The 144,179-nt window shown below is 31.8% G+C and overlaps 2 pseudogenes; one reads left to right on the top strand and one right to left on the bottom strand.

The window, feature by feature from the left end:
• Positions 1-23,908: 23,908 nt before the first annotated feature.
• Positions 23,909-125,803, bottom strand: LOC120614424 (nucleolar protein 12-like; annotated as a pseudogene).
• On the top strand, positions 112,811-112,929 carry LOC120614468 (uncharacterized; annotated as a pseudogene).
• Positions 125,804-144,179: the final 18,376 nt, after the last annotated feature.

Genomic DNA, 144,179 nt, shown 5'->3' with positions numbered 1-144,179 from the left:
ATATCAATATCTACTTGTCTACACTGATATACATAAATGATTGGATAAATTATTAATGAGATGAGAGACAACTCTTCTGTGAGGAATTCCAGATAATTTATTTACGTAGACACTCTGCCCTTAAGGAGAAGCAGCATAAGTCCACTTCCTTAAGTGCAGACCAGAGTGTGCACAGTGACTCTGTTTCAAAGAATAATATATGAAAATTAAAGGGAAAAGAATGACTTTATAGTGGAGAAAACTGGCAAACACTACCCCAGTTAGATGATGAAAGTCAACTTTAATGGTGATAATTTTGTTGATAGTTCAGACTTTTCATGAGATGTAATGAGAATGACATTGTGTCTGTGGTCTTCCTCTCCAAAATCGATAACCCCAATTTAAGCATGAAAAAATATCGTGAAAACCCAATTGAAGGACATTCAAAACAATACTTGTCTAGTACTGCTCAAAATCATGTCATCAAAGCAAGAAAAGTCTGAAAAAAGAGAGGAGCCTAAGGCGACACGATGACTAATTGTAATGTGATATCCTGAATGTTACCCTGGAATAGAAAGGGACATTAGGCAAAAACTATGACACATGGACTTTAGTTTATAATAAGATGCTGATATTAGTTCATTAGTTATAAGTCACATACCATAGTTATATAACATGTGAATAATATTAATAACTTGGTGTGGATATTTCAGAACTCTCTGTTAACTATCTTATCAACATTTTTATAAATCTAAAACTGTTCTAACAAAACGTCCACAAAATAAAAACCCATGTAAAATTATTTTAAAGAATAAGAACATATACGTGACACAATAAAATAATACACGAATACGCTATTTTTCATATTTTGAAGCAACTGACAAATTTATAAAAAGGCTACACTAATGTTGTCACTCTAAACTTTAGATGCTTTGCTAAGAATTATAGCAATCACAGCTATTTAATTAAGTATATGATATCTTAGCTGTAAATAAGTGGAAATTCTCTTATGTAGTTTCAAAAAAAATTGCATCATTATGGATATAATTCAGTTTTAAAAATATGAAAGGATGAATGGGAAATTTATTCTCAACAACCTTAAAAAGAAGACCACTTATTTCATAAACATATTCATTCTGCTAATAGGATACTATAAAATGTACGTAAGTAGCAAAGAACTGCTTAGAAGCTAAAACGCTATTGTAAAACTGACATTTTCTTCCATGAATTACCTAAAACAGAAAAGTGCAAAGAAATAAGGCTATTAATTTTGTGATGGGTTTGTTGGCTAATCATACTTAATTGGTATTAACTATGTATTTTAGTTTCTTTTAGTTTTTCAGTCTAATGAAAACCTTTACATTTTCACAAGCAAATTTTCATGAGCAAAGTAATATCTTTATTTCTGGAATATGTATGTTCATTTTTAACAAAAAATAATAACATCATCCTCATTTATTATTTTTTACTATTTTCTTTTTCTTATTCACCAAACATAGAAAACATGGTGGAAATTTCATACGTCATACACATTAGTTTTGAGATATTGAAACAAGTTTCATTCTACCATTTGAATTCCACTATTAATAACTTTTTATCTTTTGAATGCTAAATTATATTTTTACAAAGTCTTACTGTATTTCCTATTGAAATAAATAAATTCTTTGACTCGAAAAAAAATATTCTAAAGTTAGCCAATTATGTATGTACTTTTCCCACGAAAAAATTCTAGTGGTTCTCAAAGGGTAGTTTGTGGAAACATGGGGATCTATAAAACACTTTCAAGGCATTCATGATGTCAAATATGTTTATTCTAACAGTAAGATGTTATTTACCTTTTTCACTGTGTTGAAAACTATGGGTAGAATTTCAGGTGACTTAGCACAAATAGAAGCAGTGGAAATAAACTGTACTTAGTCTAACTCATTGTATTCTCTACTTCCATGCACTCACTGTAAGAAAAATATGTTTCCTTAAGATGTCCTTGAGATAGAAGTAAAAATTATCAATGTTATTAATTAGTAACCCTTTCTTATTCACCTTTTTAAATATTCTTTTTAACAATAGAAATGTACATACATATGACTTCTATTAAATTTTTAAGTGGGATTGTTTTGTTGACAAATATTTGTGAGCTTAATTACAAAGTGAACTAAGCAATTATTTTTCAAACGATATGATTTTTAGGTGAAAATTTGAACTGTCCTTTTTTATTTTTGATAATTAATGTTTGTAAATGTGAGCTTTCCAGCTTCCTTTTAGTTGATTTTTCTGTTGGGATTGGTGATATTACTGCGTAGGATTCTTTAATATTATATGATGACATTTGTCAAAACTTGAAAAATTCGTATCACTCAGTGAAAAAATATTTTCCAAATGAACAAGGAATGATGGGTGAAACCATCACAGATAAAAAGAGCAATTCAAAATATAAGATAATCTACTTGATGTTTAGAATTTTTTGCATAAAACTTCACAAAGAGTACTAATTTTTTTGTTTTCAGGCTATGTATATATACATACATGCATACATACATACATATATATGTCTTATAGAATTAACTGGGAAGTATATCTTTAATTTTCTGAAAGATTTTATGTAGAATTTGTATTATTTTTCCTTAAATGTTTAAAAGAATTCATGAGAAAACCAGCTGAGCCAGGAGATTACTTTTGGGATAGAATTTTTAATTAGAAATTTAGGCTATTCTGATAATTATGTTCTTAATTTAGTATTTGTAATTTGTGTGTTTAAAGAAATTCATCCATTTAATCTGTGTTGTTGAAACTAATAGCATAAAATTGTCAATAGCATCCCCTTAGTATTAATTTGATATCTGTAAAGACCAGTGATTTTCCCTAATTCCTAAAATTGGAAATATATGTCTTTTTTCTTCTTTTTGTGGATGAAACTGGATAGTTTTATCAATTTTATTAATCTTCTTGAAAAACAGATTTGATTTTATTGAATTTCTCTACTTTTTCCATTTTTTGTCAGTTATTTCTCCTTTTATATGTATTATTTTTCTTCTTTTTACTTTAGTTTTAATTTTCTTTTTCTAGTTTCTTATTGTACATACCTAGGCAATTGATTTGAGACTTTTCTTCTTTTTAACATGGCTATTTAGTACTATAATTTTTCCTCTATGTATGATATTAGCTACATCCCCAAGATTTTAATATGTCGTATATCAGTTTTTATTTTCATAAGACTTCCTAATTTCTCTTTGATTTCTTTTTTGAATTGTGTTGTTTAAAAGTGTTTCACATATGATATTTTGGTGTCCTTTTTCTGATTGATTTCTCTCCTCTTTGAGGGGTGTATTTTCTGCTTCTTTGCATACACTTTGATTATCAACAGGACACTTGCCATATTTTATAGCTTGTTGGGTGCTGGATATTTTTATATTCCTTAAAATATTCTTGAGATTGTGTGGGATGCAGTTAAGTTACTTAAAAGATGTTTGTTCTTTACAAGACTTGCTTTTACTTTTTGTTAGATTGGACCAGAATAGCTTTTAATCTAGGGCCATTTTCCCTTATTACTTAGACAATAACATGCTGAGTACTTTAAGTAACACCCCATGTATTATGAGATTTTTCTACTCTAGCTGGTGGGCACACATACTATTCCGGGTCTTGTCCTGGGATTGTTCTACCTGTTAATCTCTTGCCTTTTTTTCCCGAATTATCTTCACATGAATCATCTGGTCGTGTTCACTAAAGACTCAAGGGAGCCTTGGCAGATCTCTGGGACAATTTCCCTGTGTAACAGTATTAAGAAGGAAAATACTACCCCACTTCTCCACTGGAGTATATTAACAAAAAAATATCTACAATTTGATGAAAAGCATATTGGAATACTGCTGCCCTTACTGTAAAAGGCCACATTACCCCCATACTTCAACAAAACAACAGATCTCAATGGATTAAATCCAGAGGCAGAAGGAAGAATTCAGATCTTTTCTATCAAGCTAGACCTTTTTTTTTTTTTTTTTTTTTAACTGGAAAATGTAAAACAATTTCGCTCATCACTATTTGGGGAGAAAATTGTATATTTTATTTAGTCCATTAGCCTTGTCAATATAATGACCTTATTGTTTTTAATGAGTTTATCAATATGTACTTTTAATATAATGTTTTGATTTCTAATATGGTAGCTATTAATATCTATAAATCAAGTAAGCAACATCTCAGTAGATTTCCAAGTATTTAAAGATGTTATATATTCCTATAATCAAGAGTTTGAGAACTGTGAATTTATTTCTTTAAACTTAATTATCATCATTTTTACTCATTTGAAGCAAACTAATGACAATAATTTCCAGTATGCCATTTTTTTTCTGTATTAAACATTACCTTAAACTAAAAAAATTAGATGAAAATTGTATTGAGCCCAAATTTTGAAGATATTTGCCCATTTTTTTAAGGCAGTGTTTCATCAAAAAGTCTGAAAATTATGTAAGACAGAAACATTTGTGTAATTTCTCCTCTGGGCTACTCAAATGGCTTCTTGTCAGTTAGGATGTGTGCGTGAGTTATGAGAGTGTTTTGGGAAGGCTGTGTAGTAGCTATCATCCATTTTTACCTAACCACTAAAACTCAAGATTCTGCTTTGGTTTGAGTTGCCAGTTATAGAGATTTATACATGACGTCCAAGTATGACACTACCTGTTTCTGAAATTTATACTATAGCATCATAAAGGGGAAATCTACTCACAGGAAAATCCTCAAGGACTTTCAAGGACCTGCACAAAGATCTGAAAAGATCTGGCAATAGACTATGGAACCACGACTCTATTCTCATAGAAGCATCGCAATTTATCATTTCCTAGCTGTCTTCTCAGCAAAGAAATATATAAATTTCACTTTGGAGGAATTAGCTGAGCTGCATTTTGTACATTTGTAATATGTGTATGCATTCTGATTCTGTTTTATTAGTGTGAATCATGAGCCCTCAGTTCTTTACTTATTTCTTAGTCTTCTATATCTTCTACTCAAAAAAGACCTTTAAAAGTCACCTAAAAAGAAAAAAGTTGTGGGTCCCTTGAGACTAGTATATCGCTACTCCTTATCTGGTTTGTTAAAACATTTAAATCTTTTCCTGACAAGCCTAAAGCTCTATATATAGAACCTTTTTGTCCTTTTGTAAAGGTTTTCTATCAGGATGTGGATTTAGATTGTATTTAATTTAAAATTTAGCAAAATTTGACACCATCTAAGATTAAAAGAAAAATTGGTTGCCTCCATAATAAATTTCTCTATTGTAACTGCATATGATAAAATCATTTTATCTTTGATAAAACTATCCTGATTAATTAGATTTCAAAAATTATAGTTATTTTTTTCATACTATTATAATTTTAGAAACTCATACAAAGATTCCATTTCCTAATTGTTTGTTAAATTAATTAGAAAACATTTCTTGCAATGGAAATATAAATGTATGACCATAGAAATGTCAATAAATTTAAGCATTGATTTTAATTTCTAAATATAAATAAATAATATATATATATACACACAGTAAAGAAGATAATATTAAAGAATTGATTACTTAATATATTTTATCTTTAAGTTTTCTATGATTATCAAACATGATTATTATATACAATTTGATGAGTTTAGAGGTAAGTATACACCTGTGAATCTATCACCACAGTCTATACCATAATTCTGTTCATCATCTCTAAAACTTTCCTCTGGCCCATTTTTAACCTAATGCTTCCAATATCACTTTAAGTAGACTATTTTTTCTTGAAAGAATTTTTCTAATACATGCATTTTTCTACAAAATTATCCATTGGATTTTCTTTTGCATTTATCATGGCATAAAGTTAATTCAGTTCTCCATGTACGTCTGTACCCTTAATGGATATTTTCTTTGTCATCGCATCCTCTTTATCAGTCCCGATATTACTTTGGCATTCTCTTTTTTTTGATAAACCTTTCCAGTTTTCTTATTTTATACATCCTTGCTTTAGGTTAAAGCAATTGATTAAATTGCTGCTTTGATATTTAGTTCTCTAATTTATGCACTTTTTTTTTTGATACTTCCTAGTAACTATTTCAAGTGTACTTGATTAATCTTTTTTAAAACTCCTGGTGTGGCTGATGATTACATTTTATCTCTTTTACTTTTTTCTTTTCTAAGATATACATTTATATAGTACAATTTTCATCCAATAGTGTTTTGTTGGCATCCCACAAAATGATGGAGTTTCCACTTCTGGCAATGCATAAAATTTAAAATGTGATCGAAGGTGTTGAAACAATAAAATCACCTTCTCTTACTGTTCCCAATAGATGTCAAAGAAGTGTGAGACTGGTAAGGGGGAGGGGCTCACACTTACATGCGAATATATTTATTTTCCTCTTACTCTTGAATAATAATTTAGCCATTACTTTCCTTTAGCATTTTAAAGATAGAATTATATTGTCTTTTGGCATATATGGCTGCTTCTAGATGTTTTTTGGATGCCTGTTACTTGTCTTTGTAGAAAATCTCTTTTCTATTTTCTTTCATATGGCTATTTTTAAGATTTATTTCTCTGCCCAGGATGTACTGGGAAAGATCTAGATATCAGGTTTGTTAATTATTTAAGGAATAATTTTTCCCCAGCAAATACCAGAGCAGATATAAACTTCCTCGTTGGCAATGATTTGGGAATGATGTTTTTATTCTCTTTCACTCTTTTCACTTGAGACTATATTTCTTCACATATAACTGACCTTATGCAGTTGTCTCAATTCCAACTCTTCTCACAATTTCAAGGTCATTATTCTCTAAACAAAACTGGGACGTCTAGCCATTAGAGGCCAGCTCCTACCCATGTGAGCCCCACCTGGGCTGTCACGCCCCCTCTCTCTTCTAGCACCTGAGGAAGCTCAGCTTGGAATTAAGAGCATTTTAGTGGCCATGATTTTTGTGTTGCTCTCTGTAACAAGGCCTCTCTCCATACTTTTAGTGGGAAAGGTTTTCTCTAGCCCAGTTCTTCATTTTGCCAGAACAAAGAATCTAAAATTATTTTTGTTTTTGTTTTTTTATTTTTTTAAGCAAACTAGAGTATAAGTAAAACAAACTTCTTGAATAAAACCTGGAAAGACTATTAGAGCAACAATATAAAAATAATACACTGTCCTTCATGGAAATATTGTCTCCATTGCTTTATATATGGGATTTGGATGAGAGCTGAGATCTTTATACCTTATTCCACCTTCCTGGTGACTGTGACTCATGCCAAGTTGGCCACTGTACACATAGTTTAAAATGCAATGTGTGGTGATATGCTCTTTTCTCACTGGTTTGAAACTGTGATGTCATTAAACTTTCTACTTGATGGCTATAGTTTTATCCTCAGGGAAATGCTACTTTGAGGTGATAAAGCCATGACAAGGAAAGAAACAGAAATGAAAAACAGAAAAAAAACCTTGATGGTATGAAATCCCTGATTTCAGCCATTTCTAAGTCTAGCTCCACCCCGGGTTTTCCCAGCGGTCAATATATAAGAATCAATACACTTCCTGTTTGCCTCTTGGTTAGATTTATATTTCTGTCTCTTTCAACCAAAGCACTTGTTAATATATTACCTGAAGATAAGGTCCTTGTAACTGGATATAAAATATAAAATATAAATTTATTGCATTTCATATACTGTATCGTTTAGAGACACATTATTTTTTATTCTAAATAATAATATAATAGTATAATAATAAAAACATTATTTTTATTAGTTCAAAAGGTAGCCTCATGATTTCTATGATTCACAATAATGATAACATTCTCATTGTCTTCCCTCTACTGACCTCTTTGCCTTCCAGTTCATCCTTCACACTGTAACTAGGGTAACTCAAAAAAAGCTTTAATCCAATTATACAATCTCTCACATAACTTTTCTCTAAGGAAAGGATTATGAGGACAAAAAGCAAGTCAAAATATCTTAGTATTTGATATCACATTCAAAATCCTTGAAAATATGTAACTAACCAGCACGTTTGACCAATACGAAATATAACATATAAATGTTTGTTGGACGTGTTTAATGCCCAATTATTTTACTGCTTTATGCTAATACTACATCCATTCAGGTGACCTTTTATAATGTGCATTATAATCCCAGCTTGACTTTTCTTTATCTCTGATTTCAGAAAATATTTTAGATATTACCACGCAAAGTAAAATAAGATCTATAGAAAAATTTGCAAGCCCACAAATTATTTTTGTTATAGTTTTACTTAACTGCATAACATTTTAAAGTTCAAAAATGTCATCCTATTACAAGAAAATGTGAGATTCTATAAGAATTCTCAGCCTTCAAAAATATTTTTACTTTCCAGTGGAACAGAAGAAGGGTAGAGAGCCATTAGAGTAAACTAAAATGTTGTGAATGAACAAAACAAAGTATCTTAAGTTAAAAAAAAATTCAGGCTCACAGTTAAACTGGTGACTACATTTTGTACATTCTCCTTACATTATTTGCCCCTAAAACTTTAAGATTAAGTACATTCACTTTTGTAGCACATGGTAACCACCTAAATAATCAAGCTTCTATTATATTTATTGTTTACAATTGTTGTCAGAAATAATACATAACTTATTATTATTTGTTTAATATTGAGGTCATATTTCTCAAGTGTTATGGAAATTTACTGGACAATAATAGGTAACATTATAAAATGAACACTATAGAGTCAGCTGACAATTTCCTACTTATGTTCCAAATATTATTTTTGATATGATTTCCTAAACTTGGGTGCAATGTATTTTTACATGCTGGTAACAATTATAAAATGGGAATTAGATTATAGAATGATTCATGTGTATTTGTGTGTGTGTATACAATGACCTAATCTGTATATATATTAAGTAAATATAGATTATCTCACCTAATTATAAAATCTAATCTAAACAATGATCTAATGTCTACTAAAATAAATTTTACGTTTAAATAGAAAAGTACAAATTTAATCCTAGTAATAATCTCAAGGCAGTAGGACACGACTCTGTCATCTGATGTCTGAAGTGAGTTCATCTACCAAGATCTCTGTATCTCCTAGTGTACTTCCTTTCCTGTCAGGTGTCCATCCACCATTGATACATTTACATGGTGTGATATAAATCAAATCACACCATTTGCTAGTACTGCGTGCACATGATACAGAAGTAAACAAGCTAGTCAAGGTACTACACCTTATGTAGAGCATAAAAATGTATGACTATATGACATAATAAATAAATATATTCAGACCATGATAAATTATGTAATAAGAATAAAATTGGATATTTGTATTTAAAGTGACATAAATTGGATTTTTAAAATGTGCGATCAGGTTAGAGTTTGTGTTTTACTCTGAGTGCAGAGAAAGCCATCGAAGGGTTAGGGCAGAGGATAACGATGTAATTTATGTTGTTAAGAGAATGTACTCTAACTGCTATGTACAGGATACATTGCAGGGCCCAGAACAGAAATAGGCACATGTAGGAGCTGTTGCAATAAACCAGGACCAACATGGCAGATTCGAAGTGGTTAAAATTACACCGATCTCCCTGAAGTGTCTTCCTCAACAGAAATTTTACTCTTACCTGATGACTGACTTTCAGAAAATCTACTAAAAAGTGGAGGGAGGAGTTTTGTGGCAGCAGGTATCTTAAATGGAAAGGTATACTGTTAGGATTTCCATCTGTAAGAAGGCTTTATTTTTATTCAGAGATCATTATTTGGAAAAAGTATTAATATGGATTCTTTATGGATAGAAATAACAAATGTGGATTAGAGGAAAGATCAAAATATGTAATACTATTTCCATAGACAATTTTGAGGTGAAAGAATTTAAATTATTAATTGAGATTATGATAGAAAATAATGCCTTCTAACTTATATAAGTTCCCATTATTTTGATCAGATAACTTACAGAGAGATATAATAATAATGTTATTCAAAAGGATAGGTCCTTCAATTCACCTCAAAATATTTAATTTGTGGACCTACATATGCTGAGCAATGGAGTAAGTCTATTAAATTTTAAAATATTCTATTTATACATAATCTGTTCTCAGACCACAAGGGTATTAAATTAGAAAACAATAATAAACATATCTCTGAAAAATCCTCAAATATTTGGAAAACTAAGTAATATACTGCCTACCTTGAAGAGACCTTTCTATGGAGGTCAATAAATTGCCTGAGACTTAAGCCACTAACTTATACAGCTGAGTCATTCTTTGTAAATTCTCCTAATATCACCTGAAACTTTAAGCAAACTATCCTTGTGCTGCTCCTTACAGAAATCAGGCATTGCTGATTATCTCTATTATTTTCTCAACTAGATTTAGAGAAAGAAAACTCCTTATATTGTTTTTCTCCAAATGGATAATTCAGAGAGCTTCTGTGATACCTTAGTTAGATCTATACTGCTTTGCCCTTCTCCAGTTGATAGTACCCATCTCTCTCTATATAGTTTTACTTACCTTATTATAATATTGATATCCACAAAGCAATATCTCCTCCTTTTTGGTGCTTAAACATTTAGAATCTGAAATTTAAATCCCCTTTACTTAACCTACAATTTCATACATATTTAACTGCTGTTATACTCATGTTAGTATACTCTGACACACTTGAAATTGTAAACTATTGATGACTTTTAGAGAAAGACCTCAGAGACTTCATAACACTATATTTTACTTCTCTGCACCTGATTTTTTCTTCTTCTATATCTTTTGTGGTAGCCTGCATTACTATTATAAATCTTCAATTCCAGTTCAGTCTCTGGCACTTTAGATTGTTCTCAACATTTCTTTTGCGTCTAGACTCTACTATGCTGAAGTGTCCCGATATATGAGACCTCTCTCTTTCAGAATCAGTCTTATCTGAGACAAGATTGTGACCTCCGATTTATCAAGGCATATATTATTGAAGTTGCTTTATATAATAAATCAGAGACCATTCCATCGGCTGCTATATCAATAAGAAAATTCTGGAACATATGCACTCTTAAACTTTTTTTTTTTTTTTTTTAGTTTTAGGTATAAAGCATAGTGATTAGACACATAGTTTGGTAAGTGATTCCCATGTCTAGTCTAGTACCCACCTGTCACTATACATAGTTATTATCATATTATTGACTATATTCCCTATGTTGTCTTCACATTACCTTTTAAAAGTTTATAGAATATTGATGGTGCTTGTTTTCCATCTAAAGCGTAAATGTTGAAAATGCAGTCTCAATATCAAAATGGTTTTCAATAGTTACCTCTGAACATGAGGTGATATTAAAAAATGAGTCATGTATTATACTGTTATTTAAAAAATAGGCATGGTGAAGATGCACACATGACACATGAAGCCTCAGTTACTTAGATAATCATTAGTTCAAGATACAGACTGTGCTGCACGTGAACTCAGAAACGCTTCTAACCTATCCTCCGAATGTAATTCAGAATGGTATTTCTGATCACACTTAGAGTTGATGAATAAATGCCTAAACTCCCTTATTATACTGTTTCATAAAGCGTGGTGCTTATTCCATGATCTCTGCATATTCCAGGGGAGACAAAGGGTAAGAGAGATGAATATGGAACAGTTTATACAGTCTGTCTCTCCAATATCCCTTTTCTTATGCCTTTTGCATATGACATTGTAGATTTTCCTAAACGAAGAGACATTTTTCCTAGCCATTGAATCCTGGCTCAGATTTTCTTTTGCTTATAAAGAGGTGGAAGTGATAATATGCCAATTTTATCCTGACACCCTAAGAATTATTGCACGCTTTTTCTTTTTCTATGTTTTTTTTTCCTGATATCTTCCATTTTTGTCATCTCTATCAAAAGGATATGCCCAAGCTCATTCACTGATCAAGGAGAAAGGATGAAAAATACCCGAGAAACAACCAAATAAATATGAATCAGCTTATACAGGAGAAACAAATATTCATTTCTGTATGCCACTAAGATTCTGTGACAGTTTTTTAATCAGCAATTTTGTAGTGATACTTAATTAAACTAATTGAGCTAACTACTAAAAACCAGCCAAAGACTATAGCCCCTTTGAGTTGAGTTTTCTTACATAACACTTAGAAAAAGCAATTATGTGTGTGCATCAGATTTCACTGAAAGTTTTGAGTATGCATGGTTTCCAACATCAAAATCCTTAAAACTGAAGCTATTATGTAGTCCTTTAGCCATCTTTCCATAAGGAAGTCTCATTATACATTTCTATAGCCGTCCACCTCTTGACATGGCTCTGTCATTGTGTAAGAGAAAATAATCTCTATATTCTCCAACCCTCTGTGGCTCTGGTTCCTCTCTTTATTTTATCACATATGTGAAATAAATGCCCTCCTTATTTCTCCAAACTGCATTGATTTTGCATATAGAAGGGTCTTTAACTGGAATTGCTGAGAAGAATCACTTAATCAGTGTCTCATCATTTCACATCTAAAAGAACCAAGAAAGTTTGAAAATACTAATCTTTCCATTCTTCCTTCTCAGGTTCTTGTAGATTAAAGTGAGCAAAAGCGATATTTATTTCTCACTGATGTGAAACCATGTATCATCTTTGGAAGGCAGAAACATCTATAATTATTTTTATCATAACGTAATTTTCCTTCAACTGCATTAGTTTGTATAATATGGATGTTTATATGAACATTGTACACATACACACATCCGCATAACTGATCTCATTTTGCCAATTTATCATTAAAAATTTGTGATAGGCAGGGTTCTATGTAATTGGACTAAATACTGCCATTATATTATTTGAGAGATCATGAAAATTATACACGCCTGCAATTATCATAAAAAAAATTCCATTAAAAATTGTGTTTTATTAAACTTTCATATTACCTAGAAATATCAAAGTGAAATCTAAAGATAGAGACACATTAGAAGTAGAGTATATGTCTCTGGGGCTCAGAAAACGATGAGTATGGTATTAATTTGGTCATGATTAGTGTATGATGTAATTTAAAGAAGGAATACTAATGTGCTATCTTGCTCAAATTTCATTTTTGAAATAACTGTTTGGTAACAACATGAAGACTAATTTGGAGGGAACACAGGAAGACTCGTTAGATGTCTACTATGTTCATCTAAAAAATAAGGTTGATTTTGGCAATGAAAATTGAAAAATGTTTGCTATCAAAAGAATACATTTGAAAGAATTTAGGAAGCAAAATTCATGGAACTTAAATACAGATTGGATGTTACTTGTTAGGAAGAAAGAGTAGAAAAAGCTTGCTCTGTGGTTCACACTTAAGTATGAACTAACGGGCAGCTTGTGATGATTCCTATGTTTCCCATAGATTCAAAATATACTTAATGCTTTTTGATCCAACTGTAGCTGAAATTTTAGATGCCATGGTCCAACCTGTATTTATTTTAACAAAGTATTTCTAGATATTCTAGATATTTCTGGATATCTTAGTTTCCTTTCTCTTTTAGATATGCCTTTAATAGTGACATCTGAAACTGTAGACTCGTGTGTGGAAGTGGGCAGTGTGGTTACCATAATAGGTCTCTTATTCTTGAGGGGCAAATATTACAATCCCTCTCATCAAGATGGGTGATATTATGCTTGACAAGGGAAACTTCTTGGAAACACTAAATCTCATGCCTTAAAGCATCACCAAAAAAAAGATGACCTAGTAACTTCTAAATTTCATCTACCAGATGGTGACCTATGTCGTTACCTGTCAGGTAGCTTCTTAGGAATTTTTCCCATAAACTAGAAAATATTTAGTTTATCTGTACTAAACTGTTAGATTTATACCTCAAGATTTGTAAGTGGTCAAAGGGCAAAATCTAGATGAGATTGAAACTAACATTCAGAAACAAGCAGTAAAAGAAAAAGGAATGATTCCGTATATCATCACTGCATGTGTATTGGATTAAATCCACAACTGTGAGTAATACATGACTATGGGGGTCAATCAATTTCCTTTTTTGCCCAAGCTAATTTCAGTTGAGTTTCTCATCTTAAAACCAACAGTCATGTTGAATGCCATATTGTACAAATGAATTGCAATTTTTTAAAGAATGGTCACTTATATAAAGAATATAATATACTCCATTATTTTTCTAGACATACTTTGAATTACTTAGCTAATCAAATTGTATGATAATTTTGGATTTTACTGTAATGTTTAACTAGTACATTTTCCTGCTATATATCTGTTTCTGCTTAATGAAGAATATATTCTGCTTATGAAATTACATATTTTATAATATATCTCAAATATATAACCTTTATGAAATTAATGTATGCTAATAACACAAGTATTTAAAAATGTTTGAAGTTTTTTCTATGGTAGCATTACCCTATATGTCACTGCTCCATATATCTAGATACACTTGGAAGTAGAATTTTAAGTGCCACTGGTCATGCCTGATAGTTATATAGCTCTATTTTGGAAAACTTGATAAAAATTACAATAAAATGTAGGATTCATAGCAACTCAATAGAGCAAATTCCCAGTGGACATAATCACCTCTCAATGTAAGCCTGGGGACAGAGACGGGCTTTCAGTGAACAATAGGTTTAGAATCAAGCTGTTGAGTCAATAGAAACAAATTCAAAGTATTTTCTTTGTGTGATTTAAAAGAACTGTTGGATTTATAAAGTGATATACAGAATCTGATCACTACATTATGATCTCAGTCAAAATATAATTCTTGTTTGAGTGGAGCTAAAGCTCTGGCTACATCAAAGCAAATAATTGAGGCTCAAAGAAAGAATGTTTGAAATACTTTAAGAAGACATTTACATTTTAAAGACTACATTTTCCAAATAGTTATTTGGCCATGAAACTTTTAGTTTTGTGACTATTAATGCCAATAGTATTTTTCACTGATATTCCCATTTCTGTCATAGAATAAATTTAAACACACACACACACACACACACACACACACACACACACACACAGCATGAATTGAGTTTAAAAGAAAGAAGTTGTGTGAGATTCTCTGAATATTTTAAAAACATCTTACACTCTTATGCTCATAAATGAAAAAGAAAACTTCTTGAATTATGCTATAAAAATACTACTGTTTTAATTTTTCTTTTAGAAATGTATTAAATATTTCTTTAATTTAAACTCTCCAAAATAGAGATTGACATTCCAAAGGCCTAAAAGGTTACTTGAATGTCTAAAGAAATCCAGCATCAGGCCTTGTGACCATGTACTCATAGTGCTATGCTATAATTAAATCTCTACCATTAGCAGCCTCTCTTATTGAAATAACATTGCAATTCCTATCATTCTGTTAAAATTCTCAGATAATGATCTTATCACTGGGCAGATGCTTGTAATGTCTTTACCACACTTTTAGTCATGACACAAAGTGAAACAGGCTTCCTCCTTTGTTCTATCACAGTTTGCGAGTCAGTTGCCAGGGAATGCAACCAGAATGACACTCCACTCCTAATCTACTTGGCACCCAGTCTTTTAAAAATGTAAATTAATTAACAACAGTAAAAATCAAACTATTTCTCATGAAAACAGGCATTTCTGTTTCTTTCCAAAATTAAGACTCTTATGTAAAAATGAACTCATATTCCCAGAAAGTAATAGTGTACTTATGAAGAGCCGTAGTTTCCTGCTTGCATAATGTGCCACAATTTCCTATTTTTGTTATATCCTCTCTTTTGCTAATTTGTAGCATGGAATGGACCCTGTAGCTCTTTGAGTATGAGATCTATATTCCATAATAACTCATATAAGTCAGGTTAAATATTTCCTTAGATACAATAATTAAAAATGTAATACAATCTGCAAATTATAAGACTAGCTCTTGGAAACATAAGGGTAGAATTGACACCTAAATGTTATAAATACTACTCATGTTTTAAGTTCCAAATAAGAGAAATAAGTTTGGAGCACACAATGTTTGAATGGAGGAAAATAAGATTATCATAAAACAAACAATAGTCATAAACTTAAATGACTGAAAAAAAATTGAGTCACAATCTGTTTCTTTGACTGGATAGAGTTATAATTTTCCTTCCTAATATAGGATATTATATAATATATGAAATATTTGCCCTTTGATATGAAATGCTATTAGAACTCTCATAGATATAATTCAAAGAATACTTGAATTGTAATAAAAATATGTGTGTTATAGAATATGATAGCAGTGCATTTTTGTACAAGTTTTACTTGTCATCTTAGAGTTTTATTTTGGCAACTACAAGAAAGAATAAATTTCATTTTTAGTGTTTTTATATTATATCATATTTGATTTAGAAAGGCCTTTTCAAATTGTAAAGTGTGTGGAAAATAATTTATTTATTTACTTTTGGACTCTAGAACTTTGCTGTATATATGAAATGAAAATATACAAGGAAAAAATTACATGAGAGCATCTCTCAATTATTGGAATAAATACAATATCAAAGTACCACAATATTTTTTATTAGTTCATATTAACCAATCTTAAGATAAAAAAATTTATATCAACATATTTTATTATTTTCTAATTATTTAATTTTTTCTTAAATATACTAATTTAGTAATTCTATGTTTTTCATAATTATTAAAATTTAACATAATGCTACATAATTGTGTAGGTTTTAAAAAATTTTGATGTCAGCACAGACCTATGCATGAAAATTTAAAGAATTCAACTAAATAAAACTCTCATGAGATTATTGGAGATATATGAATAAACAAAATAAATTAAGAATCTTTGCGTTAACAGAACTTGCTATCTAATAAGCAGATACATACAATATGGGAATTCTGGATAAAAAAACAATATATTAAGATTTAAATAGCATGGTCAAAGAAGGCTTCAGTGAGATGACATCGAGTAAAGACATGGAAAAGATGAGATATAACTAATAAATACATTCAAAGCAACTTGGTTATAGTAAGTGAAAACCATTTTAAAAGTCTTTGAGTTGTAGGCAGTATATTATGTTCCAGGAAAAACTGGAGACTACTGTTTTTAAATGCATTTCGTGAGGAGAAGTGAGCTCCTGATTGGAGAGAGCTTAAGGAAAAACATAAGAGGGGAATTGGAGATCGAAGAAGCAATGATTTTTTTGAAGAGGTTTTACATAACTTCAGCGAGAATTTAAAGGGAGTTTGAGGTCATAAGGTTTTTATTTAAAAAAATGGAGAAAAATGGAAAATATATAGCAAAAAGAAAAAAAATGAAGAGAGGGAAAATTGCTTGAGTGAGGTCTATGAGTAGGTGAAGTAAATTATATCTAGTGTAGAAAATGAAAGGGTTGGACCTATATAGGAACATGAGTAGGTAAAACTTGGGAGACAGACGTAGCCTTAATGTTTAACTCATTGAAATGCATTTATGAGATAACCAAAATATACATAAAAATAAAAAGTTGGCACTTAATATGTTTATCATTAGATATAGTCTTCATTCTTCCACTAATTGTCTCCATATTTATTTATGAAAGCCATTTATCCTTGATTCCGAAATTAATGTAAGCTAGCTTGAGTAGCTTAACATGGGTCAGAATAGATATTTTTGGCCAAGAGACTGAAGTCTAGAAACAGTAGTGGCCTTTTAATGAGATGCACGTGCTAGAACTTTTGTGACAAAACGTAAAAAGTAAAATTTAAAGATTTACAGTAATGCTATTGATGGAACAGATTTATTATACAAACATTACCCCACTCTGCTACCTATATTCTTTAAGAGTGAAAGACACATTTATGAAAACATTGAAAAACAAATTGGTAAGGGGAGCACTAACACCCTTGAAAATCTCAGTGATTTATGTCCTCTGGAGGCTGGGACGATGGTGAGAGATGAAATGGAAAGCATGTTTTCCATGGAAGTCATTGAATACAAGACTAATAGAGCTCGGTTAGTGACACTTCACCATCGGAGGCAAAATAAATAACCATTATAAGGAGGAAGAATGGAGTGGCAATCAGGGTATTTTGAACCAGTATCTGTGGTAGTGGCTAATTGATCATGAGATCACTAGGAATGAAATATGTTGCTTGTCTACTATTTCTTAATCTATATAAAAGTAAAAATTATAGTTCTGGTGAACAGAATTCTGACATTAGATAATGCAACAGAGATTCAGAGCCTCTCAGTCCTTAAACCTAAGCTAACTCCATATAACACAATCCCATGACTGACGTGTCTTTCTTGAGAAAAGGCCTTGTGCCACTGCCAAGGTTAAAACTGTAAATATTTCTCCAAGTATTTTCCAAAGAAATCTACAAGCAGCTTCAAGGATGAACACTGGGAAAATGAAAATACCTGCAATGTTTAGGAATTATATGACATGAGTTGTAAATTAATGCCGATAACTGGAGAACTAATATTATTATCTTCTGGCCAGAATGGAGACTTAAAGAAGATCAGATAATAAATTAAATTTTGCCCAAGTTAATCTCACAACATTTCTGATGGGTGTGCTGAATAACTAAGCGATTATTTATCCAGTTCCTGACAATACCGAACTTGATAAATAATACTATTTTGGTAACTGAATATACTCACATACTGGTATCCTGATCTGTGCAGTAAAGCTGTCAAATGGAAACTTTTTGATCTGCTTACTCAATCAAAATAGAGAATCCAAAGTAAAACCATGTCCACTGAGTAATTGCAAAGATTAGGGAAATCATTAAGTGTTTAAAAATGCGAGGTGATGTTTTCTATCCAATATTTATTTATCTCACCTCTGGAAGTAGTGTAAGAGTTAGAAGATTCTTGGGGAATTATTATACACATAATCAGCTGAGGCCTCAAACTGTGGTTGACATTCCAGATGTGGTATCCTTGTTGGAACAAATGATTTTATTTTCTGGCACCTGGAATGCAACTATTGATCTAGAAAGTGGACTTTTCCCCATACCAATTAGTAAGAATGAGCCGTAATAGTTTGCATTTATGGGACAAGGATAGCATTTTAACCCAGTAATATGTCAATTCTATTTCTTCGTATCATCTCGAATATAATCTAGAAGTGACCTGTTATATTGCTAATATGATGCAGTGAGGTACATGCCATATGCCCTTTGAATGTTAAGGAAACTACCATGCTAATAACTTTCTAAAAGCCCAGTTGTTTGTGGCTTGCCTCAGGGCGAAAACTAGTTGCTGTACCTCAAACCACAATCACTACAAACAAAACATAATGGCTGTGGCCTCTTCAGATTTCAGTGGTAACATACACAATATACCAGCGAACGATTCCAATTCACCAAATGAAAAAAATTAAGGCTGATAGTTTTCAGTATGTGCCCAGAACAAGAGAAAGTTCAGCTTCATGTCCAAGTATGTCCACAGGTATTCCTGGAACCTACGTTTGTTTGTTTGTGGGTTTTTTTTTTTTTTGCAAGTGTATTTCGCTTTTCTCTCCTCCTCCTCTCCTCCTTCCATCTCTTCTCCCTCTCTCCCTCTCTTCTTCTCCCTCTCCCCTCCTCCCTTCTTCTCTCTCTCTCTCTCTCTCTCATAGTAAGAACATTTCACATGAGATCTACTTTCCTAAATAAGTGTGCAATACAGTACAGTATTGTTAAATATAGATAGGATGTCACACAGCAGATAACTAAAGCCTAACCATCTCACATAATTGAAACTTCATATCCATTGAATGACAACTCCCCACTTCCCCTTCCTTCAGCCCTGGCAACCACCATTTATCTCTCTTCTTCTAAGAGATTGACTATTGTATATTTCATATAAACAGAATCATGTGTCATTTGTCTTTTTGCGACTGATTTATTTCACTGAGCACAATGTCCTCCAGGCTCATCCTTATTAATATTGCAGGACTTCTTTCCTTTTAAAGGGTGAATAAAATTCCATTGTACATGTGCACCACTTTTATTCATTCCTCCGTCAACTGATATTTAGGTCGTTTCCATATCTTGATTATTGTGAATAATGCTGCAATGGACATGGGTGTGCAAATAGCTCTGCAAGATTTTGATTTCAACTATTTTAGATATATATGCAAAAGTGGGATTGCTGGATTATATGGTAGTTTTACTTTAAATTTTTTAGGAATCTCCATATTGTTTTCTAGTATAAAGTCGCACCATTTTACATGCCCATCAAGGGTTCTAATATCTATCTCCACATTCTCATCATCATTTGCTCTCTTTTGTTTTGGTTTTGATAATAGCACTCCTAACAAGTATGAGGCAATATAGCATTGTGGTTTGATTTCCATTTTCCTGATAATTAGTGATGTTGAACATCTTTTCATGTACCTGTTGGCCTTTTTTATTTATGTCTTCTTTAGAGAAATACCTCAAGTCCTTTCTCATTTTTAATTGGGTTATTATTTTTTTATTTTGTTGTTGAGTTGTAGGAGTTCTTTATATAGTTTAAAAATCACCCCTTATCTGATAGGTGGTTTGCAAATATTTTCTCCTATTCCATAAGTTGCTATTGTTTCTTTCATTTCTTGTTCAGAAGCATTTTATTGTAATACAAGTCACTTGTCTATCTTGCTTTTGTTACTGTGCTTTTGGTGTTATAGTCAAGAAATCTTTGCCAAGACAAATGTCTTGAAGCTTTTCCTCTATGTTGTCTTCTAGGAATTTTGCAGTTTGAGACCTTAACATATAAGTCGTTAATCCATTCTGAGAGGTTTTATTTGACATATTGTGTGAGAAATGGGTCAAATTTTAATCTTTTGCACATGGGTATCTAGTATTCAGTTATCTCAATACCATTTGATGAAGAGACTATCATTTTCCACTTTGTACACTTGGCCCTCTTATCATAAATGGAAGTTTTTTGTGGTTCCATATGAATTTAAATTGTTTTTGCTCTTTCTTAAAAAAAAAGAACATTGGAATTTAAATATGGATTACACTGAATCTATAGATTGCTTTGGGTAGTATGGACATTTTAACAATATGAATTCTTTTAATCCATAAACAAGGATGTGTTTTCATGTATTTGCCTCTTTTTTTTTTTTAATCAGGCATTTCATCAATGCCTGTCTTATGATGCATCAGTTACTAGCTCATAACTTTAAAATATATTAACCAACATTATTCAGCAGAGGCTTTTAGGTGTTGAAGGTAAGCCATGAACTCTTCTGTTGTCAATTATCCTCCTGTGGAAGAGCATTTGCTGGCTTGTAACAAAAACAAAACAAAACAAAAAAATAATTATCATAGAACACCAAGAAATATGTAGCATTAGTTGCCCATAATAAACCCAGTATTATCTGAGGAGAAGCTATGTTGAGGAATCAAAAAAATTTGGGGAATCAGATCTCTTAAGTTTTTCAATTGAAATTATTTATTCCATATTATAGGGTTTCACTCTGTCTCCCAATACCTGACTTTAACGAAGAAGAACTGTCTGGGCTGAACACGCCCTCTCCTTTTTCCTTCTGTCACCCTTTAACTCATATATAATAGTCCTGATTTTCAACATAGTTTTCAATGTGGTGACAGGAAATGTATCTCTCAAAGATGCCACAAAGAACCTCTGCTTATGACAACATGTCTCAAGTTGTCCGTTAGGTGTCCTGAGTAACCTATAATTTTCTTATTGCGAGGATTTTAACACCATAAACCTAAAAAAAACCCACAAGGATTGTGAAATCCTTAGGATCATCATTGTATCTTTATCACATCCATTGTGCATCCTAATATAATATTTTACATTTCATTATTACTTTAAACCAATTAACCATTGATGAAAACTAGTGACTGTGATAATACAGCATGCAAGAAAGTACACCTTAACCCCCGCGCTCCCCATGTATGCATTGACCATAAGTAATAATGTCCCTATTGCCTTTAGAATAGTGGAAAATCCAAATCTACAGTCAATTCTGTGTCCTGATTTCTCAAGTCACTCCAGGTGCCAGTAATATTTTTGGTTCAGAAATCCTACACTATGCAGAATCATGAAAATATTTTCAGCCCATATTACATTATGGGGTTGCTAAATGCAAATTGTTTGTTATTACACATATACATGTGTAATATTATAGGATATATTTGATTTTATAATATAAATGGAAATAGAAAAATTAAATCTCAAATATACAATAACATATTAAGAATGTTTTCACTTTTTTTTCTTGTGTGTTTTTTGGTGTCATTGCCGAGCCTAATGTCATAAAACTTCCCTTTATATTTTCTTCTAGGAGTTTTATAGTTTTTGTACTTTCTACTTAAGTTTTTAGCCAATTTTGAATTTTCCCTTTCTATATTAACAAGAGCTTATTTATTTATTTACTTTTTTGCTTTTAATTTTTGTAACTATACACAAATGTTAAGTATCAAGAAAAAGCACTAAACTAAAATCATTTGGGGAATATTATCCATAGTTTTTTTTTTCTCTAATACCAAACATGGAAGCAGAAAAATTATTAGATTTGTTTTCTTAACATAAAAACAATAATGCTGAATTCCTTTATTTGTCAGCACTTTGGCTTTATTAGCCATTGTATATATTGCTTTGTTTCAGAGTTTACTAGTAAATATGAACTGGTGACAAAGGCTGTGCATCTCCATTGACAGTCTTCTCAGAAAACATTTCTTTACTAAGATAATTTTATTTACTCAGACATTTTATGTAGTGTAGCAATTAAAATCTTTTATGATAAAAGAAGACAATTGCAGTTTCTTAAATCACAAGACTAAAAAAAAATAAAAAAGATTTATGAAACTACCTTATTGTCAAATTTACATTTGTACTATAATTTGTAAAAATTTACCTTCCTTTTTGTGAAAAAATAAATTACCTCAATGTTATTGTGAAAAAAATTTATAGATGCTCAAACTCTAAAAGTTTAATGTTATCTCCTATAGCCATCAATCTCCGTTTTATTCTGTCATATAAAATCCCTTTCAATTTTCTCTCTGTAACCCATTTATATGTTTCTAAATTTCACTTGCCAAAATGTTATTTTATTCATTTCTTTACCTCTTCTTTTACGTAGAGTGTTATTAATAAAATCACTAACTCTAGCTGAATATTTGTCTTAAATTAGTGTTAGAAAGATACATTTTTCTGTATCAAATGGTGGCAAAGTAATCCTAAACTTATTACTATATACCCTGCTGGCATATATTTTATTTATTCAACTACTCTGCATAAACTGAAGTCACCGAGTATCCTGAAATTTGATAAACTCCAGAAATTATCAAACTAAGAATATAGAGGGGATTTTAGAACGGTAGAAAAACCTGACTCAGTTTTCAGACCTACTGCTACTGCACTGATAGTCTCTTAACTTAGAGGTTTTTTTTTTCTTTTTCTATAATGAGTATTTTAGCTGCAAGTTATAAATCCTAATTCTTGCAACAAATTTATGAAAAAGTTTTGATATAGTTGAGGGCAGGGGAGAAATTTCTGAATAACTAAAATTTTCACAGAATATACCCACAAAATATTTCCTGGGGCTAAGTTTGAAACATTGATTTGAAGAGGTTATAATCTTAATTAAATTATTTAATTTTCGTTTTAATCTTAAATCCATTAAATCTTTAGAATTTTAGCTGTAAAAGATCTATGATTATGAGCATGTTTTAAAGATTCTGACACTAACAAAAGTTTTAAAAAAAGAAAGGCATTGCATTTGTGTGCGTGTGTTTTCCATAAATAAATTAGATGCTTATTTATGAAAAGACATAAAAAAATTGAGCTTTACTCAGAAGGAGAAAAGCTCATGTTTTTGTTTGTTTGTATTTTTTTAGTTTGACAAATCTAATGAAGGCCCAGTGGTGTACACATTGGGGAAGACTTCCTAAACTTGGCTTTGAAGGCTCCTCCTGGGGTGGCCAGCTCTCAGCTGCCTGCTTCTTCTGGGGTCCAAGCTGGGGCTGGAGAGTTGCTGGCATCCCAAGCCACCTGCTGTGGAGTCATCACCTTGGTGCAGGCTGGGTTTTGCGAACAGCCAAGCTGAGACAGGACAGGTCTTTGTAGCCTGCTACATGGCCTGGTTTTCTGAGCTTACCATCTTCTGTGCCGGGCTTTGCCTGTCATCCGGCAGCACTGGATCTTGTTGGTTACGAATGACACTTAAGGGCTTCTTGGTGAAGTCCCGAGACCTTTCGGGATGTTTCTTCTTGACTTTTTTGCGATTGCGTGGGTGGCGATGCTTATGCAGTAAAGAAAAATATCCGTTAGGATAGCAGGAATCTCTGGACTTCCTAGGCAAGACTTTTCTCGGCCTCTCCAGGTGACACCTCCTGGACATGTGCCCAACCACTTTTTCAGGTAGTGGCAGTCCCAGTAGCCAGGCCCCCGAGAGCTCCAGGCTGCTGCTGGTGACGTTGTGACTGTGAGGCTGGAGTGGTCGTATTGCACCCACTCAGTCTGTCCTGTCACCAGCCAGTCCAGCTCGTCTGCGCCTCCAGCACCTCCTCTCTCTCTGCCAGCATCTTCAGGTGTGCTGAGTAAACCGGGAATTCTCAGCAATTTTTTAACGATGATTATGCCATATTGTTTCAATATACTCGGTCACATTCCATTTCATTTTTATGAGCAAAGGTAATATGAATTTTGCCATCATCTATTTATTCAAGTATGTTGGGAGGAAAGACGGTTAAAGAGGCAGAAAAACAAGGTCCATGAAGGAGTGAATGGTATATAATGAGTGGCTAAGTTGATTCAATTTACTATGTGTTTATACTAGACATGGCATTATTTATTTTTTTTGCTTGGCATCCCAAACTTAATTATATTGTTAATAGAGCTAAATGAATCATAGCTAGCATTTTCCCTGAGTTTGGAAAACTTGGTGTACTTCCTGAACATGCCTAAAAATAAGAATTACTGATAGCGATAATAGTAAGAAAGAATATGAAGGAATTCTCTGCAATTTTAAAAATAAATTCAATTTTAGAAGGGGAAAATGATTTTTATAAATAATAAATAAAGAAGAATAAACATGTCTTTAACCGATGTTTAAGATGAAAACATTAAAAGGATTGTTTCTTATATCTCTAAAATTTGGATAAGTGACTATCTTTCTAATCGGTAGATTTAAACTCCTTACTCTGAAGGGCATCTGAACTGCTGGAATAACATACCTGCCTGTTTACTCATTTTTATACCCAAATGAGTGCTAGGACTAGTATAAACACCCACAGTCAATTAAGAAATTAATATGAAATATTTGGATGTACATAGGGACCATATTAACAAAATATTTAAGGAAAATCCATACCATGAAATAGATATACCCAGCCAGACCCAAGAAAACAGGATCAAAAAAGACAACTATGAATGTCTTTAAAAAATATATGGGGAGACTTCATTTTGTAACCCTTCAATGTCGTGAGTGTCAGCAAGCAGCAAAGCTAGGGGATGGGAGGATTGTTGATTTATTTGGTAAAATATTGCTTCATCTTCCTGTTCTTTGCCCAGTTCTCTGTACTTATTTTCTAATATACACTTCTCCCAAGATTCGTCCAATATTCTCATTCTGATTTGAATATTTTTCAAAAGATAGCTCTTAAAAACTTAAGTCTATGTTCTGCCACTCGTATAAATTACAGACTCTTCTTTATTTCAAATTCTGTGTCGTTATGAAATCCCCCCGGCTTTCTAATGGCCCATTTTGTCAAACAGCTACTTATTTTTGTTTTATATGTATTTCATCTTCTCAATCTTATTAAAATTTAGAGTAAGTGAAATCAAAAGCTACCAAAAAGCAATGGCTTCTTCAATAGTCATTATCTGACTGTCACTAATGAGAGATATCAAGTGAAAACTGACTAGCTGAGCACAATTAACCCCCAAGACCTTGAAAGATCTTAGGGGAACAAACAACAAAATGGTGGTTGTGTTAAGCCACCAAGTTGTAGGATATTCATTATGCAGCAACAGATATCTGAGGCAATTGTCTTTGAAACTTTCAAACAATTGCAGTCTTTATTTGTAGACAATTTTAACATGTCCACATATTTAAAACTTTTATAACCCTTTCACTTCAAAGCAATTGTATTTTTTCCAGCTTTCTTAATTGACAAAAATTTTATATATGCAAGACTTAAACTACGAGATTTTAATATATGTATCCATGGTGAAATGATTACAGTTAAGCTAATTAAAATATCTATCACCTCACCTAGTTACCATTTGTGTGTGTGTATGTGTATTGTGAGAATACTTGAGATCTACTCTCTTAACAAATTTCAAGTGTACAAGACAATATTATTAACTATTCGGGTGGTATATGAGGCCTCTAGAACTTATATTCTTTATAACTTAAAGTCTGTACCCTTGACCAATATCTCCTCATTTCTCTTATCCGCTTCCCCTGGTAACGATCATTATGAATTATAGATTACAAACGTATTCTATATGTTTAACTAAAAAATTATATAATAAAGTAAATTCAAGAAAATAAAATGTCTAAATTTAGACCTCAACTTTTACATTCATCTCACAAAGAAATCGTGGCAAGTTGTTTTGGTGGTATTGCAATCTGAGTTCCTATTTCTCCATACAGAACAAATTATTTTCTGTGCATCTCTCACTACTTTGCCCTTGGGATGTCTTTTTCCTCATTAAAGATTCTCATTTTCTGTATTTACATAAATAATAACCATAGCGCTTAAGAATGTTAGTTACGGTCCTTAAAACAGTGTTACTGTTAAAGTTGCTTCTTCTAGTATAACATAAATGTAAAATGCTGGTAAAGCTAGATGTTACAGAGCTAGAGTTGGATGTGATATCACGGTGTTCTTTGAGAGACATAAGAACTATCAATTCTGGATCCCTGGTCTCTTCAAACAGACAAGTTTGTTTTTTTCTTTTGTTTTGTTTTGTTTTGTTTTTTGTGTTTAGTCTCCATTTGTGGAGAATTTTGCATTGTGTGTGTGTGTGTGTGTGTGTGTGTGTGTGTGTGTAAACATCTCTTGATTAATACACTATGAACTGATTTGATTGGATAGGAAAAAATATAAAACAAAGTACACCTTTTTTAAAAAATATAGGTCCCATCTCCCAGATAGGCAGAATTGTAGCCAATAAGATGGCTGGACAATGGAATGAAAATGTGTAGCATTAAAATATTATTTTAAACAGATTTTTTTTTAAGAGAAAGAATTATTTATACCCTATCCCTGGGCCATCGCAATTCCTAACCAGTAACATAAAAATGCATATGACTTGCTGTTCACCTTAGTTCTAAGTATCAACACACGAACTCAATGAATATTGTCTGTCATTATTATATTATCACAGTGAATGTTTATGGTTATACCAACATTAATAACTGTTATTTACATACCTTGATAAACTAAGTCTAAATAAACACTTCATCTAAATCTAACATCAACATATTTTTTTAGAATTGCCAATTTTATTAACCATTATTTATGCCTTTGTTACCAGTTAGCTGTTTAGGATTAGGCTATTATTAGGCTATTTCAATCGCTGGTCTCTGTGACTGGAATTCTCTCATATGATTTCCGCATGACTTCTTTCATTGTTTAATTCTAGTTTGTTCAAAAGCACCTCATTATTCACCATGCTCCATCATTTTTTTTTTAATTTTTATTTTTATCAGACTACTTTTTAGAACAATTTAAGATTTATAGCAAAATTGAGGAGAATGTATAAGGACTTCCCATAATACAACTCACTGCCCCCCCAAACGTATAATCTCCCCTGTTATCAATATCCCCCACCAGATGGTACATTTATTACAATTGATGAGCCTACGCTGACACATCATAATCACCCAAAGTCCATAGTTTACATCATTATGGACCACTCTTGGTATTGTACATACTCTGGGTTGGGACAAATATATAATGACATGGATCCATCATTATAGATACAGAATAATTTCAGTGCCCTTAAATCCTCTGCGCTTTGCCTTTTCATCCCTTCCCTTCTCCCCCACCAGTGATAACCCCTGGTGATCACTGATCTTTTTACTGTCTCCATAGTTTTGCTTTTCAGAAAGTTGGAATCATATAGATTGTAACCTTTTCAGATTGACTTCTTTCATTTAGTAATATATATTTAAGGTCCCTCCATGTATTTTCTCAGCTTAATAGTTTATTTATTTTTAGCACTGAATAATATTTCATCGTCTGGATGGACCGTGGTTTGTTTATCCATTCACCTACTGAAAGACATCTTAGTTTCTTCTAAGTTTTGGCAATTATTAACAAAGCTTTCATTAACATTTGTGTGCAGGATTTTGTACAGATAAAAGTATTTAATCCCCTTGCGTTGCAAAGGAGTGTGACTGCTGGATGATATAATAAGAGTATGTTAGTTTAGTAAGAAACAGCCACACTTCCTTCCTAAGTGGCTGTACCATTTTGCATTCCCGCCAGCAATTAATCAGAGTTACTGTTGCTCCACATCTTCATTAGAATTTACGGTTGTCAGTGTTTTGAATTTTAGCCATTCAAATGGGTTCGTACTGTTATTTTAATTTGTATTTTCCTGATGATATATGATATGGAACATCTTGTTATATATACTTATTTGCCATCTGCATATTTTCTTTGGTGAGAAGTCTTTTAAGGTCTTTGGTTCACTTTTTAATTGATTTATTTCATTCATTATTGAGCTTAAGAGTTATTTCTATATTTTAAATAATGATCCTTTACCAGATGTGTCTTTTACAAACATTTCCTCAGAGTCTATAGTTTGTTTTCTTCTCCTAACATTAGCTTTCCCAAAGCAGAAGTTTTTAACTTTAATAAACTCTAGCTTATCAATTATTACTTTCCAGAATTGTACTTTTGGTGTTGTATCTAAAAAATCATTGTCATACCCAAGATCATCTAGGCTTTCACCTATATTATCATCTAGAATTGTTATAATTGTATCTTTTACACTTAGGTCTGTGACCCAATTTGAATCAATTTTTGTGAAGGGTAGAAAGTCTGTGTTTAAATTCATAATTTTTTTTTGTTTTTTGCATATGGATGTCCAGTTATTCTAGCACCACTTATTAAAATGACTACCTTTGCTCTATTTTATTGTCATTGCTCCTTTGTCAAAGATCAGTTGACTCTATTAATGGGGGTCTATTTCTGGGCTCTCTATTATATTCCATTTGTCTTTTTCCTGTTCTTTGGTGGAGAGCACACTGTTTTGATCAGTGTAGCTTTATGATATCTTATAGTTGAGCAGCATCAGTCCTCCAGCTTTGTTCTCCTTCAATATCGTGTTGGCTTATTGTTTTGGCTCTTCTGGGTCTTTCCTTCTCCCTATAAACTTTAGAATCGGTTTGTCAATATTCACAAAATAACTTGCTGAGATTTTGATGGAGATTGCATTGACTCTGTAGGTCAATTTGGAAAGAATTGAGTCTTGACATTAATCTCTAGTCATTCTTCGACTACAGTTCAGGCTTTCCTTCTCCAGCTCTGGTTGTCTTGGTGATTCCAGCTTGTGAGTCTCTGCTCCAGGAAGCTGTGACTCTAAAGAAAACAATTTGCTCTGTTTTCTTCACCTCTCATAGATCCAAGATTTTATTTCTGTTTTATTATATTACAGTGAACTCTAAAGATTAATTACATTCTTTTCTGTGTACTATAAATTCTCTGGTCTGAAGAAAATAGTTCCTTGCATTATTGGGTCATATATACCCACAAAACATAGTTTTTCATATTTTTAAGTTTAATAATAAAGTTATATACACACACACACACACACACACACACACATACATACACATACACTGTTAGCTTGTCAAAAAATCTTTAAATATCTAGTTTGATTTACCTGTAGATTAAGTAAGGTGAGCTTTACATACTCCACTCACCCACACACCAAAATAATAAAATCACTGACTAACATCTTTCTTCTTGAAAATCTTACCCGTCCTCCTTTTTTGTTGCTGTTGTTAGAGAAGCGATAGCACAGAGGAGATAAACCAATGAACAAAATACAAGTAAGAAAAGTGTGGCTTGAATTTCATTTTTCATACTTGTATTTTCAAAGAAAATGTGAATAAAATTCTCTGAGACTCTCATCTTCTTATATTTAAAATGAAGAAAAGCACATTAATTCTACCTGCTTGAAGTTTAGAAGCCATGATGTATGAAATAAATATAAAGCGTAGTTAGTATTACTCATCTTGTTAATAAATATTATCTCTATTTTTACCTTTTTTACTTTCTTAACTAAATATACGACAGTTAAAGCTTTGTAACATTTTCTAAGGAAAACGACAACACATCCAACACTGCTGTAGTTTCACTTAGCCACATCTGCAAGTAAGGATGTGTTCAATATCATATTAACTTTAATATATTTTAGTTGCAAAAGCTATTTCATTAGTGAAAATGTGACAGGAGCAATCAGATTAATTTGGTCACTTTAAAGTACTGACTAGGAGTTAGCTATCTCTTCTTTAACATGTTCAAGATACCTATCTGCTTTTAATTATTAGAACCATCCAAGTAACTATCAAAGCTTGTACCATCTCCTTCCAAATAGATAGTCATAGTGATATTATTGTCAGGAAAGGGAATTCAGATTCCATTATATCCCATTATCTGACTAGGCATTTTACTTCTGCTAGCTTTAATTAAGTTAAAATCTGTTTCACTTGCATTACTGATTAAAACTAATTGAGTTTGTTGTTTAATTCTATCTAGAAAGTCTTCTATTGCTTAAACAGCTTTATTTCCTAATGGAATTGTTTGGGAGGAGAAGTCTCTACAATATGAGGACTAGAATTTACTTCATCAAAATTATTAACACATCCTCTGGATTTATCCCAGTTGGGAAAATTCCTCATATTCAAATCCTAGAGAATATTTTTTGGGGGCATGTTTAGGCAGTGAGGATCATTTGATAGTGATAAAACTTAATATTTGCAATTTAATAAAAACATTGGCAAAAAGAAAAAAGCACCAGTTTTTAATTATTTCAAGTCAGGGCCTAAAGATTGGCCTAATATATCTTTCATGCATTTATTATTTTAAAAATATATTACTGCGACTCAGGATCAATTATTAATGTTTAAGAATTTTAAATTGTGGAATGTTGCTAAGATATAAAATATTTTATACAATATTTGCCATAAGTGTTTCTTTAACTAAACTCTGTATTAACAAAAAAGAAATAAAATAAACCATTATTTTCCTTATCCTGAGATATGAAAAATAAGACCTCAAAACTAACAAATGCTCTTCTAAGTTTACAATTGATGCTGTTCTACAAATTTTCTAGCTCATGTAGCTCAACCATTATAATGTAGCCAAATCTCACAGGAGCTCTTTTAATCTTCTGAGAAGGTGACAAAAATATAATCCTCAGAGCAGAGGAGAGCTAGGATAAAACACAAGTCCCAAACTCACTAGTCCACAGTTCACAGTAGGCTGAAATCAACAGTCATTCTTGGGCTTTTTTAAATTTTGGTTCAGTCCAAGGGCTGTTATGCATCTGGTAAACAAGATAATTTGAAAATAGTCAAGGAGAAATAAGTAGATCTAATTCAAACCTTTGTAAGATAATGTTAATTTAATTTTCCTTTTACAGCTATAGTGATATGATATATTTTTTTAAACATATAGTGATTATCTTGGCAGTTCGAGATTGAACACTCAGTATTCGTGCCCCAAAATGACCATGGCCTATTGTTATTTGAGAATTTATTGAGAGATGAATGTGAATCTTGTACAGGCTTATTAGTTAGGTATATGTAGATAATTATATAGCTTATATAATGCAATGCAGTGTTATTGATTTATATTCATTTCTGCATTCACCTTGATTTTGCTGGTAGCAAAACTGAGTTTCTTTAAATATATTCTTCTAAAGAAAGCTTCATTAATAATGTTGGTCATGAACATGAAGAATGTGTGATAGAAAAATTAAAGAATGGATCTGAAACTGTAGAAGTGTGATGTGGTATGATTATGCCTATTTTGTGCTGTATAGAGAAATAAGAAAAACTAGGTCATAAAAATGTTTTAGAAAATGTTGTATAGCAATACACTCAAATGTGTCTGTTTGTAAAGATATCCTATTTTTATATCTTGAGAATGTAAAGTACTTACTCTAATACATGGACAATGAAAAAGTAGTAGACTAAACATACAGGAGAGTTGGTACATTACTGTCACATCTCATCTTCAATGATGACTGATATAAATAAAATATGTTCTAGTATAGATTATATTAATTATAGGAAATACTAATGCTATTTCAAGACTGATAATAGTTAATGATGCTATCAAGGAAAAGGTAATGTTAAAACTTTGAAATGTCACCTAGGGAGAAATGAAGTGGTAATGGTGGCTTTCTAGTCATTATTTTTATTTTTTTAATGAGGGAAATTCAGTGCACTGAAAGGAGAAAGAACTTTTGGTAGTAGGTGGTTTTTGCCATCCCAAGAAGTTTTAAAAAATTGTAGAAAAGGAGAAGAATTTGTCCATGTAGAATACTTTCATCAACTGGCAAAACTTTGAGCTTGAAAGCTGTCAGTAAGCAAGGACTTTTTTGAGTTTAATTATTTTGAAAAGATGGTCTTTTTTATATAATTCTTTAAAAAGACATTTCTACAAACTATTATTGTTAATGTAAAAATTAAAGGATCAAATCTGTTTTCTAAAGACATAAAATTATATGAATTCTTATGACCATTAAGCAAAATCTGTTTTGCTTTAAAGTATTTATCACTCAGCATTTTGAATATTTTAAAATATATATTTTCAGGCTTTGAAGGAAATACTAAAAATATAGAAAGCTAAAATTAGACAATTCAAAGATAATTTTTAGCAAGTCAACACTGTAAATAAATCTTTGTACACAATTGTTCAAATGTTACTTCCTGCATTAAACCTTTGTTCTCTGATTTTCCATTTTGTGTTCCAAACTGCATTTCAATGTGAGCTATATATTCTTTAGTAATATAGACATTAAAAATATAAGTACATCTCTAAAATAAGTTTAAGAAATATTATTAAAGATACATATTGAAAAATATAGTCTCTATTTGTCTGCAGAACCTCATTTTCTGCACTTCTTATGAAATTCTTTCTTAGGATGTGAAGAACTATAGTGGTCACATTATGCTTCTGAGAGCCATTGCAGCTAGATCATTCCCTATATATCAGTGAGTGATGGGAATACTGTGTTGAATTTCAGTATATCCAGTTCTAATTCACTGGAGAGTAAAGATCTATCCTACATGTACTTTCCTTCAAGCAATGCTACACACACTACAGTCATTCAAAAACCTCAGAGACCAGTGGCTCAGCAGTACATGGCTCAAACTGGCAATATGCCTGTAGCAGCATTAACTTTTGATTTTTACTGGTGCTTGTTTTTTATTTTTAATATTTCACATGAATCTTAGAATTCAGACTGTCTTCTAATAGTAATACCCAAATGCAATGAGAGCTATGACTCTATTGCAATCTGTCTTTATTTCCCCTGCTTCTCCTGAAGTATATAACTTACCTTTAAGAATTATGATCGACAGATCATCACTTAGTGATTCTCCTACATTTAGAAGGGAGGGTGAAAGTAAGGAAGGAGAAATACCTTTGAAAGGAGAATTTTCAGTGAATAAAGGTGCTCTGTGATCTTGAGCTTGTTAATTTTGTCTACCTGTGCTTGCTGACCGAAGGCCAGTTCTAATACTCCTGAAGATTTTGCCGTACATCCAAAAGTAAATCAGAATATCTGGAACACTCATAATAGATCTTTGATCATCTCAATAATAAAAGAAGGAGGAAATATTAACATCCATGTAAAAACTACTTACTTTTTTTTAGCATATTAAACTAGAGATCAACCAATAATCCCATATACCTGGAATGGTAAGCAGAGTTAAACCTATAGATATATTTGAATGCACATGACAAATGAAATATGAAAATTCAACCATATGAACTCCGTTAATAGAAATTCTGACCAAAATAATTTTCTCAATACCTATTTACTAAAACATAAACAATTTTATCATGCTATATTATCCCTCAATCTTTTACTTGAAGTAAAATGTATTTACTTTTAATTTAAAGATAATTCTAATTAGCTAAGCAATTCAGTTTCCAATCACATGTGCATGATTACTCAGGAAAATAGCAAGGAAAAGGAAGAAATTCTGAGATAAAATAGACTATTCTGTTAGGAAATGATCGCTGACAACAAAAAGGAGGGCACAAAGAAGCACAAAAAGCAACAATCTATCTGAGATAATTTAGCACAAGGTTAAACGGTTCTGTGCCACACAGTGGCTCTCAAGGCTGTAACTGAAGGAATTGTGGCATAATTACATAATTACTTCTCAGAGTAACCTTGAATATTTAAGAAAAACCTCAGGACTTTTCCTGAAAAACTGAGAAATATATAACTTACTTTATATGTGCATACATATGTATAATTTGTAAAATGGAAATAGGCTTTTTGTTAATATTTTCTCAATTAGAGCTTAAGCATTAAAGTATATAGCCAAATAAGCATATTAAATTTTAAAAAATATCTAAAGGAGTAAGAAAGGGAGGACAGTATAAAAGTCTTTTAAAATTCATTCGCAAAATATGGTAATTTTGGAAAAGAACTTTTCCATATTATACATGATAATCTATAAATAGCTCCCACATTTTTGTAATTAGAATATTAGAATAACTCATAAAAATGTGATTGAGGCAAGCATAACCTAAATTTATTGAGGTCCACGCCTGGCCCATTTGAGCACTATCAGGACAGACTGTTGAGTGGTCATCACCATAATGTGACTCTCTCAGAAAACATCCCGAGCTGAGAGTATTTTGAGAGGACCTGTGTCCTGTGTGGATATTAAAACAGAAGAGAGGTGGAATGGGCAAGGAGACAGTTATCAACTGACATCAAGGTGACTATGGCTTCAGGCATTCTTTAATTAAAGAGAACAAACAGTATGATCAGGACTTCCTTGCCATCTCTTGGTTCTGCTTTTCTTTATACTTAGGTTTCATTCTTTTGTGCTGTAAATGTCTTCTATCTTGTGGCTAAGGGAGATAGTCACTAGAAGCAACTTGAAGTAAAATCATTTCACATTTCTAATAATGGGTCCTCAAAATAATAGATATGTTTTTTTTAACTGGTTCTTGCAAAGAGGACTTGGAAAGGAGTTTCGATTAGCCTGGCCCAGGTTACATGTCTCTATCTACGCAATTTTCTGTGGAAATGTGAAATCATTAGACAGTTTGAGTTAAATACTCACTCTGAATACAATTAGAGACAGAGCACCATGGCTGACAGCTCCATCGGGTACACAAGTGAGAGAGGAACAATTCTCCAAAGAAGAAATAAATGCCAGGCGGATACGAGCTTTGTGCAGTTCATTATCTTATGGAACAATGGTCCTCAAGGAAAACATAAATGCTTCAAATGGAAGAGAGGATATTAGGCACTTTATAGAAGACCACAAACATTTATCCAATGCAGGCTACTGAGAGGTGGACCATGTAATTCTAGAAATATGTGTGAAGACAAAATTGAAAACAAACTGACTTTTTATCACCACCGAATCTCTCACAACCAAATTCTATTACAGTGAGATCTACCATTACTACAGACTGATATTTACTGCACACCCATCCTATGCCTAGCATGTTATACAGTTTATCTCATTCAATTTTAAACTGGCAATCAGTGAAATAGAATTTATTATTAACTCCATATAGCAAATGGAGAGACTCTAGTTTTATTAACTAGCCCAAGTACATAACTAGTAAAAGAGAGTCAAATTTCATCGTCAGATTTGATATCAAATGTCATGTTCATAAATAAGTAGCCCACTACATTTTTAATTCCTCAAGGCAGGAATTGTGCTTTTTAGTATCTGTTTGCTCAGTGCCTGTGATTTCAAGGGCACATGTGCTTATGCACTGACTACGCACATATCTGTATTTCTCCCAGCTCAGAAGCCTCAAACTTCCCCTTCAGAACCATTCCCAGCATGAATCTTCCTAAGAAGTAAAACAGTATTCCTGTCTTACTTATAAGACAGGAAGCAGAGCAGCTCTTTTTCCTTAAGATACTGATAGATTTGTTGGTCCCCTTCATTAAAAACTATGAGCTAAGGGCCTTCTGAGCAACGGCACTGCCTTGGCTCCCAGGAACAAACAAAGATCTCTGACCGAGGAGCTTATATTCTACTGGGAAAGAGGAGATAAATAATAAAAATGAACAATATAGAAATAAGTTACTTATTATATTAGAAAATAAGTGCCATGGGCAAGGATGAAGAGGGTAAGGGGGATGACGCATGCAGGGGGTTAGAGTGGGGAAGGAAGGCGGTGATGTTAGTGGGGTGTACCACACAAACATTTAGTTTTGATCAGTAATTGCCATGAAAGAGCCAATTCTTATGAAAATAAATTAATTTTTAAAATAATTTTGCTGTCTAAAAGTCCTTTTAGTAGCACTATTTTACTTTATATTTTAATTTTTAAGTTATTTTATTAATACAAGCATAATAACATGTCTGGAAAATTTGAACTGGAAAATAATTACTGTCAATTTAGATTGTAGTACACATGTTAAAATGAGTCCCATGTAATATTTATGTAATAGCACCTGAGATTTGAACTGTTTAAATAAACTCGGTTTAAATGTTAGCACACCGGGTAGAAAAAAGGGGAAATGTGCGTTCTCATTTTTTTCACTGTTGGATTTCTACTGACTTAATAGAAAAAAAGCATTATTTTTGTTTACATCTATTAGAGAAATGTGGGTATTTTTTTCTCATCCTATAGAACTATGTAATTAATTAAAAATGGATCAATATTTTGACTTCTTTGGAGAATATGAAAATATCACATTGTTCATTTATTAAAAAAATGTATTTTTTCTAGGGAATATGAGTTGATTGAATGAAAAAAATCTGTATTATAGAAATGCTCTTTTGTTACTTTTTCAAAGGATGGTAATGAACAGCTTCTTATTAGATTACGGTTTAGAAGCTACTACGAACAAATCGGTAATGAGAACATAACGATTTTATAAATACAGATACAATCTAAATGTTAGAGGTGGTTCAAAATATGGTTGTCTTAAATATTCAATTAATGCTTATCTGGCAAATTCATTTACATTATTTATTTAAGCCACATAAAAACTTTTTAGCTACCTAAAAACTTCTTAGCTACCTAAAAACTTCAGTTAGATGCTCTGTAACTTCTGAGTTAGTGAAATCTAAATGAATGGCTTTTTGATGACTTATTATCACAGTCATCATTTTAAACTTGTTTTTTCTTTTTCTTAATGACTCTTCATATTTGATTATGTGCTTGACACCCATCCTACCGCAATGCAAGAAAATTTCTGTTAGGGTTACAGGTCAACTGAGCTGGATACTTCATAATCCTGTTGGCTTCATTATTATGAGCCCTTCATAAAATCTGTAAGGAATATCTGAATGAGTATATTGTATACTTTAAAATTCCCATATTTCCCAAAAAATAAATATGGGTAAGAATAGCATTAAATTTGAGAACTCTGAATTCAAGGGCTATCTCCATTAGTTACTGACATTTTTGTACCTCAATGAGCTTTATTTTCTTGACTGAGAAAAGAGTAAAATAATACCTACCTCACAAGGGTATACTGAGAATTAAATGGACAATATAGCTGAAATTATTTTGTAAATTTCTAAATATGTTATGCCCACATAGAACTATTATTTTCTCAATCAGAAAGCAAAGTGTTTTTTTGTTTTGTTTTGTTTTGTTTTGTTTTTTAATCTTTTCTCTTCTTCCAAAACTAGTTTCTGGCATATAGATGGCACTGAATAAAATTTTATTAAATGTTGAATAACAGTCCTCTAGCAGAATAAATTCTAAACAAAGCTCTCCATAAATGTTGTTTAACACACACACTCACACACACACACACACACACACACACACACACACACCATTTTTTTGCTTGTTTTTGTATTTTTAACAGTTCATGCATGATGATGCACTAAGCATAGGAACTACATGGCAAACCAGCATTTAACCTTAAGAATTAAAGGAAAAATTGTGGGTGGGGGAGGACAGATTACTGTAGAGAAGCTGATCCATTCTGTCAGAATGCCAGATATAGCTTACTATTTGCTTCTGGATATTATTAAAGCTGCCTTCAAGGTGTGTCTATCTTTCCCTCATTTTTTTCTCTCTCCTTATTTCAATCAATATGCTGGCTGCATTGCTCAATTATTGGACAAATGTAACTTCCTATTTTCTTCTGTTCAGCCACTTTTACATCCTCACTAGCATAAGATCCTCAATGAAAAACGATGAACTAAGTATGATCTTTGCCCTTCTTTCTTTTAAATTTTCTTTAAAAGTTAAGTCTATCAGTTTAACACTCTTATAGTAGCAAGTTTCTTTATAACATCAATTCTGCATTTATCTTAATAATAAATGGATATTTAAACCCCAAGTTCAGAAGTTTAATGTAGAACTATTTGTTGGCACTGAAATTAATTAAATTTGAGCATCATAGGCTAGATCTCATTTTCTGGTAATAATTTTATGTTTTAATTATGCACATGTAAACAATAAAGATCATGCTTACCTGACATGTAATTTCAGCAAAAATATACAATTTCATAAAAAATATTGTGGAATTGTCCTAAAAACACAAAATAAATACTGTATTTATGAAAACTTCAGGCATAACATTATGCATGCAATTGGAAATATGAGTGATATTTATATTCACTTATAAAAATTATCAGTGTTCATCTATTAAAATAAAATACCAAGTCAAACTAAAAATATAGGGACATGGAAATTAAATATACATAACATATTACTAAAATAAAGGAAATCATTAATTCAGAATTTATCTCCATTAACGCCTGTATTTTATATTCCACTAATGCTCTTAATATACAAAATAAATTTAAAATATTTATTTACGTTAATGCCGTGGGTCATGAAAACTATAATAGTACTTCTAAAAAATGAGCTAAGAGTTTTGAGGGCTGGATATAGAAAAAGAAATGAACAATTCCTGTGAATTTTATTACTGTAACTAACCATGTGATAGCTCCAACAAATTAAGAAACGTTCTTTTTCACAGCAGTAATAAACAGCATTTTTACTCATATTATCTACTCTTACAAAAATGAATAAAATCGTGCTTTCCCTTCTACCTCTCCTTTCTCTTCCTTCTCTTTGTCAGTTCTTCCTTTTCTTCTGACATTCTAAATCTGAGAACACCCCAAGTTTCCTTTACTCCTGTGGCTGACACAGAGCTATACTTCTAGGCCTTTGTCTTTAAACACACTAATGAATAAAAAAAATGTGTATTTTCATACCAGACTTCTCTCCTAATGGACATCAACATTTTAGTAAGTCTCAAAGTGAAATCCTGACTTTCTCCCCCAAACATCACACTTCTTGCTCATATATCTCAATAAAATGTAATTTTACTCTCCCTTCATTCTGTTCTATTCTTCAGAGCTGTTCTCATCTGAAATATCACATATTTGTATGTTGGTTTGCTCATTTCCACTCTACCTCAGAATCTAGAAGGGAGCCTAATGCACATTCTAAAACAAATGAGAATGAGCATGAGAATGATAAAGAATGCTGATTGGACATTAACAAAACAGACATTAAAAAATATATATACATGTACATATATATATATATATATATATATAATGATGTATCTGTTTTTATATCACTGTAACAAATTATCATAAATTTAATGGCTTAAAGATTAAATAATCTTGTGTGTGTATGTATATATTTGTACGTACTTTTTATAGCATAGAAGTTTGACTCAGATCATTCTTAGGCTAAAATCAGATGTAGGCAGGGCAGCATTGTTTTTTTCGTCATTTTTGTTGTTGTTGTTGTTTATTTCTGGAGGTTTTAGGTGAGAATCTGATTTCTTGTCCTTTTTAGTTTCTAGATAACAGCCACATTCCTTCTCTTGCCTTTTTTCTCCATCTTCAAATCTAGCAGCATTGCATTTCATTTACCATTCTTCTGTAGTCATATTTCCCTCTGATTCTCTTCTTCCTCTTTTCGTTGAACTACTGAGATCACTATGATCACAATGGATGCACCAGGGTAATATAATCTCCCTGTATGCAAACTTAATTTCATCTACAGCCTTAATTCTCCTTTACCATGAAACCTAACATACTCACTTGTGCTGAAAATTAGAATGTGGACATCTTTCAGAGAGACATTTCTGCCTACTACAAATACTCAAGAACCTGATCGTGATGTAAACCAAAGTTTCAGAAATCCTTCTGAGAAATTGAAAATATATATTTAATATGATTTACAAATCATGGAATATACTCTTCCTTCGGTATTAACTGAAGATTGCTCTGAAGTGTAGAGATAGGGCTTTTAAAGATGTAAGTTGTAAAGAGGTAACTAAGGAAGAGATGGGTTGCTAAGCAAACAAAGTCATAAACTTGCATCATTCATTTTCTGATTGGAGAGGGCAACTGGACCTTTACCTTCAGCTGACTCGGTGGTCAGCGAGTGGGGTTATGAGATAAGAACAATGAGTAACATATGATTAAGCACTTATCAGTGTCTTCTGTTCAGTTCAATAGTCCTCCTTCCAGTAGTCATCTTTTTAAACAGTTCTTTGGGAAAGAAGATGGCTTAGGCACAGTCCAAAGGTCATTTTGTTTTTTTTTTTTATTTTTTTAAAAAAGATATAAGATGACATAAAAAGCATTTCCTCTGGCATGGCAGCTCCAGCTCCATTTTAATGCGTCTTTGTTTTTATGATTGCTACAATGGTATGGTGTATAATATTAGTGTATAAGAGAGTTGGATTTTAAAAATCACCGAGGAAACATAGTTTTTAAATAAATTTTTGGGCAAGCTGATTTTTCTTAGAGGAAACTAAAATAAACCAGATCATTACTTTATGCAAAATTTAAAAATAAACACCAAATAGTATTGAGTGGGAAAGGGGGAAATATTGGAAAAATCATACGAGAATTTTATAATACTGAGAATCGAACAGAATGCCCAAAACATGCAAATTAATGGATGAATCAAAGAGAAATTTTAGAATGGATAAAATAGAAATTTAAATAACCATACGTATATTAATAATTAACAGGAACAATCACAATGGGAAGTACGAACAAGATGCTGAAGCCTTTAATTTGTGAAGAATTCGGGAACTCTATGAGAAAAATACTAAAAATAAACAACAGGTACTAAAAAGGGGAAGATAAATTATAGAAAAATATTATAAACATTAATAAAGAGTTTTAACATCATGGTAGCCAATTTAATGATTTTAAAATCTTCTTTATCTCCTTCAACTTATTAAATAAGATAATACTATGTACTCATTAGGCTATAGGAAAAAAAAAAAAAAAAAAACCTAAAATTTTCTTAAACATTTAATGTAGAAGTTTCGGTGGCATTTCATGATATATTTCATGAAAACATTGTAAAATGTAGTTTTTCAACCAGCTGTATTTCTTTTATACTACTTGGTAAATTGTTGTAATTATAGTAATTATTGTTACCATAAATTTCTACCAAGTATCTGGGGTGGTGCTGGAGTTCTGGATTAGTATTTATACTTTTCTGGGACTTGCCCTCAGAAAATGATCACAAAATTCTTTACAATAATAATTCTTATTGCAGTAAGAACGAGAAGAAAAGGAAAAGGGGCTAGAATCAGTGTGGAGATTAGGGGTTATACCAGAAACTCTGGGCTTCGGAGCTGATTCAAGTGCAGGCTTCCGATGTTCCCAGTCTGAGCAGAACACTAGGTTTATGTTAACATCCTACTAAGCACCAAAGTAAATAGAATTAATTTTGAATAACTAAATGAAGATCTAAAATGTGTATTTACATCTCCATTGAATCCTTGACAATGTATCCTAATATTTTTTATTCTTTTATACTTAAAAAAAATCAATTTATTTTCCTCTCTTCTATGGAACACTAGTCTATATAGTCTGATATTGTTTTTTTTTGTTGTTGTTGTTTTGGGGTTTTTTTTTTGGCCAAAAAAGAGAAAACGCTCATTTTAAGCTATCTCTATAAAAATGATGAGATGTTGAGAAAAAGTATTTAATTGAATTCATTCTAGGAACTTCCTAAAATATCACTGATCATCAAAAGGAAAGGCTACTTCCATTCAAATCAAACATGACCTGAAAAAATAGCTGAAAACTTCAATTACCTTAATAGCATCTATCCAACACCTCTTGCTTGCTTGCTTCCTTCCCTGTGTGGTACACTTTATTCTAATTATGAAGACTATTCTTTCAGAAACACATATTTTCCTTGGCATCTGTGAAGAACAGACATTCATTTTGAGAACTAAGAATTCCTGGAAGTCATAGACAGCTTTAGATAATACGTGAGGTATTTTGTCATTTTCCCTGTTACTTATTATTTTGCCCTTATCTCTCTGAATAAAATAAAGTACATTTCTTCCAGCCTTTTCAGCCACAATAAGAATGAGTAAAGCTTTTTAAAATAATATATTTCCTAAAATTATGTCAAAATAGACTTTTTTATTTATTTATTTTTTTTAATTTGGTGAGAGGGAGGTTATTGCTGTTATTTTGTGTTCATTGAGCAAACAAGTGAGTGAAAATGGCAAGAAATCAATAAACAAATTAAACCTCAGGATTTTAAGATGAGCACCCAATAAAATCAGCTAGTTAAGGAACATCTTGCTTCATCCCAGTATAATCAGGTGTGTATGACATGCCCATATGTTATATATGTTCTGTTGGTATATTTTATACATAGAGTACTTTATAAATTCTTAATAAGTAGATAAATATTTATATTCACTACTAATTTACTTTCATTTTGTCTTTACACTACCTGTAATGGTTAACCAGGAATATGTGGGCTAGTCTTATATTAACTGAGCTCCTTAATCTTTCTCTTTTCTGGGCCTAAGATGGAAGATTGCAAATAAGATCAAGAAGAGTTCAGGGCAGTAGTTATGTGGTAGGTACAAGGTAAATGTCCTTGGAGTCAGGAACGTCTTCTGGGCTCAGGGCAGTTCTGTCATTACCTATCTCACAAGGGACTTTATTTGTATTTATAGCCAAGAAAGGTGACAATGAACTTTTTCTTATCAACACGAGAATTCTTCAGTTTTATTTCCTTTATTATTCAAAATGGAAACTTGGATTTTTTTTCCAAGTAAATAGAATTAATTTTGAATAACTAAATGAAGATCTAAAATGTGTATTTACATCTCCATTGAATCCTTGACAATGTATCCTAATATTTTTTATTCTTGTATACTTAAAAAAAATCAATTTATTTTCCTCTCTTCTATGGAACACTAGTCTATATAGTCTGATATTGTTTACACTTACACACAAAAACAACATTTTAAGAAAATCCACTGGCAAGTGTTTTCATATGATGTTCTTTGTCTGCAAGTGCATTATAGGTAGTAAACATAATGATCAGACAGGTGGATTTCTGCACATTCTCCAGGTGACTGTCCCCGATGTGGAGAGGGTTGTGACACTACTAACCATTGATCCCGTGGTACTCCCCTAACTCTCCCTTCATTAGCCTTCTAACCTGAAGGCTTTTCACTCCCATCCAAGAGGGCTAAACTAATTATTATGAAATATCACACTGACTATGTTCCCCATGTCTTTAAACTGCCTTGTATTCTGGAGACCTTCAAATCAGATTTAAATTGGTCACCAGAATGCTGAGACCTCCTGAGTGATTGTTTCTGCCTATCTCATCTTCTCCCATGAGTCTCTTTCCTCCCTTCCTGTTTGAAGGAGTATAATGATTTCTGATACCTGGACCTTTCTGTTCCTTTCCTCTGTCCTCTCCACAATCCTTTTTTTTTTTATCTTCCATTAAACAAAGAATGAAAGAAGCCTTTTCAGTTACTAGCAGCCTTGTCCTCCAAATTATTTTATAATCTTTGTTATTTTCAGGGAATTATATTCACTCTTCAGGGGTGACATAATCATACTCTTCATTCTTTGTCTTAATATAATTATTAAAATTTGTCTTAATATCAAATTATTAAAATTCTTTTCTCTAAAATACTTTATTAAGTTTCTTTATGTGATACACATAGTTTAACATAATGTTCTCAGGAGGCACACACAGGTACCCCTATGCATAGGTCAAGAGATGCTTTTTATTTGAAAAGCCAAATTCACTCTGCCCTATTACTGAGAATCTTTTTGGGTCATTTAGAAACAGTTAAAATGTCAACTTTCTTTTTTTAAAAAATGTTTCCGTAATGCAAAGGTCAAGTTGCCTCTGTATTTAAGCAAAATAAATAAACTATTGTACCTATTATGTTTATACTGATGAAACAACCAGCTTCTATAACTGTTCAGTTGAAGGCAGGAAAAAGGAGAGAAGATCCTGATGAAATAATACCTATTCATTACAGATTTTTTACCTAAAGTATAAAATACATAAAAGTGAGTGCTATGGATACAGATAATATAAATATCATCTGTTATTAACAGAGATACAGATATAGGTATATAAATATAGTTGAACAATTGCATATATATTTGCATATAGATATAGATGTATATTAAGAGAGTTGTGGGAGGGGACAAAATTTTATTCTATCTTCCAAGGTTCTTTTGGCTGGTCTAACAAATCTGCATGAGACAAATTAACAAGAGAAAAATAACCAAATGTAATTACATATGTATGTATGGAGATCCCATATATATGTGCAAGTCAGAAACCCCACACACACGAGAGATTCAGAGACAGAAAGGGAAAATGAGGTAGATATGGAATTTTGAGCTAAGAATAAGATACCTGTAGGCTTCAGAGCATAAGAAGGGAGGAAGCTCATTGTAGGACAATAAGAACAGATGTTCAGTAATCAGAAATTTGTCCTGCCATACATATAGAGCAAAAAATATATATATTTCTGATTATTTATTATGGGCAAGGCCATAGTTTAAATTCTTCTGGGTAGTTAAGGTGAGGGGTGGAGGACAGAAGTTCTCTGGCACCTCTGGGCCCTCGGTTGCCTGTAGCTCGAAACAATCTTCACAGCACAGAGGCATAGTTCTGAGTGAGTCATTCTGAACTCTTACAGAGCGATTAGGTTAGAAGTACACAAGAATATTTTAGAGACAGAGAAAAACAGAATAAAAACAAAAAAGTTAGAAAAATAATTTTAAAAAATGTATATCTAAAACCTTGTAGGGGAGGAAAAATAGTTTTCCCTGTACCTTCTAGTTTCTGTGGTCGAGAACCCCCTGTAATCAAAGATTAATAAGAGAAAAATAAACAGAAGTTGATTGACCTGTATCCCTCCCGCATGCACGGGAGATACCTAGGAAGACAGTAAAACCCCTTTACAGGTCTCAAGGCACCATCATAAATACCATCTTCAACTAAAGACAAAGATATCAGAGATCAGTAAAGGGAGGTTTTTAGGAATAGTACAAAGGGTACAGTGATTTTGAAGATTTGTCTGCTCCATCGATGAGAGTTTCTTGTGATTTCGTTATCCTGTTCCCCATGGTGTAGTGAGGGGGATTCACAGATTGAGATACTTCTTATAAATGTAAATTTCCCTTACAAAAGGGTAACCTCTACTCTGGTTTCAGAGATTCTCTTAAATTTACTGTTTTGCAAAACATAATCAGCTCAAAATAATCTTAATGCCAAAGAGGCGTGTTTTGAGGTGGCGTTTTCTGCCACCCTTCAATCCTATACTTTTATAGATGAAATAATATAATCAAGAAATGTTGAGACTTGCTGCAAGACATCATGGCTACTTAAAGGCCAGCAGGAGTGCATTTCTGCTGGAGGCCAGCTGCTGGAGTTGGAATCATGAATCCGCTTACAGCATATTATACTTGCTAGTATAATTTTGGGCCAGTTACTTAACCTCTTTGTGCTTCAGTTTCTTCATAAAATGGGCATTATAGCAGCACACCTCCTACGTGGGAGTGTCAGGGGAATTAAAGGTGTGCAATGCTGAGTCTGTGCCCAGCTTCCTGGGCACACCCTCAGGACTGTCTGCATTACCTCTCCTGCCACCTGAGTCTCATCCACTCTTCGCGCCCCTTTAAAGTGTGCAGCATCTCCGTGTAGTGACACATTTGCTAACTTTTCATCTAGAACCCACAGAGAATCAAAATATTGAATTGGTTAAAGTTCACGAAGGGTTTTGTCAATGTAAAAAATGCTCAAACCTATAGAGAATTTTTATGAGTTCATGTGAACCCAAATGAAAATTGCTGGGAAGCAAATTCTCAAGGGATTAAGAAAATGCTCAGAAGAAGGGCAGTTTTGCAGTTTCTTTTATGCATTAGAATCAAAGGAGGAGATGTAAGGAGGGTAGTATGAAATTCATTGGTGATAGATTATGGGGGTGGGAGAGAGCAAAGCAGAGAAATCTCTGGGATCGGAAACAAGTAAAACTGAGAGACGCATACTGCTTTTTTTAATCTTGGTGGGTTCAGGATAGCTAATAATGAACATTTATAACCCATATAGGTGGTTTTTGGGAGCAAGATAACAGTGAGGGGTTCTGTGGTCTCAGCTCTGGTGTGGCGGGTCTTGCCAGAGGAGTCTGGAAAGAGGAATTGCTCTGACGTTCCAAGGGTATGTTATCTTAGATGCAAAAAGACAATAGATGGGTGTACTTAAAGTAAAGATTGGTCTTTTAAAGAAAACTACAGGCTCAGGATGTGACTATCCGCCATGACACACTTTTAGGTAGGAATTTTTTGTTCAGACCATCCTATATGGTTCATTTCAGTCTCTGAGTTTGTAAGGCCCGCCATGCTGGCCTCCCCTGAACTTATTCAGTTTAGTATATGGCCTCTTTTTCATCCATAGTTGTATTTAATATTTAGTAATATTAATCTCAAAGTCTATAAAATTCTTTTGAAAGTAATGTAAATTCCAATTTTCAAAGAAGTAAAATTTACATTAAAAGTAAATAATATTTAATATGATATTATACCCCAAATCAATAATTTGATTTTATACTTTTAAAATATTTGTTGGAAGAAGCTGAAAATAGAATCACTAGGAGCTACTGTCAGATAAAGTGATAACTTCTGGGTTCAAACCTTATTTTCTAAATGTTTCATTTCCATTCTCCTTTTGCCGGCATCCTGTAAGAATAATGCTTTCTCTAAGGCAACATTTCTACATCTAAAGCCTAATAGACCTTTCTCTTTACTTTGTACTCTGTTAAAGCCTTTATAATGGAGAATACCTTTCTTCCTGTCCTGCATTTTCCCTAGTCTGAAGAGAAGACTGCCTGTAAGCGGTCCTTTGAAGTTCTAGGAGGTTCCTATGACCTTCTTTGTGATTAGATTAGCAGTAATCTGCTACTTTTCCTGCATAAGACATTTCTAAAACACTAATGAAAGCAAAGTGAACTAAACAGTGACTTTTCCTAGGTTGGGATGGGGTGGCAGGTGAATCTTTTGGTTCTCTAGAAAACAAGTATATCTCACTTTCATTTCAGATTATTTTGCAATATTGTATATGCTTTGAGTTTTGTCTTTTTTTTTTAAGTTTTTATTTTTTTAAACTCTAGGACACACAGTGAACTAGCTTGAAAGGAATGCCAAATTAAAGCTGAAAAAGGGCCAAAGTTGTTAAAGCTATTGATTTATATTTTAGATTTTTTTTTTTTAGTTTGTATATTTATTTTAGTATTTTCGTCATCACTGCTTAATGTTTTAAAATGTTTTCCCACTACTTGGTAAGAGTTAAAGAACAAAATGCAATAAAATACACAAAAATTATATGTAACAGTAGATCACTGTTCTACCAACAATATCAAAACACACGTGCTGCTGGTTTGTAGTGAAGGGTAGCAGAATATGCCATCACAAAATATGCCTCTTTTTTTGAAATAAGAATTATTTTGAACCAATTACTTGTAAGAAACAAGCAGACATTGGAAACACTATGAAAACCGGGAAGAACTTACTCCTTTGTAAGAGACAAGTAAATGTTTAAGGAAAACGTCGATTTGTATGGAAGAGTGTCTTCCTTCTCTGTACCAGGAAGAACGACCAAATCTCCAGAAACTCTTATAGAGGAGGAGGGAGCTACTTAAATCTGCATAACAACCATACCTGGTTTGTCTAATAACTTCTCATAACTGGCTATTTCCTACACCCCCTCTCCCAGCATCTTCTTATATCTTTATCTGAAAATGGTATTTAAGGCTCCAGCTTGGGCCATTTTGGGGGGTTAATCAGTTTTGCTGGGTCTATCTCATGTATATAGAAGGTATACATGTTATTAAACTTGTTTTTGTGTTTTTGCTGTTAATCTATCTTTTTATTATAGGGAGGTCTGAGTCAAGACGCTGGAATAGTAGAGGGAAAGCTATTTTCCTGTCCTACAGATGTGGCATCAAGTTAGGGCACAAAATGTTAGTTTTCCAGTTACTACGTTAAAATTCAAATTATTCTATGAAAGACTGATGAGTGAATGCTCGTATTCTGCTTTTAGGATACAGTTTCAGAAATTATAACAGTGTCATTTGTCAGTTATAGGAGAAAAAAATGAAATAAACTTTGTTGGATCAAATATTGATGGTTTCTTCAGTGTATGAAAATGAGCTTGAATTTTATGGGACAGCATTTATAGTTGAAGAAATTTATAAATTGTTTATGGAGAAAATCTCCTTTCTCAACTATATTATATATAACGTATATTGTTTAATTTAGTTTATTGTCATTGTCATTATATAAGAGTTTGATTGAAGAGGGCAATAGAATAGATAAGTATTGATTGAAACTTGTCTATAAGATACCAAGACAGCAAAACATCCAGATGACTCTGGTGTTATATATTGTTAATTGCTACACTATAGTTCAACTGCCAATCATCTGCAGAAGACAAAGAGGATACAGAATGATAATTGTGGAGAGAAATTTAAAATAATTTCTCCTCACATTAAGCATCATGCATTGCTTTTGTGCTCCAGGTTCACAACTGGGAAAGAAATGCAAAAATATATTAGCATAAAAAAAATGGCCTAGATGTAGGCATACCTTAGAGATACTGTGTGTTCGGTTCCAGACCACTACAATAAGGTGGATATTGCAATAAAGTGAATCCCACAATTTTATTTTTGGTTTCCCAGTGCGTATGCAAGTTACGTTTACACTATACTGTAGTCTATTAAGTGTGCACTAGCATTATGTCTAAAAGAATGTACATACCTTAATTTAAAATACTTTATTGCTAAAATGTGATCCATCATCTGAGCCTTCCGTAAGTCATAACCTTTTGCTGGTGGAGGGTCTTGCCTCGGCACTGATGGCTGCTGACTGACTGATCAGGGTGGTGGTTGCTGAAGGTTGGGATGGCTGTGGCAGTTTCTTAAAAAAAGACAACAATAAAGTTTGTAACGTCAATTGACTCTTCCTTGCATGAACAATTTCTCTTTAGCATGCAATGTTGTTTGATCACATTTTACTCACAGTAGAATTTCTTTAAAAATTGAACTCAGTCCTCTCAAACCCTGCTGCTGATTTATCAAAAAAGTTTATGCAATATTCTAAATTCTTTGTTATTTTAATACTTTTCACAGCATCTTCTCAAGTAGATTTTATCTCAAGAAACTTCTCTCTTTGCTCATCCATAAGAAGGAGCCCCTCATCTGTTAAAACTTTATCATGACAGTACAGCAATTCAATGACATCTTCATGCTCCACTTCTAATTCTACTTCTCTTGCTGTTTCCAACACATCTGCAGTTACTTCCTCCACTCAAGTCTTGAACCCCTCAAAGTCACCCATGAGGGTTGGTATCAACTTTTTCCAAACACTTGTTGATGTTGATATTTTGACTTCTTCCCATGAATCACTAATGTTCTTATTGGCATCTAGGATGGCGAATCTTTTCCTGAACCTTTTCAATTTACTTTGCCAGATTTATCAGAGGAATTACTGCCTATGTCAGCTATAGCTTTACAAAATTTATTTCTTAAATAATAAGATTTGAAAATCAAAATTACTCCTTGATCCATGGGCTACAGAACGGATGTTTCATTAGCAGGCATGAAAACAACATGAATCTCATTGTCCATCTCCATCAGAGCTCTTGGGTGACCAGGTACATTGTTAATGAGCAATGATATTATGAAGTTTTTTTTTTTTTTTTTTTTTTTTTCCTGAATAGTAGGTCTCAATAGTGGGCTTACAATATTTAGACAACCATGTTATAAACTTATGTGCTGTCATCTAGGCTTTGGTCATTCCATTTAAAGAACACAGGTAGAATAGATGTAGTATCATTCTTAAGGGCCCTGGGATTTTCAGAATGGCAAATGAGCACTGACTTCAACTTAAATCACTGCATTAGCTGCATCAGCCCCTAACACGAGAGTCAGCCTGTCCTTTGAAGCTTCAAAGTCAGGCCTTGACTTTTCTCTAGTGATCAAAGTCTTAAATGAGATCTTCTTCCAGTATAAGGCTGTTTTGCCTATATTAACAGTCTCTTGTTTAGCGTAGCCACATTCATTAGCTTAGCTAGATCTTCTGGATAACTTGCTGCAGCTTCCACCTTAGCATTTGCTGCTGCTTTCCTTAAATCTCCTGTCAAAACCTCTGCTTGTTTCAAACTTGTTTTCTGCAACTCCCTCACTTCCATCAGCCTTGGGAGATTTGAAGATACTTAGGGTCTTAGTTTAGATTAAACTTTGGCTTAAGGGAATACTGAGGCTGGTTTGATCTATTCAGACCACTAAAATATTTTCCAAATCAGCACCAAGGCTGTTTTACTCTTATCCTTCATGTGTTCCCCGAACTAACACTTTTAATTTCCTTTAAGAATTTTTCTTTTACATTCATAGCTTGTGTAACTGTTTGGTACAAGAGGCCTAGCTTTGGCCTTTCTTAGCTTTCAAGTTATCCTCCTCACTAAGTGTAATCATTTCTAGCTTTTTATTTAAAGTGAGAGACATGAGACTCTTCTTTTCACTTGAACACTTGGAGGCCATTGTGAGGTTATTAAATGGCCTAATTTTAATATCGTTATGTCTCAGAGAATAGAGATGGCTGAGGACAGGGAGAGAGACAAGGGATAGTAGAACAATTAGAACACACACATCTATCAATTAAGTTTGTTCTCTTATATTTATTGATTAAGTTTGCTGTCTTATATTCATGGTGTTTCAGAACAATTACAATAGGAACATCAAAGATCACTGATTACAGATCTCCATAAACAAATAGAAAAATAATTAAAAAGTTAAAACTATGCGAGACTTACCAAAATATGATACAGAGACATGAAGTGAGCAAATGCTGTTGGAAAAATAGCTATGTTGGCAGGTGAATTATTTCGAGCTGAAGACAATCCAGGCCCAGCAAACTCAGGAAAATCTTTTACTTTTCCCTTAATTGCCTCATATAATTTAGATAGGGGGCCTGCACCAGACAAAGCTTTTCCAGATAACTTTTTTATATGAAAGATCTATCTGCATGGCAGGGCACACATATAGCTACCAAACACTTACCTTTCTTATCTCCTATGAATTACCCTCCTCCCCTATGATACCCCTATGATACCCCAGGCCACTTAGCTCAGAATGGCACATGAGCCTCGAGTGCCCAACTTGCTTTTGAGTCTCATATCTTTGTTGATTTTCCATATGTACATAATTAAGTTTGTTTTTCTCCTGTTAATCTGTTTCATGCCATTTTTCTTGTTAGACCAAAGATCCTACAAATAAAGAAAATTTTTTCCTCCCCTACAATATAAATTAACCTTTAAAACATCTCAAATTTCATTTTATTTTAAAAACTTAGGGAATAATTCATAGTTTCAAAAAAAAAGTTATAATAGGAATCTTCATATAAGCACTGTGTTAACAGTAGGGTTATAATACCAGGTAAGGCAAGTAATTTTGCTCTCTTAAGAAGCTTAATGTCTATAATATATGAAAAAAAGATCAATACATGATTAAACAAGTAAAACTTTGGGTTTCAAAAGAAGTAAAACAAATGATATGAACTAGTACAATACCATGTCACTTAGTCTTCTTAATAACAATGTAAATTTTTTTAGTCATTACTTAAAAAATGAACAATTCTAAAACTAGAGCGCGGACTTATTTATGGACATTCAGATAATTAGTAATCAATAACCAATGTTTGATAATTCAAATATACACTTTTTAATTATTTTAAATTTCTTTGTAGAAACAAGATTTATTGCAATTTTATATATGTTGAAATATCTTTTCATTTTAATAGCTTTTAAATTCTTGGTTCAGTAAATAATAAACTATTATATGTAAAATACAATGTTTTCCTGAAATTAAACAGAAGGATGCCATTTATATTATTAATGTGAATTATGCTATAGGCATTTATTTTAATCACTGTGATTTCTAAAATTGAATAATTTGAAACCATGTTTTTTAAATGACCAAGCTGAGATTTAGGGACATTTACTACACATGGATGTGCAGTGGAATGGCTGTAGAGAAGAGGCCTCTGTAAATGTGAATGGCTCTGGGCAGTGCACATTTCTGCAAAACATTTCACACACTAGGTCATTTATATATTACACAGAAATACAAGGTATTAAAAATGTGTGACTGTGACTCCAATTGGAATTCCAAAAGTACTTAGGTGAGTGTGGGGAAAAAATCACTAAAACTTAATAAAAAAGATTCTGCTTTGCAAAAATATCACCTTATTTTTATATATTTTATCCTTTTCTAAATTTTCTCCCTTTATTATAGGTGTTAATATAGCACATCTAAATATTTCCTTTTTTACTGGAGATAGGTTGTTAGATCACACTAATCAAAATTTTTTTTGTTGCTTCTAATTAGTCTATAATAGTTTAACATCAAAAAATCTAATAATATTATTTTATTGCCACTGGAATAACACTGGCTCCTGTGTAGTGAAAATTCACCTACACGAAGAGAAGTCTGGCCTTTGCTCTTGATTACTGTGGGGTCCTCTCTAGGCCCCTGGAATATTCTGCCTGATAGGGATCTCTTTATTTGCCTAAGAGTTTAGACCACCGGGTTGTCTAATAACATTATTTATGATGGAGTAAATATCAAAATATGAGTTCTGACCTACAGAGCAACTGAGGACTAAAGATATTTGCCCAATCTATGCAAGGGCATGGAGATTAGAGCCAAAGATGTGGACAATAAGTGACTGATCCTCAGTAAAAACTCTTTGCATCAAAGGCATGGGTGTGTTCCTCTGGCTGGCAGTGTACTGGGAGTGACATCATACATCATGGACAGAGAGAGGTAACGCTGTGTGTCACTGTATGGGGGGAGAAGAATTGGGAGCTCTGAATCTGGACCCTTCCTGAACTTGGCCCTAGGAATCTTTTTTCTCATCTGGTTTGAATTTATATTCTTTCTCCATAATAAATTGTAACCATGAGTATAACAGTTTGCAGTGAGTTCTGTGAGACCTTCTAGTGAATAATGGAAACAGGGGTTTTTAGAAACTCCCTGAAATTTCAAGGAAGATCAGAAGTGTCAAGTGAGGGCAACCTTATGGGAACTGTGTCTTCATCCTTTGCAATTTGGCTGATTTTGGTTAACTCCTGATATAGGAAATGGAAGTATAATTATTTCTCTTAGAGCTGGAAACTTAACTTCAATAACATTGTATAGTAAACTCAATGATTAAAAAGAAATATATATTTTATTAGTAAAACTTATAAGGTTGCTATTCATATAAAATCAAAGAATTTAAGGTATTACATGAATTCAGTGAGTAGAATCCAGATCCTTTTGATTATCACATCAAGTTTGAGAAGTTCAATTTAAAAGAACATTGATCAAAAATTAAGAGATAGTTGAAATATTTGAAGCATGATTTCTGTGCTCCTATTAACCTTTGCCAAATTATTTGTGACTTTTCACAAATCTTTTACATACTATATTGTACTAAATTATCAAAAATAGTAATAAAATATAATATTTACTGTGTACCTTACAGGCCTCTTCTCAAATAATTATCAACACTGTGAGAAGTAATACTCTTCAATATTTAGATGTCAGAATAGATTCAGAGCTATGGAATTTGACTAAATTCATATAATTTGTAAGTGGCAGGCCTAAAATTTATATCAAGTCAGTGTGATATCACAGCACTGATATCAGGAATTTTTGTATAATTTTTGTAATCCAATATAACTATATATTTATTAGATATCATCTATTTGTACTCAGCTACATTTCTACCATTTTAATCATCCCTTCTTTATCTGGGCTAGAAGCCCAGAAACATTTCCCAATTTTCCTTAATATCAAGATTTTAGATTATATTCTTCAACAAGATATACTTGCATAAAACTGGAAGACAGAAAAAGAAGCAAAAGCTGTTACTTCCTCCTTCTAACATCTATGGGTTGGTCCACAGGTAAATGGTGTATGAGAAGTTCTGCAGTGACTTCTGGGAAATTCTTGCAAATCATCTGCTTTCGTGATGAAGTCAGCTGAGATCATTAGCAGCAACTTTCTGACTTCTTAAAAGCAAATATGGTTTTCCAAGTCTTTGCTTCTCTTAGCCCTTCTGCTAGTTTAAGTACCTAATTCGCTATATAAAAGTCCTTTTTAATGAAAAATCTGGGCTATTTTGTTTTATTCAGATCAAATTGTGACTGAGGTATGTGGAAAAATTATTTATTTATTTTTAAATGATTTTTTTTCTTTAATTTTTATTAGTTTCAATTATACAGTACATTGGTTAGACATTTATACAGATTTTGAAATGATCCCCCTGATTACTCTTTCTCTTCTTTGCCTCTCTACCTAGCCATTACATTACTGCTGACTACATTCTCTATGCCATGCTCCCCATCCTTGTGACCATCTATCAACTACTAATTTGTATTTCTTTAACTCTTTACCGCTTTCTTCTAGACCCCAATCCCACTCCCTTCTGGCTGTCACCAGATTGTTCTCTGTATTTGTGAGTCTGTTTTTGATTACTTAGTTTTTTTTGTTCCTTAGATTCCACATATAAGTGAAATCATATGGTATTTATCTTTCTCTATCTGACTTATTTCACTCAGCATAATAACTCCTAGCTCCATCCATGCCATTGTGAATGGTAAGATTTCTTTTTTTTAATGGCTGAGTAATATTCCATTGTGCATATGAATCACAACTTTTTTATCCAATTGTCTGTTGATGGGCATTTAGGCTGCTTCCATTTCTTGGTTATTGTAAATTGTGCTACCATGAATATAGGGCTGAATAGATCTTTATGAATTATTGTTTCAGTTTGGTATTTGGATAAATACCCAGAAGTACGATTTCTGGGTCAATTGGTAGATCTATTTTCAATTTCTTGAGGAACCTCCAAACTTTTTCATAGTGGCTATACCAATTTTCAATCAGAACAACAGGTGTATGAGGGTTCCCTTTTCTCCACATCCTCACCAATACTTATTCTTTGATTTATTGATGGTAGCCATTCTGACAGGGGTGAGATGATATTTCACTGTGGTTTTAATATGCATTTCTCCGATGATTAGTGATAAATCATGTCTCTTTTAAATGACTCCATATAGTAGAAAATATGGAGATTTGACCAGCCGGTCTTAGAAAACTTTGCCAATTCAATTACACCATAATTTGACATAACTCTGGCTTCTTAAACATGACAGTGACAGAACTTTTATGATTAGGAATGACAGGATTTTTGTGTTATTAAATACTTAAATTGTGAAACACTTAAATATCTTAAATTGTGAAAATTTAAGCCTAGCGAATAACTGTTTTCTAATTTACCATGGAAAGCTATCCATACAAATTCTGCTTTAACATTTACAATAATCTGTTCATTTTGAATCTCAATTGGATAACTTAAGACAAAATGCCTTTATTACCAGTGTAGAAGTCTTTCATTTTACATATTGTTCTCAAACATCTACTTGATTCTTTGAGAAAACCTTACTTACTGTGAGAAGTGAACATATACCAAGAATCAGAAGTCACTGAATAAAATTCAGAGTAGGTTCTCCCACACACTACTTTTTTAAGAATGTTGGAAGCTCTGATTATCCCAATTAGTTTCTTCTAATTAGCATTAGATGATTTAGTAGCAGTAACACAGAAGCAAACAAAGAACAAACAAGAAAAAAAAAAAAGCTAGAGGAGAACTTGAAGATATTCCTGCCAAAAGACATTCCCACAAGAATTGAACAAAATAATTGAAATCTTCTAAAATATTTTTATCATGACTAATGTAGGCATTTTTAAGTTAGGTGTATCTGGAAGGGCTTGACATTTTATTTTTCATCCCAAACTGAGATAATTTCAGATCTACAAGAAAACTAAAGAACCATTTTTAAGAAACATCTGTGATATTACATCATTAATATCTTCAGTTGAAATCGACCCAGTGCTTATAATAACTCAAATGTTGCACAAAAACTTGGGGATACTAAATTAACATAACAGACAAGACAAAACCAGTGAGCTAACAATTTGTCGTAACACATAACAATTGCTACTAAGGAATGAGCAAGGGGAGAATCACCTACTTGCTCTAACTCATTCACAGAGTGGTCTATACTCACTACCTTTATTTCTTCAGGTCATGTTCATTTTTTCACACCGAGCACACTAACTTCCAAACCTAACACTGTAACTGCTACATTCTTACTTTAAATTGCATGATTAAAGTTGACAGTTCACCAGTGATCTTCCAGATGCAGCGATGATTAGACTTTTTGTGTGCTGTAAAGATATATGAACTCTTTCCTACCAATCTTTGCATTCATGACATCATTTATTTTGGTGTCTTCAGGCATATTTTTTATAGTGTGCTTTTGTATACTTTTTATACATTTATGTCTTTCATCTTCTCCAAACATCATGTTTGGCTCTCTTAATAGTTGTGGTAAGAAGAAACATGATTCTCTGAAAGACAGAAGCATTTAGTCACTGCTGTGATACAGCGCAGAAAACTTTTTTCTCTAACATGGTAACAAGTAATATTCAAGATGGCACATGCTCTGTTGGTAGGGGCCTCTGCCAAACCAAGATGAGCATAGTGCTTAGAGACACATGATAGATATGAAGTGTAAGGGATTTAGAGGTGAAATAGTTGTGTGTGTGTGTGTGTGTGTGTGTGTATGTACATATAATGTATATATGTATATGTAATATATATTTGTATAAAATGTGTAATATTTGTAAAATATATGTATATATTATTATGTATATATATAAAATCAATAGTGTCTTGAAAGTGAATTCATGATTACAATGCTAGACACATTATCACTTTAGGTGAATAAATTTAATTTCCTACAATAAACATCTTCCGCATAACTACAAGTGATAGTGATTTTCCGCCACTATATGACAAGAATCTCCTTTCCTCTAGTTTCAAATAAGATTTTCCTCACTACTCTGGTAAGCCTTTACCCATGGCAGACTCAGAGTTCAAACTTCTATAGTATGTTCAAAGCACTTTACGCTTTCATTACTCTCTTCAAAATCATAGATTTCCAGATTCTGATTACCGCATAATTTCAAAGTTACTCCCTGCATTTTTAGTTATTTCTTTTGGCAGTATCCACCATTCAGGTGCCAATTCTGTATTATTTATTCATGTCTGTGCAGTGAGTTACATCAAAACTTAACAGCATAAAAAATACACTTTTTTTTTCACAGTTAACGTTAATCAGCTATCTGGTGAAGCTTATTTGATTGCTTCTGGCTCAAGAATTCTGTCAGCTTGGGCTGTAGTTTCTTCTGCAGCCTCTACTGTAAGGATGGGAATCTTCTTCCAAGTTGATTTATGTGGTTATTTGCAGGTCACAGTCCTTTGTCACATGAGTCGCTACAAAGCTGCCTTATGACATAACATCTGGCTTCTGTTAGGGCGAGTGACCCGGATGGAGTTTGGGGCTATGTGAAGATGGAAACCTTAGTCTTATGCTAACCTAACATTAAAAGGAGCTTAAAATGTGACATCACTTCTATCATATTATTCTGGATAAAAGTGTGTCTCTAAGTCCAGTCCATACTCAAGGGGAGTGGACCGAGGATCTCACAGATGTGTAACAATTGGGAATCGGGGGTCATTAGGGAGCATCGTAAAGGCTGCCTACCACAATCTTATTTCCATTTTGATTATAAACCATTTTTGGAAGTACTGACACCTTTAAAGTAGTTTTTCTTCCATCTGCAGGTAAGGATTAATAAATCAGGGAAACACTTCTTAAATTCTCTGTTATTTCTTAGCTCATTAAAAAACAAACAAACAAACAAAACACACATTCTGGAAATCTTAAGGCTATAAAACCCTAAAATCACTCATTTTCCAATTTTCCTTCCGCTTTCTGCTGCTGGGCCAGACCACAAGTACTTGTTTACGTGTCTCGGTTTCATTTTTCTCAATAGCTATTGCTTTTCTAATTTTTATTTCAGTCCTTTATGACAAATCCAGAAAGTAGACAGCCTCATGGGCTGCTTCTAATTATGTGGAAAAGATGCAACCTGAGCAAAGGATAACATCGCTCCATAATTCCGAGTAAGCCTGCTAAAGTGTCTGTGCATGAACACACGTGGTTATGACGTTTGCGACAACATCCAGAGTGTGTTAGAACAGAAACCCTCTAATTCGTGGTTCCAGTCTGGGGCAGAGACAGTTTAAGTAACCAAGGGCCTACAAAAATTAGTATAGCTTTCACCAAACTAAAGATTAAAAAATGTCTTTATATGACAGAAAAAAAATTGATTTTACATTTCAAGGGTCATGTAAAGCAATGATTTGGCAAGTCTCATTAATTAGATACACACTAAACAGGAACTGTAATATTTATTGACCCATCAAAAATGTCATAATCGTTAAGTGATAATCTATAAAATATAGGATATATAATTCATATACTTTATTATGGATATATCCAAGTGGCAAGCTATTTTGTTATTCATTCCCCCCCAAAACAAACACAAACGAACAAACAAAATAAAATGCAAGGGAAAAAAGCTACCAAGGTTAAATTCAAGCAATTCTTCCTTTTCATTTTAGTGATATATCCTTAAGTGAGAAACAGTGATAAGTAAAAGTTGTTCCTTAGAATACATTTGCAATTTGGTTTATGCCACATTTTTCTATTTTTAAAATTATTTTTAAATTGTGCCTTTTATAAAAGTTTTGGAATCACTTTTTTAAAAGACATTTAATTTAATAAAATTTTGAAAGCAATATTCATTTGCATTACAGCAGCATCTTACCTTTAGATATGAAAAATCTCTTAAAGCTCATTATGCAATTGAATCTCAGAGTTCCACAAGTCTGCCAGAGTCACATACAGAATTATTTGCATAACTAATACTAAAACAGAGTTTTTCATTAATATAGTTCTTCCTAATACATACCGTTGTGTATATTACATTATGCAGAATTATTATTAGAAAATAATTATAAAAAAGTAAATGGTTTGTAAATTATTTCATACCATCAACTGATAATATTTTCAATTACATGAGAACAATGAGAAATAAATGCCCTATCATATTTGTGGGTAACATCATTTGATACAGAAAAAATATGAGGTTTCTTAAAAACCCTCTTATTATGTGTGACATAGGACATTTTCAGCCAATTCAGAGAATGCAACTATGGATGGATTCATGGATATTAGAAATTTCAGAGATTTTCTGTTACTTAAAAGTGTATTTCATCATATTATTCTATATAATTTCCAAAACATGTTCACATATAAAACTATAACCTCCAGACTATAAACACTATAAACTGTAGTCTTTAAAAGCAAGTAAGCATTACAACTACATTATTATGGTTTCAAAGTTGAAGGTGATCTATGTATATTTTTTAATTTCAGACTATATAACAATTCTGAGTGCTTATTAGACATAGTTGAAGACGTGGGTTAAGTTCTGCTTATAAATAGAGTTAAGTCATGAGTCTCAATACCTTAATTTTTGCTTTCATATTTTATGCCTCCCAATATCTTTAAATATTTGATGATTTATAGAGAAATGTGGTAACCTTTACTGAATTAGTGCAATTTTCCTTTCTTATATAAACTCTATATTTTGCTTCATAACACATAAATAAAAGGTAAAAGCCCTGTTTTTTAGAATCCATATGTCATAATTTTCCTTAGCTGAGGGCATAATAAACAATATCTATATTTTGTTCCCCACTGGAGCCAAGGAGGGGCTACTTAACCCTCATGAAACAAAACAGGAAGTTATCTATTTGTAACTACCTTACAATTCAGTGCATTATTCTTAAAACTAAAGAGCATTTTCCATTTTCTTTGTGTTTATCTTTTCTCTTATACTTAATATCAACTTAATACAAAGAGTATAAAGATTTTATTTTTTCCTCAGAAAAGTTAGCATTATTTGCTACTTACTTACACCCTAAGATCATATTATTATGTCTGATGTACTCTTTAGTAAAAATACTTCTCACAAAGCAGATTCAGGAGTATCTAGTTCCAATATTCACAAAGCAGTGAGTGAAAGATTTAAAAAGTGATGACCGCACATGTTTCAAGGACGGTGCCTCACTTATTTTCATACCATACACTCAGTTTCTTTAATAGCTGACAGTTTTCAAACTGTACTTGTTGATGGGACACAATAAAATATTTTTGTAAGTTGACTTAAGAAATATAAAATATTATTTTATTAAACTGTAATGTGCTTAATACACTTAAAGTTCATTTAGTATATTTAGAGGTATTTAAAGCAAAGCTTTTTAAATAAAGAAAATTCCAGATAACGTCTGAACAGAAGAATGACATTCTTTCTATCTGAGACAAATTACTGAATAACATAGGCATATACTTTAGATCTTTACTTCTTAGAAACTTTTCCTACCTCTTAAAAACTTTTTATAAGTTAATGTTACCACTAGTCCTTAAAATCAAATTAACTGTAGAATTTGGCACTATAAGTCCTTTTGGTTTGATCCTGCTTATGACAGGCTTACGACTGAGCTATAAAGAGTTTTTTAAGCTCAATTACAAGTTATAGCACCAGTTATGTCCACCCATGGAAGGCAGCCTTGGGAAAAGGACATAAACTGAAAATGAGACAGTAAGTTCAAGAGCCAAAGGAAAAATGAAATGAGGATTGAAAATAAATAAAAATTTACTAAAGCAAGGAAGCAACTGTGATATGATCATTTTAACAAGTTTAAAGACCTAAGGTGAAGAGTTTCCGTGGGAAGAAGTTATAAGGAGCAGAGAGGTTTATAAGAGTTGACAATTTCTTAGTAGAATGATGAAACTGACATTTGTGTAACCAGTTCTTACCAAAGCTGCATCGATCTTTAGGAATTTGTTCAATGAAAATTTGGCTTAATTGCAGCAAATGATATGGAGTGGGAGTTCATAAAAATCAAGTAATAAAGGATGGCTACTTCTATTAAGTTTTGATGATAAATTGAAGTTGCTACAAAATTGTAATGTTTTTATGTGTTATGAAGTATATTTATATTTACATTTTGCAATGTATGTAGTTCAGTTTTATGAAATAGATACACAAATGATATTAAAAACAAGGTTTAATAAATAGTGTTATAATTAAAAGTAATAGAATCCTAGCTTCTCCATCTCACCTCTGCTCTGGAGAGGAGTATACTTTCAAGATTATTTTATTGTGTTTTTTTGTTGTTCTCATCTCCATTTTACTAAATAATATACTTTACCATTATATATTTACTGTGTGTAACAATAAATAAAAAGTTAGCTTATTTTAATGCACTTTGGCACACCCACCAACACATTGCGGGATAGATATATAATTAACTTTGCATTTACACTGTCTTTTTAGTAAATTTAAGGAATACATTACATTGACATTTGTTTCTTTTATTTACAACACTACCTGATCTTGTTTTATTAACCATAAAGTTAATAAAACTCTGGTGTAAAATAATTGTTCTACAATCTTCTAGAACTGCTGTCTTGGGTAGGTTACTTCTTTTTGCTTCTGTTTTCACATTTGTGAAAAAGCAATAAGAATAGAATATAGATTATGCTTTAAAAATAATAAATTATCACAGAGTACGTGCTTAATACATGTTAGTTATTGTTAGAATTTCCAGTCTTTCATCGATTCTAGCATGTACTCTTTTACCATTGATTGTGGATCATATTTTAACTGCTAGTTTTTTCTCTGAAGTATGTAAAATAATGATGCATCTTTCAAAAGACTGATCCTTGGATTCCATGATACAATGGGTGAATCTTCCAGTCAACTGATTTTTACATTCTATGAAAAATTCATTGTCTTGTTATTGTCATTATCTCATCTTCATATCGAATCAAATTTGAAAATAAGTGTCAGAATACGGTTTATGCAGAATTAAAATACATGATTTAATTTTCTTTTTTCTTGTATTTTTTAGATCTTTATGTTATTTCAATTTCTGAATTTTTCGCATGACATTTTCCTTTGAAAACTTTTTTCCTGGAATTCCTCCATTGTTCTCATAATCTGAACTAAGTTCTTATTAGGAGAACAGCAGAAAGATTTTCATGGGGCATCATTTCATTGCTCTCCTGATTTGATCATTTGTTACTTCAAGTCCGTAAGGAAATTCTTATTTTGCTGAGGTATATCATTCATAGTATGCCAGGAAATAAATTGTGAAATTTTTTTCAGAGGACTGCTTTATATGCATGAAAAATCTTTATTTTGCCCCCATTATTATTCAGTAATTTAGCTGAATTTTATAAATCTATATTAAATAATTTAATATTAAATTTCCTAATTTTTTTACTACTTTTAGGATTAGTGTTGCTAATGAAAAGTCTAATTTCAGTCTGATTATCATTTATTTTCACAGTAATCTTTAAAAGTTGTGAGGTTTTGAGTGATTTTTTGGTTCATTTTTGTTTCTGATGTTTTCTTCCAGGAAGCTTTTATAAAATCGTCCCTCATTTGTGTTCTGAAATGCCACAACGTATGTGTAGATTTTTGTTTGTGTGTTTGTGTGTGTGTGTCTCTGTGTGTGTGTGTGTGCATGTTCTATGAACTCGTCAATCTCTTTTAATCTAAATAATTTTATCTTTTGTTTCTGTGAACTTATGTTGCATTATTTCTTTGGCATTTTCCTTTCCTATGTTTTTTTCTTATTCTTTCTTTCTAAAAAGCTATCTACATGTAGATTGTTGGACCAAATAGAGTTGTGTTCTACATATATTATTTTTTATATCTTTTCATTTTATTGACTATTTGTTCCACCTCAAGGAGATTTAATTAACTGGTGAGTTTTAATTAGAGACATACATGGTCAAATTTGTGCATTAAAAATGTAAGTGGCTGCAGTGTAGAAAACTGTTAGCAGTCCTTTTACCAGAGGGTTTAGCAAGAAAACTGAAGTTAACCACAGAAAAAATTCAGATAACTTTCATTTTTATAAATCTTTCTTTTCTTTCTGTGAAAACATTAATTGTTGTCCCTTTGATGAAAATTTTTCTAAAACTCAGTGTATATAAAATCCTCCTGACCTAAAATTAATACATGCAATTTAAGCTAAAAGTGATCTTTGCTATGCTATTAAAAATGTATATGTATTCATAAACTTGTAGGATATGTGTGGCTAATAATTATCTCTTTTTTAAATAACACTTTAATAATATCTGAATTTTTAAGTAGGAAAGGGGGATGAATCTTATTGGAAACTTGCAATATGCATTATTAAGCTGAGAATACAAGAAGGATAAATCTCAAAGATCTATACTGTGAGTGGCATTGTGCATGTGAACAAATAAGTTTAGTGGAATATTTAAGTGCTGTAAAGAAAACATGAAATAATGCTGAAATTCAGGGAAGTGATGCAGATAATTCCCAGCTTTGGTTTGTGGGGGTTAGTTAGGATGTAAAGATGTTGTTTCTTAGAAAAAGTACTTTTGAATTAATTAGTCCTTTATGGATTGGTAGGATTGTACATAAAGCTGGAGACCAGATACCATGAATCACACATACAAATCCTATGATAATTATTAACTCCATTATAGCAAACTCGGTATATTTTAAAAAATATTTTCAGGTTCTTTCACTTATTGGTAAATCGAACATAATGTTGGAAATTGTTTATGAAGAGTAAAGGTAAGATAAAATGTTAATCAGCCTTGAATGTCAGGGTAAAGAATTTGAATTTCATAAAGTTGGAAATATTCAGTTGTGTCATAATAGGTCTTTTTTTAAACATATATGGCTGTAATCTAGAGATGGATCTTAATTCTTAAAATAACTCATATCCTAAAATATTTCACTATATTATTTCAGCATACCACAGAAATTATATAATTAAAATTACTCCTAAGATATGATTTTTCATTCATTCTACTCATATTACTAAATCTAGGGAGATTGATGTAGCCTCTTGGCGTTCTTGCTTTTGATGTTGACCTTCAGCCGGAATTACAAAAATGATTTTGGTGGCTAGGCTTATTTTTATAATTAGAATTGGATTGGAACCTTTGCAAAGGATGCCTAAGATGATTTGACTTTATTATTGACATATGGGAGTTTCACTCTTTACTCTCTGTAGAGTTATTTACCAACACATTAGCATTATTTTTCTAAGTATATTTTTAATGGAGGTTTGCCTCATGAGGCATTTTTCATGGCTAGACTTAATCTCTGGAGGAAAGAAGTGTCGACCAAAATGCTAAAGAATTGACAGAATCAGGAAGAAAATATTATTGTTCAATATGTTATTGCTTTACTTTATTAAGAGATTTCATATGGAGATAGTAAGAAAATATAATTTACTGCAATTTCATAACCTATTTCAGGTGACATTACTTGGGCTGATCAAATATGACTCAATTTCTATGTGCTTACTATTTATGTCATCTGTTTGGTTCTTGCCATGTATCTTAGTATATGAAAGCCACTTACATTTATTTTTATTTTTATTTTTAAGCTTTAACATTTATTTATGTGTGTGTGCTCTTTGCAACTGTAAACTTGGAGGAAGGTCACTGAAAATACAGAAAGTTGGTTTTCAGTAACTATTTAACAAATAGATATTTTATAATATAAATATAACGGATAACTCAGTATTTTCACTCTCTGGATAATATCACTGTCTGGATGTCCTTTGGTTATAAAGGATCTAATTTCCTTCACTTCAAGCTACAGCCACTTATGCTGGCATCTGACTGGAAACAAATTTTCACCCTTCTCCAGATGTGCATGGGGATCTTCAGGGCTTGTAGTAAGTGACCCGGAGGAAATTTGTCAGTATTGACTTTAGCACACTCTGGAGAAATACTGATTTTAGCTGTTAAACATTTTCTTAGCTGCTGTCCCTGATCAGTGTTTGGGATCAACTCAGTCTTTCTGGTTGAAAAATTCTAGAGGAGTATTTGCAGGAGCTGTCATCTATCAGGAGGCAATAGAGAAAACTTATCCCACTTTAAAGTATATGCTATTTTTAATATTTACAGTTTATGTGTAACTATCAGTGCTATTTTTATATTTGGTTATTTATATATATCTATAAGCTCCTTTAGCAATTTATCATGTTTCAGTTTTATGTCTTATACTCTTAATTATATGAAAAATTTATTAAAAATAACCTTTATTTAGGCATTCAATTTGTATTTTATTTAATTACTCTATGTTTTTTTGTCCTCTAAATCTTTCAATATTAAGTTATTTGAGTGAATCTTTCACTTTCACATTAATAAAGGTAAAATATATTAATAAGGAATTCATTATCCTCTAGACTGAAAGAATAAATACTGTTCTGCATCCATTTCATACTTTCAAAGGTCAAATACGTTGATTTTTATATTTCAAATAGATCATTTTCCAGTAAACCTTTATAAGAAGATCAAATATGGTTAAGTTTAATATAATGTATTACCAGTGTAAGCTGAAACTTTCCAATTGACCTAATAGTGGTTGTCTGTCTGTTTATCTATCTATCATCTATCTATCATCTATCTATCTATCTATCTATCTATCCATCCATCCATCCATCCATCCATCATCTATCTATCTATCTATCATCCATCCATCCATCCATCTAATCTATCTGTCATCTATCTATGTACCTATTTATCCATCATCTATATCCCAGTATTTCATATCCGTGGACTTGTAAGGTAGATTCTTGCTCATTTAATAATTTGAGTATGAAAGGTTACTGGTGTGATTCTTTTGATTTTCATTTTTCTAAATATCTTCTTGCCTTTTTTGTTGGTTCAAAGCTATTTTTAATTCTGTTAACAATAAAACAAGTCTCTATGTTTCACATTGCTTTTTACCTCTATACACTCTTTGATATAAGTTCAATATCCAGTTAAGAATTGGTGTGTAAACTGGCTAACCTATGTAAGACACAGACTGCTAGATTTATGAACATAGTTTTTTGAGAACCACCCAACTTCTTTAATACTAGTTATTTGTCACGTTTTTAAAATTTATTTTTGCTTTTATTTTAAATTTAATCTAATTTAACTTAATTATTTGATTTAATTTAATTTGATTTTTGTCAAGTAATTATCAGGCAATGAAAGGATTCTATTCCTCCTAAGGATAAGAAAATAAGGACAGACACATATACAAGTATCATTCAGGTAAAAATTATGTGAAATAGAGGTATTCAAAGGGTTACTGAGCTTTGGACTAGTTAACCTCGCCCCTGCCTTTAACAGTTTTATCAAAATTATGCTAGTGACAGATGAGGCACGCCTCATAGGCATCACCAGACCTTTTAGTAAATTTTTCTAACCAATGTTGATTGAGTTCGGTAGCCACTTTGTCTTTCATTGTGGTGGGTGATTTCCTGTGAAGTCTCAGGCCGCCATATGTGGTAGCCTAGTGCTCCCACACAGCCATCTTTGGAGCTTATTCTCATGCAGTCTGCATTGATATTTTCCCTAGCACCATTTTTTTTGACCCTGGCACCTATTGCTGGTATATTATAATAACTTTTCGAAGCTTTTATAACATTTTTTTTTTAACTTTGGTTAGGTAACTAGGATGTGAGTGAGTGTGATCTGTCTAGGAGAACAAGCAGCATGGGCATTTTCTCCAGTCTCCACATTGTTCCCGTATATCCACCTCTTAAGGAAGCATTAGAGCGCACAGAAGTTCTTTAATGCATTGTTTACTCTTAGATGAGGTTAAGAACCTTCTTTGTTTTTCGAACATTTCAAAATTATGATCTACTTCTCAAAGCTTATCCATTAACCCTTTTATCTCCGGCTAACTGACAAGCCCTGGGGAGCACATTGATTTCTGCCTTCTGGGTAGATTTTGTCTGTGGCAGGGATTCGTAATCTAGGGGTGAAGTGAGATCTATCAGAAGGTATACAGAGGATATTTTCCAATTTCAGTCTCAACATATTACCAATCAATCAATAAGAAGATTAAGTCTGTACATTCTAAAGGGTTTTCTAATATATCTACCTAAAATGTAGTTCATGAGTAAGATGTTAGATAATTATGAGTTTTTCCATCTTCATTAATGAATTAAAGGTAGCAGGACTGAAAATATTACAGTGATGAATGGACGTAAATGTATGTGTGAGAAATGATAGAATTTCATAGGAGGTAAGCCTACTTGCTAAAAATGTATAATTTCAGTGAACAACCATTGTAAAACATGAAGGATGATCAAGTTTAAAGGAGGTGCTAAAATCAAATTGGCAGAAGCCTCTGCTTATTTAGCTGGTGTGGCTCTTACTTTTAGACAAAGTGGATAGGCTTTTGGCATGGAGCCAAGAAAGAGATTAAAGTTATCTATTAGTCTATGGTCATTCCTAAAACATTAATCAAGAATACTAAAGACTTGTCTAGAGCTCTCATATGTGAATTGGCAGAAAGGTTCATGATCATTGGTAACTCCATGTTATCAGATGTTTTAAGAACTAATTTAACCAAGCACCTGTGTGTGCGTGCGTGTGTGAGCACGCGTGTGTGCGCGCGCGCACACACACACACACACACACACTGTTCTTCCTTATATTTTTAGGAAAGAGGTTCACCTACCAAAGATTTGGTTGAGCGGTACAGAGTTTTGGTGATTTCAGAGAAATTAGAGCCCATTGCCTATAGGAATCAATAAAATCTAAGAATTCCTTTATTTATTATCTATCTACCTATCTATCTATCTATCAATTTTTTATTATCTATCTAGAGTAGTTCTGAATGTCTTTTAGTAAGCAAAAGGGGGTCTATCTCCTTGAGATCAATAATGCTCTAGATAATGAACATTGCTTAACATCATTTAAACAGTTTTTGGAAATCTTAAGCCCCTTCTAAACTGTAATAGTATGTAAATACAGAAAAATCAGTCTTAGAATTTTACTTATGATTATAATTGAAAATGGTCATACACGTATTAAGAATAGAATCACAGGGAAATGCAATATTTTCTTAACGTCTTGGATGAGGACTTGTGAAAAGTAGTAAGGTATCTCACTGAACTTCTGTGGTGTAGTAATCTAGGTGTTTTGTTCTTTTATCTCCCACCCAAGGAGGGGACAAATAATGCCTATATTGATTTAGTTCTAAAGGGACACTAAATAAAGCAGCACAGAGATCTGCAGCTGAAAAATATGCAATATCAGGTGGCACTGAAGGTAAAACAAATCCCAGCTTTATAATATAGTGGCAAAAATAGATTTTATTTATCTCTCTATCTATCTATCTAATCTACCTATTATCTATGTATATATGTATGCATTCATTCATTCATTCATTCATTCATTTATTTACTTATTTATTTATGGCTCTCAGGTCCTAAATAAACTTATATACTTGTTTACCATGTATTCGACAATGAGGATGGGAGTACTATAAGAACAAGAAAAGGTACCTTGAATTTTTATTATTAGGATTTTAACTATTGCTTTTAGTCTTTTTTCACCTTCTGGTTTAAGAGCTAATTTTGTTAGGATAGAGATTAAGATGGGTCACTGGGAACATAAATGGATTCAGCCCCCAAATCCAACCTGTAGAAATATATATTTCTTTCTCCCACAAGTAACCAGTACCTTGTGAAATCTTTAAGTTGGATTTAGTTTAGACAGAAGGGTACTGGTGAGTCAGTGTTCAGAATAGCTATTACTTATTATGAAGAAGGATGACCCAAGTGACTTCAAGAAGATCACAGGAGAGCATTTCAACTGGCAATTCCATTTGTCCAGTAAAAGTCACACAATTAAGTTAGCGAATGTGGGCTGAAAAAGAGGGAAGAATGTTTCATATTTAAAGGTACGAAGTAACAAGCTTGGAAGTGAACAGGGAAGGTCCAAGGATTATGATTATTAGAGATATTACCCACAATCTGAGTAATTTGTTGATTCAGGGGATGATTGTATAATATTGCTTGAGTTTAAGTGATAATATAGCACCCATACCAAACATTTTTCTAAATTGCCCCTTCCAAAAAAAAAAAAAAAAAGTATTATTGTTTTCACTTTTATTTTACAGCCTTATTGAGTTGAGACACATTTCACATACCATAAAATTTCCCTATGTAAAGTATTCAGTTTAGTGTTTTTTTATGTATTCATAGTAAAAATTTATATACATATCCATTTTATATATATTACATCAAAATCTAATTTATATATATATATTAAAAAGTTATATTAAATTTGATTATATATATTATCAAAATCTAATTCTAGAACATTTTCAACTTCCCCCTCAAAAATGGTATCTATTACATGTCATTTCAAATTCCTTTTGCCACCCAGCACTAGACAACTTCTAATCTATTTTCAATTTCTATGGATTTACCTATTCTGGATATTTCATGTAAATGAAATTATGCAATATATGACCTTTATGACTGGCTTCTTTGACTTAACATAATATTTGCAAGATAATGAATAAATCCTCTTTTATTTCCAACTGGTATTCCATTGTATGAATATAACACATTTTGTTTATCCAGTCATAAGTTTATGGGCATTTAGGTTGATTCTACTTATTTGCTAGTATGAAAAATCCTGCTATGTACTTTTTGTACCCACAGAAAACTTATATATGTGTATAGGTTTTTGCTTAGACGTGTTTTTGTTTCTATTGGATATAAACCTAAAAGTAGAATTGCTCAGTCATTTGTAACTTTATATTCAGAATTTCAAGGAACTAACCAACTATTTTCAAAAGTGGCTGTTTACAGTTTACATTTGCAAAAGGAATGCGTATGATGGTTCCAATATCTCCACATTCTTAACAACATTTCTTATTTACTGTTATCTTTTTTATTTTTTAATTTATTTTAATATGATTTTATTATGACATTGGTTAACGAAATCCAGTAAGTTTCAGGTATGCAATTCAACAGTAAGGCATATACGTATTGCATTGTGTGCTCACTGACCATACTTAGATTTCTTTCTGTCACCACATATTTGACCCCTTTTATCCCATCTACCTCCTCCCTTCTCCCCACCCTCTAGTAACCACTAGTGTATAGTCCATGTCCATGAGTCTCTGTTTTTAGCCAGTAAGTGACGTCTTACTGTGGTTTTGATTTGCATTTCTCTAATGATGGTGTTAAACATCTCTTTCTGTGTTTATTGGCCATTTGGATATTTTCTTTGGATGAATGTCTTCAAATCATTTGCTCAGATTTTGATCGGACTTTTTATTGAATTGTAAGAGTTCTTTATATATTCTAGAAAAAAATTTCTTGTTAGATATATGATTTGCAAATGTATTCTCCTATTCTATGGGTTTTCTTTTCACTTTCTTGATGATGTTTTTTAAAGCACAGAAGTTTTTAAATTTTGATGAAATCTAATTTGTGTATTACTTTTTTGGAAGCTTATATTTTGGTGTCCTACCTAAGAATCTACTGTCTAACTCATGATCACAAATATTTTCTTATATGTTTTATTTTGGAAGTTTTATGCTTTTAGCTATTACTTTAAGTCTATGATCCATTCTGAGGTAATTTTTGTGTAAGGTTTGAGAACAGGGTGTAAATTTCTTGCTTTGCCATTGGATATCTACTTGATTCAGCATCATTTGTTGAAAAGATTATTATTACTTCATTAAATTGTCTTGGCACTCTTGTTGAAAATCAACGGACTATGTATTCAGGGTGTGCTTCTGAACTCTCAATTGTAAGTCAAGGATAAATGTCTATCCTTACACAGGATTGCACTCTCTTGATTACTGAAAATTTGTAGTTTATTTTAAAACCATGAAGGATGAGTCCTCCAAGTTTTTTTTTTTTTTTTTTTAATATTTTGGCTGTTCTGGGTCCTTTACATTTTTATACGAAATTTATTTGCCAGAGTTGTTCTAATATGGTTGCTTTTAGTTGTCTTGCTCATATTTTTGTTGTTATAGCTAGTTCACTGACTTACTTACTCATCTATTCTGGAAGTCATTTTCTCAAGATTGTCCTTAAATAGTTAGAGAAAATTCTCCTTTTGAGTTTAAGAAAACAACAGGAAATTTGGGTGTTTAATTTTCCTAGTACCATCTTCACTAATCAATTATTTTCTAAATAGAAAGCTTTTTTTTTAAAAAAAATCAATATCCTTTGTATATAGTATCTAGAGACACTGTTTAATGAGGAAGTTGGAAAATTTTATTCATTTATTTTGGTCTTATCTATAAATCCATCAATTTATCTAAGTTATATTCTATTTTGGTTCTAAGGCTCTTTCAAAATGTTCAGCAAAGTATTGAAGGTTTGCCAATGGGGCAATTTATGATTCTAGTTTTCTCTTGCATATTAAGTTCCCTATTTCTGACTAAGGCCATTAGCGAAACTTGAGGAAAGAGCTGGGGTCACATCCACTTTACTCCTGAATGGTGCCTATCTATCTATTTATTTATTTATTTATTTTTAAATTTCTTTATTTAAATTAGTTTCAAGTATACAGTACATTGGTTAGACACTCTATATAGTTCATAAAATGATCCCCCTAATTGCTGCCTCCCTCCCCTGGGCCTCCACCTAGCCATCATATTAATGCTAACTGCATTCCCTCTGCCGTGCTCCCCATCCCCATGACCAACTATCAACTACTAATTTGTACTTCTTTAACTCTCAGTCCTTTCTCCCAGCCCCCCAAACTCCCTGAATGTTATCTATTTTAAAGTGTTAAAGGTCTAGTTCCAAAGCCTTCAACAGATTCAACCTTTCACTGCTTAGAGTACTAAATCAGAGCAAAACTATTTCCTAGGGAGGATGGTAGATAGCCTCCAAAATGCTGTGTCCAACATCTACAGTGTTTCCCAAAACACTCTCATCTCCTATTCAGTTTGAAGTCTTTTCAAGTCTTCCCTTTCTGTATTTTCTGTCCAATATTTTGCAACTGAGATATCCACTAACATATTAACTAATTGGTAATATATCTCAGAGCCCTGGGTTATACATTTTTATACTCATTTATATTCCCCTGCACATTTCTTTTTATCTTGTATAGGCTTTGATGATGGCTGTCAGTTCAGTGCAAGACCGAGTCTTAAAATGGTCCTTCCTTGTTCTAAGAATGATTTACTTTTAATAAGTAATAGAGTTTGGGGGCTTTTTGCCAGGCCACAAAGGGAGGAGAGCAGTTCAGGGAAAAGATTAGGGGTACAAAGAAGGAGCAAAGAATGAGGAAAAGAGGTTAGTAAGATAAATACATTTAGCTTCTAGTTATAATGTAGAGGATCTAAAAGAAGGATAGTGTAGTTATTTATTTATTTTTTCAAAATCGTCTTTAGCTTGTCAAAGGAATAGCTTAAGGAAGTTAAAATTTTGGATCTAAACGTTTTGGAAATTGTTCTTAGGCAAATACAAATGTACAGTGTTTTTGCTAGGATTTCCTCCCCTTTTTATTCTGAGCAAGAAGTTCAAAGACTAAAGACTCTTAGTAAACAAACAAACAAACAAAAGTTCTTTGATGATATTTATCAAGAAGTTGAACTCTTTTATATACATTTAAATGTCCCACCCCCCTGCAGAAGTTCCTGGAAGGAAAGATAAAGTTATTTACAATTTAAAAATTTCTGTTCAAATGTTTTCAGGAATAACACATCATGTTGATGAATAGAGTGGGATAGTACAGTTATGTTAAAGTAGACTAAAACTAAACTGTGTGAATATAAATGGCTTCAATTCTCAGAGGAAATGTGGACAGTTAAACATGTAAACGGATGCAATTTTTTCATAACCAATTACATTTTTCATAAAAATAAACCATAAAAGATGACTTTAGGCAATTTAATAAAAATGTTTTAGATAGCTTTATTCTGTTTTGTAACTCTTACCAGATACATGCCATATGTATAGAACTTTCAATTGAAAAAATGTGAAATATAAATGTTTACTCTAGTAATTTTACTGTGCTTATGCTGATTGTGCATAAAGCTTATAAAATATATTGTTAATCTTCGTGCATTATTTTTCAAGTTGGCTATGCATAAAGTTAAGTGTGTTGTGAACCGAGTTAATAAAGCGATAAATGGCAAGGTTCTGTTCCTTGAAGGTATTGTAACAATGAGCTCTTTTGAAGATTGACACTTTCTGCTGCTGACTGACCTTAATGGCATGGCTGATTGCATGAATTTCTAAAAGCTCAAGGCTAAGGAATCTGCATAAACTGCAGGAACCCATGCTCTATGTATTTACTTATCCAATGAAATAAGAATTTTGATATTATTAGAGACTAAAGTCACCTTTGTAACATATTGTATACTTTCTAGTATCATTCTAAGTTTCCTTGTCTGAAAAAGGTGGATAAAATATCAACTGCTTAAGAGGATGTTTGTATATAAGGCATTTAGGATGATGTCCACCACTGTTAGTTTTTTAACTTTTACATTTATTATTGTCCAAATAAAAAGGATTCTAAATTGACCCAAACGTGTATTATAAAGACGTTGGTTCCCATAGAACTTATTAAAGAGCAGGGTCAACATTCTTTATAAGTTCATTGACTTTACTTGTTACTCCTGGTTAACCTTAGAAATCTATGCATGGTTGACATTCATTTGCCTAATATAAGACTCTAAGATTATCTGATATAAACTAAAAGAAAGACCAAATTCAATGGTTTTCTTCAATAGTCATTGTTTTTTTGTAATCTCTGAATATGAGACCCTTTGCTATGTCAAGTGAGTTCTCTTGTTCCACAACCTTTTTCTTTTATTTTTTGATGGAGCCTGGAAACAAGCAGCTTGTGCTAGTACCATTCTTCAAGTTGTATCATCAGTTCATATGTGTTCTTTACCCAGTCAGCAACCCCATCTATTATTATTATTAATAATAGTTGTAATATTACCATCACCATCATTCTTAAAACTGCTAGATGTAAATGGCAACCTGCTTTGTAAATTTAACTTATTCTTCCTTTAGGAATTCCTTGCTGCAAAAGTCTGTCTGACCTTCCTAGCCATCAACTTAGACACATACCCACCAATCTATTTGAGAAATACTAAATGGCATCCTTTGCCAAAAAATAACTAATCTAGCATTCTTTCACATCAAAAATTCAATTAACAGAAATAATAGGTGTAACGAATGTTCTGGGACCCACTGCTGGTAAACCTCAGGCTATATTCATCACCACGACTCAAATATTATTATTTAAGGCCAGTGAAAAGTCATCTGAGACATTTTCTTGCTTTAAAATTGGGATGGTCTTGGCATTTTTATGTTTTATGAAAGAGGAAGAAATCTTCTGCAAAGTGGGAGGCTTGGAAGGATTATTTTCCAGCAGAGAACAAAGTGGGAATCATTAAGAAGTGAGAACTTGCTGTGATTCTACACAGAGGTGCTGTTGAGTTTTCGGTAGGACAATCCTTTTCTATTTTGACTCTCCCGTATTGCAAACCATTTAGCTTTTTCAACTCCTACCTCGCTAAATGCTAACAGTGCCTCTCCAACCCTCCCAAGTCTTTCTGGCAACCTAAAATAGCCACACTTTTCTGTTGGAAATGCACACTTCCCAGGATTAAAACTCTCTTAAAGATTAGTTGGAAGGTATTTGCCAATCAAAGTAGGGGTCTGGGAAGAGTGAAGTATGAGTCCTAGAGAAATGATTATTATATTCAATTACTAATATGCTATTTAAAAATTAAAAACTAAAACAAAACAGAAAATCCCTTTAAACTGGGATTAGATGTTTAGGCTTCCTTTCTTTCCATAAGACAAGGATAATGAGATGCCCTAAATATATGAGTAGTTGTGAATTTTAATGAAAATTCTGTGAAAGAGGCTATCATGGGGGAAAAAATGCCACAAATATTAAAAGAAAGACAGATTGGGTTATGAAGACTGGAGGCAACATTATCATATTTCTTGCCTACTACAATATACAGTCTTCATGAGGATAGAGACCCGTTCTAACGTAGTCACATTTGTATCTCTTGGGAATAGCAGAATGCCCTAAGCATAGTAGATGCTTAATTAAGAATATGTTCAATAAATGAACATGCAACTAAATAATTAATGGGTTTAAGTTATTGGTAGTACTTTATGTGAATTTCCTCATTTTCAAGGATTATTTTTTGTAATATAACTCTACCCACAGACATGTAAAATAAATTAGTTTTCTCTTATTTCCTGCATTCTTGTTTTAGGTTTTGAAAATACTACATATTCTGCCAACTTTACATACTTGTGGCCTTTTGTATCTGATATCTAGGGACTTCCTCTTCAAGTGTTGGTATACCCATCTTCTTTGAGGTACTCTCTGAGGTTCCAAGAAGTTGCTTATGTTATGAGGAATATTTCTCTATTTTTTTACTACTGAGACTTAAAGCTTGGTTCTTCAGTTCAACTGTAGTGGAAAAACTTTAGACGTAAGTCACACTTTATGATTTTTTTCATTTATTTTTATTTTTATAAATTAATTCAAATTAATTTGTATAAAATAATTTTATATAAATTAATATGCAAACATAAGACAACATTGAGCAAGAAGCTCAAAAGTCAGAAAGAGTCTAAGAGATAATTTAGTTGTCTATTTATTTGTGATTATATAATAGACTTTTTACCTCCTACAATAAATTAACATCATTTTTTTTCTGAGAATATCAAGACAGCTGGCCAGTGTAGCAAGACAGCTGCTTTCATGTTCTTTTATTTTTTTGTTAACTAAATTTATTGGGGTGACATTGGTTAATAAAGTTATATAGATTTCAATAATATATCATCTGTATATGGCATTGTGTGTTCACCACCCAAAGTCACGATATATTTGACCCCTTTTACCCTTATTTATCTCCCCCGTCACCTCTTTCCCTCTGGTAACCACAAAACTATTGTCTGTGTCTATGAGTTTTTGTTTGTCTGTCTTCTTTGTTTGTTGCTTTCAGTTTTATATCCCACATAGGACTGAAATCGTATGGGTCTCAATTTTTTGACTTATTTTGCTTAGCATGATTATCAAGATCTTTCCATGTTGTCACAGATGGCAATATTTCATTAAAACAAAGAGGCGATCAACTGAATGAGAGAAGATATTTGCAAACAACACTTCTGATAAGGAGCTACTATCCAAAATATATAAAGAAATCATACAACTCATCAGCAACAACAAAAACAAACAAAATAATCAGCAATTCGATTTAAAGATGGGCAGAGGACTTGAACAGATATTTCTTTCAAAAAGATATACAAATGGCTAAAGATATATGAAAAGATGTTCAACTTCATTAGCTATTAGGAAAGCGCAAATCAAAACCACACTGAGATATCACCTTACACCTGTTTGGGTGGCTATTATCAACAAGACACATAACGAGTGTTGGAGAGATTATAGAGAAAAAGGAACCCTTATACACTGCTGGCAGGAATGCAAATTAGTACAGCCACTGTGGAAAGCAGTATGGAGATTCATTAAAAAATTAAAAATACAATTATCATATGACTTAGCAATCCCTCTTCTGGGTATCTACTTGGAAAATTTGAAAATGTTTATTTGTAAAGATATACGTACCCCAATGTTCATTACAGCATTACTCATGGTAGCCAAGACTGGACACAACTGAGTTCCTTCAATAGAAGATTGGATAAAGATGTGATACATATACACAATGGAATATTACTTAGCACAAAAAAAAAATGAAGTACTGCTATTTGCTTGCTTCCAAATTAAATACCACCCTGGACCCCACTGGGAAGTGGAGGCCTGTCCAGGTAGTTAACCATCTCCATTCCAGCACGGTAAACGTGCCATTTGATCAAAAATAACTTACCCTTAAACAAAGCTACAAAGTGATAATTCAAACATATTGCTATTTTCAAATGTTTTACAAAAAGTGGAGGTGCAAAGAGTATTTTCATATTGAAAAATTAGCACCAAATAATTCTACATTATTCGGATTTGTTAGTATAACTGTTATTTTTTTATAATAAAAAAGTCTACTTTAGTTGAATTCATATTTGATAGCTTATCATATAGTCAAGTAATATTATCTTTTTTTCATTTTCTGTTTTGTTTCCATCTTTTATACAGTTGCTACTGAAATACATTCTTAATTTAGTGTATATATTTAATCTATATTGCAGTTAATTTATATTCACAGTGCAAACTCTCCTTTAATTTTAAGATGAATTTAAAATGTTTTGTTATTTGTATTAATGTTAACTTCTAAGTCTGTCTATCTTCATTTCTTCTCCCATATTTCAATTTTCTCAACTTGAAAAGACAGTGTAGGAGGTTTTACAAAAAGCATTCTTGTTGAAAATCTGCAGTAATTATAAATAAGCAATCCCATTCCAATGAAATATCTGAATTAATAAAAAGGGAATCGTCATATATATTATTTTACTGTTATTCACATCACCTTCTCGGTTTGAGTGCATATATAATCTGAATATGAATCCAGAATTATGCATGTGAATAACACTTTCATCAATCATCAATTCATTGTTGCTGTCATAGTATTACAGTACTGATATTTATTGTCTGTTACATTTATCTCTAAACATAGAATCAGATGTACTTATTAGTTCTCATCAGGTGCAAAATCTACTTCAAAATGAGTCATGTTAGATGAAGACAAAACATTGTCCTGTAAGCCCGAATATCTTATTTTGTAGGCCTGTTGTTAAACGAACTGCAAATTATTTCTTGCTGATACTTCTTATGCTTCTAATGAATGGCATGTAGAGAGTTTTCTCTTGGCAGTTAGATATATTTAGGTGTATTTCTGACATGCAGCAAAGGTGTTGTGAGCATGTCTGCAGTTAATGCAATTGTTATCATGAGGCTGTTGAAAGCATTATAAAATTGCGAAAAGCTAGTGATGTTAGCAAAGCAGTAAATAATGAAAATCTAACAAGAAAACGGAGTAATAAGTTTTAAAACTTGTTTTGAAGTAGTTTACCTGAGTGAAGTATGCCAGAGAATACTTAAATTCTTTGCTAATGGAAATATTCACTCTCTGAGTTTTATAATATTACTTTATACATTTGTCTGTCATCTACCATATAAGCATTCAAGCATGTAATAATATTTTAGTACATGATATTATTATATATAGTTTATAATTATCTTAATTTTCCTATATTATATGACCTATGGGTATCTAAAGAAGAGAATATAGTCTCAAAGCATCTAGATATGAACTTTTACTTGGTCAAGAGAAATGAGAAGCATTTAATTACTTCAAGATGTAAATTATTATTTTTTTTTTTCATTGAGGGTACTTTATAGCATACTATGTAAAGAATATTATATTTAAATCATGGGTAAATGAAGTTCATTTTTGCACGTTTTGGATAATACTTTGCTTCTTATTTCTTGAGGTTCAGTAGGTTGAGGAAATATAGTCTTTTAGTTTTGATGCATCTTTTGAGATGTGTTTCTCAGTACGACAAAGATTTTCATCCTGTTCATTGCTCAACGAATTGTTGAGGTACACTCTGGAATTTGACTAAACTTTATCTTACATTTGCCTTGAAATATTACTAAATACTACATTCTTGAAGATATTAGTGAAAATAAAGCTAAATGACTCATGATATGCTGTTATAGCAGAAGCAAATTTCAGTTCATAAGAGATAGATAACCATGTGATTTTTGTACCCGTTCTGCTTCAGGCTGAATTTGAGTATTTGGGTCCTGATATCTTTCTTTTCTGTTTGAGAGTCATTTTGTTTCAGTACGAAATGAGAAGAAATTTTTGGCAGAAAGATAGTTCTTACGTGTCATTCTTCCAAGATGAGTAAAACACCTTATCTTGGAAATACAGCTTTTTTTTTTTTTTTTTTTACTAAAGAAGCACAGATTATTGGCCTATACTGAGGTATAGGTTCTACATAGGGAAGACCCATGGTCTGAAGTGGCACATACTATGCTGAGTGGAGAGGAGAAGGAAATGGACAAAGACAAAGGATATTGAGGGGTGGCAGGGAAGCATCATAATTTTAATTTTTGAAGACAATATTATTTTGTATCAGGAACAACTAAGACAAAAGCATAAAAGCTCAATTTTCCTGATCTAGCAAATGGAGCTGTACTCCATTATTTGAGAGGAATAATTACAAATATTAACTCCAGACTCACACTACCTTATAAATTAGATTTAATACTTTTTAACTGTGAGCTTGGGCAAATTATTTACTCTCTGTGCCCCAGTTCCCTAATACATAAACAAAGAGAATAATCCTTGTGCAATAATATAATTTGATTAAATGGATTATGACAAGTAAAATACTCAGTATTTGTCACATTGTTATCATTCAAAAAATATGACTTATCAATGAATATGGCTGTCACTCTGAAGCTTGTAAACTTTGAAAGGAATAAAGTGTGTTACATAAATCACCTTGTCAATAAAATGACTACCATACTTCAAAATTAATGTCAAAATGAATCATAACAAACTAAAGTTAAATGAGAATACTGGAGAATATTTCAAACACTTTTTTAAATGCTTTGCTAGAGCAAAGAAGATAGAATATCTGAAGAAGTATCAAGATGTAGTAAGTATCTTACTATAAGTAAGTATAGTAAGTAAAATCTATGTATAATAAACTAATAGTACACTTCAATGATTGAATTTTTCTGGCACTTTTTTTTTTTTTAGTATCATCAGTGAATTTATTAAACAACAAAAAATGAATCTGGGATATCATTCTTATATTTTAATAATTGGTAATTATTTGTTCATGTTTCAAGCACTTAGAGACACTACTGAGTCAGACATCTTGTTGCTTTACTGGGAATCAAAGACAAAGAAAAATAAAACTCTTAACTTTATAATGATAGCATTCATTCACTGAGTGATGCATCCAAATATACATAATGAGCAACTATACCATACCATATAGAGATATAGATACTGGATATACAAATGGATATAAATACATATCTTTCTGCCCAATATCTCATAGACCAGTTGTTGTTACACAAAATCATACTAACATATATTTCTGCAAAACTTAACAATATACGTATTTCCAAATGTGAAGTGGGCCAGATAGAGGAACAATTACTCCAGGCTGATAAGATTATAAACAATTTGACAATACAATCAAGAAAAGGAGATATACAATCTCGTGTAGAAAAAATAGGATGATCCAAATACTGTACTATCATAGGAAACTGCTATGGTGTTAAAAATATGTACAATAATGATCCTGAAATTAAAATTAAATAAAGACAAACTAGTAAGGAGAATTGAGAATATTGAAATAAATATGGAATTTAAAAACCTAGGCATCAATTTTTATTTTCTGGTCAGTCACCAAATCTAATTACGAAATATAAAAGAAAAGAAAGTACCTAGAAAGAAAGTCCCTTTATGTATATACATCATTTATTTTTACAAATGTTCTTTGAAAATCTTGGTTGAAAAACAAGGTACATTCTTAGATTATTCTCTTAATAAAGTATTTCATATCAAGTTCATGGAACTCAGTTATTTACTATAGCAATATTTTACTGCCACAGTTTGAAAACTATTGTCTTAGATATTTTGGACCACAATATAAAAGTATAAAAAGTTCTTACCTCCCGACAAAATTTGAGACTAAAAAAATAGTAATATATTTAATGGTGGAGCTACTGTTATTTATAACTTTTGATTTCATCTTTAATTAGTTTTTACGTGATAATAAATACTAATTCTTTCTAGATTAAATAGCATTTAAAAAAATATAATTATTTCCAGTGAACATAACTCAAAGACATAGTAACTTTCCTATGAACTGTAGGAGTAAAATTACCAATATGAGAGTTATATTTAAGTCAAGTATGAGAATCATATTTAAGCTCATGAAGCATTTCTAATACTGTCTCATCTGTAGGCACACCTTAATCAACTTTTGTATATGTGTTCAGTATATATGGTTATCCTTAAAGAATAAGAAAATAACACCTTAGAGCTCTCTGATTTTTTATGGCTAAATATAATGCCAATACTGCAGGGTAGAGCAACGCTGTATAATACCAATGCTTGCCTTCTTCATAATATTGCTGGATCAATACTTGTTTGATATTCTATGAAACACCTGCATTTCTTTCACAGAATATGCCAATACATGTCAGTTTTTCCACAGTGGAGAAATGAGCGTTCAGTTATATTTTATAGAAAATTATTATTTCACTATCCTCAGGCAGACTTGAGATTCTTACTTTTAGATAAAGGATGCACGTGATGGATTGCATATTTTGTGTGAGATAAATATCAGTCACACTGAAGGTAGAAAAAAATTTTTAAAGACATTACAATTTTTATTACACATCTACTTTATTGATCTTTATACAGAATGTACTTATAAGGTGTTTGTCTTTGTGAATATATGTTTGTAAGACAGGATTCTCAGTTGCTCGCAACAGAGATTGACTCTGATTAATTTAAGCATTAGGAAAATTTACTGATTGATTATTGGGTACTCAGAAATTTACCAGCAAAACAGGAGGACCAGGCCTTAGAAAATGGGGCAGGAAAGTGATAATCTAGAGAATAATGGTTGCTGTCTAAATCACGCCACAGAAGCAATCTATGAGGACCATCTTGCCACAAGTGGACAGTTTGCCTCAGAAGCTTGTTCCACCACCATCATCACCACCAATGTCACATTAGCTACAGATGTCCCTCAAAACTAATTTGGCTGTCATTGCTACCACTGCTGAATTGAATTTCTTCATTGTTTCTGCTTATTTTAATCAGTAGGCCAGATTCAAAGTTCCAAATAAGCATATCTGATTGACATGAACTTGTAAGTGAGGAATTTTTCATGCATAAGGATGGGATTAAATTGCTTGACACTTAAACAAATAGAAACATCTAGTACATTCCATGTTATAGGATGCCATGACAATATACATACCTTTTCCAGATTTCAGTTCCAATTAAAAAAGCAAACATAATGTCTTCCTAATAAAATGCAATGATACTTTCAAGTATCCGTAATATAACTAGTTAAAATTTATTTATTTTTTCCCAAAGAGGAGGAAGAAAGGAAGGAAGTAAGGAAAGAAGGAGGTAAGAGAAGAAAAAAAGATAATGAACCAGCCAAACACATAATGCATAAATGTGTATCTCCTGCTGCATTCAGGCCCAAGTTCATTATCTGTAATGGACATACATACATATACATGTGTGTGTGTGTGTGTATTGTGGTATGTGTGTATATGTATATATACATAATTATATATATAATTTTAGTCTTGTACCATCATGATATTCTAAAGCCTATGGAAAAATTGAAAAGGAAAAGTAGAAGTTAATATGCCCTTTTTTTTTTTTTTTTTTTTTTAGCAACTGTAAGCTCTTAGTAGTTGTACTTATACTGAATTAGAGTTAACTTGCATTATCATTTTCTTCTGGACCTGGCAGATCTCCATTTGAAAGGAATCATCGTATATTTCCTAATGGAGGCATTGCTCCTTGGAGTATTATTACATCTTCCAAAACTGAAGAACAATAGTCACAATGGAAAGGAAGCAACATCTTTGTGAGGAGATCAGGGGGTGTGGTAGTGAGAGGTGTCATTCTTATTTTCATTCCTTGATGTAAAAACACACACTTTCTATTTACATAAGAGAGCTCACCGCTTATTGATATCTGTTTTGGGTGCTATATCACTTTATGAGAGGCATAATCTCAAACTTGGAAGGAATTTTATACTTCAGAAACCATAACTGTGTCTTCAGTAGCCATCCCATACTTCAAAATGGTTATTTTTTGTAAATCTGCACAAAATTAAAAGACCATCTTTATCAGAAATGATTTGGCCATGATCACGGATAGTATCGTTGGCAAGGAAAAAAAAAAACAAAAACTGACTGTAGTAGCTTATCTTTAAGACAGCTCCGATTTTTTTCCGCCTTGTATGTGGGTATCATTGTTGCATTGAGAAATAGTATTTATTTCTTCCCTCTACTTGAATCAGAATGTCCTTAGTGACTTGATGAGCCAGGAGAATCGGCTCAGTTGATACTTTAAACTGCCAATGTTTGGTAGTGATAACCTTGCAGCTTCTACTTAGACTTCTTAGAGCACATGCTGCTGGAACACTGAAACAATTGACTTGAGAGATTAGCTACCTTTTAAGAAACCAAATCCCCAGAAACTGTTACGCTGTGAAAAGACCAAGGTGTGTAGATGGAATGTGGATACAGAGGAAAGGAGAGGGGATAGGGAGAGGCAGACTACGGAACACTCAAGACCCACACATATGAATGAAGAAGCCACTAATGTAAGCCCACCCCGGCTGATGCCATGTGACTTAGAAATGAACTGACAATTTGGGGGAATTTTGTTATTTAGGATTAGACAACTGGAATAATGGTAGATAATGAAATCCAATCCAAACGTAGCATCTCTTACTACAAGAACATATTACTAGCTTGTAACTCACAGAGAAGTTTCATTATCATTAATTTGCCACCGAATGGCTGGCTTGTCCACTCTAGTGTATAGCACCATATCGGGTACTTGAGTTGTTCCTTGCTAATGTAACCTGGGCACTGAGAAACAGTGATGACTAGACTGGCCCAGGTATGGAGAACTCGTGTTGTTCTTTACCCCATGCATAGTCTCCATAGTCTCTACCTATTTTGTTTATGAGTCTATCAAATGAGCTGGAAGGAGAGTGATTAGCATCAGCTTTACATTTGATCAGTGAACATATCCATGCTGGGACTCTGAGGGGAGTCCCATGTGTGACAGACATATTCTTATAAATCAAGCCTGTGTTTATTAGTTATTCCTGAAAACATTGTGGAAGTCTCCTTCTTATAGTCTTCCAATTGTATTTCTTCCAAATTCCTGTTCAAAACCATTATATAATCACTTCCAATGCTTTAGGATAGATCCTTATCTCAATCTCTCTTTATTGCCCTAAAAAAATTAGCAATTATATACTATGTTCAGATTCATGCCTTCTCCATTTATAGATCGCCTTTGAATTGAATTGAACCAAAACAACAATCTTCTTCCAGTTGATTTTACCATGTCAGAAGAGTAATCGGTGAATGAGATTCTAATCTTTTTTTTTTTTTTTTCAGTTAGTCATGGGTAATTGCCCTTGAAATCATATATGGGAGAGTAAGGATTTGACACAATGAGCATAGATCTGATAATGGGATACAGATAGGTATTCCTATATGTAATAGATGTGAGATATATCAAATAACATCCAAATAGGTCTAAAACCATGGCCCCTAGAATCCCATGACTGGCAATTCAGTCTTTAGTTCTACTACTAGACCGACAGCTATTTTCTAAGTGGAGAGCAGTTATTTTCTAAGGAGGGGGTGTCTTGGCTTCAAAACTTAGCAAACTCCATTGTAATTCTGTTATCAGGGATTTCTACATCCTCTTGACAGCATCCCTATCTATCACAGACATTTTGATATTCAGAAACTTAAGCACTGATTGGCAATGCTCCTTGGAGTTTTGCCTAAACCACTGGAAAGTTTTGTCTTGTGCTGAAAGTCACCCAGAGCTACCAATTATTATTATTATTTTTTAAGCCATTTAGGGGATAAATGAGAGCACCAGAATACTTTGCTTTCAAAAATGCAAGTCAAATCATCTATTTTACAATTTTCTTAGTAGTAGAGGGTATAAGGTATAGTATAGTTCTTCATTTTAAAGGAGATATTTAATATTTCTCAGGCACATAAAAAAACAGAAAATTCTTTAACATGGCAGCTCATAAGTGTTATTTCAGACCTCGAGCATGCATATATTCTGTCCAAGCATTTAGGAACAACCCTAATAGTCAAATAACATTATGTAACCTAAATCACCAGCTGTGGTCATGTTTCTTGTAATATTGATACGACAATGGTACCTTGAATTTATAATGCTCTAGAGCCAGGGAAAATTTAGGCAAAGGTAGGAAATGTGTGTTGCAGTCTATTCCAGATAAAAGCCAGCTAGTTATGATATTTTCTGTTCTTTGGAGTAGAGATAAAAGTATTTTTCGTCCTAATAACTGCATACTGATTGCCAGGTACTGTTTGATTTGCTCAAGCAATGCATTCACAGCACAAACAATAGCTGTAATTGCATTTGCAACCCACTGTCACTTTCAGATATACTCTAGACATGTACTGAAGAGTAGAAATGTGGACGTGATAAGAATCGATCTCCTTACATCTTACAGTCCTTCAATATGACACAGATTCTTGTAATCCCCTTGAAGCTATAGCATTGGAATCGATTTGCTGTTTACTATTTTGGTGGGGAGTGGGATTTCCAAACCCTCCTACTTGGCTTTTTCTAGCATCATAAACATTATCTCTGTGTCAAGATGACATCGTGTATGTTCTTCTAGTTGGTAACATTCTTTATTATAACAATACACCCATAATAAGGGAAACAAACATAGTATGGATAATAGATGACTTAACCTACCTGGATGTGGACTTAAAACTACATAACATTCATCTCTCAATTCCATTAAATCCACTCTGACTCGTGGATGACAGATTCATTCTGAAATCTCCAAGAATTCATATTATTTTAGAATCAATGGACGATAATAGTTCAAAACTTTGGATTTTATTGTATCTCGTGCAAACAGTAGCTCTGAAAAGATTGAGAGAAGTAGTAGCCTTAATTGTGGGTTGCCAGAGAATATTCATTCTTCCTTTTTGTGATGTGAAGAGAAGACCCACCTGTGAATAATTTTTGTGCCCATATTGTACTTTATGTGGATTAAAATATAGTTCTCAGAATATCCTCTAATAATGTGTCCACATAATAATCTAAGTAAATATGTCTTTCAAATTAATAGGGCCTAAGCTAAGTAATTAATTTTATGATTTGCAATGAATTAGTTAATAGGTTTTCAAAAATTTCATATGAAAAATATAGATCTTGGTTAGAGGATATGTGATCTATTGTTATAAAACCTAATTGTTAAAAGCATACTAGTCTGTATAGCTTGTAGAAATGAATATAATCTTTTCAAAAAAGTAAATAAATGACATGAATAAGAGTAATTTTATTGTATTTCAAAATAATCAAGTGAAGTTTTTTAGTAGCTGCAAAATTCAGAAACTATCTTGATAAATCTAGATGAGACTGAACTTGTTCCTCAGATGGCTCAGGGGAGTTTATGCAGAGGTATTTGGGCTCATCGAATGTATTTTACAGTGCTTGTTGCTATTATTTTAAAGAATTTTGTCACCTTTACATATTTCCTCTACTGGAACGCTAGTATAAAATATATTGAGGACTCCCTGGATTATTGCAATCGGTACTCGACAGGGGTTTAATTAACAACAAAGAAAACGTATATTAATACAGAGACTGTTTCAATTAATAACTTTTCCAAAATATGAACATTATGGTAACACTAAATATATATTGTTCAGAATATAACTGGACTTTCAAATAAGTGAGAAGAAATGATCATATTCCAGTTTATTTTTATGTATTTTAGTCCTGAATATTGAAATTAAAATTTATGAATTATGATACTTAAAGCTAAATTATTTTAATGATAACAGTAACTATTTCAACTTATTTTTTTAAAATTCTTCTTTACTTATAGTCTGACCTATTATATTTGTTAAATAGCTTTATTATCAAAGCAGCCTTTCTGGTATAAAACACCGAATGACATTTTCTTCTTCTGAAACATATAGTCAGTGATTGACTTATGGGAAAAGTTATTTATTTCTAATAGAAGACAGGGATTTAGCATCCCACATTTTCTCAGGTTATTAAATAAGAATGATAATAAACAGAAAAGGATTACTTAGAAAAATTTCTTTCTCTGGCTCCTTTAATTAATAAATAGTTAATGTGTTCCTACTTTACCAGTCTTTGCTATAGGTGCTGGGTATATGCATCGTGTAAAATAGATACAATTCCCTCTCATGGAGTTGACATCCACACCACTTCTTTACTCATCTAATTAAACCCTGTTTGGTATTTAATTGCCTTTCTGGAGTTATATTTTTTCCCTACCATTCAGTTAAAATTGATCTTACTGTATTTGCTAATGACATCTTACTTGGTAAAATGTATGGAGAATGTTTATTCCTCATCATATTGTACGGCGATGAATTTGACACAGATACCCTCTTGTGTTTTCTAAGAATGGTTTTAAATCATATTCATTTTATTCTTAAACATTACTCTATCATATGTGCGCTTTTTTCCTTTGCTTTTCTTTTTCCACTTGCTGTGTTAATGATAATGTTGCTTTTCAATATTTTCCTAAACTCTCCTCTCTTTTTCTGAGTATATGTGCACCCTCTTTCTAATTCAAAACCTGTAAATGAGAAGAAATTTCAGGAGAACAGGAAAGCACACACCAAAAACTCACAGAATCTGAACGTCCAGTGATGGAACTTTCAGCAGCTCTTCTTGCTGGTTTGGTTTATAGCCTTCGAAAGAAATGATTGCAGCATATAACTGAAACTCAGACAAGGATGAGAGCAAAGGAAATCTATGACTATTTCGCTGGAGTCCTTCTAGGACCCAGTGAAAAGCTTTATCTTGAGAAATAAGCATGTATGAAACCGAACAAAAGTGCAGTGTTGGCTGAGAAAATGTTTTTGGCTATAAAATTAGGTGAAGAAATAAAATATTTTAACATGTTAAGTGGTGGAACTTAGGGTGAATGCTTTTGTAGGCTATTTGCTTATAAAATTCTCAGTAGCTCTGATTTTTTTTTACATGCTTAATGTTTAAATGTGTTTCCTCTTTTTGAATTTGTGAGAAATCAAATTTTTTTTTTATTATTAAGAGGATAGAATTGGAAAGGATATTTTACCATTTTTTAAATCCTAAAAGGAATTGTCCACTTTCTCTTTCCCTAATTTCCTTTCACTCATTCTCTACTGAAAACCACTGAACCAGCTTGTGTTCATTCTGCTCCATGTTCACTGCTCTTGCCCAAGTTCAAACTGACTTTGACATGCCGAATCTAATGTTCTGTGTTTGATCCTTACATCGCTTGTCTTCTCAACACATGGAATATTTTATTACTATCTCTGTGAAACACTTTCTTTGTCATGCTTCCAGGAATCCAACTCCCTGGCCTGTCATTCTTTTATACTGGCTGCTCCTCTGCCATATCCTTTTTACCATTCTGTCTTCTTGATGTCTTTAACACAGGAGGAAAGGAAGGTCCTTGGACTTCTCCATCCACATGCAGTCCCATGGTGAATTTATCTGATTCTCAAATAAATATCTTAGGGTCAAAATTCTCCCTTAAAATTTAGACTTGTTTACCCAAATGTCTCTCCAATTTGTTTACTTCAAAATGAGGATTTCCAAATCAAAATTGCCAACAAGCCCTATCAACCTGTCCCACCTTACATCTTTTCAGTCTTAGTGATATCTCCATGATTCCAGTTGTGATTAAACATTATAAATTGCCTTTAATCTTCTCTTTTGGTCACACTACATCCAATATGTTACCAGGGTTGGCTGCAGCATCCTTCCAGATATGACAGAGGAATCTACCTTCCCCTTCCACCACTGGCTTCCTCCTGGAAAAGCTGCTGTCACCTTTCACCTGAAAGTTGTAATAACCTGCTGATTTGCCTACCTGCTTAAACCCTTTGGCCCCTACAGTCAATTCTCATCACAGTTCCCAGGAGTTTTCCTTTATAGATATATATCAGTCTGTATCACTTTCTCATGGCTTCCCATTTGTTTAGAATAAAGTAAAAGTCTATACAGTAGTCTATAAAGCCTATATATGTAGGGCCTCCTATGTTTGTGACAATATTTTATACTGCTCTCTCCCTTGATTATTCATTTCTATCCATTCTGGTCATCCTGGTTTTTTAATACCCCAGAATTTCCCCTGGCTTCAAGGCTTTGTACTGTCAATTGGCTCCTCTTCAAATATTAATGATTCATTGCTTCATTCTTTCAATTTTTGCTCATGTTTCATCTGATCATTGAGGCCTCATATGACTATTTTTAAAATCACCAGACTCTTGGTATAATCTACTGTGTTGATGATGTTTCATTTTTCCTATAACACATCTATTCTTTTAAATATACTATCTAATTTATTTGATTTTTGTCTTCTCTCACACTATAAGATATATGAAGATAGGCCTATTAATTTGTTTTGTTGCTTGTTCAATACCGGGCTTCTAACATAACATTTATTAAAAAATTGCTGAATAATTGAATTGAATGGAGGTCCTAAGATCATAAGAGATTCTGTAGATTAAAAAAAAAAACACCAGGGCAAGTACCATGTTTGCCTTGTTGCAGGCCACCTTAGTTATGCCTAGCATAGCACCAGAATCATAAGACTAATTATATGTTGATTTCATAATGTACCTCCATAATAAGTGCTATGAATTGAATGTTTGTATTCACCAGAATTCATGTTTAAATCCCAACCCCTAAGGAGGTAAGGACTTTGGGAGGTGTGTCGATGATGAGGGTAGAGCTCTCATGAGTGGGGTTACTGTCTTATAAAAGAGGACTGAAAGATTTTCACTTGATCTTCACCATGTAAAGTTACAGCTATCAATGAGGAATCAGGCTCTCACCAGACACCAAATCTGATAGAGCCATGACTTTGAACTTTGCAGCCTCCAGAACTTTAAGAAATAAATATTTGATATTTATAAGCCTCCCAATTCATGGTATTTTTATAGAATGGACTAACAAAACAAATTTTTTTCAGCAAATGCATTGAACATACATTGTATAGCCATCTACATTTTGGTAGTATAAATATTTCATCCAGATATTTGATATTTACCCAAATAAATTATATAAATGCCTATCTATGAAATGAAATTTATCCCTTTAGTTGTAGAGATTTGAAATAGATATAAAATTTTATATATGCATGACATATACAGCTGTGTATGTGTTATATAACATATGCATATAGTTTAGTAAATTGTATCATCTTATAAATAGGGAAATATTTTATAAATGTTAATAGTCATTTTACATATACAAACATCTGAAGACAATGTGATTTTAATCAAACTAATCTCATATATTTATGACCACTATAGATTTGATCACAAGGAATCCATTTAAACCAAGATAAACAATGAAAAAAAGTAGGCCATTATTGAAAATAACAAAAGGTTATATGAAAACAAATTAGTCATTTTTGCTTGTGTAGCAACTAAAATATCCAAACAAGTAATCAAATTCCATTATTAAATTATGCAATAAGAGGATGGAAATGTAGTTCAATTAACAAGTCTTCCTTTCTGGTACATTTGCTGCTTTCTCCTTTTTCTGTTCCTTGATGTTGTGTTCTGTGTTATGAATGTCACATTAGCTGATCAATATCAACCAGAATCTGAAGAGAGTGGGAAACACCTGTCACATTGTTGAATTGCTCTAAATATAATCTAATAATGAATGATTCATTTCAAAATTATATCCATATATTTTTGTCTTGGTCAATATGATCATCACATGAAATAACTGTCTGAAAATGTAATTTCAGTATTTTTTTTTAATTTGAATATTTAAAATTGGGCATTATACTCATATGGGTCACAGGAAAAATGAGTGGTTGTCAAGGAAAGAATAGGACAGTAAGAGTGACGGGAGACGTAATTGGGATTTAAGACAGTGTTTTCAATGAGTAAAGAATATTTTTAATTTTAACGATAAAAGCACAGGTCTTGCCAATGGCCAAATATCACTACTTTGAGGAGGAATTTCATACTACAAAAGCAAGAATATCACTGAAGCCAACTCTCTAGTCTTTATTTAAAATGTATTAAATATGAACAGAATTTATCAAGGATAAATATACTGAGGAATATACTGAGAAAAGTTTTTTTGTAATGCCTTCTAAATTTTTCCTTGCAAAACTTGAAGGTTTCTTTTTTTTAACAACAACAAAAAATGTAATCTTCATTCTAACAGAAAGCTCTCAGCATACACAACATGCACAAACAAATATAGATAACAAATAAAATTGCTACTAGGTTAATAAAGCCCAAATTTGAATAACAGATAAAACTATATTGCTTTTTTTACTATGTTGACATTTGGCTTGCTTCTTTTACTTAAATTTTAGAAATGCTCAATTTTAGATAAACTTATAATGTTCACAAATTATTCAATAATTGACCTCCTTTATAGATATTTTGTGACATGTATAACTATGATATCAACATATTTTGAGAAAAATAAAACATTGACTAAACTACACTAATGATTCATTATGAAATATCAAATAACTGTATATTTTAGAAATATATGCATTATTTTATTCCCATATTTCTCATTTATGACAATAATTAAAGATTAGAGATGTATCATTAGTGGTGCTTTTTAATATATCCCCCAAAGAACATTATTAACTAGGGTAGATAGAAAAGTATCTTTTAGAAAAGTATATTTTATTACTGAAATCTATCTTCTTAAATAAGAAGTAGAAATTTTCATTGAATTCTATCTTCTTTTAAAATAATCTTTCTGTTACAATAGGTCAATTTTCTGTAGTGTTTATCCTTCAAAGAGATAGACTTTATTTCCCAATATAATTTATTTAAACAATATGTAAGGGATTATAGTTGGTACAGTGGAAAACATATGGTCTGAAACATTGTGAAATCCTTTTCTGAAATTTAGAGATGTGAATGGCCATTCATGGAAAATACTGGCAATCCTACACATTATGTGTTTACGTAGTTTATATTCATAAATTATATATAAGCAATAATTAAACATTATGTATGTGTATATTTTATTTATAAAGAGTAAAAATATTTTGACAGTGTTTCCAATAAACACAGTAATTCTTGTATATAAGTAACAGATTTTGTAAATAGTAATTATTTCTTTTTAATTGTCATTGCAAACTAAGTAAGGCTAATTGAAGACAGTTAAAAAACAGTAGAGTCACATTTTATTGGACATATCGACTACAGAATCAACAGCTATGTCATTTTTCCTTATTTCAGACAAAGTCTTTAAAGTACTTAGTTTGGTCCCATCAGTATAGTGAGAACAGTAATAACAATCTATCATTTATATGATACAGTTTGTGCATTGCATATGCATAAAGTCTCAGAAAATATTCTTCAAATTATTGCTTATATTAATCACTTGGGAGATCGTTATAGTGACAGTTTCTAGACCTGATTCTATGCGATTTCTGATTCAATTGGTCTAATGAACTGTGTCAAAGGAATGAACTACATTTTGAGAAATACTAGTTTCATGGTATATTAAAAAACAAACACACAAAAGCATAAACAAATGAATTATGAGTAAACCTTAATTTCCCTCTTACTTAAAATTATGTAAACAGAATTCTCATCAGTGAAGAATATTCTATAGCCAAATAAAAAACACTCTATCCTTTTAACTCTTGAGGAAAAAATCTCACTTAAAATTTTTTTTTTGTTGTTCAGTAAACAAATATGTCTCAAATACTTTTTATACAACAAACACTGGAGATACACAAATTGATATCAGTATATCCAACTTACAAGAGCTTCAGCTAGAAATAAAAGTGTGAATTTATTTCTATATGTGAATATCTTATAAATTAATTTCAATGTTTTCTGGACTATAAAAACAAAAAGAAAAGTAGTATATGTATATAAATTTGTATGTGTGTGTGTGTGTGTGTGTGTATATATATGTCTGTATATGCATTATATATATATATATAATGCATATAATTATATATATATATAATGTATACACCACACACAGATATGTGTGTGCATAGTGTCTTTTAAATGCTATCTATAAGTAATGGAAGGACGAAAAACTAAGTTTACCTGATGAAATAAGAAACTCTAAAACGAAGGCTATGCTTGAATACAAATATTGTGTATACCTTTAAAAACATTTGCCTATGAAAGTTAAAAATATAATATTTTTATATTATAGTGAAAAGTCGTAGATTCACTGCTCATATTTCAACAAAGTTAAAGTTTTTGTTTGCCAAAGTTAAAGAATGAATGAGAGTTCACTAGGAAAGGAAGGACACCGAAAGATATGACTCCGATGATTCACTGGTTAGTACAATACTCTCATCTTGAGAGAAGATGGAACATGTGACTTCTTTACTGTCAATCAAACATGCCATTGGTGATAAGGTGTCATTCCCATGAGGACTTTGCATTATATAAGACTCCATTGTAGTAGACTAAATATAACGAATCTCTTCTGTTGGCCTCGAAGAAGCAAGCCACTATGACTGCTCTTTCTATTTGGGAGTGTGACATCCTTTCAGGAGAGTTGTTATTTTTCTCATAGTGTGAGGTGCCTCATTGTGTGGTTTTCATTTGCATTTCCCTAATGATTAGTGATGTTGAGAATCTTCATATGTCGTTGGCCATCTGTATATATTCTTTGGAAAATGTCTTTTTATGTTCTCTACCCATTTTGTGATTGAATTGTTTTTTTTGTTGTTGTTATTGAGTTGTATGAGTTTCTTACATATTTTAGATATCAACCCCTTATTGGATATATCATTTGTGAGTATATTCTCTCATTCAGTAAGTTGTCTTTTTTGTTTAGTTGCTATTTTCCATTGCTGTGCAGGAGCTTTTTAGTTTAACAAAGTCTCATTTGTTTAATTTAACTTTTGTTTCCTTTGCTTGAGGTTTCTTCATGTTAATTTTGTATCCTATATAATTTTGTATAACTACTATATTAGATGCATTTTATTATAGTAAAAATGCTATAATTGCAGTGTGCTCATATTTGCTTAATTCTTTTATTCTAGTGTTATGGTGAGTCCTTCAGTTATATGTCTGTATATGCATGTGTGTGTGTGTGTGTGTGTGTGTATGTTTGTGTATGTGTGTGTATATATATGTGTGTGTATATATATATATATATATTATCCTATCATCTGCAAGTAGTGACTGTATACTTCTTCCTTCCCACTTTGGATGCCTTTTATTTTATTTTTTTTCTCGCCTGATTGCTGTGGCTAGGACTTCCAATATTCTATTAAATAATAGTGGTGAGACAGTATCCATGTCTTGTTCCTGATCTTAGAGGAATAGTTGTCAGCTTTTCACCAATGAGTATGATGTCAGCTGTGGGCTTGTCATATATGGCCTTTATTAAGTTGAGGTAAGTTCCTTCTACACACACATTGTTGAGTGTTTTTTTAATTATAAATAGATGTTGAATTTTGTCATATACTTCTTCTGGATCTTTGGAGAGAATCACAGGATTTTCACCTCTGGTTTTGTTGATGTGACGGATCACAGTAATTGTTTCACAGATATTGAACCACCGATTGAAGCACCCTTAGTATAAATCCTACTTGATCATGGTGGATAATCCTTTTAATGTACTGTTAGAATGAGATAAGAATTGTTCCTTCCTCTTTAATTTGTTGGAAAAGTGTCAGAATGATAGGTACTACTTTTTTAAATGTTTGGTTGAATTCACCTGTAAAACCATCTGGTTCTGGGCTTTTGTTTGTTGGGAGTTTTACTGCTTCATTTTTATTGCCAGTAATCTGTCTATTTAGAGTTTCAGTTTTTTACTGATTAAATCTTGGAAGGTTATATGACCTTTTGAAATTTTATTCTTCATCAATCTATTTGCTGATATGGAATATTATATATGTGTATATATATATATAAGTACTATATTAGATACATTTTATTATAGTAAAAATGCTATAATTGCAGTGTGCTCATATTAGCTATATTCATGACTGTTAAGTGTCACTGCTAAGTATCTTACTCAATAATTTTATAAAAAAGAGAAAATAATTCTTCTTGATTGAGTTAGGAGATTCAGTGATTACTCTAACATATTATTAGACTTGGATATAGTCCGTTTAAAGTGCCCTTTTGCTAAACTATTTTTAAATGACTATTTTTTTTTCTGTGAACAAAAAAGTAAAGTTAGAATCTATTATTTTTTGTTTGTTTTTCTTTCTTATAAACTTTCAATTATATACGTAGTTTTTTTCGTTACTTTCTAATGTGGAGGTTTTTTTTAGAGTCAATAAAAATGTCTGTAATTTGAGAAGTATTCTGCTATATGAAAGTAAGAAAAAAGGTGTTGCCAGAGAATAAATATTCTGTATGTGCTTATAGTTAAATAATTGACAAAGAAAATGTTACATTCAATTTAGTTTATAACAATTTGGCCCTCTGTGGGTATCTGTAATCACCAGAAAATCAAGAAGGAAGATTAAAATCTAATATATAGGAAAAAAAGTTACATTGTATAGTAATATATTAACTTTAGTATGTGATTGAATATCTATATTTACTGCTTATGTCCCAGCATAGTTATTAGAAATCTTAGATTCAGTCATGATAGTTTGAATTATTTTATAGCCAGGCATCAATAATTCTACCTCTTACTTTGTTTTCTAATTGTTAAACATTATACAAGATGTTAAATATTTTATACCACTAACATACAATATTATGGTAAATTGACGAAGCAAATGACAGGCAGTTTTAATCTGTAATTCTTTACAATAATGTATGTTGTCGCAGTTTTACAATTAGAGAAGAAATATATTTTTATAATGTAGGCAGTTAATACCCTCAGTCTCAGTTAAATAAGTTCTACTTTTAAATCACTGAAGTGTGTTTTTAAATTAGATTTAGTAATTAAATTATAGGTCAATATTCTTCATATGACTAATTGACTTTTATGTTTTGTTTTTTTTCAAATTATAGTTTACTTGTTCCTAGTGCACTCAAACACTCATGAATGAGTTTGCATGATTCACCTGTGACTTTTAGCAGCTTTTTCCTATCCATGCCATGTTAGAAATTTTTCCCTAGCCATCCAGATCATAAACAAATGAAGGCTAACAGATTAAATTTGTCCTATTATTTCCAACAACGGGTAAAAGCTGTGTGTATCAATCTGGGTTATTTCGAACTAGTAGGGAAGTAGGATAGGGATAGGTTTATGGGATTACAGGACCTGGCTGGGCAAATCTATAGGGCAGATTGATGGGCTAAAAATTCTAGGGTAAGAGTCGAAGCTGCAGTCAACAGATTTCCTTCTTCCTCAGAGATACTTTACTTTTTGTTCTTAAGGTTTTTAACAATTGGATGAGGCCCACCCATATTATTGAGAATAATCTATCTTATTTAAAATCAACTACTTATCCTTGCTAACTATATCTAAAAAACAAACAAAAAACAAACAAACAAAAATGCTTCATAGCGACACCTAGATTAGTGTTTAGTTGAATAATAGTACTATAACCTAGGCAAATTGATTAAAACCAAGCATAATAACATGTGCAAGAAAACAGAAAAACAAAATATTTTTCTCAATACATATAGAATAAATAATTGACTACTTATTTAGTTAGTATTGGAAATAAAGGCCAGTACAATCACCAAATTTAGCTTTAAAACGAATATAACACCAATTAAAATAATTTATGTAAGGATAGTCTTATATTTTATCATTAATAATGAAAATAGATTTTTCATTTTTCAACAGTCATTTGTATGTGTAAATATAAACTATTTTCACTGTTGTGTTTTAGTTCTCTATTTTTAAAAGTAAAATCTGTTTGCAATTAAATTAAGATGACACACCTTGGTGTGTTAATTGTGTTTTTGAAGAACAATAAAACTTGGTATATCAGGGCTACTCATAATTATATAACACTTGTGAGATATATTACTGTTAATAAAAAATAACATAAATAATATTTATCTACATTTGTTGCAATAATAAAGGCATTTTTATTTTATTGTAGGTGAATTCTTTGTTTAAACTACAAAAGCAGATTAAAGGTAGTTTTCTTTATATTTTTTGGCTTTTGAAAATATTCTCGCTGACACAACGAATCCACTAAAATTATCACTGAAAAGCACTGAGAAATTTTAATTTCATGCAGGCAAATAATTTATGAAACAGGTGTTGGAAAATAAGATCAATTTTAACTTTCAATTGCTCAATACATTGTTTAAATTATTTATAAATTATCTACTAGTCACTTTTTGAAATATTCAGAGAAAGCATTTCAAGTAGAGAAAAATAGACCCAGTTCTACCAGAAACAAACAAAAAAAAAGTGATGACAATTGTTATTTTGTTACTGATGATACATTAGTCAGAAATTTTTAAAAATGATTATTTTTATACCGATGGATAGTATATAGCATATAATATTTCCAGTAACAAAATGTCTTCTAGTCACAAAGCAATTCAAATTTGGCCCTGTAGAAAATAAAAAATAATAAAATAAGTAAAAATACCTTTAATATGATAGCATATTAAGCCTAAAAATTATGATGATACTTAAGATTATTAACTTTAAGATGTCGAGATTTAAAAATTTAGAATGTAATGTTAAAATTTTATCACGTTGTTATTAGATATAAATGAGTTATTTATGTTAAATTAAAAGGACAACATTACTTTGATTGCGAAATCACAATGTATTACAGTTTTATGTTCAACATTAATAGTGTGACACATGAATTTTGGCTCATCACAGGGGCACAAAAGGAGAGTAATTGTTTTGTTTTTACTAGGAAAACTAGAAAAACAGAACTCATGAAGCATCGAAAAATGAATCTTCAACTTCCAGTTAGTCTGATATCTGTTTTTAAATTAATTTTCTACTCTTTTTCAAAATATTTATTATATGCTTTTAAAAGTTAAAAAATTTTGCAGGTGGATAATTAAAAACTTTGAAATGTTTAATAAAGGTAAAAAAATTACAGCCCTGGCCAGCAGTCAAACCTGAAAATTTAAAATTAAAGGAACAGAATGAACTATTTGAGGCAAATGAATGATTGTTGAACTAGTACTAATTTAAGAAAATATTAATTTTTACATAATAACATGCAAAAATATAAGATTTAATAATGTTTAATTCATTTTAATATGAATAATTTGCCATATTTTAAATATACATACAATTTCATATCAAATGACACGTCTATTTGCTAAACATTGGTTTGTAACTGCCTGGAGTGCTGAGATAGGTCTGAGAATCAATGAATCACAAGAATCAAACAACTGAGAGTTTGAAGTAATAGTCATAGTACAATAAACCCACAGCTTGTTGTTCCTATTACATCATCTCTCCATTGTGGTATTATTTTATTACAAGTTGAATATCTTCTGGTTTAAAGTACTTTGAATGGGAGAGAAATTTATCAATAACTCAGATAATTTTGTTCACTGACCAAAACAGAATATTCATAATCCCAGACTAGATTTTATGCCTAAATGAAACAATGTATGTCACATAGCATTTTCTATACGTTCCTTTACTATTATTGCCTGGTCAGGAGAATGGGTTTTAATTTTCGAGTTGACAACCTAAAATTAAAATTTATAAGGTAATCATTTACTATGGTGAGGGAATTGGAGTTTGTGATATACTTCTGAAAAGTTCTTTCAGGGGAGGTAGTTTTTCCCACTTCTGGTACCATTTCTGGGCATAAATATGCATTCCCTTTAATAATTCCATTACTTCAGACTGAAGTTCATCATTTAGCTTAAAATAATTCCTGTAAATTTGGGTTTTAAAGGAAATTTTGTTTTGCCATTCATGGAACAACTAATAAAGAAAAGTTATGTAAGTCTCTTCATTTAGTCCAAGGAACAGTAACATGTAACAAATCTAATATTCATAGAAGGTGACTTGGAGTTTTAAAGAAGTAAAAAATATATATTTATATATGTAGTCCTATTCCTTCCCCTAGTGACAACTACACAGTGTAATCAAAAATTACAATCCACTCACTTCTTCATTGCATAAGTAAAAAGGTATGAGAATGTTCATTCAGTTGGGAAATCAAATTGACTTCATAACACCACACTGAAATAGTGGAAAATGCTACATAATTGCTGTTTTGAAAATATATTTAAATTTATGTATGCATTTCTGGAAATATTCATCTCATCTCTCTACATGTTTAATAAAAGCAATTTATTCCTAAATAAATCATTTCTCTATCATACTGATATCCTCAGGAAAAAGTTTAAATTTGATGATACTCTAATATGGGAAACTGAGGCATCATGAGATTAACACACAAATTCAATTTGGCTTCTGCCATTTATTTCCATGGCTTTTTAAAAAAACGTATAGGAAAAGAAATAACTTTCTGGCATACTATCATATCCTGTCTTATGAAATACATTTATGCAGACAGCTTTTTGAGAAGAGTCTAGGTATCATATAATGTTTGCTTTTACATGTTAAGTATCTAGGATATAAAATCACCCTTGTAGTATATAACCATGTAATATATTTAACATATTTGAAAATGATCTCCTGATCTTTTTCTTTAAAATCTATATGACATAGAATTTCGATGTGTGTCAAGAGCAGTTCTGTCCTCCCTGTTTTTCATCCTTGATGCCTCTTACGTGTCACGTGCTATTAGTGAAGAAATCATTTTGACTGTACCTTCAAAACTACACAGGATCCAACATCTCCCCACTACTTCCTAGATTATCACATATATTCATTACTGCAAAACTATTAGCATTCTAAAGATAGTAAGCAGAACAAACACGTAAAGTTAGGAAGTGCTGGGGTCGTGGCCTTAAAAACAAGGGTCTGACTAATGCAGAAGGTGGAAGTAAAGTAAAATTTCTAAGATTATTCAGAAAATAAAAGATCAGACTCAGCCATAAAACTTGCTGTTTTTGTTCTGTATTTTAAGATGATTACTGAAATTCAGAAAAAACTATCTTCACATTTATGGGAGTGCATATGTTTTCAATGAATAACAGCAGAAAATTTTTAGTTCAATTTCTTGATAAACATCTACTGAACATTTAAAGATGCATAATAGGATATATTCACATAATGGTTCTTCTGATTATCACAACTGCCCAGCTACTCTCTCTTTATTGCGTATAAAGGTACTGTCTTTTCTGCATGTGTAATCCTCAATATAGAGGTTAGGCGATTTTATTTATTTTTATTTTTATTTTTTTGATAAGGAGCCAGATAAAAAATATTTTTATTTTGCTGGCTGTTTAGTCTCTGCTGCAACTATATAACTCTAACATTGTGGAGAGAAAGCACTCAGAAAATAAATGAATGAATGAGTGTGTCTGTGTTCCCTTAACCAAGGCAGGTGGCAGGCTGATTTGGCCCTTAGGCCATTGCCAAGCTGTATGCTACAAAGGCTATGGCAATTCCAGTTCTATAGACCGTGCTTAGAAAAACTTTATTAAATTGATATTTACATTAGTTTTGTGAATTCATATAGTTTAACAATCCTGGAAGAATTAGACTTTTTTTTAAGCATGCTACAATTAATATTTTATTCTATCAATAAGAAAGTAAGTAAATATGCGAAATATTTACTTAAGCCTACTGAGGGATTGTACTCAATAATACATCTTAAATATCTCTGAAAACAGTTTACAGCCCTTGAAATATTTTGGTAAACATAAATATGTGCAATAGGCTTATGTAAGAATCTTTAAGTTGAAATATTTGAAAAACAGACTGATTTGCCAAAAGATCAAATGAGTTTCTCTCATTTTATGTGTGATTTAGAGTAAATATAACACATTTTATATGAATGTTCAGGTCACAGATTTGTTTTATTTTTAACTACTAAGTAGAAGTATAGATATAGAATTGTCTTGGACATAAAACTGACAGAGATATTTAAATATTATCTTTAATATGTAATATCATTTGCAAAACATTCTATACTCTTGAATAGCTGGTGTATTTAATGTAGTTATTTGTGTACTTAATACGTTGTAAACTTGGAACATGTATTTATGACAGCTATTTAGTTTTGATTATTGAGGATGTTATAAGCACCATATTTTTTTTTTATTATGGTGACATTGGTTAATGAAATCCAATAAGTTTCAAGTATACAATTCAACAATAAGCCATATTTATATTCCATTGTGTGTTCACTGCCCATAGTTAGATTTCTTGCTGTTGTCATCTATTTGACCGCTTTTACCCATCTACCTCCCCTCTGTTCCCACCCTCTGGTAACCACTAATCTACTGTCCATGTCCACTAGTCTCTGTTTCTCATGTTCGTTTGCTACTTTTAGATTTATATCCCACATATATGTAATGTCATGTAGTTTTCAACCTTTTCTGTCTGGCTTATTTCTCTTAGTTTGTGTTATAAGCACCACATTTTTAAGTGCAGAAAACAGAAGAATTAAATCCCAAGGCTTATGAGTGGTGAAAAATAAGCCAGTTGTTTATATATCCCTGGGGCTATGGATTAATTACTGTGTATTTACTTATGATATACTTATGATATACTTATGATTAATGACTGTGTATTTACTTATGATATACTTATGAAGTATATCATTTACTTATGATATACTTTGGAAATGTGTTGTATATGCTCTGTATCAAAAATCTTGGGTGTTTCATTGACTTTATTCAAGGATTACAGTTCATCCAACTTCAAAGTTTTTTAGTTTGGGTATCTAAAAATTTCTAAAATTGCTTCCCAAGTTTTAAGAAAAAGCTGTATAATCCCAGATCAGACACTAGCTTCTGTGTATTATTCAGTAACAGAATTTGATAGAGTAGAATATTGGTAAATTAAGTCTTAAATATCTCTATGTACTATACAGAGTTATAATGTATTTAATTACTAAAAAGTATTTATCTTTAATAATTGTTTTCTCATTTCACCTTTAACATTTTTAGGCTCAATAAAGTTCATTTCATTTAAATTTCTTACTAATTATTTTTATAGCAAATATTCAGTGATTAACATGATGCTACATCATAATTTAGATTCTAAATTTGATTCACATTTTAATGTGGTTTGAAAGGATGAGATTTGATACATTCCTTAGTGTAGTTTTATTTTATAGAAGCCAAAGGGAAGCTTTCCACTCTCAAGAAGAGCCAGTAATAATTATATTTTCATGTTTTGCCCAAAGTTTGCAGGATAAATATTCTTAACTCTTCCTATCAAAACCATGAACAGTGATGCTAGGTCTGCTGGATAAAGGCAGATGCACCATACCATTGATGTAGGCATAGAGGTGAGGAAGGGGGAGGAGTACTCAAGTGTGTAATGCCTACTTATGTGAGAGAAATATAGGACTAGCAAATAAAAAGAGTGAGAGGAGGTGATTGCCATGTACGGTGCTTTTCAAATATAGGTGCTGTTTCTTTATTTTTCTTTCTTTCTTTGTGGCATGATGATAGTGCTGATGTCGATGATGATAATGATGATGGTGAAGAACTGAGTTGTGTCTCTTTCTCCCAAGTTCATATAATTTTGTATATTTCTGTTCTCACCTATTTTATTTTAGAACCTTTACTGTCCTGTCGACAAATTTCATTTCTAAGCTTCTCAGGTCATTATACTACTAACATGCGTAATCACCATCACTGTTGGAGGGTAAAGGGGAAGGCAAGAACCATTAATTGGAAAGTATAAGAGATTATTTGGTAAAGGCCAAAACTAAATTTCCCATTGAGAAATCTGAAATATTTTATAAAATCTAGTTTCCCTTCTTATATACATTATTTTACTTCAGACCTCCATCATTTCTCATCTTAATGATTGGATTCATTTCTTTTCAATAAGGTCTACCCCAAGCTACTCTTCACCGGTATTTCCAACACATTTGCTACTTGAGATATTTTCTACAAATAACAATTTTTATCACGTTTTTCCTTGCCTGTTTGTCATCCAAAACAATTTCTTCTTGGCTCTATATTTCTTCTTTAGCTTCAGCTTGAGAAATCCATGTCTTGCCTAGCAACATGTCAGCCATGTCTTTGTCATCTTGGAACTCCATTTTTCATCTATAATGAATCTTTAATTTTTCTTAATTTGGTTCTGTGGCACCTGTTTTTTCTCCCTTGATTTTCCTTCTAATTTAGGTATTTATGACTTTGTCTCCTTTATCTTCAATACTGAACATTTTCCAAGGTTATATCTTATGTTCCTTTCTTTTCTGTACTTGTGAGCTGTCTTTTGGTTCTCTCATCTGTTCTTAGAATGTAAATATTACATCAATGTAGATAATATAAAATTGGCTTTCAATTTGAGTTCTGAAACACAAAGACTAAGATCTTTTGTTCATATGTAAACAATTTTTTTCACATATGATAGAAATAGTCTATTCCACCATGGTCATATCTAGTCATGACGTATTAAGCACACTCATTTTTTGTTGTTGTTGTTGTTCAAAACTACTTGTAATAGTTATAGGTGAAAGAGTTTTAAGCAAAATATGCTTGTGTCATTTACTACCTGAGTCATCCTAAGAAAGGTTCCCAAATAAGTCTTCTGTTTCCCATTTGTGAAAATACAGAAAGTGACATCTGCTGGACTGTGATGCTATACACATAAGTATGTGTTATTAATAATATCACAAAGAGAGAAAGCAGCAAATTCCTGAAAGTCAGACTACCAGCATCATAAAACAATAGTTATTTTCTTTCTCTCTCCACCAACTTCAAAAATGTGAAAACCACAACTGTAGGCTGCCTTTCACAGTCCAGTGAGAGGGTGGAAATATATGGCTTTCACTTTGCCTAGGTCCTATGGAATTTATTGTTTAATTCTTATGGAATTTAAAAAATTCAAGGACTGAGGGCTGGACTGTTAGATTTATTGCAGAATGAGTATAAAACCGATCTTACATGCAGTCTGTGGATGAGACTTGAAACATGAGACTAAGAAGTACAGTATTGTGTTTCTTCAATATGAACTGTCTCAAGGACATTGTGTGGTTTTAATACACTACAGAGTTCTTAGCTGAAGATTTATGTTTCCTTCTCGTTTAATTTGAACCGATTTGATCTTACAGCATTTAAATTTGAATGCACCATATTTGTAATATTGTTATGAAAAATAGTCTAAAAGAGTAAAACATCGTTTTTCTCTAAAAAACTGTAACTTAACTATGACACGATACATGATTGCCTGTTTAAAAATCTTTGTGTATTTAGAGTATGAGTATAGTTATAAATATAAACTGCTTAAATAAAAATGAATATAATAAAACACATTTTTTAAAATATATTTAGTTCATAGCTGTTGAAATGAAACATTTATTTTAATAAGCTAGCATCCTGACTAGGAATAAATGCTAAGCATTTGATAGCTTGCTTATTTTGCTTTAATTTTAAAAGTCTCTCACATATTCATATTGGGCTTGCAATCTTCTGAGTTATCTAGGGATCTGGATGATCATTTCTTGAAGCAAGATGGATATTTACTGTTTGGGATGCACTTAACATGGCGTCAGTGCAGGCCGTATAAGTGACTTCTCTCTAGGTGGAAGGCTCAAGTGTACACATAGATTAATGTACTTCTCCAGAGAGTGATCACTGGGAAGATGCTTATTAGTCAATTTATTCACTTGATTAAAGATGACTAATCATATTGTATTTTGAAGACCTCTCTTAGTTATTAATTTGAGCCAAAGGAAACAGGAGAGCCAATTCACCTTAGCTACGGAAATTGTGTGCAGAGAATTGGACTTTTCACATTGCTGTGTGTATATGCTGGATAAGTGTGGAGAAGGAATATAAAGTTTCAGCTGTCGTGTTCTATCTAGGTGCAGTGCACATAAGCCTTTGATCTTTAAGGCTTATAGATTCTGTAGTTAATTGATGGAAAATTTACCTTCTTCCAAAAATATATTTACAAAGTGATTGTGAACATGCTTGCTGAATGCAAAATAGATTTAATAGATAATCTGAATTATGTTGACTTTAGAAACATTGTGAGTTAAACAAAAACTTATTCTAGCAGCATTAGGTTTTAATATTATGCTGTCTTGTGACTATATCTATTGATATTAATATAAAAGTGTTTATTTTTAGAAGGAATATCCTATGTAGCATGCTTACTTTGAGTTGGATTTCTTTTTGCTGATTTTGTTTTTGAACAGAAAAGCATGATGTATATAAGATAAAGATTTTTTAAACATAAAACTCTTCAAAAATAATATTTAATTCTGTCAAATTTCTAACAGACTTGAGGTAAACCATTATGTCTCCAGAATATCTTACAGGTGTGAAAGTAGGACAATTACCTGCCCAGAATTTGTCTTAAATCTGTTTTCATAAGGTATATATTGTTTTACTTTTTAAAATATTCACAAAAATATTTTTGAATTAATGATTATTTAAAGAATAAGGCAGCTTCGGAAACTAATAAAAAATATTTAAAAATAAGCTCCAATTCTAACTCTCAGAAATAATAAAATAATTCGACCAGATATTTTTTATATATGTATTCAAACAAACAGAAATACTTAATGAAATACTTTTTAAAATGATGAGCAGAGAGGTTGGTTTATGGAAGACAGCCTCTGCATCTTGAACTTATGCCTGCTGCCTTGCCCCGCCTACTGCTGGCCTGCGTCCCAGCATCCCTGTGGATGTATCATCACAATGTGAGCAAAGTCATGGGCTCTGCTCTAGACTGGGAGGAGGCAGTTGGTGCCAGAGGACTAAACCCAGTGGCCAGATATGTGAAGCCCTGAAGCAAGATATCAATTCCTGGAGATATTTTGACCCTTGGAGACAACTGTGAAAATGAACCACTCTGGCTGGGTGACTCTCTGTGGAAAGATCTACTGGTGTTTCTAATTCTGGTGGTCACAGGACCGAAAGTCGGTTTTTATATTCTCTCCCCCTGTAACAGCTGCCACTGGGAATCATCAGGTGAAAAGACAAAGAAAGAAAGGAAACAATTCTCACTACTGTTTAGGAGCCCCAAAATATTTATCGGTTCCCATATGTGAGCATTTTCATACATATATTTTGATGCATATTTATGACAGTTTATATTGGATATATGTTTAAAAGTGAATTACAGAGATTCCTAGTTGTCCTCCAGTATTAATCACCTCTTTCTTAAAGGTAAAATGAAAACTCCTGATATTTAGCTGGCACATGGTCTCAGAAATAAAATATAATTTAGCCAATAGCCAAGATATGGAAGCCCATCAGCAGACGATTGGATAAAGAAGTTGTGGTTCATATGTATGGAATATTACTCAACCATTAAAAAAATGAAATCTTACCATTTGCACAACATGGATGGTCCTAGAGGTTATTATGCTGAGTAAAATAAGTCAGACCAAGAAAGATAACTATGACTTTACTTACATGTGGAATTTAAGAAACAAAAAGAACAAACTAATCAAAAACAGACAAATATGGGTGATGGTCTAGGGATGGCCATTGGTGAGGGAGGCTGGGGGCTGGGAGAATGGGGTGAAGGGTTAAAGAAGGACAAATTAGTAGCTAATAGATGGTCACAGGGATGGGGAGCACAGCATGGGGAATGCAGTTAGCATTAATGCAATGGCTAGGTGGAGGGCCAGGGGAAAGAAAAAGCAATTGTTTTATAAACTATATAAGTGTCTAATCAATGTATTGTATACTTGAGACTAATAATAATAATTCATAGATTTTGGGTTGTTTCTCATAAATAATTCTAGACTACCTGCTAAGTAGCTCCTTAGATGCAGATTCTGTTGCTAGCAGGAAATCGAATTTGAATGCAAAAAAGGACCTTAAAACAGGTCACTTGCTTGCTTTCTTTCCTTGAATGTAGATTGCATTTTTAATTCTTTTCTTGCCAGATATATAAACAGAAGCAGTGTCTCTAAATTCGTTAGTATCTTCGACATTAGAAAGTATTCTTCCTTCATCGTTCCGAATAGAGTGTGGATGTAGTGGATGGAAATCCACCAGCTGTTCTGGCCTCTGATGTGATCATGGGAATGGAAACTTTGCCAAGTAGGAAAACAAGATCAAAGAAGTGTGTGTCCCTGTAGTTCTGGAGTGCCATACCCTTACCAGCACTCCTACTTCCAGTCTTTTTCAAATAAACTTTTATAATTTTTAAAATCCTGTTATTTTATGTTTTGAAACCTGCAGGTGACTCTAATGATAAACAACAACAACAACAAAATGGAATCTAGAAATAAAGTGCTGTGCATGACAGAGTCAAAATTATGTGACATTGAAATAATGAGAGCAGATGGGTTGCAAGTATTGAGTGCTCCTTTATTGCAGGCCAGCAATCCAATGACTTTTATTAGATATTGGAAATTGTATCATTATATTATTAGAGACAAATGCAGCATTAGAGAGAAGAATCGAACGTTAAAAATATTGGTCTTGGTTGTCCATTTTTTGCCATTTCTACTAAAGTTCTTTAATAGAGAAGTACTCAGCTAGAATTAGACATTCAGTCTTGAAGTGAAGGTAGAAATGGATGAAGCTTTGTTAAAAGAAACATACTTGGTGACTAAATATCATATAATCTGGATCCTTGATGAATGAGAAAATGGCTTCAATTTCTCAAACCATATCTTTATAAATTGTGGTTGTAAATCAGAAGACTACTGTAAATCAGCACATAGTAAGATTAAATATTTCTGACTTACCTGTAGCTTGGTGTGGCCATGTAAGTAAATTTTGCCAAAGAGATGTAGTTCAATGTAGTATGTGCAGTTTCTGGGTACTGACCTTAAATGAAAAATTAATTCAAATGTCTTCTTATTTCCTTCTTGTTGAGTATAAATATAATTGCTGGAGCTCCAACAAAAGATTTGGAACTTAACATAGCATTAGGAATGGAAGCCACAAAGAGAATAGCAACATGACTGAATACGCCTAGAACTCTGACCAAATTAATTTTTAAAAAGTGAAATTAGAAATGTAAGGAGACAGCTTTTATAATGTGTACCAAACCCTAGGTATGCCGAACTTTCATTGTCATGGCTACTTGGGTATAGATGATAAGATAAAAAGTCTAGAGCTCACCTGAGTTTGGGGGTCTAATTGAAAGTTAACCAGGATTTAGAGTTAATGATATATCCTTTGTAAAAGGTAAATAAAAAATGAATCCACAATACAAGGGTAAATAGAAAACTTTCACATCTCAATGAATCTGTATTGATTGGTACTAGAAAGTACATCTTAACAGGACAATTTTTAGCAAGTCAGTCTTCACGTGATTTTGTGCCTAAATCTTTGCTACTTTGTGGTCAAAACACCTCATGGGTAGAATTTAATTTGAAAGATTCTTGGGTTAGAAGTGCCTGAAATGACTGGTAGAAATGAATGCACTTTCTTTCCAGAGGAAGACAACTTCAGCTCACTGTCAAAATCACAAAATCACCATGAAAGAAAAATGTTTTATATATTTTAATTTTATTGATCATCCACTAAAGGTTATAAAATGAACGTTCACTTTTTTTATTAAAGAATGTCTGAAAATTGAACAAGAAGCAAAAGATGACAATGACAATGAAAAATGTATTTAAAAAACAATCTATTTAAAATCTTTAGGAAAAATTGTTATAATCATTGAAATATAAATCTCAATGGAAGAGTTAGAGAACAAATAAGTCAACAGAAGATAGAGCATTGAAAATAGATTCAAAGAAATTATCTAGAATGCATTACAGTGAAACAAAGAAATAAGAAACAAGAAAATATTGAGTCATTGATGATAGAATGAAAACATTATGTTGATGTTTCATTAAAGGTAACAAATGAGAAAGAAACAATATCTATTGAGAAATATAAGGAGATACGAGTCATATTTGATGACTGAAAGTTCTCAACCCAAAGGCACAACACTTGTGCCAAAGAACTTTAATAACCTCACAGAATAAATTAGAAGAAACGAACCTAGACATATGCAATTTTGAAACTTCGGAAGAACAAAGACAAAGACAACCAAAAAGAAAAGACAAATCACATGCAGAAAAATGAAATCGAACCAATGGGTAACTTCTTAGCATCAACAGTGACAGTAAAAACACAGTGAAATAATAATATTGTCTTAATAATATTGGCAATGTCCTGAGAGAAAATACTGCCCAGTAACCATATTCTATTTACTTCCCTCTATTTGTATGCTATTTTGATATTTTAGGACTTTCTCTTGAATTTTGTTAGTTTCCACTGAGAGTACCACAATATTTTATTTCTTTGATTGGTATGCAATGAATCATATGAATGAATTTCTAAGGTTTTATTTTTTTGTGCATTTTAAGGTTTAATTTCCTAATATTTAATGATAACTGGATGATATGTATTTATTCATTTATTTTATCTTTTTCTTTCTCTATCCAGTTTTGAAATTGAAGTATAATTGATGTTATAAATGTATTGAGGTTTTCCTCTTTCGTTCTGCGGCTTGGGATTAATGCAATAATGCTTATGAATACTTCGGGAAACAGGTTATTTTTCTACTACTTTAGACAGTTATGGTGAAATAATTGTTCTCAAAAATATTTTCACGTCTACTTTGCACCTACCTTACATATATTCTATACTTCAAATGACCAAAATTATACCATTATATTCCCATGACTGGAAGTTCTGTGATGTATTTCTTCACTGCTAATAAGGTCTTAATTTTGGAGAAACATCCCAAAGGCCACCTTCTTTATAGCAAGCTCCTTAAAGACCACATTCAGATACATATAAACTACCCATAGCAAGTCACGTAGCCTCCCATTAGTATTCTCTAGTGGAGTTATTTATTTACATGTCTATCCAATCATCTGAGCATTAGTCACACTGTTGGATCTTCTGTGAGTTTTAGATTGACGAAATCAGTTGGTAAATAGATAACAGCTTCAGACACCAGGAGACCTAATGTTCTCTTAACACTGTGCTTCTAAGGTTATGAAAACACAGATACAGAGAATTCAAAAGAGCATTTCTTATGAACAGAAGCTGACTACTTTTATAGAATTAACATTTTTGTATTGCCCATGCCAAGAAAAAAAAATTAAACAATGTCAAGTTTACATTTTGTTTCTATTGCCAAAACTAAATATAGAGTTTGTACATAGTAAGCAAAAATATATGTATTTTTTTTTGTTTAAGTCCATTCAGTAAGCACAAATACTATAGCAGAAATCTTTGAGTAAAAATAAGCATTATTAGTAATCAAAATTGGAAAATATTAAACTAACTATCTTTCAAAGTGGTCCTTTTTTTACGTGTATGTTATGATGGATGTTTTGTAAGATAAATTTAGAGCTATCTACTCTGCATACTTAGAATTTCTTTTTTTTTAAAAAGAAATTGTGTGTAAATATGTTGTGTGTGAATGTTGTGTATAAAGAAGAGATTCGATTTTTAGTATCATTGAAAGTGGTCCCAACAAAAGACAATGATGGTGACAAGAATATTTTAATATTGAGCTCACCTCATAAAATGAATTATTATTCACATGCCTTGCCAGATCCAAAAATCTTCTTTAAATTAGTTGGGATGCAAATCTGGGATACTACTCTTATCGTCAATCCCAAAGATTGCAGCATATTATACCTTTACTTTTTTCATACAAATCTAGTAAACTGATAACCCCAATTCACAATAAGATTATAAATTAGCGTAAGAATATACCGAAAGAAACTTAATGCCATTTTCTACTTTGCCTGCTTGTTGGTCGTGGATAGCGCCAAAGCTCTAATTTCAAAGTTTGAAGTGCAGTTGGTCAGCTTTGAACCTAAAACAGTCATGAACATCTCAGAAAATTTTGAACTTCTCTGAAAATGAAGTGATTCTAAACTGTGATATAGAAAATTTTATCATCTTTATATAAATTCAGATGAATATATAAATTTCTTGAAAGTTTCATAATATAGGCTTTGGATATATTGATAATATCTTAAGTCAAGCAGTTTAAAAATATTTTAAATTCTACTTTTTTCTACATACATATTCAAATGGCAAGTCTTTATTTTCAAATACATTTGGGAGAGTGCATGCTTTGAAAGATTATAAAGTTATAAAGTTATAAAAATGCTGACTCATTTATGTTATACAAAAATGTCACAATCAGAAATGTTATAAAATCAAACATCAAATTTTGAGAATTTATGTTAAACCAGTAGAATAAATTTAAAATATTTTTATACCAGCTCTTGAATTTTCTTGAAACTGATAGTGTATGTTTCATCAAGAGCAGATTATAACATCTAATTTCTGTTTATCTGCACATTAACTAAGAAATCAAAGTATATACTAAGAAAGGAATCTTTTTTTCAAATATCAAAATCAACTTAACGTTTTCCTGCTTTACTTGATTAAAGAGGCAAAATTGTTACAATTTTTTAAGAATTCACATTTTCTTAAAAATTGCAAGTCAAAGAACATTATTTCTGTATTCTACACTAAACATACAAGGATGATGTTAATAACTGTAATAAACTATAAAAAAAGCACCAACTCTGAGGTCAAATATATCGATTTGAACTCGAGTTTCTCATTTTAACTCAAGGATGATACAGGAAAGATTACTTAATTTATTTTAATCTAAATCTTAAATACTAGGTAGGTAAACTAGCTCTTAATTTACTACAGGGTTAGAATTCTCAAAGTTTTTAAGTAATGAACACCAAAAAGAATTATAGACATGATCCGTATGTTTTCACAATAAGGTAAGGTCAACTTTGAAAAGTCAATGTAGTGTGAAATCTTAATGCCTTAGTTTTTAAAAATATGCTTAACCATTTTCCAGAGCACCTGAGATAGTAAACAACCCCGTATTATAAATGGCAACTCTATCTCTCTTTTGCATACAAGTATTAATTATAAGATTATAATTTATCTTTTATATTTAATGAACAATTGTTTTAATATCGTACGAATTGCTTATGTAAAATGTCTTTGGAAAACTAAACATGCTTTCGATTAATTTTAATGTTCTCAGAATATATTTTTAGTTTTCTTAAATGCTACAATTATTTATGATTTTAATAACGGTGGCTAACATTTCCTTAACCTGTACAAAGTAAACCAGTGTTCTCTGTGCTTCACATTTAATCTTTTCAACAATCCTGAAATTTGGTACTCTAATCCCTCTTTAACCCTATTTGTGTACAAAGAAAGTGAGATTCAAGAAGGTGAAAAGCCAGTTCTCTGATGCCTCATTTCATGAATTTAGTGACAATACAGTGTAAACTTGAAAACAGTCACTTAAGGAGGAAAAAAAATAAAATAAAATAAAAACAGGGCTGCAGGATATTCCCCTTAAAAGATGAGAATATAACAACATCTTATTTTGCAATTGCTAAAATTTAATTAATTTGAGAAGGTTGATAATACATATTGTCCATGGGAGTAGTCATGTAACAAAAGAATAAGAATAGAAGAACAAAACAAGAAAATAGATTTCAAATCATGAACTACTGCGTTACAAACAATTTACATTTAATCTTCATAACAAATGCATTTGGTAGGTGCTATTATTTTCACTTTTGAGAAGAACCCTGAAATTTAAGGTAGTTAAAGATTTTGTTCAAGGTCATAGGTTTAGAATAATTTTTGTTAGGATTTAAATATAAATGGTTCAAGTCCAGAAGTCTTATGCTTGGTTTCTGTGTTATACTTGGCTTATAATCACCCTCTCCCCTCAAAGAAAGGACACCAAAGGCCAGGTCTAATAGCTATGCATTGTAATGAAAAAAAAAAAGTGATTTATATTAGTCAAATTTCTAATTAAAAGCACACTTTTTATTTCTCACCTTGGTCAAAGCAGATAGCAGAGAGGCCCTTGCAAATATTACAGGTGGATCTATGGAGAGATTGCACTCCGAATATCTATAGATGTGGGACCTCAGAGAGTAAAGGCTGTGTGTAAGCCTGTGGCCATGCCGCCCTGAACATGCCCAATCTCATCTGATCTCAGAAGCTAAGCAGGGTTGGGCTTGGTTAGTACTTGGACAGGAGACCACCTAGGAAGACCAGGTGCTGTAGGCGTTAAAAATCAAAAAACAAAAAACAAAAAACGCACACACACAAAAAAAAACTGTGTATATAACTGGAGTGGACAGAAAAAGAAAAAAAACAATTTACAAATGTATATATGTGTAATTTTATATGTGTGTGTGTGTGTGTGTGTGTGTATATATATATATATATATATATATATATATATATATATATATATATAGTGTTGTATATATTTTTCACCAAAACTTTAATATTTTATTGTGAATCCAGGACCAATCCAGATATTGATAGAAGGGCTTGAGTGAATCTAGTTCAGTATTGTTTAAGCAATGAATAATACTTGTTATTTTTACTTTTATTTATATTTGAGTTTAAAATTATGCTCATTTTACACCTCAGTTGTCAAAACTGAATTCTATTAAATTTACATCTGAGGAAACATTTTGGTAGCAATCTCTATCCACAAGCAGAACCTGCCCGATCACGCCATAGTCCCAGTATAATGCATTGGGTTCTGGTAATAGGCTGATGGCAAATGCCTTGAAATTCTTCATTTCCATTTTCTTTCAGTCTGAAGCAAATCCCCTAAAATATGTTTTTTATTTGACTCTTAAAACTTTTTGTGATATCACCTATTTTCTTTTGATATCTGATATGTGAAACGAGTTTTATTAACTAGGCAGACCACCACGCTGATTGATCTCACTGTTTGAGAGTTGTAGACATCTTTCATTAAAACAGGAAAGGGCAGGCATAGAGGAAATTAAATCTGAAGTTTTTTCTGACAGGCCCAGGTAATGATGCTGACAATTCAACGAGAATCAGATGTTCAGGATTACAAAAAATTCTGATATAAGTAATAGAAAATAAAGTAGAACATTATCTCAATAGGTGAACCAAACAGTAATAATAAGCATGAGAGGTAAATATGCTATAACAGAGAGTGACCATCAGAGATTTCTATCAAAATACCTGGATTCTAGAGTTTTATTGTTTATTTGTTTGTTTATTTGTTTTGATAATTGCTACCTAGTTTTATTTAGGAATTACCTTAAATTTCTGGGACATTTGTTTGGAAGTTGTAGGGTTTTGACTTCATATACTTCATACACATCTATAAATTTCTAGATCTGAAAGATGGTCCCTCTGAAACTAAAAGAGCAGAAAATAAGAGCAGAAGACTCTTGATCATGTCAATCAGGGCTAGACCGACTGGTTTGTAGAATTAGTTGAATTCTAAGTAATATAGTTTATACTTTATCCAGTAACTAAGGGGTGGTGGTGGGATATTGATAGGGGTGAATTTATGAAAACAATGTAACTATTCCAGGGAAAATAAATTAATTGAGAATAGATGAATTGTTTGACAAGAAAACAATCTGAGATGAATCTAGAATAATCACAAGACACTGAGGGCCTGGACCACATCTGGAATAAAAGGAATAGATATAAGATACATTCTAAAGATAGCATTTCATGTCAGAGGAAAACCAAGTAAGTAACTTATAAACAAGCTATGCATGAATTAAAATCGATAAAAGTATAGATAATAAGTATAATTATATCATTGTTTTATGTTTTACAGCTATGCCCTGTATTTGTAAAGTCCGTTTCTCATTTTTCTAGCAACCTGAGATACCTGGTTTTGGCACAGCCCAAGTCTCATTTCTGATACAAATATGTTTTTTAAATAACTTGCTTATCTGTGCTATAAATTTATTTTTATATTCAGTGCTCATTTGTTTCAGTATTTTAAATCTCTCATTTAAAAGATAATTTATCAATAGTAAAATAATTTATCAATAAATCATTGATAATTTTCAATAATAAATTATCTTTTAAACAATAGAGATAGACAATATATAGAAACCAAAAAATCCAGTTACAGAGCAGAAAAAAGAAATAAGAGCATATCAAAAATTCAAACCTCGATAATGGTTATTAAAGGCGTTCATAGAATGGGTTTTAATTAATGTTTTTGAAACATGTTAAATAACAGAATGGGAGACATATTAACAGCCTCAATTTTTAAACATGTACTAGTGATTAACTAATCATTTTAAATTTGTGAAGTTGAGTTAATTTACAATCATGAGATCACCATGTCCATTTCCTGCTCTGAATCTTCCTAAAGTAAGCAATGAAATGGCCAATGAAATTGAAAAACGAGGGCATTTCAGCTCTTTTCAAAAAATAAATACACAACCAGAGCATGTAAACCAACTGTCACTTTATATAGTGACAATCTAGACTAAAATGAAGATGAAACAACTTTCCTGGCTGGAATGAAGATATCAACTGCATTAAATCAGATTTTTTTAGTACTTAAGCGAAAGACTGTTTTTCCAGTATCTGAATTACCTGCCTCAAATCAGTTCATAAATTGGACTAAACAGTATTGAGTTTTGAGGTTATTTTTCTATTCCCTTTGGTTGACACAAAGTTCAGTGCTTCATTTCTTCTTTAACTATGAGAGTAGCTATAATAACAGAGACTATATAAGTAATGTAGAAATGAAATGTTTCAAATTGCATTTGTGTCCCCAATGTCCACTTCAGACTTGTCCCAAGAAAAGCACATATTTTGAAGTAGTTTTAAAGGGCTCTTCTTTTGAATGGTTAATAACTTATTTCATGAGATACACATTTTCTCTTTTGAAAATCAGAGGAATTATAATTTCTCTTTGTTTTCTTTTCAGTATAATTGTCTAGAGAATGTTGGTACTTAAACTGATCACCTCAGTTTCCACAGTGTTAGAATATATTTTTTAACCACATGTACTTATGTGTATACTCTTGCTTATGCATATAATTTTAATACTACCTTGGTGATAGTTCTCTAAATTCAAGTTTATTGATCTGTGTATAAAGTAGGGAGGTGAAAATAAATGTCTACTCAAAATCTTCTTGTTATGATATCATTATATGTACAAGGGAAACAATTATAAATATGCCTACTATCCACAGATAAATAAATGTATAAAAATAATAGTATGGATGGAAGTAGGAGTAGAGAAGTATTTCAATATTTATTTTATTCTCTAAATATAGGAGAAATGAAATGCTTTATAAATATGTTTTGAATACCAGGGATTTCAGAATCCTATTATTGGTGTATTATTAAATTAATTTTAACATTTCAATAAAAAATTATTTCAAGAGAGATTGTGTGAGATTCTACTTTGAGCCGATCTTGTGTAAGGGCCAAATACTGTTTCATTCACAAGAAACACGGTAATTTTAGAGCCTACTAATCTAGTTGGAATAGACAAGTAGTAGTTTCTCAATGAACCTACTGAATAGAATTTATAGTAAAAGGCTGTTAGTGAAATTAAACAATTATTACTTAAGTGCACTGTTGTTTTATGTTTGCCGTGCATGCTGATACTAACTTTACAATATCATAAATTATATCTTGGCTTATAAAAAATAATCTTTTAAAAAATTTAATTAAACTCCAGGTTTTTAAAATTAAAATATAGTTAAGACATAATATTAGTTTCATGTATGTAACATAATTATTCAACATTTATATATCTAATGAAGTGATCACCATGATAAGTCTAGTAACCATTTTGGGGGATTTTAAGAATTTAATAGCTCGATCTTAAACTAGATACATTTTCCACTTACGTTAGAATTTTCCAAAGTAAAATCAAAATACATGAACATTCGATTGTATCTTTATTAGATTTAAGTAGTACTTAAATCAATAACATTGTAGTTTAAAAGAGGCTAGTTAACTTCCAAGACGTAATTAAAGCTACATTCCATTAGCTAGAATAATCTGAACTCGGCTTCATCTATTGAACATTTTGATCATTTTATCAGATCTTTCTCTTTTGAAGATTGTTGATTTACTTCTTCCTTTTAGATTACACGTTACTCACAGACCCTCAAGCACTTAATGATCGCATGTATGATTATAAAACGAATAAGAAAATTCAAACTCTTCCTAGTTTCTTTACTGGGTGTATGTCAATGCACACATAAACACACACATTATATTTGTTTGAAATTGTAAATATTGTTAATCCCCAGTAATCTATCTTCAGCCTTGTGTTTTCTCATAATATGCACTTTTCCTTAATGATTTTCTAATAATGACAATGGCAGTGATGGATATGTGTCAGGCAATGCTTCAGACTCTTAAGATTACATGTTATGTTTAAGTTGTCATTAGACATTGTGTATTGTTAATTTTTAAGGCGAAAGATATCACACTATAGTACATATTTATGGACTAATTCCTAAGCTAAACAGATTAGAAATAACAAAGAGATGAAATAAAATGTCACTATCTAGCATCAGCCAAAGCAGAGCTGTTTTGTTTTGTTGTTTGTTTGTTTTGTGCAGGTAATGTATGCGGTTGCCTTCTTACTACTCAATGGTCAGTTATTTTTCTCCAGGTTCTCTCTGTTTTCAAGCATTATTATTTATCACATTCTTTGCCAATCTAGGGGAAAAACAACTTTGTTAAGGTGTTCTTTTCTTGATATTTTGAAGAAAAATATTTTATATATGTAGATTATTGGTCATTTGAATTATTTTTCCCCTACTCTATTCCTTTCCCCTACTAGATATGTTGCCAGTGTCATGACTACATACATTTGGGTTTCACAATGATATCTTGAGAAACATTCTCCTAGAGTCGTGAAAGCATTCATTTAATAATTCATAATTAAGTAGTATTCATTAAATAAGAGTCATGTGTCAGACATTGTTCAAAAAATAAGATGTAAAATAGCAGGCTTCATGAATACAATCCCTCCAAATGAGGGACTTACAGGCTAGAGGAGGAAGTGACATTATACATTTATACTCTGAATGGCAATAAAAACTCTGAAGTTGTAGCCTTGAAACCAGAAACCGTATCAATTCTAAGAGAATATAGTTCCAAATTATTTGATAATTTTCTGTTCGGTATCAGACAGTTCTTTTCAGAAAATTTTCCAGAGTTCATTCATAATTGCTGGTATATTTATGTTCATATATTCGGCCCTCCTAGTGTGGAAAAAGGGTGTTGATATTGTAATGAAACAATACACACCCACTCACCCGCCTATTCAAGTTTATGTTGAAAAGAAGACAAAGAAATAAATATACATCCTTGATATAGCATTATGGAGAATTTAGCATAGGACTCTATCAATTTCCTAATATTTCATTCCAGGATTAAATTGATATTAACAAATTACCACAATAGATACATCACTCTAATTTCTGCCCGCATCTTCACATTTTTATTCCATGATCATATACAGTATTTATCTTAATAAAATCAACAATATAAAAATCTAGTAGAATTGATTTAAACAAAATACTTAATGTATGTACTTTAGCGGTCTCAAACACAGAGTGATGATTTCATAAATGATAACGTTCATTTTCGTTGCCCTCAGCACAATAGCCTACAATGAACTGGATTCAGTCTACAACTGCTTGAGTGAGCATGGGAGCAGATCCACCTTCAGTCAAGCCCTGAGAACTTTTTAGCCTTCGCTAATGCCTTAATCGAAGCCTTGTGAGAGACACAGAGTCAGAAAGCCCAGGTAAACCATGCTTATATTCCTAACCCACAGAAACTGTGGCAAAATGTTGTTTGTTTGCACATTAAGAATTTTATAACGCTTTGTCATGAAGCAGTTGCTAACTAATACAGAGATAACAAGAGTAGATTATGTTCATTGAATTTAGTGATTATAATGTGATAGTCACCCAGTATACATAATTTAATGGTAAGGGCAGGAGGAAAGACCAAATAAAAGTATGTTAAAGTATAAATGGATAATTAGGAAGTAGTTACATAGGATAAAATAATATTCTTTCAGTGATGATTTCTTGAATAATATGAGCCGTAGCAAAAGGAAATATCAGAGCTTGGAAAAAAAGTAAGTAAAAGAGTGATTGATAAATTATAAAGTTATAATGGAACATTTTTATATTTTCTGCTTATTAACTACATCTTGGTGGAAAAATCTTACTTTAATTGTATATCATCCACTTCCAAGAAAATAGAGAGATATTAAAATATTTTGTCAAATAAATTATACGTAAGTCCTAAGTTTTAGGATTTTTTAAGAGTTTTAGCCCTAAAACTCTTCATTGTTCCTTGAACAACTGTAGCTGAATGTCTCACAAACATCTTAAATTTAATGCCATCCAAACTGTAAGTTCCATTATTTCAGCCTAAATCTCTACCTTCTCTCATATCTCTTAATTAATATAGTGGTATACCTTCCTGTGAGGTAAAAATTACAATTTGTTTTTTTCCTGTGAGGAGAAAAATAAAATAAAAATAAATAAATTTCACAGAAAGCCACTATATATGTATGAAAGTATATGCATGCCTAGGACAGCTTTCTTCAGCCAGATGAATACAAAGTTTCAAATTATTCAAGTCTAGAAAGAATGGGCATTATTTGAGTCTTTTTCATAATGAAAAAGAAAATCTACATTTGCAAGAGGAAAATTGGACAATATTAAAAGATAGACATTGACTAAAATTGTAAAAAATGCTTCATCATCAAGAAAAAAATTTGTAAATGTGGAAATTTTATCACTGTGAAACATTTGTGAATACATCCTACATACGTAGTCATTCACAGAAAGCGACAGTGCTGCGCAAAGTGAAATATCTCCTTATTATTGAACATATTTCCTTTAAATCTCTTTATTTTTTTCCCTTGACAAATCTTTTCAGAAAATAAGAATAAACTTTTGACTAAAATGAATCAATTTAGAAGAATTGATAACAATTGATTTTTTTAAAAAATCAACTTTCCATGATAACAGTTTTAAAGTTGTATAAGGCTCTCAGAATCAAATCTCTTTTATTCTTTTACTTGTGTTAACAGATAAACTGTGCTCAAATCAATTGTCCATACTCAAATCTAGCTTGAGAGCTTTGGAATAAAAAAAACTCAAACAGATACTTTTTGAAAGGGGGAGAAAAAGAATTCTCTAACCCTGGTCCATCGCTCTACAGATACAAAAAAATGAAGTCATCTTCAATTATCAACTAACCTCTGAATCCCAAATTTGCCAATTATGAGCCCACTGGCCACGGACAAATTGTTTTATCTGTGATTGTACCTTCTATATCCACCGTCTGTGCATCCTAGCCTTCACTAAAGCACACTCTCCATGGTTGACATCTTTGATCATTTCTGAAAGCCGTTGGTCCTAAAACATCTTATTTATCCCTTGAATTACTGTAACTGAATATCCCAAACATACCTTAAATTAAATACCATGCAAATTATAAATTCCATCTGTTAAGCCTATATCACTACGATCTCTCATGTCTCAATGTAGTGACATACCTTCCTATAAGGTTTAAAGAAATTCGTTTTTAATGAAACCGTCTCATCAGTTTCTCGACAGTATCATTGATTATATGCTTAATAATTGTAATATTAGAATATCTCAGTTAATGAACACTTGCTATGTGTCAAAAACTATTTTATGTAATAGCATATATATGTGTATGCATACATTTGTTTTATAGGTTTTTGAATGCACATTTATTTTAATCTTGAAACAAGCTTATGAAGTGGAAACTATTAGACTTCGTTTTGTAGATTAAAAAATTAATACATACAAAGTCTAAGTAACCTACTCAAGATATCCATCTAGTTTGTGATCAAAACAAATTCAAATTCAGGCCAGACTTCTCTCTACAACTGAAAAACCAAGTAAGAACTTTTTATGCTGGTATATTAAGATATATCACTCTTTTTTTATTTTCACTTATTTTGAAATTCTATCAAATGAATTACTATAACTTTTGGTATTAAATAGTTTTTTTAAATGATTTTACACAGTTCATGACTTTACTATGTTTATATATTCAAGTACTTAGAAGTCTTCAGCCATGAATTTTTCTTTGGCCCAACTCCTCCCCATTCCTCTGTTAATAACTTTTCCTTTGAACTTCTAATACCTGCTGTGGTATATTACATTAATTTCTAAGATGTGCTGGACACTAACATATATTCTAAGCACAATGCTCAACCTCCTGCATATATATATTTATTTGTCTTACTCTATTAGGTACTATAATAATTTTCACTTTATAGATAAGAGAATTAAAGTTTAAAGTTAAATAATTTGCCCAAACTCTCAAAATAGTAGAGTCAAGATTTTAACAGAAAGTCCAATGCAGTCAACTATAACAATGTATTTTCATGGAAGAATTCTTTTGTAGGAAAGAAGACAGATAAAGTCTTATAAATAAAGTAAGTGTAAGACAAATAAAGTTTCAATAAAACCAGTATGTAATTTACTATTCAAACTGAGATACTTTTGACAGTAAAGTTGTATAATTAATACTATGCCAAGTTTATGTAAAGATTTGAGTTTAGAATCACCTTACATAAATGAAACTCTAAAGCAGTTCAGTGTAAATACAGAAAAGTTAGAGTTGCTTCATTCAAATCATTTTCATCCCAATTTCTGAATTTGTGCAGAAAGAGGCAGAAAATATTTCCCAAATCTTCATATTCTCCAGAAATCTATCTATAGGGATATTTCGACCTATTCAAAGTTTCTGAGCTTCTGTGTTAATGAGACACCATAGACAATGAGATATTATTTAGTGAATCTAGAGAAAAAATTACTCATTAAGTATTATTACAAATTCAAATATCACCTTATCAATCTGTTTTATCTACATTTTTTTGGCATAGTATTTCTAGAACTAAGCATCTGCTTTTACACCTACTTCTCGCCAAGTCTTTTTATTACCCCTTGCAGTTTATAGATCTTACCTGAAGCCCTTACCAATGCTGTGATCATACCATTTCTCTTTTATGATTGGATATTGTTGATATTTATAAGTCAATTATCAATAGACTGGATACCTAAGTTCATAGACTGGATATTGTTCATATTCACAAGTTGATTATCAATCCATCTTACTGAGTATTCACTCATTAACAAATAACATTTAATACTCATCTCAACACTATGAAATTTGGTGATACAAAAGTAAATAACATGTAAGCCTTATTAACAAGGAACTATTGTGATCAAGTGGTAAAGACACATAGATATTAGCAGTTAACAGCTTCTTTGACAAACTGCATCTGCAAGGATGTACTTGAGGAAAAATATTTGCTGGTATATAGGAACACATGGATTTTTGTGTACTGATTTTGTATCCTGCAACTTCACTGTATTTGTTTATTGTTTCTAATAGTTTTTGTTTGTGCGCATGTGTGTGTATGTATGTGTGTGCGTGTGTGCGTGTGTGTGCATGTGTGTCTGTGGAGTCTTTAGGGTTTTCTATATGAAGAATCATATCATCTGCAAAATTGGGCAGTTAACTTCCATATTTCCAATTTAGTTGCCATTTATTTCTTTCTTTGGCCTGACTGCTCTAGCTAGGATTTCCAGTACTATGTTGACTAACAGTGGTGAGAGCAGACATCCTTGTCTTGTTCCTGTCCTTAGAGGAACAGCTTTCAGCTTTTCACCATTGAATATGATGTTAGCTGAGGGTTTGCCAAATATGGCCTTTATTATGTTGAGGCATTTTCTTGTATACCTGTTTTATTGAGTGTTTTAATCATAAATGGATGTTGCCGAATGCTTTTTCTGTATCTATTGATGTGGTGAATTATTCTTTTCCTTTATTTTGTTTATGTGGTATATTACATTAATCAATTTGCATATGTTGAGCCATCTTTGTGACCCCGGAAACAACTTCACTTGGTCGTAATGAATTATCTTTTTAATGGATTGTTGCATTTGATTTGCTAGTATTTCATTTAGGAATTTTGAATCTGTATTTATCAGAGATATTGGTTGGCAGTTGTCTTGTTGTGTTGTCCTTGACAGGTTTTGATATGAGGGTCATGATGGCTTCATAAAATGAGTTAGGAAGTATTACCTCTTCAGTTTTTTGTAAGAATTTGAGAAAGATAAGTATTAAATCTTCTTTGAATGGCAGAATTCACTGGTGGAGCCACCCGGTGCCGAACTTTTACTTTTTGGGAGGATTAGATGTTTTTTTCCATATTTTTTACTGTTGATCAGTCTATTGAAATTTCAGAAAAAGAAATTCAAAAAAAAAAAAAAAACCACAATTCATTTTGCAAAGTCAGCAAAAATAATAGAATACCTAGGGATAAACTTAACAAAAGATGTGAAGGACCTATACATTGAAAACTAAAAGACATTATTAAAAGAAATTGAAGATGACACAAAGAAATGAAAGATATTCCATGTTCACAGAATAGAAAAATCAGCATAGTTAAAATGGCCATATTATGCAAAGCAATATACAGATTTAATGCAATTTTTGCCAAAATCTCAATAGCATTTTTTAAAGAAAAGGGAAAAAAATCATCAGATTTCTATGGAACTACAAAAAAAAAAAAAAGAAAGAAATAGCCAAAGCAATACTGAGAAAAAAGAACAAAGTTAGAGATACCACACTACCTGACTTCAAATTATATTATAAAGTGACAATAATCAGAACAGCATGGTATTGGCAGATAAACAGACACACAGACCAATGGAACAGAATTTGGAACACAGAAATAAAAAAAGCACATATATATGGGCAAATAATTTTTGACAAAAGAGCTAGAAACATACAATGTTGAAAAATAAAACCTCTTCAATAAATGGTGCTGGGAAAATTGGAAAGCTGCATGCAAAAGAATAAAATTAGACTACTATTTGTCACCAAATAAAAAACTAACTCCAAATGGATCAAAGACCTAAATATAAAACTTGGAACGACAAAATGATAAAATACATAGGAGAAAATATAGGCACTAAACTTGTGAACTTTGATCTTAGATATGATTTTATGAATTTTACCTCAAAGGAAAGGGAAGAAAAACAAAACTAAATAAATCGGACTATAGCAAACTAAAAAGCTTCTGAACAACAAAAGAAAACATCAACAAAACAAAGAGGCAACAAACTGAATGGGAGAATGTATTGTAAACTGCACCTCTGATAAGGGGCTAATAGCCAAAATATATAAAGAACTCATACAACTCAACAAAAAACAAACAATCCAATAAAAAAAAAATAAATGGGCAGAGGACATGAATATGCACTTCTCCCAAGACATACAAATGGCTAACAGATATGTGAAAAAGATGCTCAACTTCACTAGCTTTTAGGAAAGTGTAAATCAAGTCCCCAGTGAGATGCCACCTCACACCTTTAGAATGGCTGTCATCAACAAGACAAGTAATGCAACTGTTGGAGAGATTATGAAGAAAAAGGAACTTTCATTATAATGCTGGTGGAAATGTAAATTTGTATAGCAACTGTGGAAAACAGTGTGGAGGTTCCTTAAAAAAATAAGAATAGAATTACCATATGAACCAGAAATCTCCTTCTGGGTATCTACCCCTAAAATTCGAAAACATTTATTCATAAAGATATACAAACTTCTATATTTATTGCAGCATTAAACATGATGGTGAAGACTTGGAAACAATTAAAGTTTCCTTTGATAGATGATTGAATGAAAAAGAGATGGTACATATATATATTGGAAAATTACTCAGCCATGAAAGATGAAATACTGCCATTCATGACAACATGGATGATCTTGAGAGTATCACGCTAAGTGAAATAAGTCAGATAGAAATAGTCAGAACCGTATTAATTTAATCATAAATGGGATATAAAACAGAAAGCAACAAACACACAAGAAAATTAAACAACAAGTCATAGATACAAGAAACAGTTTAGTGGTTACCAGAGAGAAAATTGGGAGAGCTAGAAAAGTGTAAAGGGGATCAAATGTATGGTCACTGCAGGATATTTAACTTTAGGTGGTGAACACACCATGCAGTACACAGACGATGTATTATAAAATCATACACTTGAAACCTATATAATTTCGCTAACCAAAGTCACTCCAATAAATTCAATTTAAAAAATTTTGCAGCATAGTCCCTTTTCTTTGTGCTCATGTTGCCCTACTGGACATATATTATAGTGTTCTTATGTGCTTACTCCCTGCTACCCGAGCAACTTAATTATGCTCTATTGCTTTGATGAGAAGCTTCACAGATAGGGTTTCCCACTTAGTGAGGAATGGTTGAATTCCAGCTAGCTGTAAGTTAAATGGCAAAGGCCCTTCCCTTCTGCTGTCTTTCTATTACTCAATGAAAACCAAGATGTAGGCGCTGAAATATAAAAACAATCACCACAATAAAAAAAAAAAGTCAAGGATTTTAATGGTAGAAACAAGAAAATTATGTGTCAACATTCTCAATTCTGGATTTATAACTTTCTTGTTAACTTCATAAATTTCAGAAATGTCATTCCCCAAATAACTAAAATTATTATTTTTAGTTATTATTTTTTTGTGTGTGTAATGAGACAGAATTCAAAGACTTAGTAGAGCATTTGTTATGGTCACTGACATATAATTAAAGTGCATAGAATGAGGATTGGAGTAGCACGTAAGCCTTACCCAGAATGAAAGCACACTGTGGCCTCCCCTACTGCATTCAGTTCAATGTCAGGGACCTGCTGGATGCCCTGACAGTGAAGGGAGACTCAAAAGAGAGATCTTCAGCCAAGCATACCTCCCTCAGGCCAGTGGGAACCTTGGCAAAGACCTGGAGATGATTCTCAGTAATTCTCAGATAATGATGTTTAAAGGATTTTTATCCTGAAACCAACAACCATCAGGAAAGTCCTTCCCTGGAAAATATTGACAAAGTGGTATATGTGGACTTAAATGTGGTAGTGGTCAAAGCTGCTCTGAGATCATTCAAGTGAAACATCCAGCTGGCAGCTCAGACTCCTGACCTACAGATCTTGGTGGAAGATTCTTCATCAATGCCATCAATGCCCCCTTCAGATTCTGCAGGTACCTCTAGTGACTCAACAAATGAAGGTATGGACACAGAAGTCATCAAGGAAATATTAGAAGATATTCCAGAACATGAAGAAGATTATCTTGACTCAATTCTGGAAAATGAAGAAATGATTATTTGCAGAGTACTTATCCTATGTCGAAAATATAAAGTCAGCTAAAAACAAAAACTAAATAATAAGCAGAAATAAACACCGTTTCTGCTTATAAATGCTATCATTATTAAAAGTCTAAAAAGAGTACATTGAATGCAGCTATTATTGTGATTATAAGCCTCACTTAAAACATTCAAATATAATTTGATTTACTTCATACTATGTGCACTGGTATTTAAATAAATGATCCTAGTGAGTATAAGGAGTAAAGAGATACCCATTAAAACTAAAGACTAAAAGCAATAATTTCAAAGACCTAAAGTTTTTTATTTGAGATAAATATCACAGAATCACCCATTATTTTGCCTAAACATACAGATGCACATGTGTATGTTTACAATTTAATCCTAGGTAAAAATAAGTGCTCAGCTGTATGCATTTATTATTTATTTATTCAAATCAGGTATTCTAGGAAAGCTTTTGACACATTTTGATTTTTCATACTGAGAGAAATGTAAATAAAATATTAGTCATGAATTTAGTTTCCAGGTGTGCGATATGTAATTGCAAAAGTAGAACCACATGTTCACCAAACAATTAAATGCACGATATTATGTTCTCAAAAAAGAACAGAATAGTTATTTTATAGAAATTCAACAATAAAGCAAAAGAAGAGTGATCAGGAAAGTCCCTGAGGAAGAGGTAAGACTCTACTTGGACTCTAGAAGCATGGAATGGATGACAGGGGAAGATCAATTTGCTATAAACTTTTAGTGATGAATGTAAATGTGTTTAGGAAGAGCTAGTAGATGTATCTGGATAAATAAATGCATTAGTGATTATTGGGACATGGTTCTATAGGGGTTCTAAATACGTAGGGCCAAGAGGTGTTAGCCTTACTTTTTTCATCCATTGAAGTGTTCATGACATTTCACATTTGTTGTTTTTATATTCTATTTGAGCCTATAAAGAACAAAAAAACAAAAAAAAAATAGTTCCATCTAATTATGACATCTATTTATGTCAAGATCTTTGAAGGCAGGCCTCTTTTGACACATGTGTTTATCATTTATGTTGCATGACATAGGGCTTTAAGGATAGGTAGGTAGATTGATGATACAATACTCATGATTTTTTTTTTTATTTTTTACAATACTCATGATTTTAATTAATAGGTTTAAATTTTAAAAGTCTAGATTATTCTTGAAAAAAAAAACAAATAAATATAAAATAACCAAATGAGTAATTTTATTTGAATAAACCAGTAAATCTTAACTAAGCTCTTAATATATGGTAGGAGTTACACCCAACATGAAAACTTCAGACATATAAATTCTTTCCCCAACAAATTAAAGTTTGACTAGAAAAAGTGGCATACCTCATCAATGTGGATATTTTTTCTTTCTCTGTTATAATATGAGAAAACAAGTCTCACGGTTAGTGATTTGATGTTTCTATTGCCTAGCGATGGCTTGTACAAGACATACATTTCAATAAATTGTTCCAGTGAACTGTTTTTATAGTATTACAAAGAATAACATTTGTGACTTTCTATAATTCATATTCTTTTTTGTTTCTGAAATTCTAATTTTGACAGTTGTATGTTCAAGTCTGAAAATCTCTAGAGATTTTTCCTTGCTTCAGGTCCCATTTAAAAAATATTTGTTTTTATGTAGTCATTTCCCACTACTTCCTCCTTATAAATTTAAGTTTGTCATCTTTAAAAATGGTAAAATAACCAAAAGTAGTCTCTCTCTTTCAAACCATGTTACTTCAAAGAATAAAGATATTTGAATGTAATACAGATGCTAAACTAGTTTCTATTTTGGCACTAAAAATGCTTAACTTATATTTGCCTCTGAATTTTGGTGTTTAGTGACTAATAAATTACTATTATATAATTCTTCATTTTCACTTGATGGTGACAAAATATAGCATAATTCAGGTATTTTGTCATTCACTTATCTCTATATTTGGACTCTCCAAATTTAACTTATTTTTAAATAATCAGAATAAAATATTAAATAATAAAAAAGTCTTAAGAAAATATATCTTTCATTTCATCCACAGAATTTTATTGGTGATTTTATGCATTTAATGCATTTTCAAGATGAGATTTTTAAAACTATTTTTAAAAATACATGCAGGCAGCCTTCAATTAAGAATAGGTGGGATTCTAAAGCAATTCAATGGTGTGAAAGTTACAATAATGTATAGAACACATTATCTTATATTAGCAGTGTTATACACGAAGTTGAAATTTTCTCGTTTTGCCTATCAGAGTGTGTTCCTTCAATAATGAACTTGACCCTTAATAACATATTGAGTGCTTTAAAATTTGAACAGCCAGAATGAATTTATTTCTATGACAATGTACATTTATAAATTTAGCAAAAGTACTCGAAGATTCAGAACTCTCTAGGCTCCTTAATTACTGACTCCCATTTTTGTTCTGCTGCCACCCCCAAAAGTCCCTTTTGGGGACTCCTGTGGTATAGGGTAGATCTTGACTAGCAAGGACAGGTAAAAAGGTTATGGAGAAAAATGATCATAAATACCAGGACTTTGAATAGAAGAGTAAACTGGGTAGAAAAAGAAAGGAAGAGTGAGTAGATATGGCAAATAGATCTCTTTCATCTTTCTGAGACTCTCTCTTCACCTGTCAAGTTCTCTAATAACCCCTGCTCTTTTTCTTTCCACTCAAACTCCCAAAAAATGGCCGCCAGAATTTTCTCTACTACCATCCTTGGTTCTCACTAGGCTCTTGTTCTTTTTTAGGGAAACTGTCATTGAGCTTTTATTTAAAATTCATTTCTGAAAGCTACAGCATGGCCTTTACCTTTTGTTTTGTTATATTTTCTATTATAATAAATAACAAAAAGGAAATAAAAAATAGTTTATGCTCTGAGCACCTTCACAAAAATCTGTATATAAAAAGTTATCGATGTTTTGAAGAAAAAAGAATGATTTAATATAGTTTGGTTGGGTGCACAAACAACTCTGGCATTTTCTTATGGGTTTTCGGCTAACTTCAGCTGTGCTCCACATGCCCTTCATCCCCCTTTGGGCACTGCGAGGTGGCCCAGAGACGTTCTTCTCCTGGGCTTGCCTGAAGTACAGGAAGGACATCCCAACTGCACGTGCACTTTTTCAGCCATCAGTCAACTTGTACATACAAACATTCAATTGGCTTAAGTTGGTCATTGACAAAAGTCAGAATCAAAGGGTGGAGAAAACATTTTAAATAAGACGAACAATAAAGTCAAGTAACAAAGCCCGTAGATACATGGGTGATTAAAATAGTGAAGTCATTAATATAATCTACTGTAGTCTTCAAACACTATTTTACTGGCATGTTGAAGAATAGAATTCTGATTCATTTAGAATTTAAAAAAATGTTTACCTAGTCATATGGAAAAGTTTAAGTTTCCTGGAAAACCTCCAAGTTCTCATTTCTTACTTAAAATATTTCCAATATAATAATCTCTATAATATGATCACTCTTATATGATCTTCCACCCATGATTTCACCTTGCCCTTAGTGGGAGGCTTTTGTAAAACTCAGAACAGAGATATATATTGCGTTGAATCGATAAGTCAGGTTGGGAAAAGCTAATGGCATTGTGGAGTTCAGCTATGCTCTTATTGATTTTCTGCCTGTGGATCTGGCCATTTCTTATAGAGAGGTGTTGAGTTTTCCAACTATGACAATTGATTTATCTATTTCACCTCGCAGTTCCATTAATTTTTGTTTTGTGTAATTGAACACTGTGTTCTTAGGCACACACATATTACGGATTGTTATGTCTTCTTGGAGAATTAACCCTTTTATCATTATATAAAGCCTTTCTTTATCCTTTATAACTTCTCTTGCTTTGAAGTCTACTACATCTGAAATTAATATAGCTATTATTTTGGTTAGTGTTAGTATGATGTATTTTTGATTAGTGTAAGCATGGTATATTTTTCTCCATCCATTTTATATATATTTTAAAGTGGGCAGAGATATATTTAACAAAAATATGTTTAGTTAATATGAACAAATACATAATACTATTACTACTTTTCCCCCTCTAATTTTCAATAGGTTAAAAAAAATTTGGAGTGGAATATGGTTAAGAAACATCTTCCTTTGACCTACAGGGGGACAATTGAGACTTAGGAAACAGATTAATTCTGAAAAGTGGTCAATATTTCTTTAATTGAATTAAAGAGGAAGAAAGTGGAAAGAGAAAAAATCAGACTGGTCAAAGCAAAAGCCAGATAGTGGATAAATTTTGGTCTAAATTTTGGCTTGAAATACATGACTTTGTATTTAATTCTGTGTATTGTACAGTAAGCCCATGGAGAGTTTTAAACAGAATAATAACATATATGGCTTACCTTTTGAAAGGAAAATATTGGCTGCTAATTTAAGAAATGACTCTAATGAGGCAAATGGCAACCTTATAGATGAATGTGGAAGCTTGTGATTAGGTCAGCAATGGTTCATGGAGGAGTGGGCATGGGTGGTGTTAAAGAACATAATATTCATGACACTTTTCAAGAATAGTACAGCAGAGTTTTTCAGAGGAGCATTACCATGGGCTCTTGCAGTAGGGGTGATAGATTGGGCTCAATTCTGAATAAAGCAAGGAAAACAAGGAAAAGTGGGAATTTATAGGCAAGGAGCAGGGTGAGGTTTAGTGGATAGAAAATTATTAAGATGAAACATCAAGGGTAATGGGGGATTCTGGCTAAATCAACCAAACAGGATTCTTGCTGAAGTAGGTTAGGGTGATCAGACATCACCCCAGGTGACAGTGGAGGATTAGGAACTAAATTATGTATGGAAGGTATTCAGATATTGATGGTGAAGATTAAACTGACTTAGCAGGATGATTGCTGGAACTGGACTGTTGAGGGACGTGAGTCTGGGTCCCTATGAAGGACGGTGACTAATATAATTCAGAAGAGACTATCTAGAGTGTAGTCAAGGAGAGAATCTTTGTCAGTGGTAATAAAGGAAGATGGAAGAAATAATATGATAATATGTTTCAAAGCTGGATCGCACAGGATTTTTTTTTTTTAAAGTTGGTCATAGAACATGAGAAAGGGGACTTACATTCCCAAGAATTGTGGCCTGAGTAACTGGGAGCACATGGTTGCCATCTACTGTGGGCTTGGGTACCTCAGCATGAGATTATTGTTGCCTCTCTAAATGGTGATATCCTGTATTTGGAAAATGCATGTGAAAATCAAAAAAATATTTGAAAGGTATTTAAAGTTATAAACTAAAGAGTTTTAAATGTTAAAAGAAAGGTGAAGAAGTTACCATTATATCCTCATTGCTAGAGCTGGTCACAGGCCAAGGATGGTATTTTCAGCTGCCTTCTCCTTTATTCCTTGCTTCCTTTGCTCTCAGGCAGCAGCAGAGAACACTTTATCTAGTAGGCTATTCCAACTCTTCATTACCGAGTTTTATGGCCCTGCCTGCGTGAGGTGGGTGTTATATTCCATTAAATGCAATTACTGGATGTAGCGGTACTAGATGGTCCCAGGGAGTCTTCTGACTTCATCCATACTCCCTTCTTTTTCTATTAAACAAAAGGGGCTACATTTTCCCTTTAGAGTAAGGATTAATTATTAGACAGTAATTCATTTTTGTTCTATTCTTCTAGAAGAATGTGCTGCTTAAAACGACTTGCTGTGTGAAAGAAATACTCTTGTATTACTTTGTATATAATCTTTGTATAAAGATTGTATAATTCTACTTTTGGTTTAAGACCAGCGAACAAGTAGAGTCTTAGATCACAAAGAGTAAGCCATACATTCTCAGTTAGGTCTTTGATGTGATAATGAAATTTATCTCTTCCATTTCTATTTCTTTCCCTCTGGATCCATGTATTCTTGCTAGGAGGGAGAATTACACCCTATATTGCTATTTTTCAGGATAAAAAATAAAGTTTTCAAGTCGTGTTCACCTAGTTAGAATATTAAATATGTTTTTAATATTAATTGCAATATATTCCAGGGTAGTTACTTCAGAAAGATGGTGAACATGTAAACATCAATGAATCCTATAAATAATTGTATAAAACCTTATATTTTTAACTTTTAAAATCTTTATTTTGGTCATAAGCATTATTATGGAGTCAATCATGATATTGAATAGCACATTCAGTAAGTTTGCATAAGGTCATACTAACTAAAATGTGATACATACAATGATAATTACAAATCAATAATGGTTCTTTCCCATGATGAAAAATATTTATTGTAAAAAAAATGCCACCATGGGAGCTGCTTGACGGTATGGTGACACATAGGATTGGTTCATGTCACTGGCAAGTTACACATCTACTAGAGTTGTTAATCCAGTCAGCGTTAATAAAATGAATCAGTGTTGGGCTCTGTATAATGTTTGCCCCGGCCACCACTATCTCTTGGTATATGAGCCCCTTGGGTGAGAATTGAGTGTGATGGGGTAAAAAAGATAGTTGGCATTCACAGGCTTCATAACAGCTGAAGCCTTTGCTGAGCGTTCACACGGGACAAAAGTATCACATTCCTGGAAGATATAAAAGAAATCATTTGCTTAGCTCTACCCCAAAGCTCATCAGTAAAACTCCAGTATTACTCTTGCCAACTCACTTAAAATGTCTTCAAAATATTAGCCCCAAATGGTGGAGATCCTTACATCTAGCCATCTTTTATTTCTAATAAAGGTAGCCCTGAGATAAGTCATTTTCAGCCTAGGAGGATTTCCTTTCTCCACTATCATCTCATTTGAGCTTAAATATCTGAGTATCTCTTTCCTTGCTGATGATAGAAAATTGTATAGGTCTATCTTTAAAATGAACTTAATATTCTTTTTCTGCATCATTTGTATATGAGTAATACCCATGAAGTTGTCAGTATAGATTGAGGGAAGAGTGGTAGAACAGGTATTTTAGATAATGAGCTATATGCTTATGCAACCTACTTGTGCCTTCAAAGCCTGTTTGAACCTGGTCCTATCTTTAATGCTTAATAATGTATATTGCTGGGCATGCCTGTATTTAAGGATCAAATAACACCAACTCATGATGGACACTCAAGGGGTAAGGTCGGTCACCTGGAGTCTCAGAGTAAAGCATTCATTTTCTACCAGTACCTAGAAAATCTATGAACAACGTTCTAAAAAGACCCACTTTTTTCCACCAAAAAAGGTCATGAATTTTTTCCAAAACTCTAGGACAATCTACTTTGGATTTCCTGTAAGAGTTTCTTAAAGATTTGAAGAGAATCTTCCTCTGCCATGTAATTGTCAGGGTCATCATGTTTAATTGAGAAGGTTGGGTGCTCCCTAATTCTGGGTGTACCATTTATATTTTCTTGACTTTATATGGTGAGCCTGAAGTTGCTCAGTAGATGAAACTATGTAGTGCAAACATTGTGTCTGTTCTGTCAAAGTGGTCAAGTAGTAGAGATGAGAATGCCACAGTCTGAAGCAGACTGATAACCTTCACCTCTTCTAGATCACACACAAAGGTAGATAGATACCTTCCAGGTTTTCCAGTATACAATTGTGGGTGGCACACTCAAATGGTATATGTTCTGTTTCTAAATTCCTCAATGATACAATTTGTATGATGTGTAGTTTAAAAATAAAGACTGCTTAGGGCAGTACTTTGTACATTACCTTGGATAATTTATTACATAATATCCCAAGATCATTAGACCTCTAATATCAACGCTAAATTGGCCACCTTATCATTTTCGTTTGTTTTATTAACACATAACTTCATATATTTGGTCATCTAGTATGTCTATTGATCCCAACTTTCCAAGTATTAACAGAATAATGTTTTCCCTCCTCCTAGAAATTCAAAGGATTTTTCATATGTTAGCATGAATGATCTTTGAATCAAGATTTCAGTTAACCATCCAAGTAAATATTATATCTACATAAGCTAGCACAACAAGTCCAGAATTTTTATCAGCGAACCCAAATTATAAAGTTTTACTAAAAATTATGTTCTTTCTTTTTTTCTTTTGGCATAAAGAAAAATACATGAAATGCATTATCTCGTGTATTTTCCAAACTTATATTCCTGCATTCTTTTCTGATTACAGCTCTTGGTTCTCTTGTGTTTGAACATATAACTTTATGAATCTGCTGAAATATAATTTTAGTTATAAGTCTGAAGACAACAAATAAGCTTTATACATGGAATGTGGTAAAGCTTAACTTCGCTTTGTAAGAAACTGCTCTTGTTCAAATAATTTTAAGATTTTTTAGTAGAATAGGAATAGTCACATCAGATAGGGGTAATATCTCTGTTGGAAATAAAAGTTGATCTGGAGTCTAGCTATTTGGTGTATTTTAAGACATCTAAATGTCTCAATATGTCCTTATACCTACATTCAGTGTTTTATTCTTTCTCTATCAAAGATCTGTCACTTTTGATGCATTGTCGCATTGTTAATTCAACCTACATAAATTGAAAACCCTTAGGAAAACCTTTAGTTTGATTTCCATCTATCTTAGCCTAGAGGCAAAAAGAAACAAAAGACGCTGAAAATCCTGGGTTGTCTGAATTTTAAACTGAGAATTTAGAACCTGGAGCTTGGTAGGCATTCCCTTTAAGCTGTCCACCAAAATTAAAAGCAGCCAGCCCACCCTAGAGCCTTGAATTCTGCGTGTCCTTCATTCTGTCCTTTTCGAGAGGCGACTCAATCTCTCAAAACTTTGTCATTGATAGACTCTTCATTCGAAGTGACCACAGGTAATAATTTAATTAGCTGTTTTGTCACTGAATATCATGGACTGCCAGAACCTCATGTCTTAATCCAACCTGAATGTTCTCTGCCTTCAGCCACAAACAGCCCAGATAACAAATACCAACTTCCCATAATGTTCCTAAAGTTTTTTTTGCCCGCAATAAATACATGTATAAAACTGTGTATCAGCAAACGATCTTAGTTGTAAATAACCAAAGCCTATTCTGTGTGATTAAATAAATAAATAGTTGAGAAACTCTAAATATTGTTGAGAAACTCAAAATATCATTGAGAGCTGGGGCCATACAGTCTAGGCTAAGATTCCAAAAATTATTTCTTCAAAAATAAGATATATCAAGATTTTAAGTATAAGTTCTGATAACTCTGTATCAGGAAGTTGTTGCAATACTGCCTAAAATATCACTGTTGAGGTATGTGGGGAAGGGGAGGGAGGGAGGGAAAGAGGGAAGGAGAGAGAAAGAGAGGAGAGAGAATACGAATATGAATGAATATGATTCCTGTACAAAGGGTTTACATCCTGGAGAGCAAACAACTGAAAAATGATCATATTGGAGAGTCTTGTTCATATTTAAGTCTAAAATACTTGAAAAATTGCTTATGAGTTCTGTACATATTTGCTGGCCTTTTTAGAATTTTCTATTTAGATCAGTAGGGTGAGGAACAAACATTTATACTGTAGGATGGCAATTGCTAGACTATAGATGTGGACATATATTTGACAGTGGATCGATTTATTTAATTTATAGAATGGTCCAGATGTTTTCTTGCCTCGGTTTTGGCTAGTTATTTTTCTAGGAATTATTTTTACTGCATTTAAGAACCCAGGGTCATTAAAAATATATTTTATCCTCTATATACTTTTACTCTCATTAGGATTGCTGGCGATCTCACTTTTTTATACCTAGCATATAATGCCATTCATGTCCAGTGATTGGTGTGTGAGGTGACTTAGTTATGAGTGGAGCAAAGGGAGAAAAGTTTTAAATATGGGCCAGCTCCTTCAAATATTTAAAGGCTAAATTCATATGGCCTTTTCAATAAATGGTTCCAAGTAAATTAGCTATCTATATGAAAAATAAGAATTTTGAAAATTACATCATATCTTACACACATAGTCATGCAAAAAAAAAAAGAAAAGAATTTCAGATATTTTATAGACTTAAATATGAAAGAAAAAACTAAAACATTTAGGAAAAAATAGAATATATTGCTTGGACAAATATTTCTTAGATAAGACTAATAAGTAATAAATTGAACCATAGTCATTTATACTTCATATAAATTAAATTACACATACAGACATATATAAAATGTATAAAATTATGCACCACAATGTTATTCAAAGTAAGTCATCAGGAAAATGCAAAAAGCCTCACCACTGAAGACAATATTTGCTATAAATAGGCAACAAAGGACTCATTACCAGTATGTATTGTTAAAAACTCTGAAAATTAATGAGGTAAAAAAGTTATAGTTGCCACAAATGGCAGTATTTTACCATTTCTTATATCTGAGTAATATTCAATTGTGTATATACGAGGGATACATATATCTTTACAAATAAATGTTTTAAAATTTGGGGGGTAGGTACCCAGAAGAGAGGTTGCTGGGCCATATGATAATTTTATTCTTAAGTTTTGAGGGACCTTCATTCTGTTTGCCATAGTGGCTGCACCTATTTACATTCCCACCAGCAGTGTATGAGGGTTCCTTTTCCCCCACATCCTCCCCAACACTTGTCATTACTTGTCTTTTGGTAATAGTCATTATAATAGGTATGAGGTGGTATCTCACTGTGGTTTTGATTTTCACTTGTGACCACATGGGTAGATCTTGAGAATATCATGCTAAGCAACAATAAGTCAGAATGAGAAAGTCAAGAATCACATGATTTCAATCTTATGTGAGATATAAAACTGAAAGCAACCAATGAACAAGACAAACAAAAACTTATAGACACAGACAGCAGAACGGTGGTTATCGGAGTGTAAGGAAGGTCCGATAGAAAAGGGTAAAGGGGTCAAATATATGGTGAAGGAAGTTATCTTGTTACTTACAGAAACTAGGTGTTACATAAGGCCTTATTAGGCCACTAATTTTCAAATAAATACTCTAGTGTCTGTGTGGGGCTCTCGCTCTCATCCTTGAAGTATTTCCTGCTTCATGTCAGCTGGAACCTTGACTATGGTGCAAATCAACCATGTCTGTCCCGTCAATGCTGTGGAATAAGCAGAGTGAAGGGGATTGCAGGCACTCTACTACTTCTCTGCCTTTGAGTCCTCTTCCCCTCCCCTACAAAAATTTCTTTTATCAGCAGTGTGTGGTGCTAATGGTGTGTGTGTCCATGACCCAGTGGATAAATTTCACAAACATAATACTGAATAAAAGACCCAGTCACAAAAGAGTATGTCCTTTTTATATAAAATGGGTAAACCTGGTTTTTATAAATCATGATAGTGTTATTGCTGAGGGCTAATGATAGAATCACATGTGGATAGGTTTCTCTGGTGTTGATAATATCTATTCTTTTATCAGAATTCTCTTTACTTGGATTTTTTCGGTTTATGAAAATTCATTGAATTTCAAACTAATCACACTTATGTTCATTTTTGAAAGTGTACTTCAGCACCTTTTAAAAGAAACAGACCCAAATGCATCATCATCAGAAACATTCAGTTCATTGATTTATTATTCATAATACAGTTAGCATTTTTACATTTCACAGTAAGTTTATGACAGCTAGGTGACTTCAGATAAAAGCAATTTTTAAAATAACGTTTGTACAGACGATATGCCTGTTTAATAAATTACCTTAAATATATTATATTTTTCATAATAATTTAAAGACTACAGTGTTATTTTGGCTTGAGATTCAACATCTTTAGAGTAAGGCTGCATTACTGCCTGGGCGAACTTCCGTGAGGAGATGACTAGCTGTTAGAGGGATAGATCAAGTTGACATTAGGAATTTGATACTGCTCTGAACATTTATAAACTTCAGTATTTATTATTAAATGTCCTAGCATTCATGAGTTGTGAAAATAGGTAGACTTAATAAGCCAGTATATAAAAGAACCGAGGCTTTCTTAAACACAGACCTCCAGCAGAAGCTCGCATGGCACAGTAGCATTGCATATGTCTTTTGGAGTGTCTCTAAGATGTACAGTGAGGTTGAAAGCACCAGGATGCTCATCATGCAAAGGAAAATTTGTGTTCTGTCAGTTGCTTGCTGTGCTACCTTATGCTAGTATTTTCCTCCTTTTTGGCATTTGGTTATCTTGTGTGTGAAGTAAATTAATAATACCTGCTTTAATAATACTGTTATAGAAATTAAAGGAACTATTATTTACAAAACATGAGTTGTTTCAAGTTATTCAAAATGATAATTGTTTATCGAAAGAATCAGAAAACTTGAGAGTATTGGACATCATATGCTGTGACTAATATTTAAAAGAATAAAATAATAGAAATACTATCTAAGATATTAAAATATTTACTGTTAAATAATTGTTGATAGTTTAGAAACTATTAAGATATTCTCAATATCAATACCTGGAAATGACTTCAGTAATTTATGATAGTAATCTGTATGTGAAAGAGAACTAAGCATTAACTATTGTAAGCAATTATTTAAAAGTAAAAATAAGAGTTGCTATTTTGTAGAAATATGAATTCATAACTTTTTGAAAAGAATAGAAGTATTCAGTAATAATTGATTCATTTAAAAATAATTTTGTTTGTAACTAAATATATATCTAGGTTCTCATCTTCTTTTAAAATAGTTTTGATTAATTGGTTGTGGTATAATACTCTGCTAAACAGACTTTACTCACCTTGAATAAATTCAGAATATATTTTAAAGCGAAAGTTTGAGATTCTATTATTACTAATGTTTGAAAGAATAAAACAGTGAAAATAGTCGATTAACATCAAAAATCTAATAAACTGAAATCAAATGTACAGATTAGCTAATTTATGAAGTTTATCCTATCTCAGGTTGCTGTATGAAATTTGATATGATAAATAAGAGTTATTGTCTTATTTGTAAATTTTCAGTCAAGTATGGTCATAGATGGAAAGGAAATAAGCAAGATTTAGGAAATCAAAAATATTTCACTATTTATGAAAATGATTGCTTTCTAATTATACTCTTTTCACTTTTAAAATTTATTTATAAATTTAGATCAGATTATAAATAACATTTTTATCATTTCTTGTTAGTATTAAATTTAGAAAATATCAATTTAATATGTTTTGTTTATTTTAACAATAAAAGTACAACAGCAAGATTATAAATTTAATTAGTAGAAATTAATCATTAAAACAATATAAGATGAAAGTTCTAATATGACTGCAAGTTATTTGGGCCTATAAATAGTCCAGAGTGTCTTATTTACTCCGCAATGACACAATGACAATATTTATTCATATATTGGATCCTTAATTACCAGGAAGCTTTGCTTAGTAACTCTAGCCCTAAATTAAAATCTATACTTTGATTTACTAGTAAACGTTGTTTAAAGGACAAGTTTTAACATATACAGATAAACACTAACCTATTTGTTTATGTCAGTTTTATCTCTGTAAGTAAACCTTTTCTTGTCTGTAAAATTTCAATAACAATTTAGAGCACAGCTCATCATAAATTGAAAATAAAACTTCCCTCTAGGGGAATAGAGAAAGGACAACCATTGAAGGGGATTCTTAATCCTAAAAATTTGTCATTTCTCAGAAGTCTTAAATGTTTTTACTTTCATGGCATGATACAAAGTCCCATCTGTTTATACAAATGTTTACTTGAAAGTGATGATTTAAAATGAACACTTTCCCATAGTTATTTAGAGATTGGTTAGGATATTTTATCAGATAACTTGATATTGTGAGGGAGATTGCTGTCAGAATTAAAGGCCATTTTTAATTGTATGAAGATTTTAAAGTTTAAAACAGGTTGAACTTAGTAATTAATGGAAAAAAATAATGAAAGCTAAACATTTTTTTGTGAATTGTTGCAATGTTTGGATAACATTAAGATAAACATTTTAATTATGATTTGCTTAGATACAAACTTCTAGAAAATTAGGGAAAGCCTATGAGGCTTCATGTTTAATAAATTATAAATTGCTAATATATGTTTTATAAATTATGACATTAAATATATAATAAAATTAGACTTTTTAAAAATGCATAATTATCTATATTTTAAAAACTGGGACCAGTGTCTAGTAAGGATAGGTGTATACAAAGGCATTTAAAAATATGGCAGAAAATTTCTTGTGTCTTCTTTTTCTTCAAATATTGGATTGATTTAATTTTGCAAATTATCTAGATAATACCTACTTCAATCATATAAATTTTGAGTTGAGGAAATTATAATTTATTATATAAAGATCAAAACTTCTAGCTAATGATTGACTTGTATTTGGAATCAAAACTTTTGACCAATGATTTATGAAATTTTAGATTAAAGTAAATTGAAACAAACTCAAGTTGGTAAATGCCTTCAGGTAATGGACAGAAGAGATAACAGAAATCAGCTAAGGAAATGAATTATTCATCTATGAACTTATGCCATGGATTATTGAGAAATATGGGACATGAGCATGAATATGACATATTACAGAGAGTCAAGGACTTAAAACTCTAGTAAAGTAGCTTAAATATGTGCAGAGATAATTCTAACATACACCATTATTCAATTCAAAACATATTTACTGGGCCCTTAGGTTGTGACAGGAATTAGGCATGGTTCCTGTCCTAGGGAATGGGAACAATATGTTTTATTAAAAGATAATATAAATATTAAAAATGGTGAATATTAATCCTGATGGTACTAACAGAAAAGATCTACAGAAAAGTCAGAACATGAGTCAGACCTATAAAGATGTGAAATATATGTGAAGAGAGTAATAAATGGAACATAAACCCAACCTTAGGAATACTACGTGCAATTAGAGGAATACGGAAAAAGTGTAAGTTATGTCAGAGAATTAAGTAGTAGTGTAGTTCAACAGAAGATATGATATATGAGGAGGATGGGAGTTGAGGAGAAGGCAAAAGCGAGGCAGTGATGAAATCATGGAAAATGTTGAATATGATACTAAAAGGTTTGAGATATTTTCTGTATTCAATGAGAATCCAATAAATATTTCAGACAGAGTGTGTGTTAGCATAATTCATGTCACAGTAGAGAGTATGAATGAATAAAAATGAAGATAATTTTAATAAAATTATTTAGGTATATAAAGAAATAATAGTTAACAGGGAGAGAGAAAATCTGGTGTCCCATTCTTTTTTAAATAAGCTCACAGGTCCTATCTGATTAAGGCCCCATACTTATGACCTCATTGAACCTTAATTATTTTCTAAAATCTCTTTCTTTGAATACAGTTAGATTAAGAGTTAGGACTTCAATATATAAATTTTTGGAGGTGGGGGCAGAATTCAGTCCATAACAGTGTTATTTGGAACTGTAGAAATAGAATAATATATAAAATTATACTATGTAAATATATATAAAATAACACTGAAGAGGAAATCTCTTGATAGGCTACATATTTGGAGAGCGTGAGGTTGAAATACTTCACTAACAGTGACTAGGAAAAGGAAAGAGAAGGAGAAAAACAAGATTTTAGGATTACAGAGAAATTAAAGAAGGAGAGAGCAATTTATAATGTAAAATGTGAAAAATTGAAAAAAATGCTAAGGTTTTTGTAAAAATAATTAAATTTGGCAATTACTTAACTGGATGGTAGTCAATAATTTTAAAGGGATAGAGGAAACTAGATTAAATAGCAAAATGTTTTAAGATGTCTCTAAAGTATTTTTTACATAATTATGACAGGACACATATAAAGTAAGGTTTTAAGAAAGGTTTAAATAAGAATAATAACAATAAGATGAAAACAATCCAAACGTACATTGACAATTGAATGGACAAATAAATATTTTATTTCCTTATAGAGAATATTGCTCTAGATGGAAAGGAATGGAGTATTGATATGTACAATAACAGGTAAATATTACAATACTTATGGTATGTAAAAGAAACCACAGAAAAAGATCACATAACAGGCCATTCCATTTCTATGCAAGCATAGAAAATGCAAACTGCTCAGTATTAGCAGAAGACAAGTCAATTTTTGTCCAGAGACAGAGAAATAAGAATATAGAGAAGCAGAGGAGAGAGATTACAGTGGCATGAAGAAAACACTTTTAGGTGATACTTATATTCCTTATCTTGATTGCGGTCATGGTTACATGTGTGTACACACATGTCAAAATTATACACTTTAAATATTTTCAGCTGTTTGTTAGTTAATTTGAAAAACCCGGTAATTTTTTTAAAGAGATGTAATTTTTAAAATTCTGAAATATATTAAAAGTCTAATTTACATATTTTTCTGGTTCCATGTATTCCAGGAGATAATTTCCAGAATATTTCATTGAGCCATATCTAGTACATTTATGTAAAGACAAGAAATCTTTAAGTTACAGTGTCCCAAAAAGGGAAGATATTAGCAACAGTCTATGCGAGAAAACCATGGAGATGCACATATAAAATACTCAGTAAAAGAACAATTTTATATCTTTATTTTTATACCCAATATATTATTATATTTTATGTGCAACTATTGTGTTATTCATTTTTTGGAATTATAGACTTTTTTTAAGAACTCATCTTCTTATGATTCTTTTTAGAAAAAAATATTATGAATATATCTAAGAGATCATTTATTAAAGCATTGCAAAAGCCTGATTATGAGAATTAATACACTTAAGTGTACAAATAAAAGTTGGTCAAATGGTTGGATTTAGATGACAGATCAGAATATAAATATTATATACCCTATCTATGTAGAAATTATATAACTAACTAGAAATGCAAAGGTTAAGTTAAAAGAAGATCGAAGATCACATAAGTTTTCTCTGATTGCCTCTTCTATTCCTGGTTAAATTGTTGATTATATATAAAATAATATGTGGGTAAATGTATTTTTAATACAAAGTAAACACTAACATTTTTTTTTAATTGTTGTATACGTACAGATACAGAGATAAAGGAATTGAGGAAGGAAAGAGGAAATCTATTGATTTAATCATGGTTCATTGCTTAATAATGATAGATATTAACAAAAGAATGATCAGACTAAGGATATTCGAAAAAGGTAAAATTTAAAAAAAAAGTGACTACTACAACAAGAATGCATATATTTCTATATATCAGAAAATTCACATACACCCACAAACAAAAGAAAATGAATTTCTTAATGAAATATACTTAAAACACTTATAAACAAATATAATAGAAAATAATGTTATTTCTACTCAAAAGAAAATGAGGTTATAGATAAATCCCAAATTTATGCTGCATTTGAGAGACAAATCTTAAAATAAGAGATTTATAAACATTGACAAGGAAAATGAGGCACAAACATATGATAGATAAATGCTAATTAAAAGAAAGCAGATGTGGCTAATGTGACCTTCAGCCAATTTAGAATTCACATCTAAAGCATTAAATAAAAGTGAGAAGAACCTTCATAATACTAAAAGTTACATTTCATAATGAAGATGTGTTAGAAATAACTATATACAAAAAATAAAAACAAGCAAATTATTTCAGAAATTATAAACTAGGAGAAAAAGAGAGACAAATACTAAGGCAAGGAAAAATTACTTAAATAAAATTAAATTAAATTAAATTAAATAATTTGTAAAATAAAATAAAATAAAAAAATAGAATAAAATAAAATAAAATAAATAAAATGAAATAATTTGCAACTCAAGTAAAAAGAGAGAGAGATAATGGTCAACTTGCCCAAAGTTGGCCTCCTATAAAGTTTCACAGTAACTTAATACACACCTGTACTTAGGTATTTAATCCTAGTCATCTAACAGGCTTATTCCTCAAACCCTTGAGAGTGCAAAGGGAAGAACAGGTCTTTTCCCAAAATATAAATATTGTCATAGCTAACCCTGCCAATAATTGCTATTTTATATAGCTGTGAAGTGTAGACTCCAAGATGATCTTTTCAGGAGTGAGTTCAGTATCTCCACAACCACAAAATCTGAACTGGATATACAGGCCAATGCAAAATTTATGCCATATCAGATTGCTATCTAATGGTGGCCCCTATTCATACCACATACAAATTCAAAACTTCAAATTCGAGAGTCAAGTTCCATTTCTGGACTTGGAAATCTAGCACCCTAGATTACTGTGTGTTGCCTTACAATAAATGGTGGATCTATGAACTTGCTACTGATTCTGTATTTATCAGTTTTTTTCTATGAACACTGCACCAGTGATCAGTGTATATAATACTAGCTTAATCCCTTTGTTTACATTACAGAGTGAATGTTCCGTAATAAAAAAAATGATACAGTAGGAGTAATCTCATAAACAAAGGAAATTTGAGACAAATTTTGATCAAGTCTATGTAATACTTTTATGTTTTATTAATATGAAATATTGGTAAAATTGATTGAATACTATTATAAAAAATAAAATTACCAAAAATGACATAAGAGAAAATCTAGAGCAAATTCATTCAT

This window comes from Pteropus medius, unplaced genomic scaffold (assembly GCF_902729225.1).
Source record: "Pteropus medius unplaced genomic scaffold, Ma_sr-lr_union100, whole genome shotgun sequence".
Classification (NCBI taxonomy): Eukaryota; Metazoa; Chordata; class Mammalia; order Chiroptera; family Pteropodidae; genus Pteropus; species Pteropus medius.
The sequence above is the reverse complement of the archived record's forward strand: the minus strand, read 5'-3'. Positions and strand labels throughout refer to the sequence as shown.